At 34.7% G+C, this 144,179-nt stretch overlaps 5 protein-coding genes across 7 annotated transcripts; 3 read left to right on the forward strand and 2 right to left on the reverse strand.

Annotated features, from left to right (window-relative positions):
• Nucleotides 1-15,630: 15,630 nt before the first annotated feature.
• Nucleotides 15,631-30,601, forward strand: LOC136803482 (phenylalanine--tRNA ligase alpha subunit-like). Its single transcript, XM_067060222.1, has 13 exons — nt 15,631-15,817; nt 16,153-16,293; nt 16,504-16,611; nt 18,221-18,333; nt 18,652-18,744; nt 19,578-19,706; nt 20,149-20,264; nt 21,230-21,320; nt 25,488-25,587; nt 26,014-26,182; nt 26,516-26,593; nt 29,745-29,859; nt 30,346-30,601. Exons 1-13 carry the CDS (start codon nt 15,677-15,679, stop codon nt 30,452-30,454), a joined length of 1,503 nt encoding a protein of 500 aa, XP_066916323.1. The 5' UTR covers nt 15,631-15,676; the 3' UTR covers nt 30,455-30,601.
• A 600-nt stretch (nt 30,602-31,201) lies between these two features.
• On the forward strand, nt 31,202-33,611 carry LOC136803533 (uncharacterized). Its single transcript, XM_067060276.1, has 2 exons — nt 31,202-32,417; nt 32,675-33,611. Exons 1-2 carry the CDS (start codon nt 31,423-31,425, stop codon nt 33,609-33,611), a joined length of 1,932 nt encoding a protein of 643 aa, XP_066916377.1. The 5' UTR covers nt 31,202-31,422.
• A 22,845-nt stretch (nt 33,612-56,456) lies between these two features.
• Nucleotides 56,457-69,171, forward strand: LOC136803475 (4-aminobutyrate aminotransferase, mitochondrial-like). The gene is made up of 17 exons (XM_067060215.1): nt 56,457-56,553; nt 56,713-56,813; nt 56,971-57,000; nt 57,273-57,393; nt 57,618-57,667; nt 58,085-58,165; nt 58,516-58,608; nt 59,152-59,214; nt 59,690-59,753; nt 60,320-60,468; nt 61,535-61,616; nt 62,303-62,358; nt 63,563-63,624; nt 64,264-64,369; nt 65,716-65,862; nt 66,284-66,395; nt 68,978-69,171. The coding sequence occupies exons 1-17, from the start codon at nt 56,514-56,516 to the stop codon at nt 69,094-69,096; spliced, it is 1,476 nt and encodes a 491-aa protein (XP_066916316.1). The 5' UTR covers nt 56,457-56,513; the 3' UTR covers nt 69,097-69,171.
• Nucleotides 69,172-71,032: 1,861 nt separating this feature from the next.
• Nucleotides 71,033-80,920, reverse strand: LOC136803476 (integumentary mucin C.1-like). Its single transcript, XM_067060216.1, has 6 exons — nt 80,626-80,920; nt 78,739-78,846; nt 76,587-77,364; nt 75,217-75,360; nt 73,060-73,167; nt 71,033-71,439 (listed from the first exon to the last, which is right to left on the reverse strand). Exons 1-6 carry the CDS (start codon nt 80,842-80,844, stop codon nt 71,222-71,224), a joined length of 1,575 nt encoding a protein of 524 aa, XP_066916317.1. The 5' UTR covers nt 80,845-80,920; the 3' UTR covers nt 71,033-71,221.
• A 3,373-nt stretch (nt 80,921-84,293) lies between these two features.
• On the reverse strand, nt 84,294-106,228 carry LOC136803477 (nuclear factor 1 B-type-like). 3 transcript variants are annotated; one of them, XM_067060218.1, is made up of 13 exons: nt 106,088-106,228; nt 102,618-102,853; nt 100,030-100,152; nt 99,088-99,263; nt 95,362-95,436; nt 88,626-88,832; nt 87,994-88,263; nt 87,320-87,502; nt 86,850-86,986; nt 86,393-86,513; nt 85,963-86,031; nt 85,428-85,619; nt 84,294-84,746 (listed from the first exon to the last, which is right to left on the reverse strand). In XM_067060218.1, exons 1-13 carry the CDS (start codon nt 106,115-106,117, stop codon nt 84,670-84,672), a joined length of 1,896 nt encoding a protein of 631 aa, XP_066916319.1. In that variant the 5' UTR covers nt 106,118-106,228; the 3' UTR covers nt 84,294-84,669. The 3 variants fall into 3 exon arrangements, with proteins under 3 accessions (XP_066916319.1, XP_066916320.1, XP_066916318.1); XM_067060219.1 differs by having other exon boundaries at nt 87,392-87,502; nt 87,994-88,266; XM_067060217.1 differs by having other exon boundaries at nt 87,994-88,266.
• Nucleotides 106,229-144,179: the final 37,951 nt, after the last annotated feature.

A 144,179-nucleotide genomic window follows, 5' to 3' on the forward strand; every position in this document is an offset into this window, starting at 1 on the left:
ATGACAAACGGCAAACAAAATGGTTTGAATCTATTGATGGAAGACATCTTGACGATGCTGACATCTGGAAAGAATTCATCACCTTCCTCGAGAAAGAGTTATCAATTCAACAAATGAAGTTGCTTCACTGCACCAATGATTCTAAACCAGTCCCTCCTCGAAATCCTTCCTCATCACACCACTCTGGTAGACAAGATGATCAAACTCAAAGTCCTGGCAACAACAAAGATGCATGTTTCATTTGTGGTGAAGAAGGACATAACAAGACAAATGGCCCTAAAGGTTCAAAGATCATTCAGTACTACTCATGTCGAGTATTCGTGGAGATGACACCATCACAACGATTTAATGCCCTAAAGAAGAAAGGATATTGCTGGCAATGCTTGTATCCTGGTGCACTTCGATCAAATGAGAAACACAAAGAAGGTCGATGTCAAAATCACTTCATCTGCAAACATCAATCACATGATAATTTCCCTACAAAGAAGCATGTCCTCGTATGTCAAGATCATGCATCCAACAGTCAGAATGAAGATACTCTTCAAACGTACAAGGACAGATACATCAATCGACAATCAAATGTATCACCCTTCTCGAAGGACATAAAGCTGGTCTTCTTCACCACATTCAACTCGCTGAAGAACCTTAATCCTGATCCAGAAGTTGACAACAATGCCATTTACATTTTGCAGACAATTGAAGTTGACGGTCAAAGGTATACAATATTCTTCGATCTAGGATGTAGCGATATGGTCATCACTGAAAAAGCTGTCAAGAAACTGGGCAAACGTGCCTCATTAGAGTTCAATGGCAAAATCCCAATTGGAGGAGTTGGAAAGATTTCAACAATCAGCTCTGGAGGTTACAAAATCCTTCTACCACTCTTCAATGGTCAGGATGCCACCATCAGAGGCCTTTGTCTCAAACAAATAACTTCCAAATTCCCAGTTCACTCACTCAAAGAAGTTAAGCATGACATATCAAAGGCTTACAAGGAAGATGGATTTGACCCAACCAACCTACCATCTTTGCCTGCCTCAATTGGGGGAGAGGTAGACATAATGCTTGGCATCAAATACAAGAGATATCATCCCAAGGAAATCTATCAATTACCATCTGGACTTACAATCTTTGAGTCCTTGTTCAAGAGTGCAGATGGCGGAAGAGGAGTTGTTGGTGGACCACATCGAGCTTTCAACAAGATCAACAACAGTCACATTGCCAATCAAGAGATGACTTCATTCATTGTAGACCGTCATCAGATCCTACGCTCAAACATCAATCCTGACACTGATCTCCTTCATTTGAAAGTTCCCAAAGACCATTATCAAAATCTAATGTTGGACATACCAAACCATTCAAATGCACTTGTTGCACGCAACCAAAAGATCTTTGAGCAAGCAGAGAACGCTGGTAGTGAAATCACCTACCGATGTATCAACTGCCGAGATTGCAAAGACTGCAAAAATAATGCATCAACAGAATCGATCAGCATCAGAGAGGAAATTGAGCAACAAATCATCAACCGATCCGTCACCATTGACATTGCCAACAGAACTTCATATGCTCATCTACCATTGCTCCACAAACCAGAAGTCAAACTTTCAAATAACAAACACAAAGCATTGAAAGTTTATTATCAGCAACTGAAGAAGCTTGACAACAATCCAAGTGACAAGGCTGATGTTCTCTTATCAGAAAAGAAGATGCATACATTGGGTTTCGTAGATTACGTTGAAAATATGACACCCTCCCAACAGAATTTATTGAATGACAGTGAAATTGTGAACTACATCCCATGGCGAGCAGTTTGGAAACCAAATTCTTTATCCACGCCTTGTCGTGTGGTATTTGATGCCTCCCAACCAACCAACAGCGGATACAGCCTTAATGACATCTTAGCAAAGGGTACAAACAATATGAATTCACTCATTGAGTTATTGATCAGATGGACATCACACCAAACTGTATTTCATACTGATGTTCGCAAGATGTACAACTCTGTCAAGTTAGTCGAAAGTCATTGGTGCCTGCAAAGATACATTTGGGAAGAGCAGGGTGGCCACGCATGCTGGAAAAACTGGAAAAACTGGGAAAATGGCCTTTTTCTGAAAGCTAGCTGGAAAAACTGGAAATAGGTACATTTTCCAAACAGGAAAGCTGGAAAAACTGGAAAAACATTTTTGAAATTTTATTTTTAACTTTATGTCAGGAATTGGTTAGAATTATTATGTGATTATACATTATATAAAAGCCATTTTCAGTTTAGTCCATCAGACGTTCTTTTGTCAAAGCATAGATCTCTATGATCTATTTGAAAGAAATGTCTTTTGAAAATCTTCGAAAATCAGTGGATACCCCTTAAAACCTACAAAATTGCACTATGGGCTCTCTTAGCCACTAAACTTAATTTTATATTGTTTAGTTCACTTTTTTACAACCTCTTATAAATGTACTTTCATAAAATACCTAATTTCGAGAATTTCAATTATCGCAAAGTGTTACAAAATTCAAAGTTATCTAAATTTTATCAAGAATCCCTTCAAAAAATCAAGTTTTTCGGACCTAGAAATTACACAATTGAATTTAAGGTCATAAAACCTATACTTTTTGGTACCTATACTTATAGTAGTTATGAAAAAAATAATTTTCTTCTTCATGGTTGGACCCCAAACAAATCTTAAGGCCCTCAAACTTCTAATTTAGGTTAAAAGGTGTATTTTGATTTTAACGTACAGTTTTGTGAATATTTAAGTCCCAATAATCTAATTGCAACATTGATTACTTTGCAGTGAATCAATGCTCAAAATTGGAGACCAAAAGGACTATTTTATAAAAGGTTATTGGGGAAAAACCATTTTGTAGGAACCACAGACAGCGTACTTTCAACACAAAAAGTTTCAACCTAAAATTCCACCTACATTTTCAGATAGAGGGTACCTCTATTTTTTGTAGTTTTTGAGGGGTATTCACTGGTAATAATTTTGCACTCGCTTATAGCTGGAAAAAAGTACAGATTTTTGGGTGAAGGCTGGAAAAAGGTACATTTTCAAGCTGAAAGTACCTGGAAAAAAGAATGTTTTTGACCAAAAAAGCTGGATTTTTCATCTAAAATAAGCGTGGCCACCCTGAAGAGAATTTGGACAGAACAAGAATCCCAAAGGAAAAGATCATCAAAACTCTAATTTATGGAGTCAAATCCTCTGGTAACCAATCAGAACGTGCCCTCAGGGAGACAGCACGTTTATCAAAAGACGAGTATCCTGATGCTTACGAAGTCATAACCAAAGATGTGTATGTTGACGATTGTTTATCAGGTGCTGAATCAATGTCAGCAGCAATCAAATTGGCAGATGGCCTGGAAGTTGTAGTCAATAGAGGTGGTTTTGCATTGAAGGGAGTCACTTTTTCCAAACAAACACCTGACAAGGATCTCTCTGCCGATGGTGAAAGCATCAGTGTGGCTGGTATGAAATGGTTCCCACTACAAGATGAAGTGTCCTTGGATGTCAGTGAACTTAACTTTGCAACAAAAGTTAGGGGGAAGAAACCAATGTCAATCAAGGATATCCCAAAGAACCTAACTAGAAGACAATGTGTATCAAAGGTGGCAGAATTGTATAACATCACAGGAAAGATAACACCCATCACAGCAGGTATGAAACTGGACCTACACAACCTTGTGGATAGAGGTCTTGGATGGGATGACAGAATTCCAGATGATTTCAAACCAATTTGGGAGTCCCATTTCGCTATGATGGAAGAAATTTCAAATGTGAGGTACAGAAGAGCTTGCATTCCAGAAGATGCTGCAAGCCTTGAACTAGATACAATCGACACTGGTGATGCATCCAAGCATATTGCATGTGTTGCAATATATGCACGATTCAAAAGAAAGTCTGGTGGATATTCAAGTCAACTGGTTTTCTCGAGATCAAGGCTCGTACCAGATGGCACCACACAACCTCGAGCTGAACTATATGCTGCAACTCTGAACGCCCATACTGGTGAAGTTGTGAGAAGAGCATTTCAAAGGCATCATCAATCTTCACTAAAGCTGACAGACAGCCAAATTGTGCTTTTCTGGCTTCATAGTGACAAACAATTGAAACCCTATGTCCGCAACCGTGTCAACGAAGTTCATCGCTTCACAAATCCTGATGACTGGAGGTTTGTCAAAAGTCAAGACATGATTGCTAATATCGGGACAAGAAAAGGTGTATCCTTGAATGAAATTTGTCAAGATTCAAAATGGTTCAATGGTTTTCCATGGATGAAAGAATCAGTGGAAACCTTCCCAACCAAGACTGTTAATCAAATCAAGCTCAATCAGGATGAAGTCAAGGATATTGAGAAAGAGCAAATTATATCAACAATCATTCCACAGAGCACGTTGTCAATGTCATACTTGTCAGAAGCTCAAACTTGCCATTTGTCATCATCAGCACAATCAATATCTGATCGATACAGTTTTTCAAAGTACATCATTGATCCTAACAAATATGGTTGGAAGAAAGCCACTTCAACTCTTGCTCTTGTGATCAAATTCCTGAAACTCAAGTCGTGTCTACCACAACCATCTTCAAAGGATAACAACGCGTTGGCACAGGAATATTTCTTTATGAAAGCAACCCATGAAGTGAAGAAATTTACACCATCAAAGAGATTGGCAAACATTTCATCTGAGAAAAATGGAATTCTTTACTACAACGAACGTATCCTTCCAATCGAAAAAATCACATCAACTGGAAAGCTCACCAATGCAATGTTTGACTTGTCCTCGTCAACCTTCATTGTCCCAGTTGTCGACAGATATTCGCCAATCGCTTACAGTATTGTTAACTTCATTCACTGGCACCACCCGGTGGCTAAACACAAAGGAGTGGAAACAGTGTATCGCTACGTTCTACAGATCGCATATATCATCGATGGACGAGATCTAATTCGTACTATCAGAAGGAATTGTCAAAGATGCCGCTACCTGGCCAAGAAAGCAATCAATGTGGAAATGGGTCCAGTATCCCAGCACAGTCTCAATATTGCACCACCATTTTATTCAACTCAAGTGGATCTATGTGGTCCATTCAGTGCATATTCAAGTTTCAATAAGCGAAAGAGTATAAAGATTTGGTTGGTGGTTTTTTGTTGTTGTACAACAACATCAGCAACAAAAATACATGTTATGGATGACTACAGTACACCATCATTCATCCTATCGGTTATCAGATTTTCAAGCAACGTTGGCTATCCCAAGTATTTGTTGCCAGATGAAGGCAGTCAATTAGTCAAAGGATGTGATTCTCTCCGACTCAACTTTAAGGATCTTCAAAACCAACTTCATCGCGACACAATGATCGAATTTGAAGTATGTCCAGTTTCAGGTCATTTCATGCACGGAAAGGTAGAAAGGAAGATTCAAGAAATAAAGAAATCAATCGAGATGAATTTCCACAACCATAAGCTTTCCTTAATGCAATGGGAAACTGTTGCAGCACAAGTTGGAAATACAATCAATGACATGCCACTTGCTCTTGCTGGACAGACTGATTACGAGATATCTGATGTTTTAACACCAAATCGTCTGCTACTGGGCAGAAATAACGAGAGAAGTCCAACCTTTCCTGTTGATGTTAGCACAAAACCTGATAAATTCATCAGGTTGAATCAAGAGATATTTCAAGCGTGGTTCGAAACATGGCTCGTTGTCCATGTGCCACGGCTAATGCATCGACCAAAATGGTTCAAGAACGAATACGACATCAAAACCGGAGACATCGTCCTATTTGCAAAGCGTGAGAATGCACTCTCAAGCACATACCAATATGGAATGGTGAAAAGTGTCGAGAAAAGTACAGATGGAAAGATTCGAAAGGTATTGGTGAAGTATCGAAATCATAGCGAAAATGTTGATCGTGCAACTCGTGGCTTGATCATGATTCACCCGTATGATGAATTGAGTATAAGTGAAGAATTGGCATTTGCTGGTTGTATTAATGAATAAATTTTGCATCGTGTCTTTGGGCAGTGTAATTTGACTGCAAAATTTACCATTATCTCAAGTTTGATCTCATTCTATCTTGAGTCTCTTCCATTTGTTTTTGTGTCTATTCTGGTTTCTTTTAAGTGCATTTTTCAGTATTTTCAGTGAAAACCAGGTTTTCTGCATAATTTATGATAATTTATTTTGTATTTTCTAGTTTATATCAATTTTAGTTTGATAGCCAACTTGGTTCATCATATTTACATTTCCTAGCTATTTTTCATAATTTTAGTATTTATGGCCAACTTGGTTTAGATTTTCTATAAATATGGCAGCTTGTCCACTTTTCTTCAGAGTTCAGTTGACATGTAGCACTCAGAGAGTCAACACCTCAGGACTTAGTCATTTTCTCAACATAAATTTCAAATAAACATAAGTCAATCAATGATATTCTTCAAATCATTTTGACATTTTGGATTCTCCTTCACAGTTCTTTCACTCTGGCAAGCTGGTAAGCATTATTTATTATTTACTATTCAATATATTTCCTCTTGTTTACTTTAATGTATCCTCTCTTGTATGTATGATACCCTAGTCTCATATACTCTAGACTTTGTTTGATATAGACTTAGTCTTAGAATTTATTCATTTTTTTTTTCATATAAACTAATTTTGGATCTTTGTATCTATTTAGTTTGAATCCTTGATTACAAATATACGTCAGTACGAGAATCCTCAGTGGTGAACTCCATGCAACAATAGACTTAAACTCGTATATCAAGATTACGGGATTTTGAGTACACGCCGATTTTACTTTCGTTTTCTGCGGTTTCAATTTTGATTTTAAGCCAACATCTTAGCAACCGGGTGCTTGCCCATAGTTACAGGGAATTGTGCAAAAAAACAAACATAGGAAGTTTTCCAAATCCCCTATTTCAATTAAACCAATAAGAAATGAAACTTTTCCATGGTTCACTTTTAATTGCACCGATTCTTCAAAATGAAAATATTAAAGATTTAGAGTTCTTCTTTTATTCAATGATTTTTTACGGCACTTTGTTTACAATCTAATTCTCGCATCGAATTCCCGCTTTTTTCAGTAAATTGAAGGTGAGAAAAAACCCAAGCCTTAGAATCACAGATTGAAAAAAATATATGAAGGGTGGGATTTTACAGCCGCCCGTTTTGCAAGGCACTGAGAGGCCACGGGTGCCAAAAAGAAGGGCCATTTGAAATGCTACAAGGTGGAAATTTCATAAACAGCCGCGAAGGAGCGCCACGAAGCAATCAGTAGAAGAGACCACTTTCGTTTTTGTTGCAGATATCGATATAAAATTCTCTTAGTCAGGAATTACTTGTCAATTTGTTGTGTCAACTTGTCAGCATTGTATTGTTGTAAAAGGAAAGATAAAAGAGGTAAGGCTAGCTTAGTTTCTAATCCTGATATAGGAGTTTAAGTTTAGACTGACTGAGCTGTGATAGATCATTTCGATGGAAGTTGTTGGAATGTTTACAAGGCTCTTGACAGAATATTGTTTGTTTTATTGTCATAGTGACAGTGCCGTTATAAATTTTGTTAGATCTGACAATTTGATGCTTGTAAGTGCACTTTATAGTTTTGATTCCCATTGAAGAATCATATTCTGGTTTTCATGTTATTAGATGCTGTTTTAGAGCTTTAGAGCTGCACTGTTTGGAAAACTATGCAAACCTTTTCTTCATCGAGATTTGCACCACTGACCAAATTTCTCTGGCGGGTTCCTCGAAAATTAACATCCTTAATAATCTGCTGTTCAGAGCCTAAAATTTTGCGAACATGAGCTAAAGATTTGTTTCTCTTTTTACGGAGAACAGCCCGCTACGGTCCAATTTTCGCGGGAAAAAAGCGTTCGCTTATGCTAGTTATAGCGCATTTGAGTGGTGTTTTGGGCTATAGTTTTGCATTCCGCCAGCCAAACTCAATGAAATTCTGTACACAATCTCATTTGCTTATTATTTACATCTTGGAAGTGGTAAGATGGCACGGATGTCTCTGGTTGGTGAAAAATACAGGTTTTTTGGTATCCTAATTAGGCAACACAAACTCACCACGGAAAATAATGTTGTAAATTATATTGTAGGTTTTTAATAATTATAATGTCCTACATTATAAATGATGTCGCGTTTTGCGACTTCTGCATTAATAACACGCATGCGTATTTTGTCGTTCTTTTAGACCACATGTAGTTAATTCCCGTGATAGTAGTACAATTCAATAGGGCTGGTGGAAAGGCAAAAAGGTCTATAGTGAACATGTTAGAAGAGTCATTTTTTGCATTTTTTTTCACCAGTTTCTATCAGTACCTGGGCCAGGCCCAATTGATTGTTTGGTTTGTGTTCTAGAAGCTTTGAAATATGGGTCGGTCAGTCGGTAGCTAAAATTGGAACCTTTTTTTATTTTTCCCACCAAAAATCTCAATTTTTGAAATCCCCCATTCTTCAAGCAATCGCACAATCCTGGATTCCAACGTTAACCGCAAATGCAAAGAAAAAGCCTGAACCCTGGATCCACAAAGGCACGCGTCACAATCACAAAATCACTCCTACACATCCAGATTGAGGCATTCGTTGCGTGTTCTTATAAGGAATATAGCCGCAACTCTCTGCTTTTAAGAGCTTAATATTAATATAATAATTAAAAACAAATATTTGTTCTTAAGTATAGGTTACACGGGGACATTTTTGCCACTCGCTCATATCAATGGTGTATAGCTGTGCCTGATTTTTTATTTCCTTTCTGTTCTGTTTTTCCAAATCAAATTGAAGCATTTTTACTCAAATATTTAGAGTCAGTCGGAGGACACGAACCATACTCTCAATTGGGCCTGGCCCTGAAATAACGTGAAAACAAAAATATAGGATGATCAGGTTAATTCCTCTACTCTTTTTGTCAGCTCAGCTATCACACCCAGTATCACTGAAAAACTGGAAAAAGTTAGCTTTTCACGGGGCATTGAGCCATTCCAGAACATTTTTGTTACCTCCCGTCAGACGACGTGCATTTAAAAAAATTTTCTAATTAACTAATAATTAATTAAAAAAAATTTTTTCTTCCAGTGGTGGTGAAATTCCGATGAAAATCCATGTACTTTTGCAAAATGCGTCGGAAATTCCACTCTTTTTTGCCTTTTTCAATTCAATTGCAGGGGAAATTCATACATTTTCTTCTCTCGCCTTGGAATTTTTGAATTTTGTTACTGTTTTTTTTCAGGCCAAATTGTCTATTATATTAACCTAACCTGGCCTGTGGGGTGTGGGTGTGCTAGACTCTTCATGCATGTCTTACAAGGCCGAGAAAATAGTGAAAAAAGAAGATAGTCAAAAAACTACCCTCAAACTTTTCCCTTTATCTCCATCAATTTTGGATCAATCAACTTGAAATAAAAAGCAATGTACAGATAAAAGATAACTCTTACCATGACTTTAAATAGAATTTATCGTGAATATTCCAACATTCAACGTAATTTCTTATGAGTGCATAACCGCATAACCTCATTCATGAAAAAATTATGTTTGCGTCTTTTTTGCGTTTTTCTATTTCAACCGCGTACAGGAACTCGCCAAATGTCCATCGGAAAGTCCAATGAGATTACTGCGTATGATGAAGGTGAATGATTGGCCCTTTGGTCTTTTTTTGTAATTTGGCACTTTTGACTTTTTGGTGACTTGATGACGTCATCAGATATAACTTTATTTGTTTCAATTGTTGATTCTAAGGGTTGAATTTTTCTTATCTGTAGTTTTCAAACGAAAGCAGGAATTCAATGAGAGAATTATTTTTTCAAAGAATCCTTTCTCATTGCTATTAGACAAGGTATGTTGGCATTTCACGTTACAGTATCGTATCTGAGACGTGGGAATTAACTCATGCTTATCGCCTTATGCAGGTAAAACTACCACAAAATTTGGTCAAAAGTTTAAAGAACATTTTCAAAAGTCTTGTACCTCAGTATTTTCCGAACATTCAAAAACTTGTAGTGTTGTTGAAGAGAAAACTGATTTCTCGGTTCAATAAATAGGATTTTGATTTTAATTAGAATTTTATGGGTAAGCGTTATTATTATTATAGGAGTATATTTCGCAGGTCTATTGACCTCTATGAAACAATCTAATTCAAATTTACAGTTCATCAATAACGGTCTTTTTACATATTTTCTTAAAAGTAGAGCTTCGGGGGGTTACCTCTCACTTTCCATACACAGCATTCATCCTTCTCATTCTTCGTTTTCTCTTTAGCTTTTTCATGCCATTCTTTAATGGTTTCACTTTCTTTCTTGGAGAAGTCATCTGTTACACTGAAATTATCTTCATTTAGTTTATGGACTGAGGCCATAATTCTTTTCTTGTCTTCTTCATTGGCCAACGTTACTTTCAATGGCCGCCATCTTTTCGTCTTGGACATATCATCCTTTCGAGCACCGATTCGTTCTGCAGTGACAACATTTATCTTTAATCCCATACGATTTCCTACAACTTCCTCCGCGTAATCTTTGTCACCGGCCCGCTGTTCCTCTTTGTTCTCATCTTTATTTTCACCTAAATGATGGACAATGATGTTACATCTAGTTAAGTTCTTCCAGCGATCTTCTTCTCTTTCTTCTTTTTCATTTTTGATAAATTTCTTGATGATAACCTCCTGTTTCTTCACCTCTTCCTTTGTGATATCTGCATATGCTGCCCGTTTTGGTTCTTTAGCGACGTCTTCTTTGTTCATAGCTATAAGTTCCTCCATTTTTGGACATACCCCGGTGGAGGTCCTATAAATTAACCTTTGTCCGTTCGTTCGTTCGTTCGTTCGTTCGTTCGTTTGTTATTAGCTTTCCTCATGATTGGCTCATTAGTTTTTTCTGATTTTTTGCACAAAGATGCATAACTATAAATCCTCGAATGTGACGGAGCCCGATTTTCAAAAAAAAAATTTTTTGGGCAAATTTGGGCCAAAAACAGCTAAAAAACAGGTTTTTTGGACTTTGTGAAAAATTAGGTCGTTAATTTTTTCTGATTTTTTGCATGAAAGTAGGGTACCATCGTAGGTAAAAGATGGCTTAAGCAGATTTTTGCAAAAAAATTTTGTTGGCTCAAAAAACGCATGTTTATCTATAAGAATCACTGTTAATAAGCATACATCAATGTTCTTAGTCAAATTACTCAATTTTTTATGAGATAGATGTTTTTTTTTGCTCAGGAGGGCTTACTTTTAAGAAATATGAAATTTTGGTTGCTTGGCGTGTTTTTATAGGAAAATAGGCCAAATTCGATATTCTTTTATAAGCACATTATCAATTACTTAGGTATTAGCTCTTCTCGAGATTGGCTCTTTCATTCTTTATGATTTTTTGAGCAAAGATGCATAACTATAAACCCTCGAACGTGACGGAGCCTGATTTTCGAAAAAACAAATTTAGGGGTAAATTTCAGCTAAAAAACGGCTAAAAAAAGGGTTTTTTTCATGTGAAATATTGGATCATTGTTTTTTCTGACTTTTTGCATGAAAGTAGGTAAAAGATGGCTCAAGCAGATCTTTGTAAAAAAAGAATTTTTCAGCTCAAAAAACGCATCTTTATCTATAAGAATCACTATTAATAAGCATACATCAATGTTCTTGAAATTACTGAATTTTTTGATGAGATATGTTTTTTTGCTCTCGAAGTCTTGAATATGAAAGAATATTTCAAGAGCATGAAATTTTGGTTTCTAAACGTTTTTTTATAAGAAACAAGAGCCACAAAGATGTGGTTAAATATTTCCTCCAATAGCTCAGAGCATAGATTGTAGTCGCAGTCGAACCCCACAGATTATCCTAAAGCCCCAACTTAGTAACTTAGATTTATTAAAGCCTTTATATTAAGCAATATCCGATGCAAAACAAAATACAACCATATTCCTGCTAAAAATTGTCGTTATTTCATAGACATGTTCACAGATGATATAAGTCTAAAAACTTGTTAAAAAATTGCATGCAAATGATAACCGCATTTTAACACAAAAATAAACGTATTTTATTCAACTAATATTGGCTTTTACCTTCATTAAGGAAATAAAATCTTAGATTTACAAGTTGATATTATTCTAAGACTCATCTGAGTAAGAAAGTGCCAAAATATCTTGAGACTGTCTACTAAGGAACTAATATGGAAATATGGCAATATGAATTCGGGAGATATCGAAATATGTTGTACACATTAGTTTCATATGAAAAAACTTGTGTCATCAATATTTTAAAGCACCATATTATACCATTCACAAATAAAAAGTTACTTAAAAATGGATCTCCTTCTTTACAGATTTAGATTTCCAGTGCACAACATCTGTTACATTAGTATTCATGTGATAATATACCAAATAGTCAACCTTGAAATTGTCACATTTAGTTACAGTATTGCTAAATATTTACAACACTCTCCAGCAAACTTTTTTGTGAAATTTGTGTCTTGATAAACTAAACTCCATGACATTTGTATCATTGATCATTAAATCACATCTTGGAACAATAGAGTTCCTTGGTTCAATTATTGCAAGAATGTTAATCTTCGTTCATATTCTCATTATGTGCAACATCATCATTACATCATTGCCAGCAAGTTACATTGTATTGTCAGCTTTAGAGGTCATCAAACTTTGTTGAATTTGTAATCCTGGCACCTGAATGTGAAAGGAAAGAAAAATTCAAAATTTCATAATGGGAAATAATCTCTTTACAGTAATCAATGCCAAATGTGTGGTCATTCACTGAAATCTCCCAAAAAAAAAGACTTTAACAAAGTGAGACTCTGCTTGATGGTTTGAGCTATGTTTGCCATGCATATATACTGAGCCATTAAAGAAGTTTACGAGAACGTACAAAAAGGACCACAGGGTACGTACAATAAGGTACACTGGTAACATACAATAAGGTTGATGGGAAACATACAATAAGGTTCACGGGGAACATACAATAAGGTTCACAGGGAACGTACAATAAGGTACAAGGGGAACGTACAATAGACCTTTTTTCAAAGAGGCCACCCTGTTGAATAATTATGTAGTCCAGCAGAAAAACAATGATAAAACCATGCATAATTATTACAATATGCATGATATATACAGTAATTATGCATGGCTCTATCATTGTTTTTATGGCTGGAGTACATAATTATTCAACAGGACGTCCTCTTTGAAAAAAGGTCTATAAGGTACAAGCGGAACGTACAATAAGGTACAAGGGGAACATACAATAAGGTACACGAGGAACGTACAATAAGGTATACTGGGAACGTACAAAAAGGACCACTGGGTACGTACAATAAGGTACACTGGGAACGTACAATAAGGTTCATGGGGAACATACAATAAGGTTCACGGGGAACATACAATAAGGTACACTGGGAACATACAATAAGGTACACTGGGAACGTACAATAAGGTACACTGGGAACGTACAATAGACCTTTTTTCAAAGAGGCCACCCTGTTGAATAATTATGTAGTCCAGCAGAAAAACAATGATAAAACCATGCATAATTATTACAATATGCATGATACATTAATGCATGGCTCTATCATTGTTTTTATGGCTGGAGTACATAATTATTCAACGGGACGTCCTCTTTGAAAAAAGGTCTATAAGGTACAAGCGGAACGTACAATAAGGAACAAGGGGAACATACAGTAAGGTACACGAGGAACGTACAATAAGGTACACTGGGAACGTACAATAAGGTTCACGGGGAACATACAATAAGGTTCACGGGGAACATACAATAAGGTACACTGGGAACCTACAATAAGGTACACTGGGAATGTACAATAAGGTACACTGGGAACATACAATAAGGTAGACGGGAACATAAAATAAGGTTCACGGGGAACGTACAATAAGGTACAAGGGGAAAGTACAATAAGGAACACAGGGAACCTACAGGGAACGTACAATAAAAGGTATATACACGGGGAACATACAATAAGGTACTGGGGAACGTACAATAAGGTACATGGGGTACGTACAATAATGTATACGGGGAACTGCACAATAAGATACACTGGAACGTACAATAAGATACACAGGGAGCGTACAAAAAGGTACCCAGGAACACACAAAAAGGACCAACGGAGAGCGTACAAAAGGTACCCTGAAAGCATTCAAAAAGGACCATGGGTAGTGTACAAAAAGGAAAACGTACCAAAGGATCCCAGACTGACTGCCAGAGAGCGCACAAAAGATACAAGGGAGGGGAGCATAGACCTTTTTTCAAAGAGGACGTCCTGTTGAATAATTATGTAGTCCAGCCATAAAAACAATGATAGAGCCATGCATAATTACTGTATCATGCATATTGTAATAATTGTAATAATGCATGGTTTTATCATTGTTTTTCTGCTGGACTACATAATTATTCAACAGGGTGGCCTCTTTGAAAAAAGGCCTATGTATACAAAAAGGTAAACAGGGAGTAAAAGCATCTATTATGATCTAGTTTTCTTTTTAGCATCTGGCATCAAGGCTAAAAATGGGGCACTGAGAAGAGTGCAAGCTTTTCCAAGTTTTGACGATTAATATCTAGACAATATAGGAATATATACATGATGGAAATCAGAAAGAAATTTATGCTCACCTTCTTCTCAAGTCAAGATAGGAATGGATTGGATTTCCATGTGTTTCAGCTTCTTTCTCCACCCTTCTTCTTCTCCTTATGGGAAAAACAACAAATACAGCACACACAAGAGGCAGTCCTCTGAGCTTTACACACAATCATTTGTTTTATGAAAAGCTGGTAAAAACCCCTGCAAATGATACTATTTTTTTCCCCGCTAAATCTTCGCGACGATTTTTAGTCACGTGACTGAAGAGCCTAGTCATAATGTGCAGCATGAATAAAGAAAACATTAACATCGAAAATGGACGAAGAAGAAGAAACGGAAAAAGGCCGTTTTAATAAATATTCCCCTATAGTAGGGAAATATTTAACAAATGACTAATTTTAATAGATCGTCACTATTTGTGTTCTGAATGATTGTTTCATGGTCACGCTTATGTAGATATCAATTATATATGTGTTAAATGCATAACCAGGTAGGTCCATAAAAGTATCACTTGTCTTCTCTAGATTATGCAATCTAGTGTTGAAAACAGATTCAAATATTTGCTGACCTCCATCTTGACATTCTGCTTCCGTTATTGTTTGCGTTATTTGGTTACTTCTGACTCTTTGCTTACTTGTTTTGATTTTTTCCAAAAGTATTGGCGTGACTGTAACACATTTTTTACATTCGAAGCGTCGGCTTTTGTATTGCAGACAAAGCTGAATTTGTTATGCGGGAAGCTCCGAACAAGCATAATGAACGAATCTCTGGTATTTCCTACATTGTAACATGTCATTATGCTTTATTATTTCATTCGTGAAGCATTTATTGGCGGTACATGATCTATATTTTTCAGCATTTTCAGTGGATTTTTCATCGATTGTCATTCGCAAACAAGCATATATACTTCATTACACAAACATCAGTCAAGTTTATTAAAAAAGCATCTTAAACGAACAAAACCTTTGGTTTTTTTAAGGAAACCATAGCTGGTTGTAATAAATACAGAAACTTTTAAGGTTCCTCATACATTTTTTTCAAGAGAGGTTATAAGGTACTTATAGTATATCTTTCCCTATCAGAAGATAAATCAACAAACATGTCAAAAGATCTAGATTTGGTTATTCTGAAGAAAGTTGACACTGATGGTTGTATTGATACTTATAAATTATCCAAAGAACTTGAACAGGACCATCAGCTCTTTGTAGGTGCAGTAAAAAGACTTCAATCATTGGGAGAGGTAATTTTTTTCACTTTGTTAATTAGAATTTATTTTTTTCCGTTTAAGCAGCTCTGCTTTTTAGCAAAAAACCAAGACAATCATATACAGTGGTTTACTTGTTTTTAAAACAGTCTTGCACTCAATAACAAACTTTTCTATGATTTATGAAAGTTATCCTTTTTCAAAATCAAAAATCAAAATAAATCCAAATCAGCTTATTTTGCAGAAGAATTGCTATGTTATCATGAAATTACTTTAAGACTTGGTTAAATTTTTCAGTCGTTGCATCCAATCATATTGTCAAAGAATTAGCAAACTTACATGAATGCGTTTTAATATTCTTATTATCTTAGATCATAAGTGCTAATCTTGAACAAAGCGAACGATGGATATTGACAAAAGAAGGATTGCTTATGGCTGAGAATGGAAGTCACGAAGCCAATCTGTTCAATTCTATTCCCCCTGAAACTGGTCTTTTACAAAGTGAAATGCAGGTTAATTTTGATAACTCTTTTTTTACATTTGTTCCTACGTCATTTAAGTCCGAAAAATTAAAAAAGCGCTGTAACTCTTTATTTTTTTAAATACAGTTTTTTCTTTTTAGATTGTACAAAGTATTTTTTCGGGCACCTTTGAGTTTAAAGGTGACTTTTTTAGGTGAAACAGCCAGTGAGGCAATAATTCTTTGAATACATTTTTTTCAGAATTTGCCACTGGGAAAGAATGCCAAGATTGGTTTCAGCAAAGCCATGACAGAAGGTTGGGTACGCATTGACAAAACTGCTGAAGGTGGTCCAAGGATATTCAGAAAGGTAAAAATTATTAAAAAGAAAATTAAAGAGGCTACCAGGTTTAATTTTTCTCTTTCTCTTTTAAGCGTGTTCACCCTTTGAATAACATGATAAGAGATAATCATCATTTTCTTACGTGTACAGTGAACTTTTGAAAGCGATTGAAAAGTAACCTGAGGAAAACAGTGAATTTTTTCGAATATAGCAACCTGTTCCAACACAATGACACTACTTTGTTTTTTTGTTGTTTGCATGGTCCTTACAAAATAATAGCTTATTCGTCAGATGGTTGATCCCTTTATAGAGCTTTTAAGCTTAAGTACAATGACAATCTGCTTTCAGGTTACCTTAAGGGAAGAAATTTTAGCAGAATTTAATTTCGCGGTTGAGAGGAATTTTGGTTTAAAATATAGCTTATTTTCAAAAACACCAATTCTATAGGTGATTTTTTAAATCATGAGAATATTCTTGTTTCCTGGAATTTAATTTTGTGGATTTGTCAAAAAATTTTCTTCCCTTAAATAAGATATATTTTAATAACTGTGAACTCTCCTACGTTTAAAATGTCACAAATGCAAACTTTTTTGGAATATTTAACCTCTTAAGGTATGTGTTCACCTTTCTTGACACATTCTCTTTAATTGATCATATCTTTAGAACAACAAATGTTTATATATCAAAAGTATATATTTTCTGAAAGCCAATAATATTCTCTTTCTAATGGTAAAAGTTTCAGCTGAACTTAAAAAACTGGGCAGGATATAATTAAAATCTTAAGAATTTTAACCTTACCTACTTCAAAGAAGTTAAAGTCACCCATAGCTTTTGAATTTTGAAAAAATAATTTCGATACTATGTTCCCAATAGATTGAACTAAAAAAGTGTCTTGGGATTTTTTTTGGGATTGACTTTAACTCTTTAAATCCTAAATTCTGTAAAAATATCGATAAAAAAGTAAATTTAAATGTGATTTTTTCAGTTATCTGTAAATTGAGGAAAAACAACTCGGTTAGAAATAAGATCCTAAGACACTTTTTAAGTTTGATCTTTTGGGAATCTCATAAAAAAAGAATGAAGTCGATATCTAAATGCTATAGGTGACTTTAACTTCGCTAAAAGTAGTATGGTGTGGTAAAGTTCTTTTCTACATCAATTTGAAATTTTTAACGAGATGATTGCTGTTTATTTGAGTAATCAGTGAAATGTGTGAAAAAATATTACTATTCAATAGAGGTGAGAATAAACATCAGCTGAATTTTATCTTTGTTGTTTCCGAAAGAGACAATTATTTGAGTAAATAATCCATCATAAGACGAACTTTGTTTTGAAATTTAAATGGTTATAACTCTGGATCAAAAAAAGATTTTAAGATCGCGATTTTACCAAAATGAAATCCAGTAACTTTTCTTCCACTTTGACTGAAAAAATTTTTTTTGACAAAAAATAGGAAAAACGGTGTACACATACCTTAAGTAGATTGTCATAAAATCAAAAATTGTTTAGATATATTTTTTCAAATTGTCTCCTTTAAAAATGCTAGAAGAATCATACCACATATATCTCCAGCCCTCCAGTTTTCATCTAGATTCGTGCCCTATTATATTTTTTATTTTTTTCACTTCAACCTCAGGTAGAATCAATTTCTGACCATGTTAATGAGAATTTAGTTGCAATACAAAATGGACAGAAAGTAGAAGATGGGAAAATAAACGACCTCAAGAAACGAAAATTGATCACGAAAGAGTAAGTCAAACCCAAAAAAGTTGAAACCCCGATACCCAGACTCCAACAAAATCCAACTGTCTGACAAATTCTTCTGATGATTAAGGGAACAACCATCTAAACTGGTGTGTTGTAAGAGTATTTTATAATGAAAAACGAGCCTGTATGAACAACAAGTTAACAACTAAATTTCAAAATTTGCTGAGACAGCCAAAATAAGAAGGCTTTTTCTTAATACACTTTATTGGAAAAAAAAGCGCGATCACAAGTGAGGGATGCAAGCTCTATAGAACACAAATGAATTTGCTTCACTTAGTTTTCTAACATTATCATTTACAGAATTATCAAGAGTTATTCTGTGAAGAAAGGACCAGCGTTCACTTTAACCATCGAAAAACCAGAAGCCGATTTAACCACGGATTTGCTGATGAGGTATGGATAAGTCGTTTGTGTCCAATTACAAATAATGTATAATTTTGATGTCTCTTTTCTTCGATTTCCTGATTCTTATTGAAACATTTAATAGTTACGATGATTTAAATTCTCACATTTTTTGGACCCCTAATTTCTGTTCTGAAATTGAAAAGTGTCGTCATTACTGAAATGACAATGAATTCATTCTTCAGAAATCTAGAAAAACGTATACAGTGTTACACCTAAGTTAAGACTAAAAGTGATAAGATCGAGTCTTATTTCAAAACAAACCAACGAATTAAATGGTTAAACTCTTCCTCAGGGCTGGTTGTCCCTTTCATGCAATATGAAATTAAGTCACAACCACAGATATATTCCTTTAAATATTAGATAGACTTACAGATTTCCCGTTAATTGTTTCAAAATTTAGATTCGAGTGTTCTTCTGTTTCACGTCAGATTTTCGAATGTTTCAATAGCGCTCCGCAACGCATACGTCATAATTATTACTTTTCACTTTTTTGACATTTGTACGAGTTGCAATACCACAATTCAACGCGGCTCAATTAAAGATACGTGCAAGTTGTAATATATCTTTTGTCAAATGATGCAATTAACGTGCAAAGAGATAAACGCAAAGGTTGATGGGATTGGAACTCGTACAAACACATCGAAAGTAATGATTATGTCAAAAATAAAATCTATTTTTAGATTCAGCGCGGTGTGCTATTACAAAACGTTCGATTCCCGTTGTTGACAACCAAAATTAAAAACAGCATGACGGACTAGTCAGCACTAAATAATGACACACATCCTATAAATGTGGACAACATAATTCTTCTTTTCTTTTAGTGGGTCATGGAAAACAAAAACATTCAAGGATTATAATTTCGATGCGTTGGGCATCCCTCCAACATGCGGCCATCTACATCCCTTGCTCAAAGTGAGGACACAGTACAGACAAATCTTCTTAGAAATGGGGTAAGCAAAGTTCTCAACTTCAGTTGAGCTAGAATCTGAGAATGTCGTCAGAACGTGTTTTTTTTTCTTTTTTCCAAAATCTTCACTTAAAGGGCGTGATCACAAGGTTAAGCCCGAAAAAAAGGCCAAAACTTTTCTTTTCTTTTTTTTTATTTTCATTTTCACTTTTACAATTGGGCGTACGAGTAATTTAAGAGATACTGAAGTTAAGCCAGTGCGATTAGCACGTTCGACAGTCTATATAGTATCTCCGAAATATTGGGAATCTTAACTTTTTCATCGTGAGTTTATGTATATATTCTTTTGAGGACGACGGAGTGACTGAAACAAATTTTCTTGAAAAGAAACAGTTTTTGAATTTTCTCATCCGCTAAGGTTTCTTTCTGCTAAAGTTTCTTCCCTTACCTTAGAAGACAACTAGTTTTACTTTATTCTGTTTCAGTTTCACTGAGATGCCTACGAATAATTTCGTTGAGAGTTCTTTCTGGAATTTCGACGCCCTCTTCCAACCTCAACAGCATCCTGCACGTGACGCCCACGACACATTCTTCCTCTCAGGTACAGGATATAATTTCTTAGGTGAAGGGACACTGAGATTCCACTGTATAATAGCAAACTGAGTAAAACTGAATCATTTAAATGAAGGAAAATATAATTTGAAAAAAAAAATCAAATAAAAATTATTAAGCACTGATACCTTAAATATAACACTAGACAGAGCTTCTGCGTCCCTGTCTGAAGCAAAAATATGCGTCATCTTAAAAAAGGCGCATCATTATGCATCAAATGATGCTAAATGATGTGGCTCGAGACAGACAGAATAGCTCTAGCTACTTTTAAAAGCAGAAGCATTCGCGAGGTTGCAAAATCACGAAATTTTGCGAATTTAACTTTCGCGAATTTTACTTTTGGAATGAATTCAGCGGACATGAATTTCGCGAATTTTAGAATGTTGTTTCATTTTGCTGGCAAAAAAGCCATAAAAATACACCAAAACTGAAAACTTAGCAAAAAAAGTGTACTTTTCGCGGAAAAAAGTTACTTGGTAAAAGGGCAAAGATCTCGAAAGTTTCTGCCCTTAAAGTAGTGTTTAATATAAGCTATCTTTACTTTTGTGCAATGGCTGATAGGTGTGTATTATACAGTTACTTAAAGGGATAATCAGATGGTTTGAGATATTTTGCCTATAGATAGCTTCTAGGATTTTAGGAAAAATTTCTAAATTTTTCGGTATACTTATTTTCCTAACTAAAGTTATACCACTTTGAAATTTTGAACTTTTGCTTGAAAACAATAGAAAAAAGTGTGAAAAGTCCCTGAAAAGTCCCATTTTTCGAGATTTCAAATTGGCATAACTTGAGTTAAGAAAATAAATACACCGAAAAATTTAGAGGTCTTTCCTAAAATCCTAGAAGCTTTCTGCAGGCAAAATATCTCAGACAATCTGATTATCCCTTTAAGTGAAGTTTTGATTACAAACAACTTTTAATATCCTCTTTAACAATGTTTTTGTTCTTCCATAGCACCAAAAGAAGCGAAATTACAAGAAATGCCAGAAGAATACATCGAAAAAGTAAAAACGATTCATTCATCTGGTGGTCATGGCTCACAAGGGTATGTTTCATTCATGTTTTTATGTGCGTTATTTTTCTGTTACTTATTATTGAAGACCTTCTACGACCCTTTGATGGTGGTTGTATTCAGACCATGTTCACACGTTACTGTTCCGTTTCGCTCCGGTATGATTTTCGTTACGGACCGAGTCTGTTCATATTGGTTTCGGAGCAAGAAAACGAAGCAGTTCCGTTCCGATGAAAAAGTGAAGCGAAGCCGTTTCGATCTGTTTTACCTTGTAGCGTCTTGTTTTTTGAAGTTTCGAATTTTGACGTTGACACTTGTTTAGGAACCGTTTCGTTTCGTTTCGTTTCGTTTCGTTTCGGAACGGAACGGAACCTTAACGTCTGAACATAGTCTCAGATAAATGCAGAAGGGTTTATAAGGCATTGTTACTTGAAGGGACTGTTAAATTTTCCGAGTTAAGAATACATTGGATATAAAGGTTCGAGTTAGGGAGATTAAACTGTATTCATAAATACTGTGCGTTCAGTTTATCGGCAATTAATTTTTCCCAGTCAACTTGAGCGGGCGTTGACAATTTCTAAATTTCCTGTCTAGTTATGTATTAACGAGGCCAAGAACTTTCTAACATGGCCAAACAAATTTAGTTTGGAAGTAACTTTTCAACGCCAGGATTTGAAGCTTTATGAAAAATTGATGATATTTTCAAAAAACGGTACATATTTCAAGGTTAAAGAATATAAACTATAAAGATTCATTCATTTGAATTCATTCATTCATTCACCCCCACACAATACTTTGTTTATCCGCTCAATCACCATATCAATAAATATTGGACAGTTCAAATCTTTATACCACACCACCATATCATTATCATGAAAACTCAACGCTCTCTCCTTTACACCTGAAATGATATTCACTTTCAGGAAATCTGTTTTCGGTATGGAAGTATAGTTCGAGAAGTACCTAACCATAATCGATTCACTTTCAATGAAAATGACTTTTCCGCCTTTCACTCTAGCAAGTATTTCATAACGTTTAAGGTATCTTTCAATGATCTGACCGTGATCTTGAAGGTCTCGAATGTTAAAGATTTTTACAAAATCTGTTTTTTCAAGAACGTAATGCTCCTTCTCTTCAATACCGTAGAAAATTGCATGGTCAGCAAATTTTGCCATTATAGCGTCTTTAAGATAGTTGTTCTGTATTTTATACCCATATTCATGGTACCAGAAATAAAATATCGGCCGACTTTTATTTGACGGGCCAAAGCATTTTTCGTCCAAGTCTTTAATGTCGTTGTATCTATCGTATGTCGGGTTTTTGATGACGTCTAAATATACCTTTAAAAGGTTTGGGTCAGGTTCTTCAGAATGCTCAACGATATAGCGTTGCCGGAGTAACCATTGCTTACACATGTGACACAGATGTGAGTTGATGTGACATGCAAATATGATTTTGTATGACTTTGTATCCTGCATGCTCTTTAAAAGTATTGAAATTTCTTTTTGGTGCAGATAAGTATCCTCCTTTTTCTGTTTTTCTTTCGTTCGGTCCGTATACAGAAGTATGTTTTCCGTATTTCGGATATGGCTCAGGTTGCTGTTTTCCTTGTTCAAAAACTGATTCCGATACGGGGTTCTAGTCTCCCCTACTTTTGGTCTATTGTTTTTCGTATATTCTTCATCATTGTTTCTGAACTTTATACTTCGTTGAATCAAATTACTTTCTGTCTTCGTCAAGCTTTTTGTTTTCGTTTCCTGGTCGTGACTTTTGACTGTATTACGTTCTGTATTCGTAGCAGTAGACTTGGACGTCATGCTGAATTTCGTATGCGGATCGGCGTCTCGGAGGAGGTCGGATAAAACGTTCATCACTTCTTCGTTAGTCATATCTATGTCGCTCGTTAACGGTATTTCATTTTCCAGAAAATTTCTATATCCATTCTCATGCATGCGCACAAAACATTTACGCATGGTCGAATAAAACCATACATTAGTACAAGACTCCATCAAGAGGGATTTAACTAAGAAATTATTTCGGTGTGCGAAGTAACTCTTTAAGTTCGGTGCACGATTGACGTTCCATTCGCGCGTTAGAATGAATACGTTTTTCGTTTTGATACAGTAACGGCTCTTTTGATCATCTTTGGTCCTTCTTCGTGCATCAGAAGTTTGCACGCCAATCATACACAATACCATGAAGAAAACCCAAAATTTAGATGTAGAGCTTTTCGTGTTTTTATATTTTGGTCTGAGTCTAGAAGAGCCTTTTCTTTTGGCTCTAGGATATACGAAACCACATGTCATCTTATTAATCACGATGATCTTGGTCAGAGTTACTTCGCCAATCTCTTTCTATCACATTCTAATTTTAAAGTATGCTCAACAGCAATATCATATTTTTCTATAATGTAGCATTATGGCTCGCCTTATGTCACTAAATTTATGATTTATTGAACTATAACTATGACCACTAATTGCTACGGAATATAGAAGTTTTAATATGATTGATTATGGGTCATTAATGCTTTAAGTTTCAGGGAAGAAACATATGTAATTACTGTTGAACAAGAAGATGATAATACTGTGACGAGGGGACCTCTAAGATCGCTTAACCTTTTCCTTCGATTAGGATATCCCTTTATAGAGATAAGTCTAGTAATGGCACACTAATACATTTCGATCAACATCAATAGACGATATCGGCTTAACGTGAAAACTCAGATTTGATCCCTGAATATTGCCCACAATGCTTTGTGCTGAAAAAAATTTCACCGTGAACTTTTCTCCGCGCAAAGCATTGTGGGCAATATTCAGGGATCAAATCTGAGTTTTCACGTTAAGCCGATATCGTCTATTCTGTTTTTCCAATTAAGTAATAACTATCAAATAAGTGTGACATAATTAACATCAAATGAATTAAAGTTCAATTAACGATGGCCTCTTTTCTAAGCTCTCTTTTCCAAGCATCGATTTCTTTTCTTTCCTCGACCTATTCAGGGGTTTGGGTTCGAGGGTCTGAGCCCCACTCTATTGATTTCTATTCATCTTTCATTTCATTAATAGCGAGTTTGTGTATTTGCGCTTTTGAGGACGGTAAAGTGACTGAAGCGATTTGGAATAACCCGCAATCCTGCCCCGCAAAATTGAGGACGGTAAAAGTGCTGATTTACCGTCGTCCTCAGCTGGTCAGGATCTACTCAAATTAGAACATTACCGTATCCGTCGCTGAAAAACACACATACATAAACTCGGTAACATAGTGTTGGCTCAGTCCCAGTCATTATTCATCATTGATTACTATTTATCATCATCAACCTCACAATACCATTGCCGATAAACTCACATACTTTGGCTAGAGTCTACTTTTGACCTTTCTTCCTCGCAATTTCTAATACCGCAAAATTTAACAAAATAGTCAGATGCTAGTTCCAACAGTTTAAAGATATTTGACAACAGTTTACATCTGAAAAGGAATACAGTTGACGATCTCTACTGACTGCGAATTTCAATGCGAATTGGGTTTTCCTCGTATAACATATCGAATAGCTATGGGTTGTACTTGAGAATTGCTTGTTGAACTTTCTATATTACCGAGTTTATGTATGTGTTTTTCTTTGACGGAGACGGTAAAGTTCTAATTTGACCAGATCATGACCAGCTGAGGACGACGGTAAATCAGCACTTTTACCGTCCTCGATTTTGCAGGTCAGAACTGCGGGTTTTTCCAAATCGCATTAGTCATTCTACCAAGTTCAAAAGTGCAAAAATACATAAACTCGCTATTATCGAATTAGAGAGCGTCGACTGTACTTTAAAACACCTTTTTCCGTTTCCAAGAATTCATTTTATTTTGGCTTGACCGTTTCTCGTTTCTTTGACATAAACAATTGTTCTCTACATACAGTTTGTAATGAGTTATAACTAATATTAGTGCTTTTTTCAAAGAAAGTCGTTAATTTTTTCTTTCCAACTGTCACGGCTATGATAACCTATTAGATTCGGTCTTATGAAAGCATTTTGACAAAAAGTCGTGGAATAAAGCGGGACAGACAGTAATAGACACTTACTTAACTCAAAGTTAATCAAGCAATTAAACCACAAAAATTGAATACATTTTAAGGGATTGTTCTTTATTGATTGAAATTCTAATCAACTTTTTCCCCGGACACACTTTTCATTGGTTTTCTTTTATCCACAGTTATCAATATGATTGGACGATCGATGAAGCTAAGAAGAATTTACTGCGGACCCACACCACCGCTGTCAGTACTCGGATGCTTTATAAACTCGCCAAAAGGGTATGTATCGAAACTATTCATTGTCATTTTCATGCCACGTGTTTATTTTTTGAGCTGCTCGGTTGTTTGTCGGGTTGTCAATATTTTTTTCATGATTCTCAGGATTTGATGTTCTTATATTCAGCATTGTCGGTTAGAAAAACGACTGATGCACTTTCCAGTACATCAGCCCTTGCGCCCTTAAAATTAGGCTCATTGGTCATTCAAAGGTCGGATTGGGTATTTGACTTATTCTACAACAGCCTATACGACTAGTTTTAAGACTTGACTTTTTACAGGCTCAATTGCATTATCAGGCGTGATCGGGCGTTATCAGGGATTTTGGAAAGTAATCCGTGTGGTTTTTCCTTTATCCTTAATCCCAAACACATCTTTTAGTATTGCTTATTAGAGAACGTAACAACACGTTTGTATTATCCGTTTCAGGAGCGTTTCACGCCGGCCAAATATTTCTCCATCGATCGTGTGTTCCGTAACGAATCGCTAGATGCCACCCATTTGGCGGAATTCCATCAAATCGAGGGCGTGGTGGCGGATCGGGATTTGAGCTTAGGACACTTGATTGGTATCTTGCATGAATTCTTCAGGAAACTAGGTAAGAAAGGTTTTTGCAGAATAGTAGGAAATCTCCCTTAATCCGACAAACAAGAGGGAAAATATCGAATGTTAGAGCTTTTGAAGACAAAAGCGCTGAAAGTCTTTTGGAAAGAAATCTTTGATATTTTACTCTTAAGAATTCAAACTTCGAATTTCTTTTCTGATCGAAAAATTCAAAATATTGAGGTTCACACAAAACATTGAGGTTTTTATCCCATTAATTGCAACTGTCATCATATGAGATCATTCAATCTTAGTAATTTGCACATTTTAAATCTCAAACATCTTTCCTTTGCGATACAATGCATTGTTTTGCTTTTTTTATCGACAGGGATTGAGAAATTGCGCTTCAAACCAGCATTCAATCCTTACACTGAACCGAGCATGGAAATCTTCAGCTATCATGAAGGTATAGTTTTGTTTCTAACCTGGGGGTAATAGGTTTGCGAGGTGACGAGTATATGCGAGCCAAAAATAAAAAAATAAAAAATCGACCCTTTGAAAGAAAAAATCTTGACATTGTTTGATACCTTTTCGAGAGTTTTTTGTCAAAATTTGGTCGATTTTTCCAAAAATTTGAGAGGGGAATTTTTTATTTTAGTAATTTTGGGATCCTTTGAGAGACCAACCTATGAATCTGTACCCATTTTAGGGACTTTTGAGGTGTGAAAAAGGATACCCTTATGGATCGCACATGCCGGCATCTGTTTTGCCCTAAGTACCACCCTCGGGTTTCTAACTCCAGGAAGACTGAGACAAACTCCGTTTGTTCTTACAGGGGCAGAGTTTGTTTGATCTCAGGTACTTGTACTTGTACGTACCCATGCTGGAATTTTAGATCTCAAATACATAAGTGCTTCCGTGCATCTTATAAGAACACAAGGTTTCGATTACCTAAGAACAAGCTATGAACATTTTAAGGCTTTGCAGACTCTAAAATACCCATTTTCTTAGGAAATGGCACAACAATTCTCACAACAAAAATGAAAATAAGAAAATTTTTAGGCTTGAAATTCACAAAAGTTAAGAACATTTGAAGGCTTCAATAATTTTAGACGTTCTTTTAAAAAGAAACGTGTAACTCAATAAACTCATCTGCTGCCAAAACTATTCTACTATATTTTCTGCAAAACTCGTTAGAAGGGCTTCAAAAAAATTTATCACCGTGAAAGCCTTTTCCACTCCTCGTCTTTGGAATGTACGTGAAGTACATCAACGCAAAGAAGAGGAGAAATGAATCATAATGTAAGAGGCTTTCTTGGTTTATTTGAAAGCCAGACTATCTACCATTATAGCACTAATTGTGACTGCAAGGCTGCTTGACGATAATCCAGACTCTCCAAAACCAGGGCCGTCCTCTTAAATGTGTTTGTTGTCCAGTTGTTGTTTGGATTTGCTGTGATGTTTGTTTTTGGTCGGGTCGCGGCCACTTTAGGCACCTCCCGCGTCGTTAACACGACTCAGGAGGACCAGACAAAGTGACCTGGGCCTGTGTTATTTGATTACTTCATCGAATCTGAGAAACATGTCGAAGTAAGCATTAAATGACAATCAAATCGAAAACCATGAGTTTCGTGCACACACACGTCTCAAGGTACTCGCTGTTTTGATGTGATCTCTTATGCCTCACATCCCTCTTTTTATAGCGTTTTTGCAAACAAAATTTTCCTGTTTCAAAAATTCTCTGCGATTGAGCTTTTACTATATCAAAATAAGGAAAGATATATAAATGTGGTACACTCCCACGCAGAAGAACATTCTTATTTCACCATTTTTACTCCTTCGGCAAGAGGCTTTACGCTGGAGTGCCATCATTTCTGTATACGAAAAGAGTTATTAATAATTTTGCACTCCCACGCAGACAATTTCTTTATTGCACCACCATGATATCAATTTGCACTTGAATTATTATTATTATTGTAAATCACATGAATTTTTTATGTTGCTTTATCGCCATGGAAACATGATAATCTCACAGCGAGTCTATTACATGTTGTGGTGCAACATTAAGTTTTATTTTAAAACATTTTTCTTGTAAGAGACATTCCTCATAAGGGTCGAGTTAGATTACACTTTTTTTATAAGAGCATCTAAAATGTTCTTGACTTTTTTGAGTTTTAAAGCCTGAAAATGTTCTTAACATGTTCTTATTTTCACCTTTTTTCAGAATTTTTGTCCATTTTCGTAAGAAATCGGGTGTTTTAGAATCCCCAAACCCATAAAATGTTCTTAATATTTTGACAACCGAAGCCTTGTGCTCTTATATAGTTTGTTCTTATTAAAAACGTGTATCGTACAGTGCCTTATTTAAGATAAGCACTTAACAGTTAACTTTTTTATAAGAACTAGAAAACTTTGACCGAGACTCACCTTTTCTTGTTCTTTTCAGACCTTTAAATACAATTTGTTTCCATACTAAAAAGATAATCTCTGTCAGAAACTTTTAGATGTGAGACTCAGATCGCTCCTAAATTGTTCTTTGGTTTTGGCCTCGATTCATGTTCTTATGACATTTATTCTCTTATTAAAAAAGCCTTGTACTTAAAACTGACAACTGCCCCTATCACAATTTCTTTGCTACCTATTATAAAAGCATTTTACGTTCTCACGAAAGAATAACAACATCTGAGTCCTCCATGACATAAATTAGTCTTTTAAACAAAACAGCATTCCAATAATCTGGTTGGCTACCCCCAACTTTTTGTAAAACAAAAAATGTTTATTCCAATCGGCCTTCGACCAATAAAGTAGGCTATACCTTAGACGATCCTATCGTCTACACAAGATCATTAAAAAAGGGAATTAGGAGAGGCGTGATAAATTCGGCTGGAGTAAGCAGTGGCGGAAATGCTTACAGTGATTTTTACCTTGAGTTGCGCCAAATTAGTATCGTCCGTTTTGTTCCAAAACTCTACCCCCACTTTTTTCCCGTAAACCGCCCTGACACCCTAACTCTTTCCCGCGTTTACTGACTTTTAAACGGACGATAACATCGTCTAGCTATATCTATATTCATGATATGCACCCTTGCAATGTCTTCTGACATCACATCATAGACCCGATAGCTGATTGGTTGTAAGTGACGTAAAATCAATCCATACGTCATTTTCAGCCAATCCGCAGCTGTTGGGGATGTGGAAGACATTGTAATGTTGCATATCATGATTACTAGTCATCACATCTTTTTCCTACGCATTAAACGTCTATCGCATCATGTGACTTTTTCGAATTTTTGGAGCCCAGGTTTTCGTGCTCCAAACAATCGATTTTAAACTTTCAAACGTCTTGCAGTAGCGAAAGTATCGAATTTGCGTCGACTTTTACTAAAAATCGTCAAAATGTAACTCTAAGCAAGCGTACAAAGAACCAGCTGTTTTCGGTGGAGTATCAGGGAGTACTTGTGAAAATCGAAAGTATAAACCTATAAAGCGAAGTTATTTTGTTACGTGTAAATTTTTGAGTTTGGCGAAATTTAGTTTTTTTAAAGATAACCAAACAGGACATTGTTTGCACACCTCTCTCATTTAAAAAATTCTTCCAATTTCTTTCTATTTCTTCAGGTTTAAAGAAATGGGTTGAGATTGGCAACTCTGGAATCTTCAGACCAGAGATGTTGCTACCGATGGGTTTCCCAAAGAACGTATCCGTTATTGCATGGGGTCTATCGTTGGAAAGGTAAGAATGTGTTTTTATTGATGCTACTACTTTTTTTAAATCAATTCCTTAAAAAAAAGTTGTTGATTTTGGCCCAAACAACATCAGTCACAATAGGAGGTTTTAAAAATATTTCAACCCAACTGGGAAATTGACCCTTGATTTTATCTTCGTATGGAAATTTGATGGAAAAAATTGCACTCCAAAATCTTTCACAACCTCAACTGGTGATTTTTAACTGAAAGCGATAGATTTTCCTTAAGCTGGGAGCAAACCATCAAACATTGTTCTTCAAACATCGTAACGTTTCATGTTTGAAATTGATGTTTGACGGTTTGCGGAGTCAAAAATCGTATCTTTTCAACAAAAAGATCAAAAAATATGTTTGAAACAATGTTTGAACAAGTTCATAATTGGGAATAAGTTCCACTGAGGCACGGGCACTGAGACAGGGATGTAAAGACTTGTTATATCTTCTCTTACTTTTACTTCCTCTTTCTTTTACAGGCCTACCATGATCAAATATGGCATCTCGAATATTCGCGATTTGATTGGTCACAAGATTGATCTCGAAATGGTTCAGAAGAACCCAATATGCAGGCTTGATGAAAGTTAATTTCACACACATACTAGCTTTTAGTACGTTCGGTCGAATGTTTTTTCACCATATTTTTTTATATTATTTTAGATATAAAATCAATTTTTAATTATTTTTTTCTCCTGTCTGATCGGTCATGAAAAAATGAAATTTATTTATACGAAACAGACTCCTTTACTTTTCTTCAATTTTTACGCTAAGACGATATCATCGTCCGTTACAGGGATACATAGTGAAGGCGAAAAATATGGCAGTATACGGAAAAAATCGACCGGAGAGTTTCGAAGAAACAACTTGCAAAGTCTACCGACTGTAAACTCTTTTCGGCAAAAAAATTAGTTTGAAAATGTTCTTCGATTTTGGGCTTGTTTCTTAGATACCTTATTGTAGTTAATTTCTGGTCTGTTCCTGTATTTAAGGAACTCGCAAGGAACCTTTATCTGAAGAACTCTTTGATCCCTAAGGATCTCTTTGTTCTGTGTTGTTTTTCATAAAGGAATAAACTGTTCAATAAGGAATGGTTTAGACTCCAATCTCAAAATTGTGTTTCAATTGTTCCTTTGTTCCTTTATAGGATGAATTATTTGTTCTTTTCGTGTTAACAGATAATTTGTTCTCTTAGAAAAGAATAAGATGTATACTTTCGCTAAGGAGCAAATTTGTTCTTTCTTCAATTTTATAACAAGGAACAATTTGTACACAAATGTATTTTTAATAATAGAATATTGAGTTCCTTATTAACTTACTATTGCGGGAATGAAATAATGACTAATGTCAAGTTTTTATATTCCCTTGACGTTTGATTTTCCTCTCCCTATTGGAGAACAAGTTTGCTAACGGTGGGAATATATTGGTCGTTTAGCTTACGGGGGTCAATTGAACGATTCTATTCTTTAACTCGAACAAATAAAAAGTAAAATGAAACCCCCTGTAAAGATTTGACAAGAAAAAACATAAAAGGCTCTTCTCAAATCAGGTCATTCATAATGCGTCGCCCAAGGCGACTCCAGGTCAACTGGAAGAGCTTAGTGGGAGCTGCACATGGTAAAAGAACGCTAAAACTCCGACCAAACCAGCAGGACCTTTACACGTGTCCTATAAAGCTATGTTTACATGGTGACTTCAAAAGTTGCAGAGGGTTGAGAAAGCATATCAACACTAAACATCCTTGGTACTATTACTTTGACGAGCAGCCTGAAGTTAAACGTGAGGACATGACTGACTTTCCTGTTGCACCAAAGAGAGCATCTACTGCCGGTAAGCCGTCTTTTTCATTGGATGAAGGAATTGGAAGAGACTTTTTAACTTGGCTTGGAACATCTTGTGGAGGTGGAAAAAACAATAAGGAGGCTAGACAGATTGGCAAACGAGCTATGAAATATTTTATGCATGCCATGGGTAACAATGAAAATGACATTGACCTAACTAACGAATTTGTTGACTGTTGTTTGTCATCTGCTTCAATTTTCATATCGTTTCTAAAAGTGATAGAAGAAGAATGGAAAGTTGGTCCCTCCGGTGCTGTAAACTACGTAAAGTGTATTACAGATTTCATTGATTTTCGAAAAGCAAATGGAGTTTCTGACAATACTCTTCGTTGCTTCACAGTTGTGGAAGTTTATCTCAGGCGAGCAAATGAAAACCTTCGAAAGAAAAAGAACTTAGACTGTAATCGAAACCTCGACTTGGAAACCCTTATCGCCAGAAACAGCTGGGCAACGTTGGAGGAAATGGAAGTGGTCATACCTTTCCACATGAAACAGTTCAAAAAGATAATTGAGAAGTGTTCTGAAAGCCACGAAGCAAGATTTCTAACGAAAGGTGAATTGGTCTTCTGTATTCGATTCATCACAGCTTTGCTTTTCCTCCGAGTTAAATGCTCAAGACCTATGACGTACCAGTTTCTCACGGTTGAAATGGTTAACAAAGCAAGAAATAATGGTGGATTTGTCGATCAAAGAGAGTTCAAAACAGCATCAAGGTATGATTATGGTTCTAAAGAATTTGTATTAGATTAAGACAAAGTCTACTTTTTCTGCTTGATATCCTAATTTTAAGAAACGATGATTTTTGATCTAATAAATGATACCATACATTTTATATCACTTACTGTATCTTTAAATCAAAGTTTAATTCTCATTTAGATATATCTATCATATGATAATTATTATTTTGTTATGATATTTAAACTGTTTTATTAATAGTATAATAATAACAATGCATGTTTATTGTTTTAAGGTATATCTTCGACACTTTGATATTATCAGACGATACGATAGAGATTATTGATTTGTACTTAGAGTACATCCGACCTCGTCTCAATCCACAATGCGACTTCCTTCTACTCTCAACAAATGGAACTCAATTTCAATCCTTGACTTCAGCTATGACGATCCTCGTTCATGAAGCCATTGGCAAGCACATCAACCCAACTCGTTATAGGCAAATAGTCGAAACGGAAAGCAGCGAAAGGCTTAACTTGGAAGAGCAACATTACATCACCGAAGATCAAAAGCACAGCTCTACTGTAGCTAAAATACACTACAAGAAGACTCAATCGAGGATCGTTGCAGTAGAGGGACGTAAATGTATGGAAAAGATGACAAAGGACGCAAGGTCTGACGGCAACAAAAACCTTGTTGAAATGTTTAATAATATATCTTGTTCTTTCGATAACGACGTATTGAGTCATAGTCGACGCATAATAGAAGGTATGAAACCTAACGCTCAAAATTCGATTTCGAGTGCTTCTTGCTCATCAAGCCATATGGAAGTTGATACCGATCCATACCAACCAGTGAGTGAATCACTAAACGAATCGACAGATATGGTCATCACAGAAACTTTTCCTACTAATAACACTCCAGCCGTGGCTGATGTACAGGAAGTCGGCATCTTAAATATACCAAATGACAATATTGTTATCAAAAAGGAGGCTGCTCGACAACAAACCAACAGAAAACAACATAAGAATGTGAAATTCACTAGTGCAGAAGATCATTGCTTAAAGCAGGGCATCGAAAAATACGGTCGTAAATCATGGGCTATAATTTTGAAAGACCCTAACTTAAAGTTTCATGAAACTAGAACTAGAGATTCTTTGAGGGTTAGAGCTGACAGTGCTTGCTTTAGAAAGCTTTTTAATGATAATAAACAAGCAGCCTGTCGGCATTAAGGCCCAGCTCTCTTTCAGTATCGTCGGGCATCTCGCATCTCTCCATCATTCCTGCAGATATCAATCAGTACTTTTTTTTATTTTCAGACCCTACAGAACTGATGTTCCCGTGTTTCCACCATACATGCCCGACTCATTTCGACTGTGCGAGTCAAACAGATAATAAGAATTTCCATGAAACATAAAAGCTGTTCCACTAGACCCACCTAAAAATATTCCACTATTATAACCGGCAGGTATTTCAATAAAGTTACGACTTTCTTGTGTCAAGGCTGAAACAGTTGGTGTAGTGCGCTCAAAATCGACCTTATTATTAACAATTTCAATATGTAGGGGTAACTCGTCAAAACTGATCAGTATATCCTAAACTCCCATAAAGGTCGTTACCGATTTTCAAAACTGTATCCAGATCGTTTGTATCCCAGTAGCGGGGTGCCCTTGCATTAGAATACACTATTGCCGATAATGACATAAACATACACTGGGAGCCCGCTGTTCGGCCATACACCGCCCCATTGCCTTGATGAGTTGTTGCTTTAACTATTTTGTAAATGGTAACAGGGCCTGGATTCGTTTCTACATCACCCGCCTGAATTAGAATAATACATGTCAGTAACACCAAAGCAAGAATAGACGGAGAGCGGGGACGCCCATTCCTGGTCACCCTACTGGTACTGCCAAATTTTGAGGTGCTATATAAGGAACGGAGGTCATATTGCCTAGCCCTATCAAAGTTCCCAATGGATATGCGATAAGCGTCTAAAGATATCATGTTGTCAGGATAAGGGAAAAGACAATAATTGGAACAATTTTTGATTATATTGAGTTCTCTATATTTACAATAAGTTGGGTAGTCCTCTCAACTCTCAACTAAAAAGTGAATAATTAAATATGTTAAGGCTTTGGCTTTGGCTGTGGCTGTGGCTTTGGATATTATATATAATGCGTTCTTTACTATATATAAAGAGAGTTCCATCCAAACTCGATTGATTATCACCGGACTTCACTGTATGAACCACACTGATCTCCTATAAAAAGAAAAAAGAAAAGAAAATGTTTAAAATTTATAGAAGCATGTGAAAAGCCTTATAAAATTGTTAAGTACTCTCACCTTTTGGGCGGGGTTTGAAATTGGTAGGAGGGTGTTTTAAATTTTTGATTCTAACATCCCCCCTAAAAATGGGAGGGTAAAATATCAGGATTAGATAAAATAAATTTGCAATTTTAGATAAAATATAGATTACCTCAAAATTGGATGGTCACTTTCTATTGCAGATCTCTCTTCAATTATGTTCATAAGCACAGCCGTCTAAAAGGAAATGAAATTCTTGTTAAAGATCAACAATTATAAAAATTTACCATTACTTTTGCAGTCTTCCCATAAGTATTGTCAATTGAAAATTCCCCTAAGGGTTTTTACAAAATCCAAAACCCCCTAAATATAGAAGAGGTAGAAACCATGTGACGACCCCCATCGAGCATTGACCGGGAACAAGTTAACATTTTAAATATTAGGAAGATAAATTTATCAAATTTAACAATCTAATCGAATTTTTCAAGGTTATTTTGAATCTCAATTTTACTTTAGTTTGAATCCAGTATGGATTCCATGAAATTTTGCGCCGAAGATAATTTTCGAAAGAGTAAGCCTTGCGCCAAGCGTAATTCAGGGCTGTACCAATATTGAGTTTTTCGGTAAGGGTTTAAGGAGAGGGAGGCACGCATGCGCGCAAAAATGTTTGGAAAAAGTGGCAGGAGCGAGCGGAAGCGGACATGGAAGGGGAACAAAAGTCAAAACGCGATAGATTATGAGGTAATTGACGCTGACATGAATAATTTCTTTTACGCCGACTGAAACTTTATCAATCTTTGTAAGCAGCATGTGCGCCACTGCGCCGCCCAGTTGCCAGTGCACTGGTGTGTTTTGAATTGCGTTTGATTAATTAAATTCAAATCGCTCAATTAGGTTGGTTTAATTTGATAATCAAATTGTTTGACTAATTACCTCTAGCATTTGTGGACCAAATCTAAAATGGCCCAATTGTTGTTTACAAAAATCCACAGAACAAAAAATTGGGCAATATCAGGACTCTGTGGTTAGCTTTATCGGATTATAGTACGAAAACAGGAAATTTACATCGCTCGCAGTATATAAACAGAGTGAAAATTCACTTTTCATACAATTGCTGAGGTTCTGGTTGGTGTAAGGTTTTAATAAATAAAGTAACTCTATGACAAAGCCTATGTTTTCAGACCTTATTTTTCCGACGATTTTAGTGCCGACCAACCGATAACTCACTTTTTAGGGCTGGAAATGACGTGAACACAAGTTATTTGTGACTGCGGTAATGATGAATTTTTTTGAAATAATGAAATTTTCAGGCGGTTGCTTTTTTGACATACGGGCGGCCGACGCTGAACTCTCATATTCAAATTCCCTCGGCCTTAAGAAATTTCGAACAGTCGAAGGAGCGCAGAGAAGATTGGTCTAGCTCTTTGTTGCTACAGCATTTATAATCTAAGGGAAACTTTTTAAAAGACCGGCTTCAACAATCTTGAAAGTAACTGTCTCCAGGGTTTATAGCTCAGTGGTTGAACCCCACTGTTTAATCAAAATATCAACAAGGGGATGGTAATTGATTGATTCAGTGGCACCTGGAAATTTTAATTATATAAAGCAACGCCTTGCTTACCTTTGACTCTCAGGTAACTTTAAGGATTGATGATATTATACAGCATCCATGTAAACACTGAAACTGCAAAACACTGAAGACAGAGACAACTTCTTGTACTTCTTGATTTTTTCACGTTCATCGTTTCATCACCACACACGAGATTTAGCGTTGGCTAAACTATATAGTCTCCAGCAGATAGCACTAAGGAGATTATATTTCCTTACAGCCTCATAAATTTGAGGTTTTAATTTAGACTCTGTTGATGAAAAACTAATTTCTCTCAACTGACGGACTTCGTACCCTCGTAGCACTACTCAATGTGGGTACAGTGAAATCGCGAACTAGCCTTTGATCGGGATAATGTATTTATTTTGATCCGATATTGCAGGCTACTACTTGGTTCCGCACTAACATTGCCGTGCTCTTAAAAGGTCCATTCGCTAACCGCGCTGGACCAATAATTGTAAATATTATATCAAATGTGATAAAATGTATTATGATATTTCATTCATTTCTATTCAATTTTACTTTTATCTTGAGCAGCTTTCTAAATAATCTTGTTTCAATTTTTAAGATAACTGAAAAATGTCAAAAAATAAAATCAACAATTACACGGGACCTAAAAGACTTTCTTACGAATTCAAATTGATGTCATCTTCTGATGAGTCTGAGGAGTTTGATTTTGAGGCTTTCAATTCTGGTCAACCTCCAAAGAGAACAAAGAAACAAACTAAACCAACTTTGAAGCGCTCCAAGAGAGAAGGCATGTGCATGCTATCTGGAGATGAGAGCAAATCTGAATCTTCCCAAACAGAACAATTTCAAGAAAAACTGAGAGTTGAAAGTCCTAAAAAAAGCAATATTAAAAAGAAAGAGGAAAGCAAAAACTTGATCATTATCAAAGATGATAAAATAATAGACACATTTATCAAAAATTTCAAGGCATGATATGATGGGATTTCTTTGTCGAGTTTATCTATATGCCTTTGCATTTTGGAAATTTGGGTTTGTATTGTATTGATACCTAACAACTAAATATTTATATTCAAATATAGATTTGTTTGTGATTGATGCTGCAGAGTGCTCAATGAAATCAGAGCCAATTTAAATTTTAAAAGTTATCTTTCATCACAAAATAAAAAAGTACACTACTCCGAGTTTCATGCTTACTGCACTTGTCAAATGTACAAATAAAATGAATCTGTTTTGAAATTCTCATTTAAAAAGCTAAAAAATGTTAAAAAGTTGAAATAATTGGTGCGATAAAAAATTGATGTGCGTATAAAAGGGTAATAAAAGGTAGATAAAAGGAATGCATAAAAATTCTATCGTTAGTCCGGTGGGACTGCTTTGAAGTTTTTCAGTAGAAATTTATTTAAATGACGGCATTTTGATACTATATTCAAATATATGTTGTAGAGAATATTTACTTTTATTACAATTCAGGCAATTCTTAATACAGCTTTGTACCCCTTTTTCATTCTTCTACACCTTATTACACATCTGAGATAAGATGACCATTTTTGATGACTCAGCAAAAATTTCTTATTACAAATCAGGCGCTTCTTATTACAGCTTTGTACCCCTTCTTCATTCTTCTTCACCTTATTACAGATCTGAGATAAGATGATGATGTTTGATGACTCAGCAAAAATTTCTTATTACAAATCAGGCGATTCTTATTACAGCTTTGTACCCCTTTTTCATTCTTCTACACCTTATTACAGATCGAAGATAAGATGATGATTTTTAATGACTCAGCAAAATTTCTTATTACAATTCAGGCAATTCTTATTACAGCTTTGTACCCCTTTTTCATTCTTCTACACCTTATTACAGATCGAAGATAAGATGACGATTTTTGATGACTCAGCAAAATTTCTTATTACAAATCCGGCAATTCTTATTACAGCTTTGTACCCCTTTTTCATTCTTCTACACCTTATTACAGATCGAAGATAAGATGATGATTTCTATGACTCAGCAAAAATTTCTTATTACAAATCCGGCAATTCTTATTACAGCTTTGTACCCCTTTTTCATTCTTCTACACCTTATTACAGATCGAAGATAAGATGATGATTTTTGATGACTCAGCAAAATTTCTTATTTCAATTCAGGCAATTCTTATTACAGCTTAGTACCCCTTTTTCATTCTTCTACACCTTATTACAGATCGGAGATAAAATGACGATTTTTGATGACTCAGCAAAAATTTGTTATTACAAATCAGGCAATTCTTATTACAGCTTTGTACCCCTTCTTCATTCTTCTACACCTTATTACAGATCTGAGATAAGATGACCATTTTTGATGACTCAGTAAAAATTTCTTATTACAAATCAGGCGATTCTTATTACAGCTTTGTACCCCTTTTTCATTCTTCTACACCTTATTACACATCTGAGATAAGATGACGATTTTTGATGACTCAGCAAAAATTTGTTATTACAAATCAGGCAATTCTTATTACAGCTTTGTACCCCTTTTTCATTCTTCTACACCTTATTACACATCTGAGATAAGATGACCATTTTTGATGACTCAGCAAAAATTTCTTATTACAAATCAGGCAATTCTTATTACAGCTTTGTACCCCTTTTTCATTCTTCTACACCTTATTACACATCTGAGATAAGATGACCATTTTTGATGACTCAGCAAAAATTTCTTATTACAAATCAGGCGCTTCTTATTACAGCTTTGTACCCCTTCTTCATTCTTCTTCACCTTATTACAGATCTGAGATAAGATGATGATGTTTGATGACTCAGCAAAAATTTCTTATTACAAATCAGGCGCTTCTTATTACAGCTTTGTACCCCTTTATCATTCTTCTACACCTTATTACAGATCGAAGATAAGATGACGATTTTTGATGACTCAACAAAAATTTCTTATTACAAATCAGGCAATTCTTATTACAGCTTTGTACCCCTTTTTCATTCTTCTACACCTTATTACAGATCGAAGATAAGATGACGATTTTTGATGACTCAGCAAAATTTTCTTATTACAAATCAGGCAATGTTTATTACAGCTTAGTACCCCTTTTTCATTCTTCTACACCTTATTACACATCTGAGATAAGATGACGATTTTTGATGACTCAGCAAAAAATTCTTATTACAAATCAGGCGATTCTTATTACAGCTTTGTACCCCTTTTTCATTCTTCTACACCTTATTACAGATCGAAGATAAGATGACGATTTTTGATGACTCAGCAAAAATTTCTTATTACAAATCAGGCAATTCTTATTACAGCTTTGTACCCCTTCTTCATTCTTCTACACCTTATTACAGATCTGAGATAAGATGACGATTTTTGATGACTCAGCAAAAATTTCTTATTACAAATCAGGCAATTCTTATTACAGCTTTGTACCCCTTTTTCATTCTTCTACACCTTATTACACATCTGAGATAAGATGACCATTTTTGATGACTCAGCAAAAATTTCTTATTACAAATCAGGCGCTTCTTATTACAGCTTTGTACCCCTTCTTCATTCTTCTTCACCTTATTACAGATCTGAGATAAGATGATGATGTTTGATGACTCAGCAAAAATTTCTTATTACAAATCAGGCGATTCTTATTACAGCTTTGTACCCCTTTTTCATTCTTCTACACCTTATTACAGATCGAAGATAAGATGATGATTTTTAATGACTCAGCAAAATTTCTTATTACAATTCAGGCAATTCTTATTACAGCTTTGTACCCCTTTTTCATTCTTCTACACCTTATTACAGATCGAAGATAAGATGACGATTTTTGATGACTCAGCAAAATTTCTTATTACAAATCCGGCAATTCTTATTACAGCTTTGTACCCCTTTTTCATTCTTCTACACCTTATTACAGATCGAAGATAAGATGATGATTTCTATGACTCAGCAAAAATTTCTTATTACAAATCCGGCAATTCTTATTACAGCTTTGTACCCCTTTTTCATTCTTCTACACCTTATTACAGATCGAAGATAAGATGATGATTTTTGATGACTCAGCAAAATTTCTTATTTCAATTCAGGCAATTCTTATTACAGCTTAGTACCCCTTTTTCATTCTTCTACACCTTATTACAGATCGGAGATAAAATGACGATTTTTGATGACTCAGCAAAAATTTGTTATTACAAATCAGGCAATTCTTATTACAGCTTTGTACCCCTTCTTCATTCTTCTACACCTTATTACAGATCTGAGATAAGATGATGAATTTTGATGATTCAGCAAAAATTTCTTATTACAAATCAGGCAATTCTTATTACAGCTTTGTACCCCTTTTTCATTCTTCTACACCTTATTACACATCTGAGATAAGATGACCATTTTTGATGACTCAGCAAAAATTTCTTATTACAAATCAGGCGCTTCTTATTACAGCTTTGTACCCCTTCTTCATTCTTCTTCACCTTATTACAGATCTGAGATAAGATGATGATGTTTGATGACTCAGCAAAAATTTCTTATTACAAATCAGGCGCTTCTTATTACAGCTTTGTACCCCTTTATCATTCTTCTACACCTTATTACAGATCGAAGATAAGATGACGATTTTTGATGACTCAACAAAAATTTCTTATTACAAATCAGGCAATTCTTATTACAGCTTTGTACCCCTTTTTCATTCTTCTACACCTTATTACAGATCGAAGATAAGATGACGATTTTTGATGACTCAGCAAAATTTTCTTATTACAAATCAGGCAATGTTTATTACAGCTTAGTACCCCTTTTTCATTCTTCTACACCTTATTACACATCTGAGATAAGATGATGATTTTTGATGACTCAGCAAAAAATTCTTATTACAAATCAGGCGATTCTTATTACAGCTTTGTACCCCTTTTTCATTCTTCTACACCTTATTACAGATCGAAGATAAGATGATGATTTTTAATGACTCAGCAAAATTTCTTATTACAATTCAGGCAATTCTTATTACAGCTTTGTACCCCTTTTTCATTCTTCTACACCTTATTACAGATCGAAGATAAGATGATGATTTTTGATGATTCAGCATTCGAAAGAATTCAAGAATAGTTGTAATAAGCCGTAAAAGTTTAAATAAAATGTCAAAACTTGTAATAAAAGTGCCTCCACATGTAATAAGAAATTATGCTCATTCAGCATTCGAAAGATTTCAAAGATATTTGTAAAAATGAAGTCTTTTTAACGTCCATCTAACGTCCATAACATTAATGCAACATTAGACTTGTAATAAGCCGTAGAAGGGTGATTAAAATGTCAAAACTTGTAATAAAATTGCCTCCACATGTAATAAGAAATTATGCTGACTCGGCATTCGAAAAATATCGAATGTCCATAACATCAATGCCACATTAGACTTGTAATAAGCCGTAGAAGGCTGATTAAAATGTCAAAACTTGTAATAAAATTGCCTCCACATGTAATAAGAAATTTTGCTGATTCAGCATTCGAAATATTTCAAAAATAGTTGTAATAAGCTGTAGAAAGGTAATTAAAATGTCAAAACTTGTAGTAAAAATGCCTCCACATGTAATAAGAAATTATGCTGACACGGCATTCGAAAGATATCTAATGTCCATAACATTAATGCAACGTAATAAGCCGTAGAAGGCTGATTAAAATGTCAAAACTTGTAATAAAATTGCCTCCACATGTAATAAGAAATTTTGCTGACTCAACATTTGAAAGATATCGAATGTCCATAACATTAATGCAACATTAGACTTGTAATAAGCCGTAGAAGGCTGATTAAAATGTAAAAACTTGTAATAAAATTGCCTCCACATGTAATAAGAAATTTTGCTGATTCAGCATTCGAAAGATTTCAAAGATAGTTGTAATAAGCTGTAGAAGGTTGATTAAAATGTCAAAACTTGTAGTAAAAATGCCTCCACATGTAATAAGAAATTATGCTGACTCGGCATTGGAAAAATATCGAATGTCCATAACATCAATGCCGCATTAGACTTGTAATAAGCCGTAGAAGGCTGATTAAAATGTCAAAACTTGTAATAAAATTGCCTCCACATGTAATAAGAAATTTTGCTGATTCAGCATTCGAAAGATTTCAAAAATAGTTGTAATAAGCTCTAGAAAGGTAATTAAAATGTCAAAACTTGTAGTAAAAATGCCTCCACATGTAATAAGAAATTATGCTGACATGGCATTCGAAAGATATCTAATGTCCATAACATTAATGCAACATTAGACTTGTAATAAGCCGTAGAAGGCTGATTAAAATGTCAAAACTTGTAATAAAATTGCCTCCACATGTAATAAGAAATTTTGCTGACTCAACATTTGAAAGATATCGAATGTCCATAACATTAATGCAACATTAGACTTGTAATAAGCCGTAGATGGCTGATTAAAATGTAAAAACTTGTAATAAAATTGCCTCCACATGTAATAAGAAATTTTGCTGATTCAGCATTCGAAAGATTTCAAAAATAGTTGTAATAAGCTGTAGAAGGGTGATTAAAATGTCAAAACTTGTAGTAAAAATGCCTCCACATGTAATAAGAAATTTTGCTGATTCAGCATTCGAAAGATTTCAAAGATAGTTGTAATAAACTGTAGAAGGTTGATTAAAATGTCAAAACTTGTAGCAAAAATGCCTCCACATGTAATAAGAAATTTTGCTGATTCAGCATTCGAAAGATTTCAAAGATAGTTGTAATAAGCTGTAGAAGGTTGATTAAAATGTCAAAACTTGTAGTAAAAATGCCTCCACATGTAATAAGAAATTATGCTGACTCGGCATTCGAAAGATATCGAATGTCCATAACATCAATGCCACATTAGACTTGTAATAAGCCGTAGAAGGCTGATTAAAATGTCAAAACTTGTAATAAAATTGCCTCCACATGTAATAAGAAATTTTGCTGATTCAGCATTCGAAAGATTTCAAAAATAGTTGTAATAAGCTGTAGAAGGGTGATTAAAATGTCAAAACTTGTAGTAAAAATGCCTCCACATGTAATAAGAAATTTTACTGATTCAGCATTTGAAAGATATCGAATGTCCATAACATTAATGCAACATTAGACTTGTAATAAGCTATAGAAGGGTGATTAAAATGTCAAAACTTGTAGTAAAAATGCCTCCACATGTAATAAGAAATTTTGCTGATTCAGCATTCGAAAGATTTCAAAGATAGTTGTAATAAGCTGTAGAAGGGTGATTAAAATGTCAAAACTTGTAGTAAAAATGCCTCCACGTGTAATAAGAAATTTTGCTGATTCAGCATTTGAAAGATATCGAATGTCCATAACATTAATGCAACATTAGACTTGTAATAAGCTGTAGAAGGCTGATTAAAATGTCAAAACTTGTAATAAAATTGCCTCCACATGTAATAAGAAATTTTGCTGACTCAACATTTGAAAGATATCGAATGTCCATAACATTAATGCAACATTAGACTTGTAATAAGTCGTAGAAGGGTGATCAAAATGTAAAAACTTGTAATAAAATTGCCTCCACATGTAATAAGAAATTTTGCTGATTCAGCATTCGAAAGATTTCAAAAATAGTTGTAATAAGCTGTAGAAGGGTGATTAAAATGTCAAAACTTGTAGTAAAAATGCCTCCACATGTAATAAGAAATTTTGCTGATTCAGCATTCGAAAGATTTCAAAGATAGTTGTAATAAGCTGTAGAAGGTTGATTAAAATATCAAAACTTGTAGTAAAAATGCCTCCACATGTAATAAGAACATATGCTGACTCGGCATTCGAAAGATATTGAATGTCCATAACATTAATGCAACATTAGACTTGTAATAAGCCGTAGAAGGGTGATTAAAATGTCAAAAATTGTTATAAAATTGCCTCCACATGTAATAAGAAATTTTCCTGATTCAGCATTCGAAAGATTTGAAAGAAAGTTAAAATTTGTAACAAATATAGATACCTCTTCCTTTAAATCGATTTGCGTGCTAATCGCGCAGGGAATAGAAAACAATCAAATGGCTTAAGGGAAGAAATTTTCGCGAGAGGAAATTTTCGCGGAAGAAATTTTCGCGAAATTTAATTTCGCGAATTTGGGTGTAATTCGCGAAATTAAATTCCGCGAAACACACCAAAATTGTTAAATCGCGAAATTAAATTCCGCGAAATTCGATTTTTTTTCTTCTTCTTTTATTTTGTTGTTTTTGACCAGGTATTACCAAAGAATATGGACACCAATTGATTTTTAAGCATTATAACGTGTATTTCTTATCAAATATAAACAAATATAAATAACTCCGTGGTGGTTAAAAGTTAATTTAAGTTGATAACTTCTTCTTAATCGCGAAATTAAATTCCGTGAAACTTTTGAAATCGGCTCATTCGCGAAATCAAATTCCGCGAAATTTGCCATTTTGAAACTCTGATTCGCGAAATTAAATTCCGCGAAAATTTCTTCTCGCGAAAATTTCTTCCCTTAAGGTAGTGATTTGTCTTAGACTATAGCATAGTCTACGCTAGATACTGCTTGCTTGCATAAAATAAAGATTTACAACATTATATTTTCAGGCAAACTCGAACCCAGTCCCTAAGTTTTTTATGATTCAGCGCTCACGAAAGATTTTATCACTTCTATTAAAGTCTTTGTTTCTATCAATAAAATAACAAAGTGGTGCTGCTCTGGGTACGATATCGGTGTTTTATCCATTATAAGTTTAAAGCGTTTAAAGATTTTATACACAGCTTTGAAATAACGAGGTAAGCGCGTTGCTCTCGTGACGTAATTTATGAAAAGGTTTATCTAGAGCTTTATCTTTGATTTCACGAAGCATATTTTTTTCAAAATCTGCCCACCCATGGATTTCATTTTTCAATCTGAGAATTAAGTGACTTCCCAAGTTCCTATCCAAGAGTTTCAACTATAGCTTTAGCCATGGAGGTAAAAGAAACAGGAGATGTATACTATTGTAACCAAGCTCGCCCTACGATTAAAAAAGTTACGTATGTAGTATGCATGCTCCTTCTCATACATCGTGCATTTTTAATTACCGACAGATTCAACTCCTGTTTATCTTTATACCTCCATGCTTTAGCCCCTTCTTCGGGACTTTTAACTCAGGCTTCAAAAGGGAGGTTGATCATATTTCAAGCTCTACGAGCAACAATCTGTCTAACTCCGATAAACGTCAACATTCTAATCGAACTTACAAAGCCGGCAGAGAGAGGGGGCCAGCCAAAGGGCGATTGTGCGACAAAACGGGGCCGGTTCACACAGGATTTCCCGCGCATTACCCACAATGCACTATCTTGTTATGATTCGTAAGAATTTTTATCCACTTTCGTTTTGTGTCAAAAAGCACAAGAGAGCACCAGAGAGCAGCATCAACACAAGAATAGTAGAATGGACAGGTTTGATTATGAATTGAAATTTAGTACTCCTCAAATCTTAAAAAGCATCAGTGGTATTGCATTCATAGCTGGTTAAATTTTTAGTTTTTTCTTACACGTTTGATTTGTCCTTTTTTCAGGAGAAGTAGCTATAAAAAAGTAAGGCATGTGTGTTTTGCTACCGTGAGTGAGGTCGGGTTACTTGCATCAGTGTAGGCAAACATGCATAGCCCTCAAATGAATAACGTGTCTGGTCATCAAAATACAAAAAAGTACAATCAAAACAAAAATGGTAAAGTAGAGCTGCAGTCAGAGCTGCGTAGTTCATCATTTGTTTGAAATTTTGCTGCTTTGATTGGTCAGTCATTTGATGGCTATGCAAGTTTCCCTCCACTGATGCAAGTTACCCCCTCTTCACAGTATGTTGTTTATGATCGTCTTGTACCGTCGTTTTGCATAAGATTCTCTTTCAGTCCCGTTTAACTGTAGCATACCGTCCAGAGTTAGTCACACTAGGAAATTAAGCTTTCAGGAAAAACAACATCAGTCATCTACAGGATGTATTTCAACAACAAGGATGAGAGTTACCTGAATCAAATTCAAGATCCCAAGACAATCAATTAAAACTTGAAAACAATGAGACAAAATGACCGATTGCGAAACGTGCGCAGCAGCCAAATATCAAGGCGAATCTTTAAAAATTGTTTGGTTCCCGTCATTTCGACTTTACAAAGTGGGTCGGTCGGTCGGTCGAAAATATTTTTTTGTGCATACATACCATCTTTGTTCATTGTAGGTACCTGCATTGTGAGCCCCATAATCATCATGCAACATCTTGTTTTTTAGAAAGTGATGCTTCGCGAGCGTGGTCTGCTCGAAGGTCCGAATTATGAAATCAGATTAAAAAATCGGGAAATCATGGATAAACTGGTTTTTGGTTCACTTTCAGCTGGCGCGCCGCGCTCGCTATTTCGATTTGAAAACTTGTACACACCGAGTGCGCAGAGGCTGACAATTAGGAATCCAGAAGTGGCAAAAGGGGTCTCCGACTCTCCGACTCTCCGACTCTAACTTCAGAGTAAAAATCAGGGTTGGTCTGATGATGGGAACCCAACAATTTTTAGAGATCCGCCCAACCAACCAAATTTTGTCATTCAATTCCGGAGACAGCGCTTCGATTTTTAAGGCCTTGTTTATACGATAAAGTAAAAATAATTCCGCACAATGTAAATGGGTCATTGTTTGAGGTCCGGCAAAATTTCCGGGAGATAGCCTATCCGGCGGTGCGCGGATCTAGGTGGGTTCCGCCTCCCCCGTAGATCTTTTTCTTGGGAAGTTGATCTTCAAATTAGTTTCCAAGGTTGGCTTGGCTCAAATTTTTTCATCTATGGCTCAAATTTTAGGCAATTTCTCAAAGTTTTTGAAAATGTTAATTTCATTAAAAAGCGCCGGGTTATTTTTTCATGAATCCCTTTAGAAGTTTTGCGGCGCATTTTGTTGCTTTAGAGTCAAGTAAACAATATAGCGCTTTCGCAGCATTAATCTTTGATATGCATTTTGGCGGGACTCTAGTGTGACTAACTGCCGTCAACTGCTCTAACTTGCACTTGGGACGATTGGTTAAAACATGTGACTGTTGACAATCTGGCCTGTATTTTCACTTACTATACTGTTAAATCTCTTTGGCAACAAATTTGTTTTGATAACTCCACCAAGTTTATCAATCATACTTTCTGTCATAACATGTCACAATAACTTATACTGATAGCGCGCCATTTTTAACTTTTTTGTTTTCATTCAAAATGACTGGACGCCGATTGGAGAATTAGAAAACGCCTGTCGTCTGACCGCCTATCGCCCAACAAGATTAACAAATAACGAGTGTGTCACTTGCAGCGCAAGTGACGTCAAACGCTCCATCGTTTTGCCACTAATTTGTTCTTCTTCTTTCCAGACATGACTTTCTTTTTATTACTGAAACCAAACGAGTGAGAGCAAGACATTAAAACAGCGCTCCGTGGTTGTGACGTAGGTAATTACAGTAATTTTCACAGTTTCTTGTTTCTAGTTCTACGTCATTTTTTAAACCTCTTTAGTAGGAGAACTTGTCATTCTATAAGGAATTATTAGCACTTCATGGCAGATTAAAAAGACAATTAGAAAACAAAAGTTTCTTTGTTTTTCATTTTCACATTTACGGGGAACAATGAAATTTTCAGAAGATGCTTTATATTCAATATGAGGATTCCCATTTCCGTAAAATTGCAATTCCCCATGGTTGCAAAATGGTAGTTATTGGTAATTCCTATTTTTTTCTTTCTTTTGTTCTTTGTGACGTAAAGACGCTTCAAAAATCAAAGTACTTCCACTAACTGTAATGGAAAATGGTCCTTCTCAACAAATTCTTTTAAGGGTTAAAAAAGCTAAAAATTTACCGTCTCCTTAGGCTATGGGATCACAAATAACTTGTGTTCGCGTTGTCCAACTGACTTATAATTGGTCAGCCTAAGCTGAGCATTCAAATAAGTAAAATTCGGTTCCATAAGACGACAAAAAATAAATCCGATTTCCCGATCTCACTTTGATTTCTAAACTTTCTTCCGATCGGGTAAACTTTTTGGGTACTTTTAGCGTGCGTTGTTTTTATAATGTGGTGTTTCAAGATGGCGGCTCAAGCGATAAGTCAGATATGTGATAAGTCAGATGTGATAAGTCAGTGTTGTACCAAAGTATTTCCAGTGTAAATCTGTTGCAAGCTTCAATTGCTGTCATTTAGCATTTACTTTTTTAACTCGGCAAATCAAACACATGATTTTCATCAAGGGGTTTCTTTTTCTACATCTTTTGAAGGTTTTTTAAAAGCCGTTTGCTCAAGTTTTTGTTTATGTTGAATTTTCTGATACTTTTTATTGCTGCTTTTTATTAGTTTTTGTAATAAAAACATATTTTTCTTGTTTGCCTCTAGGTGGGATTGATGGTGTTATAATGTTATTGGAATTTGATAAAGTTTACTAAAGTACAGCTACTGTCTAAATTTGATAAAGACTGGATGCAATCGTGCTTTTTTGGACTTGTTGGACGTGTTTGATAAGGCGAATCGCAAAAAATTGTTTGGTTCCCGTCATTTTTACTTTAATGTGGGGGTCATTCGGTCGGTCTGTCGAAAATATTTTTCTTTTAAGAAGCAGCTACATCTTGTTGAAAGGGAATCCGTGTGGACTGATCCGAATTAAGAAATTGAGAAACCGTGGATAAACTGGTTTTCGGTTTACTCTCCATTAGCATGCGGCTCGCTACTTCAATTTGAAAACTTGTAAACACAGAGCGTGCAGAGGTCGATAGTGGAAATCCAGCAAAGCAGCGGAAAAGCTTTCCGACTCCAACTCTACCTGCTGACCGTAAAATCAGGGTTGGTCAGATGACGGGAACCAAATGATGACATCACATCTCCTATTATTGGACTTGCAAAATTATGACAAATGGTCTGTGGAATTTGATCAATTATATTAATATTAATACATACAGTTCTTGTTGAAATTGATCAAACTATTTTTCACGCAGTTCCGGACAGATTGTGTTTTTCTAACCTTGGCGCACGTTTGAATGAATTATGGAATGGAATGAATGGTGATAACAGTTTTTACATTTCTCTTATCAGACTTGCAGAAAGCGGACTGCAGAAAGTTATGAGAAATGGTTTCTAGAATTTAATGAATTATACTGTCAAGTTACACAACATGCACACTCTCGTCACAACTTGCACAGCCATAACAAACAGATCCATCTGGTCTTCATTTAACATTGTTTTAAAGTTTAAAAAAGACTGCCAGTGCTTGGCACAGAAGAGAGGACTCTCAGTTGAAATTAATTGCTACTCCGCTGCCCTGTTGAATTTATTTATTATGGTTGTGTGTTTATTTCCGCCAAGACGGTAAAGCGATCGCCCAAATTCATAGACCAATCAAAAGCGAGTTTAAAGCAAAATGGGGGGAAATGAGCTTCCCCGCATAGTTATGAATTTTAAGTTTTGCTTTCGATTATCATTTGCCGTCTTCAAGACGGTTGTGTGCATGTTGTGTAACTTGCCGGTACTAAACTACAAAATTTATTTACGCAGACTGGATGCAAATTGTGTTTTTCAAGATTTTGTGATTTTGCTTCAAGTGCAAAGTAGGACAATGATCAGTCACATTTTTGGACTTACCTGGAGGTCCTATAAATTAACCTGTGTTCGTTCGTCAGTCCGTCCGTCTGTTACCAACTTTTCTCGGGATTGAATCATAGGAATTTTTCGATTTTTGGTACAAAGGTGCAAAATGGTGGTGGCCAAAATGTGACAGAGCCCAATTTTCGAAAAAATAAATTTTAGGGCCAATTTGGGCCCAAAAATGCCCAAAAAAAGGGTTTTTTGGACTTTGTGAAAAGTCCATTCAGAGATGTAGAATAACATGGTAAATATCCTGACGAATGCTCAGTATGTAATGAGACATACTGCTTCAAAATCGAAGACACATTGTTAGCATCTGTCTTTTGTGGCCAAGAAGTCCATCGTAAATGCTACCTTCAACTCCTTGGTGCAACAACAATGGAATTTGACACTGCTTCCTTCAAAAAGACTTTCAACCCTTTCAATCTCCCTGGACTTTACTACGTCTGTCAACCCTGTGAACTAACCAAAACCCCACAAGATGATTGTGGAAAAAAGAAAAGGTTCATAAAGAATAAAGATTCTACACCACCTACCCAGCCAGAATTAAGCAGCCCTCCAGAAACCCAAAGACAAAACCAATTCACCAACTTACCCTACCAACCTATACCAGATCTTCCCAATCGACAAATAGAAAGAATCTATCCAGATCTTGAGAATATTGAACAAATCAATCTCCTTGATGAGGACTTAACAGAAATACCTGCACCAGACTTTCCCAAAGAAACCCGCAAAAAGACATCTGCACCAGACCATCCCAAGGACGATCAAATTGAACAAACTGCACCAAATTCACCCAAAGGCAATGACAACCAAACATTGCTTCAAAAGGAGATGACCTGTCGTTTCTACGTTAAAGGGAATTGCAAGCATGGCTTGAGAGGGAAAAACTGTTCCTTTAACCACCCAAGGATGTGCAAGAAGCTAGTTTCACATGGAACTCGAGCCCCCAGAGGATGCAATAAAGGAAAACAATGTCAAGACTTCTTAAAATGTGCACAACTTCAATTACCAAAGGCTGCTGTTACCAAGAAGACTGTAATCTCAGGCATGTAAGAGGGACAAAAAAGAGAAGCCCAAACCTGAGGTGACCAACAAGGAACCAACTTTTTTAGAATCAGTCCACCTTCTGAAAGAAGAGATAATGAAGGTAATGGACACAAAGTTCTCTTACATAATGAGCCAGATATCAACAAATCAACAATCACCTGTGACAAGGTACCAACCTATGGCTCCACAGCAACAACAACCAACACCAATTCTACCAGGATTTTTACCGGCCCAACCCCCCATCAACGAAACAAATGGAAATTCCACCCCTCATGCAAATGTACATACCACCTCCAAAGAATCTTCAACAACAACCCCGCTTCCATCCATTGAAGAATCTCCAAGACTTCTCAATGACTCAAATGCAACAATGAATTACTTCTCCTTCCTCAACATACAAGGTCTCTCCCCAAAAACAGTGGAATCTAAAACACCATATTTGAAGGATATTCTGACACCTTCCAATCAAATCTTCATTGGCCTATCAGAAACCTGGCTGAAAGATCAACTTGATGCAGAACTAGCCATTGATGGGTATACAATTTTCAGGGCAGACAGAAAAAGACAGAAAAAATCCAAAAGAGGACGTGACAGTGGAGGCACTGCTTTCTATGTGAGAGACGATATAGCTAATACTTTTGAAAAAGTTGTGGAATTCTCCAACGGAGTTGTTGAAATCCTTGCTCTGCATTCGAAATCTGAAAATCTTGTCATCGCAACTGTTTACCGCCAACCAGATAATTCAGCGAATGGATACCCTTCAAGACTGAATGAATTTCAAGACGGGATATCTAAGTTGAAATCAAAGATTCTGGACATTGGCAGTCCCACACCAGATGTAATTATTGGTGGAGATTTCAATTTACCCCACATAGCATGGCCCTTGTGTATCCCAAAACAAGCATCGAATCCTGAAGAACCTAAAATGATAGAGTTTCTGGATCAATTCCTTCAAGATCTACATATGAACCAATACATTACCAAACCAACCCATAAGGATGGGAACACCTTGGATCTTGTACTTACCAATAATGACAGTTTGATTCTCTCCCACAATATTCTTACGACTCTAAATAGCATTTCTCATCACTCGTTAATTGAAATGGCTACCTTATATCAACCAAATGCTACTACCAAGCCATCCCACAGTCAACCTAAGCTTTCACTCTTCGACTCTTTGAACTTCTTTAGTGACGCTGTTCGCTGGTCAGATCTCGATGCCAGTTTAGAAAATTATGACTGGGATATGGAGTTCAGAAAGAAAACTCCAAATGACATGTTAGAAAGCTTCTACAAAATCACCTATCAAATTGCACAAAATCATGTTCCACCAAGAAGAGTAAAGCAAAAAAGATATGACCCTTCTCAAAGACTTAGAACTAACTTGACGCGAAGAAGACGCAGGATAAACAAGCTCTTAATTCATACCACTTCCCCTTCAAGGCGTAATAAACTCACAAAAGAGCTAATTTCAATTGAAGTAAGACTTCAAAAAGCTTATAAACATTCATCTCAATTTGAGGAAGATAGAGCAATAAAAGCAATCAAGAAAAACCCAAAATACTTCTACTCATATGCAAAACAATTTGCAAAAGTCAAAAACAAAATTGGACCGCTAATTGATGGAGAAAACCTTATCAGTGATCCAAAAAAGATGGCAGATATTCTCTCCAAACAATACAGCTCAGTCTTCAGTACACCCAAACATCCTCCCCCTTTAACAACTGACCAACCAGTGCAGATGGGAGATATCCCACTAACAAGAAAGGACTTTGAAGATATGATAGATGAACTTGATAATACTTCTGCTGCTGGACCAGATGGCTTCCCTGCAATTTTTCTAAAACACTGCAAAAAATCACTATCAAGACCTCTTCTCATCCTTTGGAGAAAATGCCTCGATACTGGAAAGACCCCTGAAACTCTAAAGAAATCTCTCATTGTACCTATCCACAAAGGAGGAAATCGAACTCAACCCGAAAGATATCGCCCAGTCGCTCTCACCTCACACCTAATAAAGATTTTCGAAAAGATTCTTCGAAAGCATATGACACACTTTATTGAAGAGAACGATTTATTCAATGCAAATCAACATGGATTTCGCTCTGGCAGATCATGCCTCAGTCAACTTTTGTCACACTACGATGAGATTCTATCTCTACTCGAGCAAGGCAAGAATGCAGATGTTGTCTACCTTGATTTCTCCAAAGCATTTGACAAAGTGGACTTAAACCTCGCTCTTACCAAAGTTCAAAATCTTGGTATTGGTGGAAAAATCTTGAAATGGTTACAATCGTTTTTAACCAATCGCTATCAAACCGTACTAGTGGATGGGACTCCATCTAACCCAACACCTGTCATATCAGGCGTCCCACAAGGGAGTGTTTTGGGACCATTGATTTTCCTCATCTTAATGGGGGACATTGATGAAAAAGTCCAACACTCTTCGACAAGAAGCTTTGCAGATGACACAAGACTCATCAAAGGCATAGAAATCGTAGAGGATACACAAAAACTTCAAGGAGACCTAAATTCAGTCTATGTATGGTCAGATGATAATAACATGGAGTTTAATGCTGTCAAGTTTGAGCTGCTGAGATATGGCCCAAACACTGAAGTTAAAGCTGAAACACACTACACAAGCAGTAGCAACATTGAAATCAAAGAATATGAATATGTCAAAGACCTTGGAGTACTGATGTCCAATGATTGTAAATTCAAACACCACATCAACAATGTTGTTATCAATGCTCGTAAAACCTCATCCTGGATCCTGAGAACTTTCAGAACAAGAGCAGCTACACCAATGCTCACTCTCTGGAAATCTCTTGTTCTTCCAAAACTCGAATATTGTTCTCAACTCTGGAACCCATGGCTAAAATGTGATATACAAAGTCTTGAAATGGTCCAGTGGAGCTTCATTCGAAAAATCATTCACCCTGAAAAATCATACTGGTCAAGATTGAAGGCATTCAAGCTTTATTCGCTAGAAAGAAGACGTGAAAGATACATGATCATCTACACGTGGAAGATCCTTGAAAACCTTGTGCCTAATATCAACCAGTCAGACGGGTTACGACCTGTTTTCCAACCCAGACTTGGAAGATTGTGCTTTGTGAAAGCCCGAATCACAGGAACATCAGTTGCCCTACAGTCAATCCGACATAATTTCTTATCAACCCGTGGGCCAATCTTGTTCAACTCCCTCCCTAAAGAATTGAGGAATTTAAGTGGATGCCCTGTGCTAGAATTCAAAAAGAAGCTCGACAAGTTCCTTGTTTCTGTTCCGGATGAACCTTCTGTTCTAGGTGCAAACAACAAATGCTGCATCCAACTCAATCAAACATCAAATCAATAATCGGCAGGCGGACATTGGATTGTTCACCTAGATGGAAGACCATCGAAAGCACTTCCAAGTATTCCAAGTAAGTATATGAATTAGTTCATTTTTCGAAAATTTTTTTTGGGGTTTTCGGACTTTGTTATAGGGTTTTTGTAAAAAATCTGTTCATATAATATAATGCATATCCACTCCACGTTTTTTTATATGGTTCGTTGCGGACTGTTTTGTTTTGTTCAGATCATGTGAACTGCTGGATTGTTCACGTGTTCATTTTTCATTCTGGTAGGTCCATAAATGTATCACTTGTTTTTAATGGAATTGCAGAAAGTTACGACAAATGGCTTTTTGACTTTGAATAATTAAAAAACTAAACAATTTGTTCAACGCAAATTATGTTTTTCTGACCTTGCCAAATTTTGGCTTTGACTGAATAGCAGTCAGTTTTTACGTACCTCATTGGCCTTGCAGACAACTGACAAATGGTTTCTGTAATTTGACCACGTCTACCAAAATACAGTTCCTGTTGAAATGTTATAAGTATAAACTACGTTTTGCAAAGTTTTTGATGTAAATTGTGTTTTTTTGGAGTTTGCGCTTTGTGACTTAAAGTTTGTAGCTTGTTAGTTTAAAGTGTTATTGGAGTTTTATCAAGTAAAACAAAAAGTACAGTTTCTATGTATATTTGATGGATATCTTGATTTTGGTTCTGACATTTTGGCAATTTTCTTATTTATTTCTATCTAGTGTAACACTTTGGTCAGATATGGATATTGTCTACATCCAACAGAAAAAATGTATCATAACTGACTGGAATGAAATTAACAAAAAGTTTAATTACACTATGTTTCTCTTTTATTTTATAGTAATGAACTATAGCTTAATTGTTTGATGTCATAGAAACAGTGCTACAATGCTAAAGAGAAGTATACTTTGAGCTTCTCGTGGGGGGTGGGGGGGCTGGATGAGCTCTCAGGCTTGTTTTAAATAATTTTGAATCAAGTTATCAAATGTTTCACATTTTGTACATTATTCAACATTTTTAGTCTACTCTGTTTCAGTACATCTCTTACATCTGTTAACCCACTTATTAAAGCTATCTAGCTAAGCTCTATTGGCTGACCTTCCAGCCTCGGCTGGTTTATTTATCTTATATTTCCAAATCTTTTGAGTAAGAAAGTCACAAAATTGTTGCATTTTTATCCAATACACCTTTCCTGTAATTCAAACTTCTCAGAAATGACCCGGGAAAATATGCGCTCCACCATTGTGTATAAAATTGTTTGGGAGGTAAACGAATGCATTTTTGCCTGCGAGGCAGGGGTTAGGGAAAGTGGGTTTTCAGCTCCGAACATCTGATAGGTAATAGCGATCTTTTTTTGGCAAAAAATATTCTGGATGGTATAATCTCATGAATAGCTTGGGGATTCTTGGAGCTGCGATATTTGAGGATTACGATTTTACCAGCTTTTTAGCGATTTTTGCCTCGCTAACCCAAATCCTGCAACTTCTTTAGCTTAAGAAGGAAGATCGAAATTAAGAGTTTTTCAGGGTTCTGAAAAAAACGCATTGCCAAAACGTTTTTCATCTTCATAAGATCGATTTTCAATTACAAAATACATGTTTTGGTCAATGGGTTTTTTTCTGACGTTCTTCCTTCAGAGAATATCGTTCACTTTTGTTTTCCCCTTTAGTGCGTGAGAAAAAAATAATTAGCTCGCATTCTTATCAGGGGGATCCGGGTCAGAATTCGGCGGAAATAGCGGAATAGTCGTCCGGCCGGCGGAAATGTTATCCAGCCGGCAATAAATTGGCTGTCAGAACAGTTATCCGGCCGCCGAAAAAGTCATCCGGCCCGTGGAAAATTGGCCGTTGGAAGAGTTATTCAGTCCGCGGAAATTGAGGTTGAGTTATTCTTTTCCAGTTATCTTCCAGTTATTTTGCGTTCACGATAGAATGATCCAAATACGGGGGTGTTACAACGATAAACTATCTCAATTTGTAAGTGTTTATTATTCTGGTGACTAAATAACATAGAATCAGTAATAATCACTCAAATTTTCATTTTAACAATAGACGATATCGGATTTAGATAAATGCAATGCATTCTGGTTTCTAGGGACTCTCAAAGGAATTATAATAGATCAATTATAATAGATTATAATATAATTCCTTTGAGAGTCCCTAGAAACCAGAATGCATTGCATTTATCTAAATCCGATATTGTCTATTGTTGCAAATAGATATTAAGAAAATAGATGAGAATTGGTTGGTTTGGATTTATTGAAAGCCATGCTGAATATCTGTATTGCAAAGCAACACTGGCATAGAGGTAGATTTTTCATTCAAAATAGACCTCTTGTAAGAAGCAACATCATGTTGGATATAATTAAAAACTACACTGACTCCACCATCTATGTCTGTGGATAGAACACTCAAAGATTAATTTCCTTCCCTTGTTTTAAATCGATCACATTTTAATTTTTTTCAGTTTTGCCATCAATTGCAAGATTGTCCACATCAAAGGCAATTGAAGATGGTCCTTACTCTGGCCCTGAAATCAAGACAGCCATACCAGGTCCTATTTCCTTGGTAAGACTAGAAATGCACTTCAAACTTTCAAAAAAAAGACAAGCTTGATATTTTGTTCCAGTTCAACTTAATTATACCTTTTTAAGTCATTTGCAGTTTGATTTTTCGTCCAAACATTGTATCTTTTCTGACATGCAATATTCTATTCTTCATTCAGGAAAAAAAGAGTGAAATGATTGGTTTGAATGTAAGTTTAGAATGAGAATGTAAATTATTTTCAACCCCTCTCAATTTTATCAAGAATAGAGAATTTCTAAGTCAATAATCTGTTCCAAAATAATAAAATGCAAACATTATTTTTAACAAACCGCTCTCTAGCACAAATCTGATAGAATATTCAGAGACATGATGATTGGTGTCTATACAGATGAAATGAATGAAGTTTCAAAAAGTCTAACTCTTAATAACGTATTCAGATACATATCATCATTTCAAATTTAATCAAATTCCTCATCCTAGGCAAGTGCTGATGCCATCTTCTTCTTTGTTGATTATGCCAAATCCAAAGGAAACTATATGGTTGATGTTGATGAGAATGTAATTTTAGATGCTCATGGACAAATCTCTTCATTGCCTTTAGGTAAGACGTTTTAGTTTTTCTATTTGTTTCAATAAAGTTGGTAAAGCAGAATATAGCCAAAAATAAGTAAACAGGTTTGGTGATACATTGAGAATTTATAATGCTTGGTTCCTCTTTTGAGAAAATCCACTTCAAATTTCAGGTTAGGCAGGATCTTGTTGAATAAATTTTGTTTGAATTGCATTTTACAATGTACTTTGAATAGCTTCTTCTTTGTTTCTAAGGTTACAACCATCCCGCTCTTCGAAAAGCAGTTGAATCAGATGATGTCAAGGTAAACACCACCAATCTCTAACTCTGAAATCCCCAAGTTAATAGGGGTGTGGTTCGACTCACTGAGATTTTTGCTTCCTACAATAACGGAGCTGTGTCACTGGCTGGTCCACCATTTCGTAATCTATTCCGCTTGACGACCTATGAGATTTGAATGTTTTGTAATTCGAAAAAAATGGAAAATGGAAAACAACATGGCCGGCTAGTAGACTTTGAAACTGGACACATTTCCGTAGCAAATCTATGACCAATTAGCCTATTTGTTGTGTAGTACTTGTAGTGGTCTAATGTTGTCAAGTCATTACATATTACCTATAATCAACATTATTGAACCCTGGTAAATTCAATATCCTGTACTGATAAATGATGATAATTGGTAATACCATGTTGAATTCTATAACTTTCCATAAACTCTTAGAATTATCTGATCAATCGACCTGTACTTGGCATACTTCCACCATCAGATACCAAAGACCTTCTCGAAAAAACATTACTAAAGGTATCTTTAATAAACTTAGCTAACAGGAAACGTTTTTTCAACGTTCATCTAACGTTATATGGACGTTGTTAGCATTAGATAAACAGCTGATACTATCTAAAGTAGCTTCTAGAGTAATTCTTTGATATAGTATTATCCAAGTCTTGCCTCCTTGTTTCCAATGAAACTTATGCTAATCAATATGTTCCCTTTTTTATTTTAAACTATGTTTGCTGCAATTCTCATTAAAGCAAATGTTCTTTGTTTGAAATGCCTTGTAAAAGGTAATTGGTAATTTGAATCCTTTTCTCTTTTCCTTGAATAACCATTCGAGGATGGTCAACTTTGAATTTTACAATACATTTCTGTAGGTCAAACCAAAAGGCATGGATTATGTTCAAACAATGATGTGTGGTTCCTGCAGTAATGAAAATGCCTTCAAGAGTGCCTTCATCAAATATATGGTAACCAAATAACAGATGATCCTGGATGATCACTATTTTCTTACGTTCATCACAGAAATTAAAAATTAACTTTCTAAGATAAATAATCAATTCTATAACAAGAATCTTGTTACGTGCCGTGATGTCAAAAATTGTATTTATTTTTGATACAGCGGTCTTTTAACACAACCACGCAACTTTTTTGTCATTCCCAGTCTTCTGAAGCGATGCTCGGTCCTTACAAATTCGAGATAGCATAATCGTCAGATCGTCTGCTTTTACCCATTTCTTTAGAACTTCAGCGTAGTGAAAACAATGACGTTCTGATTTCTCATTTCTCAAAATAAACTTGCTGATTTTATAACGAAGACTTTTGAGACTTTACTGTTTCTAAGCTAAGAGACCTGTCAGATGAATATTTGCTTTGTTGATATACCTGCTGTATCTATTTTTAATTGGTGGAAAGATTGTGACAATCATAAAAGATTCTTTTAATGATTGTTTTCAAAAACCTCATTAAATAGTATTGTAAATTGGAAAATTCTTGTTTTTCATATTTTTTAGAACGATGAAAGAGGGTACGAGATGCCTTCTGAAGAAGATTTACTCTCGTGCATGTCTGCACAGGTTTGTATGTACAAGTTTCAACCTTTTATTGAAATCTAAGCTTGAGACCATGTTCAGACGTTACGGTTTCGTATCGTTCCGATATGGTTACCGTTACGGATCGAGAGTGTTCATATCGGTTTTGGAATGTTTCGGAGCAAGAAAACGGAACAGTTCCATCCGATAAAATAGTGGAGCGAAACTGTTTCCATCTGCTTTGCTTTGTAACGTCTTCTTTTTTTGACAGTCTGGAAACCTCAGGAGTTTCACACCAGTGCTTTAATTGGGCCTCCGAATAGTTAGAAAAATACTAAAGTTGAGCCCTGTGCAGTGTGTACGTTCAACTTTTTGCTATCAAGTGGAAATCTTTTCCCTCAAGGAAATTTCTCTAATTGCTGACATGGTTTCCACACGATAAAGAAAGCGTGCACGGATAGAAGCGAATGGACAAATTAGTAATAAGTCTTTATCAACATTATGAATTATTTTCTTACAGGCACCAGGAACTCCTGACTTGGTTATTCTTTCGTTCACTACAGGATTCCATGGACGAACCATAGGTAATTCCACATGAAAAAAAATTAAAATCCCAGGTCTGGGAGATGGCCATTTCCCAGGACTGCACTGGGTTTTCCAAATTTCAGGGTGTAAAATGACGATTTCTCAGGCATGGGTTTTCCAAATTTTCCAGGCCTGGGAATCTGAATTACCCAACTTTGAATTACGTTTAATAAATTCTAAATGTATTTCATCATTTTTAATTAAAATGCCTAGGCTAAAATTTTTCCATATTTCTTTCTGGAAAAGCCCAATAAAATTGTCATAAACCAAGGACAACTTAATGTAAGTTTCGGTTGATCTTTACTGTTTTGAAGCCAACTAAGGTATTTTTATAGGTTTGACGCTACTTACTTACTACCCTCATTTAGGTAAGCAAAATTCGGCAGTAGGGGTTTAAGGACCAGAATAAAAGGGATCGGCGTTAGCTTAAGGTGGACGCAGAATAGGCTGATCAAGATAGCAATATTCGTTGAAAACATGAAAGTTTGAATAAATAAAATACCAATAAAACAGCTTCTGTCCTTTCTTTTTGTAGATTTTTCGAGTCGATTCATCGTTCTTTTAGGTTGTTTAGCAGCTTCGAAAACGAAACCAATGTACAGAGTTGATATTCCGATTCATGACTGGCCAACTGCTGACTTTCCTCATCTGAAATACCCACTGGATGCGCATGAGAAAGAAAACAGAGAAATTGAGGATAGAGCGCTTGAAACGGTATGTCAATTAAACATGAAGTTAGCAAGAGAAAACTTTTTAACGGAGGTCCAACCTTTTTGCTACGTACCAACTAAAATACTACTATATCCCCTAAAATTTCTCTTGCATTTCAAATTTACATTAACACCTTGGAATTGGATGTTACCTTATTGGTATATATTTTCGCGAATCGCGAAATTTTTTATAAAAAACGTGTTTCGCGTGTATTAAATTTCGCGATTGCCGACTTCTGGAAAATTTTCACGTGTATTAAATTTCGCGATTCACTAAACTAGGTATTTTCAGAAAGTGGTAATATAAAGCAAGAAAAAAACTGATTTTTCTTGAAACACAACGTTTTTGATGTTGTGATAAAAATACTAACAAAATACTAAGAAAAATTTTTTCGCGTGTATTTAATTTCGCGATTTCGTAATTCTGAAAAATTTAAACAGTATTAAATTTCGCGAAAATTGACAAAAAAACTCGTGAAATTAAGTACCCGCGAAAATTTGTAACACGCGAAAATATATACCAATAAGGTACTATATGCTTTTGACTGATTTTGAAAAATAGTCCAATGGATTTCCATCTTATTCCACCGTTCCACTTTCGCTTGAAACAAAAAAGTTTCCATCTTATTCCACCGTTCCACTTTCGCTTGAAAGAAAAAAGTGGCATTTTTTACTCTTTACAATGTTGTTTAATTTTCAAGACTAATATACAATAATGAGTTTTTGTAGAACCTCGAATGAAATACATGGTTTTATCAGTTTTAAATTTGATAATTTGTTTTTATCGGTAATTTTGCTCAGTCATTTGCAAAAACACTCATTTTTAGCCTGAAAACTGTGTTAACATATCTTAACATTAATAATAAATAACATAATTATATAGAGGCTTTTTCACCTTAGTGTTCTGTATGATTTACCAAAGTTTCAAGCTCTTTTCAAGAATACGTGCTAATTTGTTTGTAAAAATAGATTGAGAAAAAATCAATATGTTGTTGCTTTCATTTATCTTTATATAAAAATCATTTTACGTCTCAAAACAAAATAAAACTTGCTTTGGCTACTGTTTTTAGGTCCGTAAAACAATAACGGAATCCAATGCTTGTGGTCGAAAAGTTGCAGCAGCTATCATCGAACCCATACAAGGAGACGGAGGTTCGAAGATATTATGCTTTCTGTTTTTATGACTCTTTTAATTGTTTGGGAGTTGTGCTTTACATTAATTCCGCAAAATTTATAATCCAGTCTCTTTAAATGTGTACTCACTTTTACTATAATGTGGAAACCATGTTAACGAAATTAGAGTGGTTTCCACACAGAAGCAAAGAAGAGTGCACACTTAAAACGAATGAACTTTAGTAAGGAAAAATCTTCAACCAAAACTCGTCTCTTCTTAACTGACATAAGTTTTACCCACAAAGATATTTGCAGGTACAAACAGGAAATATTTACAACATGATTTCATGCGCTATATGAAAAGAATTGAATTAAACCTTGGTTATGGGTTAACTGCTAGTTATACTTTTTATTTAGTTAGCTACCAGGCTACAATCCACCAACAAATATCTTGAGACAAAAGGATTCTAGAAATTTTTGCAAGATAAAAATCCGTCCCCGGACTATCAGTGTTGAGTCAGGAAATGGCCGAGAACTCAACGCTGATAGTGGGCGAAAGTGGGACCATGTGAAGTGTCTTAGATATTGGGGAATCGTAGGTTCCAAGTGTGTTGATAAGAATAAAAAACAAACACATGTGCGTCAAAGCTCGTGAGTAAATTGACGTCTGTTTTTGATCGTGTTTTTAAATTCCTGGCCGTCTTTTTTATTTTTACCTCTTTCAGGTGATAACCATGCGACACCCTATTTCTTCAAAGAATTGCAAAAGATTTTGAAAGAGGTATAAACAGAAAGGTTAAAAGAGACCTTCGCGAAAAATCTCTTTGTGTGATGTATACTTTCTCAATCTAACTAACTATTTTAGTGTGGTCGTGTTACAAAAATACAGGCTGTTTGTAGGAAAAAAATAAGATCTAGCTGAAACTTTCTCCAGACCCTCTCTATAGGATGCTTATATCTCAGGAAAAATTCCCCTAAAATCCCACTGGTGGAACATCCCTTTTTTGGGACATTTCTATTTTCCCCAGGCAAAATCCTAAGGGAGAATTTTTTTGAAAATTTCAAACTTATTTCAAGACAATATCATGTATACCATTCGAAAGCTCTCGAAAAACTATATAGAAGACTTTTAAACGGTTATCGCTGATTTCCTTACCTAACTCGAGATATTTCATGCGCAAGTTCCACTTTTCGCCACATTTTGGTCTAAATTGACCATAAATAGCATCTTCTGCGTGAATTATCTCGAGTTAGGTAATGAAATCGGCTATACCCGTCTAAAAGTCTTCTGTATAGTTTTTCGAGAGCTTTCGAATGGTATACTTGATAATGTCTGAAAATGAGTTTGAAATTTTCAAAAAATTTCGCCCTTAGGGTTTTGCCTGGGGAAAAAAGAAATGTCCCAAAAAAGGGATGTTCCACTAGTGGGATTTTAGGGGAATTTTTTCTGAGGCATAACCATCCTATAGAGAAGGTCTGGAGAAAGTTTCAGCTAGATCATATTGTTTTCCCGTAAATTATGCTAAACGACCTCACTATTTGTGCAAATTTTGCAACTCTCTTGAAAGTATGCAAGTGAATCAGCCTTAATAACCCGTCTCCCCGGTCTCCCAGTCTCGATAGAACTTTTTTTACAGTGAAAAATTTCTATCGAAATCCTAACGAGGATAAGAATTCTATTGTATTCAGCTTAAAAAAAAGATCTTCTAGGAATGGTTTTGGAGTGCGATTTTCCCAGTGTGAACTTCAAATCAAAGTGACGGGGGTCCCACCGGTTCCGTATGAATCTAAGTATAATAGCTTGATAAGAGGATTTAAAACATTAATTTCAAATATGCGTTACTGGAGAAAGATGACCGGGGAAATTATAATCTTTCTTTTGTTTAAAAATGAGATGCGAGCAGACGACAAAAGCTATGTTAACATTATGGCCTTTGAGTTTCTCCCTATCATTTTCACATGATTTTCGTACATCTTTCTCACAGTTCAATGCAGCTTTCATTGTTGATGAAGTCCAAAGCGGTGGAGGTGGCAGTGGAAAAATATGGTAAATTTTTACATTTCTTCATTTTCAGTATAACAGCTTTATTTGTTGTTGTTTTTTTTTGAAATTTTCCTAGACTTTAGCCAAATAGCCAAATAAAAATGAAAATTAAGAACATCGTAAGAAAATGTAATTTACTTATGTAATTTGATTTATCTGAATTCATAAGAAACTTATGTAATTGCATTAATCCGTATACCGTTCGACTTGAGGACCAATTTTATAACCCAAAGGAATTCTTAATATTTGAGATTTGGATTAATTTCAAGAACGCCAATAAGATTAAGGGTTAGATCTACAAAAATATATGGCATTCCAAGTATGGCCTTCCATACTTTACATCAAAGAAGTAAAATCGTTTATGATCTTCATAAATGATTCTTATAATTTTTCGAAACTTAAGAGCAAATCAAGAACCATCCCGAGCCTTAGATTTCAAAAATTGCTAAAAAAATACTGATTTTAACAGATTTTAAACTCATTCTAAGTTTTTAAGTAAAGAAACTAAACGTATTAAGAACATTGTAAGAACAATTAAGCCTTAAAATTTCAAAAAATTAAGAATAGCTCAGCCTGGGCCAAAATTTACTGGTTCTTGTAAAAAAAGCGTGTATATAACTTTGATTTTGTAACATAACACAGGGCACATGAACATTGGGGGTTAGAGGAACCACCAGACATGGTAACGTTTGCCAAGAAAATGCAAGTTGGTGGTTTTTATTACAAGAAGGATTACCTTGTCAAGCAGGTTTGTCAATTTTGTAATTTGAACTTGGAATTTTACAAGGTTCTGCCGATTGAAGTCTTTCCACCAGGTTTTTTGAAGGGTTTTCTATGTTTTTAGATTGGTCAATTTTTAAGGTTTACCCTACTTTCCTTTGTATTGCATGTCTTGATAGTTCACTAATTCAGGTAGTGATGTAACGCAGGTTTTGTCTCAAGACCAATTAACGCTTCCCTATCGTTATTGCGCCAAAATCGTACCAAATCTTTAAAAACCTAAATAATATCCTCGCAAAAGGCCTAAATATGAGACCTCATATCACTAAATACAACTTCTTCCTTCTTCCAAACCAACGAACCCCAAGATAAATTTAATCTATAATTCTAATATTGTTCGGTCAACCAACCCTAACCCCCCCCCCGACACATCCCTTTAATATGACAACAAACAGAAAATATTCAATCCTCAAACTGAGATTTAAAGGAGAATACCTCAATGTCCAGTTCTAGGTATATTTTAAAACAATGACAAATATCCCAAACCCGACAAATTCCAAGCTGAATTTAATTTTATTCTAAAATTTTTTCAGTCAACCTTCGAACTAATTAATCCATAAGCAAAAACTGGAACGAAAGATGTCCACTCTAATTAGGAATATAACTAACAATGCTAAAACTCGTAAACACGATGCGATTACAAAATCATGCAGAAGTCACTGTTCAGCTCTAGGTATATTCTAAAACAAATACGAAAATGTTAAGCAAATAATTTTGATGATTGTAATGATCTTAACTTGATCATTGCAAAGATCTACCTGGTCCATTCTGGAAATAAGATAAAAAGTAACATTATATATAATTTTCTTAAAATTCTAAATAATAAATTTTATTAAAATGCTGAGGAAATTAATTTAAAGTATTAAACTCTAAACAAAAAACTTTTAAATTGACGATGTACAGCTGAAGACGAACTTGAATGATTGTAGCTAGCAAGGAAAGAAGGTAGAATAGAAATGCGCAGCAATAGTTTGTCAACGAAAACGTAACGATCAAGTAACGTTATATGGACGTTGTAAATGTCACATGGACGTTGTTTTAACGTTGTGTGCCGTCTGGGTATAAGAAAAGAGTTATAATACAGCACAAGTTTATAAACGATGGCATCGCAAACTCACGCAAGAAGAAGCTTAAAAGGAACGCACGATTCACTCTGCACATAGCGAGAAAATAATTTAAAGAAGAAAGAATAATATAGCACAAGTTAATCAAAGAAGCAATAAGTGAAATCAGTACGTACCAAGAATGTCTTAAAGACAACGAAACTAACCTTAGAAATGATGATGTATTGAACATGATTCACTTTGTACATAGCCATATCGTATTTTCAACACGTTCATGGGTGATCCTGCACGTAACGCAATGTTAAAAGCCATCATAGAGACAATCGAAGAGGAGAACTTAATGCAAAAAGTGACGAACACTGGAAAATATTTCCTGGAACAACTGAAAGGGCTTCAGGTATGCTATTGATTGGATATTGTTTTTGAAGTTACTTTGATAATGATCTTATAAGCCGGCTCAGCAGTAGCGTGGTGGCAGGGGGCAAGGGCCCCTCTCCAGCGGCCGATTCTCTTGGGGGGGGGCGCTGAAATAAAAAGGGCGCAAAAAGACGCCTCTGTTTTCTAATTTTAGCGCCCCTTTACTCTTTTACACCTTAGATATCGCATTTTTTTGGCCAAAAAGAGAATACCCCAAAACATTCCCCATCTTGCGCGAATTTTAGTCGACCCACCACGCTACTGCGGATCTATTCGATTCTTCGATTAAGATCGTCTGGAACATTACTATTTTTTACATACACATTCAAAATATACTTCAGAAATTACACACTTTTTAACAATTTTCAAATAATCCACAATCATATTACTATTTTAATTAGGAGAGCAAACCTGACCATTTTATGGATGCTAGAGGTGTCGGTTTCCAAGTTGGTATCTCATGCAAAACACCAGAAATCAGTTCAAAGATTTATTATGAAATTCGACAAATGGGTAAGTTATTTGAAAAATTCCAGATTTTAAGTTTTGCTTTTCAAATGTTTCTTCAGGGGTTGTCCACATAGTACGTACGCACTAAGGGAAGAGGGGGTCTTATCAAAAGCGTATACTTGCGTACAGGGGGGAGGGAGGGGTGAAAGGAAAATGTATGTACGCAGAGAAAATATTTTCATAGCCCTTTTTTGCTTGTTTTTTTGTCGACTTTTACGCTTCTTATACGCATCAAGGAGAAAAAACGTTTCTTAACAAACATTTTCATGAGTTTCATGTATGAAATAAAGGTCCGAACCAAACGATTTTAATTCAAAATTTTCTTCAACCGAGGGGGGGGGAGTAAATGAAAAAGTACGTACTTACGAGGGAGGGTATAGCCATTTGCGTACAGGGGGGAGGGTGTACTCGATTTTCGACATTTTAATGTGTGCGACTATGTGGACGGCCCCATGATGAAATACTTTTGTTTATCTATATACCCTGGGGGGGGGGGTGGCACTCGATTCAAAAAACGACCGTAGGTGCGGCCCGAAATAAGGCCTTTGAAATCTGACCCCTACAGTGCAGACAGGGTAAATTTAGCCAATTTCGAGCAAATTTGGGCGAAAAATTGACCTTACAGTGTATTTTTTTAAATATTATTAGCCATTTTAAGGGAAAATATATTCAGGTTTTCCAAATTTTATACCCTTAGAGTGTACTTTTACTCATCTTTTCTCATTTCGACCCTTACAGTGCACTTTAGGAAGCTTGGAAAAAGGTCCCTTAAGGGCCGCACGTACGGTAGGCCGTTTACCTTGAGTGCCTCCCCCCCCATTGCGGGTATATACATCGATTTGATATTTATTCGATTGGGATCAAAAGATCTTTTTCCGTGATCCATCGCTCGCTTGACTATCGACTAAAAGTTGGGTCTTCTCAGGTCTTCTAGCATAATTTGAAGAGGCAACTAAAATGATATAGAGTTGAAAGTTTTCTCTACATCCATGCTTCAGGAAGAAAATCACTAAAAATGAGGTTAAGTGAAATAAAATACTTCTTACACCTGACCCCGAGAATGTAGTAAACCCCGAGAATGTAGGTTTCTCATTTTTAAGCATTGTAGCCTTAACAATAGTTCAACTTCATGAAAAGTTGTTTCAGGGCATACTGTTACACATTACTTATTATTTCTAGACATGAAATTTTAACTTGAATTAATTTTTTCTAACGAAAATCTGAATCGGATTTGATTGGATACTACCCGAATTGAGACATTTTTTAAATAAATCCTCTCTAAATCGAAATCTATTGGAATTAAGTTATGATGATAGGGTATTTTCTTATTCCTAATGAACTAAGGAAATGGGGAAAATAGTCCATTTCAATATTTATTGTTCTAAGTTAGATATTTTGACGAAAATGTTTGACCTACCTTTTGGGGTTAGTTGACCTACAATTTGGGGGCCTTCATAACCCGACATGAAAAGTCTGTCAAATTATACAAAACTTATTTCTTGTACTTTCATTACATGAAAGTACTACCTGAGAGATGATTAATGTTGACATTTTGAGCTTTTACGACGTGTCCCAGACCCGCTGGGACCCAAGCCCAATCAGAAGATTTGCCCAGTTGGGACTTCAGTAGAAATTTTTTTCCCCGTTGTTGAAAAAAGTTCCACTGGGGCTGTGAGGCAGGGGTGTTGTTACATTATTTACATATTTTAACACAAAATTTTTCACCTACAAAATAAAAACAATTTTCATGTCTCTTCTTTTCGTCCTTTCTTTTACTTTTCCTCATTTGTAGCACGATAAAATTAATATCTTTGTTAAACTTTTGTCAGGGTATATTTATAATTCATAAATTTCACGTAGAGAACAGTAATTTCCGACGAATACTAAAATTCCTCTCTCAACAACCAAATCTTTTCACCTACATTCTGGGGGTTAAAAAGCGAAAAAATTCAATTTTCAGAATAACAAAGTGCTCTTTAGAATATTGTTTTGGCACAAAATATTTCTAAAATTTGCTGTTATAATTAATCCAATTGAAAAAATATCAACATTTTACTATTACTACATTTAAAGCCATAAAACCAAACCTACATTCTGGGGGCTATAACGAAAATGGGAGTCAACTTCAAGGACCAAAACAATTAGCCTATCTATCAAAAGTAATGAAACCAACCCCTGGGAAAGGATTTTGGGAGTTCAAAATTTCGTTGAAAACATTCAATGTTTTCTAAAATGCAAATCTACATCTTTCAGGTCTGATTCAAAATTCACCTACATTCTCGGGGTCAGGTGCTGTAGTCTTCATTTTTGCGTCCACTGATTCTTTATAAGACTTTACTTTAAAAAACTTTAAGTTTGCCGTCAGCCGATCGACTCTTCTTTAAACTTGCCGACCTGAAAACTTTGATTGCTATTTCGACGAAGAGATTTTTTTTTTCAAAAATTACAAAATGTAGACAAAAAATTCCATGAATGACCAAAATAAGAAAGATTTCCGATCGACCGACCCACTTCCAAAATCTACGGTTGGGTGACGGCAAACCAAGAATTTTTTAAGTCCAGCCTAATGATGTTTCATCTTTTAGGTTTGAACACTGGTGTTAGTGGTACCCAGACCATACGATTTCGGCCATCACTGATCTTCAACAATTCACACGCTGACCTTACTATTGACATATTGGACGCTGCTGCTAAAAGGATCTAGATAGTAAGATCTAACTACTTGACTGGATCGGGTTTTCAATAATAACGGAACTACTTTAATCGGATTAAATTTTGCGAGCGAAACAAATCACGAGCGAAAAAAAACCTCGAAATTTTCTGGATTTAATTTCGTGAGTCAGAGTTTTGAAAAATTTCGCGTGGACTTAATTTTGTGAATAAGCCTGAAAAACAGCTGAAAAATACTGTAGCCATTTTTTGCCACAAATGGAGACTTTTGATTGGTTTCTCCCCCAAAAATATGATTTTAAAAATTTTGTGGTGTATTTAATTTTGTGAATCAGAAATCTCACGCGTTTTCGCGAAATTTAGTCTCTCGAAAGTTAATCCGATTAAAGTATGTCCAGAGCTTCAGAGCCAACTAGTCCACCGTCTTAAATTTTTGATTTAAGACAAAGGGATTCGAATGTTTTAAAGTTAAAACTTTCGACGTAAGACAGAGACAACATGACAGACGAGTCAACTCTAAATCCAGACACGTTTTCAAATGGTCGTGGCTTGTTCACAATTACGAAAGACACATCTGGACTTATTTCGTACTTTTCAGTCTCTAGTTCGTAGTTTTTCTGACTTTTGGGACTTTTTGGTCAAATGAAATCTGTGGGCAGATGACTTATCAAATTAGCAAAGGAATATGATGGAATAAGACATTCCTTCAAAAAATATAGTTGGAAGTTATGTTGGAAGTTTGAGTTCAGTTTTATTGAATATTTTTGAAATAATTTTAACATAATACTTTGTAAATAGATTTATGAATTTGGATTGGCAAGCTAGGGGGGCAAAAATCCCTGTAAGACACTGTGCAAAGATCATAGTTTAAGCCTTATTTGGGTCGTTTTAGGGTATTGCAACACGCATTTATCGAACTTTTCCCGTATACAGGGTGTCCCTAATTAAAGTATCGAGTTTGAACATGCGATTGAGTAGAAAAGTTTGTGTGTGTTATAGCTAAAATATAAGAGCGTTCTCCATCACACAGGCTTATTACAAAAGGTAGTTACAACGTATAAATTAATCGTAATGACAAAGAAAAAAGAGGGAGAGCTTAAAATACAATTTTGTGAACACGCACATAAAACTTTCTACTCATAGTTGTGTTTCGACTCGATACTTTAATTAGGGACACCCTGTATAACAACAAGTTATAGTAGTTGCTATTGTTGCTAGGGGCTGAGTTAGAGGTTTGCTGTACTCCCAAGAGACTTTGGTCAAAAAGGTTCAGTTGCATAGGTATTTTTATAATTAATTTTTACAATTGTTTTGTAAGTAAGATATATTTTAATTATTCAATCATTATTATTCAATTATTATACAACTTTTTTATCAATCTCAATACCCAAATACACACACACATTTGTTACGATATACTTGGTATAATCTAAAATTGTAAATAGCGCATCCTGATTATTTTGTCACCGATAAATCCTTCAAGAGAGATACTTGAAGTACAGAAAATTTTCTTAAAAATAACATTTTGATCGATGGTACATTAAAAAAAAATGAGTTTCACTTTTTAAAGAGCGCTGCTAAATTTTATAGAGCGATTTTAATTCATAGAAGATTGTTTGTCCATTATTTGTTAACGCTGAATGGAATTCTACATTCTCCAACTTATACTCGAACTAGAACTACAGCTTTTTAAAAATAGATATATTAAATGATAAATAATTTTGAAAAATTTTAAAACCGTTGATTTGCTTGTCCATTTTTTAATTGCAAACATTTCTTTAAGCAGTTGAAGTTGATACCAAAATACTTGTTGATGTCGTGGTACCTGAACTTTAATTATAACTAAAAACCGACGGGTAAACCACTCAAAAACTATCGTACACCTCTACAAAAAGTCAAAGAAAAACTCAAAAAGTCAAAGAAAAAGTGAAAAATTCTTAGAAAAAAGTCAAAAAGTCAAATAAAAGTTAAAAAAAAGTCTTGAAAATATCTAAAAGTTTCTTGAATGGGAGGATGGGTGGAGCAAAATTTATTGTCGGTTGGCGTTTTTGGACAAAAAGTCAAAAAAAAGTCAAAAAGTCAAATGAAAATTCAAAAAGTCAAAAAGTATCGTACACCTTTTTTCAAGTAATTTACCCCTCGTTAAAAACCACATTCGTTTATGTAACCAAATTTGTAACCAAATTTGTAACCACATTTGTACCCGTCATCGTATCACGTTTATATGCGACATGAACATAAACACAATGCTCTCCACTGTTATCATCTTCCAAATGATTTTCTCGATCTTCATAAAACCAGATTCGTAATTCATCACCTTCTGTGACTTCATAACCCAATTCGTTTTTGAATGCAAATATTTCTGGATTTATATCGCCTAAAATATCAAGTTTGCAAGTGTTTGAAATAGTGCTTCAACTGTAACGAGCTTTTACAAAATCATTAAGAAAAAAACAACTAGAGTTGACTTTCTCTCTCTAATTCGATCTTCAAGGGACCAGGGATTTTTTTCGAATTACAGAGACAATTTTATACTACTTTGAAGTTGAGACTAAAATTTTAGTTCGAATTATAGAAAGATTTGAATAATAGAGGTTCGAATTAGAGAGAGTTTACTGTATTTCATTTTGATAAAAGCTATTCAGTAGCTGATCATTATCTAAAGACATGAACTTAGAGTTGTACAAAAATGAAAGATTGTTGTTTCTTTCTTTCTTGATAGTTATGTCATCTAAAAACTGAAAACAATAATGTGTGATAACTATGAAATCATTTTGCACGGGAGAATTCATCAAAACCCTCACAAGCCTCACAAAGGGGGTGCAAAATCTATAAAAAAGCAAATCAGTCTCTATTACAGGCTCCAAAATTGCGAAGATCTGAAATGTCTCCCTCAAAATATCAGGAGGAAAGCTCCTAAAATTTCAAAAGAAAATTGTTAATTTTAGATGATCTTATAGCTAAAAGTCTCGCTTGAAAATAAAAAAAACAGAACATAATTTTCAACTGAGTTCAAAAAAGTCCAATATCCCCCCCCCCCCCGTTTGATAAGTTTTCGATTTTTTCAACCCCGGACCTTATTAGGACCATAGACTTATAAAGCCCGAAGGGCTAGATGTTGTGCTTTAAGCTCTTCCAAGCAAAAAAAAGTAAATATCTCAAAAAAGATTGCTGCTATTGCTTTCGAAAACCCGCGAAGCTTCTTATTGGTCAAGCGCTGAAAGTCTATTGTAATGTCACGTGACCTAGGTAGGATTTTCTACTTAACCTTGGCACACTTTTAAGCGAAAGCACGACATCTAGCCCTTCGGGGCTTTATAAATCTATGATTAGGACCCCCGGCAATTAATGTTTGAAAATATTTTCAGCTGTCTTCTTTTGCGCTAAATAGCCAAGTTTTAGTCTATAATTACCTTATTTTGGAGGTATTTAGAGGAACAATTAGGACCCACAATTTATTAAAATTTGAAGATTTTCCCAACCCACCATCCTCCCTTTGTTCTGCCTTAGACGGGCCTAAGTAGGGTATGCTGCGAAAACTAAAAACCATACAATCATGGACAAAACATTTGAGACAAAGGAGATTTCCCGGCGAAATTTCAAATAACACCACAAAAGATTTTTAAGCGGGTTAAACTACAGTTGGAAAGTAGAGTTTTAACTCTAAGTTTTAAGACTTAAGACCTTAGGATCTCAGGATTTAAAAGCTCAAATTAGCTCCAATAAGGCTTGGAATATATAGCCTAGAAGCCACCGAACCCCTCCAAAATCGGAATATTCGATGAAAGAAAGTGGAAGTGCTAAAACAACAATTGTCGCCCGAACTTTAAATTCTGAAAAACACTAAATTCTGAAATTGTTTCGACCATGATTGTAGTTCAACACAAACTCTCATATTATTTTAAAGCGCCTATATTACTGCCTGCGAAGTATAGACGAATTTAATCTAATGACCCAGGGATTATAATCAGTAAGAAAATAATTTGCTAAAACTTACGAATAAACACGGAGTCGAAATCGAGTTTCTGATCTGCTTTATTAGTTAGCAAAAGGCTCATGTGTGCTCCCGTACCAAGTTTCTTGCAAAACCAATAACTTTTATAACCTAGAAATGGTAGAAAAAGGTTGCAATCTTTCTGTAATTTGAACTAAAATATTGGTTCCCTCAGGTGGAAAGTGGTTAAATTTACTCTCTGTAATTTGAATTTTTCTCTAATTCGAAGGAAAGTTTTTGGCCCCATGAAGATCGAATTAGATAGAGTCAACTATATTAGTTTAGGCGTATATATTTTATGTCGTTCGAAAAACTTGCTAAATTGAAGACATTTACTCTCACGAGCATAAACTGTCGGGATTTTTAGATTTCGAAAAATAGAATTTTAAACAAATATTGGCCTAAAAAGGACAAATTTACCTTAAATCTGATCTTAATATTTGATATCCATCCCCATTAAGTATTTAATATTAATTTGATATAATTCTTCTGTTTCGCGAATCAGAATTTTTCAGATTTATAGAAAAAGGTTTTCGCTAATTTTTTTTCTCGCCCGCGGGGGCGGGCTACTTAGACAACTTAGACAAATGGAGGGTACGGTATGTGCCGCCCTTAAGGGTACCTTTTTTGGATTTCCAAAGTCCCGCTAAGGGTCGGAAAAATCAGAAAATCAAATTTCAGTCCCACTAAGGGTAGGAGAAATAGGAGAATTTCAACTTTTTACCCCCTGAAAGATCGAAATTTGGTCAAAATTCGTCAAATTTGTCCCGGTAAGGGTCGTAAAATTCACAAAACTTTCCTTTGTTTTCTCCTCTCGGTAAGGGTCCGAGGGTCGAAAGATGGGCGGCACCCCTCGTCAGCTTGCAACCATAGTACCCCCCCCCCCCCGCCCCCGGGACTGAATTGAATCCCCACTAGACTTTATTAAATTACTTGAATACATGTATAGATTTGTGTTAATTCAGACCTAAACAGATTTTTTGCTCATTTGATGGCCGTTAAAACTATTTCATTTAAATTTAGATTCATAGTTCATTCGCCTCAAATGTGTACTAATCTTTCACTGGTTGAAATAAGAGATTTCCAATCCTGGAAATATCTTGGAAAGCTGTGGAAATATCATATTTCATGATGTTCCCAATTCTGAAATTCATTGAAATATCATATTTTCAAAATATTTCCAACTTTGGAAATATAGAAAAGTCATATTTCCATATTTACAAAAGTGAATGGAAATATCATATTTTCAAGATATTTCCAGGATTGGAAATCTCTTATTTCGCCCAGTGTTTGTTTTGCTTTTTATTTTCCGATTAATCCTCCAAATCTAGCAAATCATATGACGTTTAAAAGATAATTCAGAGTACTTTAAGCTTTGGGAAAAATAACTCAAAGAATTTTTAGAAATTGAAGATAAATAGTGGTCGAAAAACTCCATTTTTTGCTGTTTTTTTTACTCCTACGGACAACCTTATTTATGTGATTTTTAAATGAGAGAAATAATTTTACTTTAACCCTATTCATACTAGGCTTTTAGGGGTGGTTCAAAACTAAAAAACTTTTCCTGTACCACCCCTTAACTTTTGATCTAGTGGGTCGTTTTGGATGAAATTTGACACACAAGATTCTTGTCACATAAGGTAACTTTTGACAAACATTTTTTTGATGGCGTCACTCATCATGCCCAAAGTGAGCAAAATCCGAAAATTTCCTTTGTTCACAAAAATAGCTTTTGTATTCTAACAAAGGTTTAAAATGCTTATTTTATTTTTAAAAAAATGCTTATTTTATCCTAAATATTTAATAAATTACGGTTTGAACGATGAATTTGACATAGAAAATAAATTTGTATTGGAAAAGTGTCAATTTTTGTGACACCTTACTATCAGAAATGTCATCATGTTCAAGGTGTGAAAATTTTTAGGTGTCAATTTTTTATTTATTTTGAAGCTAAATAAAAGTTAGGAATTTACAGAAAATTTCATGACAAAAGCTCTATTATTTCAGGAGCTATTACCAATTATTTGACCTCCGAACAGAAACAGCCCCCCTAGGCCGAATAGGGTTAATTGTATAAGTTATAGGGGCCATAGCAAACGAGGCAGTAGGAAATGAGCAACCTAGTCTTTGGTGGTCCCTAAGTAATGAAATAATTTGTACCAGGGTAACATGAAATGGATCCAGAAAAATGTTTGAGGATCACCATAACGATCTCTCCACTGTAAGTTGCTTCAAATTTACCAGGTTTGTCATCCTTCGCTTGGTAACAAACAGGATCCTTTGATATTAACCTGACACAATACCCTAGAAGAATAAATGAGCACATCGAGTTAAAACACATAACTTTAATAAAGGTTTTTTTTACATAATTATTTCCGTTTCATATCAGACACATATTTCATATCAGGACAGTGTCTTGCTATTGTTATATTATGCTGATATAAGCAAAAAATGTTTTTCTTTTCTTCTTTCTGACCAATCTTGCTTCACATATCCGTGTCAATTTTGTATTTCGTTAGCTTCTTTTGTTAGACTTAAATTGAAAGTTCGAGGCAGAAATATGATTTTAATGTGTACTCAAAAAAAGTCTCAAATTGATCATTTCTCATATTTGTATAAAAGTCAAGTCTAAAAAAGTAAGAATACGTGAAGAATATTTCACCCTCAATTTTGGCAATTTCTTAATAATATAATTTGATCCTCATCCAAAGTACACTATTCTTAAAAAAGCGTGTGTATCACGAAAGAGAAAATCTATGTCCTCAAAGGATCATTATTTTAAAGAACTTAAAACAAGCAAAGTTGCGAGAATAATTTGAGGAGAAAACTACTCTAAGGTTTAAAGGCTTTACTCTTAGGTGCCAAATAAACGGGCCCCCTCGCTTGTTAATTTTTCGATTTTTTTCCAACCCCCCCGGACCTTATTAGGACACCCCCGTTTATTAATTTTTGAAAAAATTCCCAGCTCCAAAAAGGAAAATTCCTTGTTTTACTCTATAAAGCCTAAATTTTGTCTATTTTGACCCTTTTTAGGGTTTTTAAAGGTCCATTTTCCAACCCCCCCCCCCCGGTAATTAGGTCCCCGCCGTTTATTTAACTTGAAAAAATTTTGCAACCCCCCCCCCATTTATTCGAACTCCCCCGTTTATTTGACACCTAAGAGTAACCTCAGAAACCTAGTACTCTTGTGCTTAATTGATAGGGGAGGGTTCACTCACCCTCACCCAATACCATTTTATGAAATTTTCCTGAAAAAGTGCCAAAAAGTGCCAAAACCTTTTTTGGGTTTTTGGGAAAATCACCCCAGAATCACTTTACATTGACCCCCCCCCACCCAAAATTAAAATGTTCTTTTATTTGTGCCAATTTTTGAGTATTTTTGTCCAGTTTTTAAGAAATCGGGTGTTTTAGAGTCCGCGAAGCCTTCAAATGTTCTTAACAGGTTTTTAAGATTTTGGCCATCGAAGCCTTATGTTCTTATATAGTTTGCTCTTATAAAAGAAAACGTGTACCCAAAAAGTTAAACCCACCTGCGTCACAAAAAAGATCATCATTTATTGGATCAAAGGAATAGATTGACATCAATCTCGTTAAAAGGTTGACCAGTTCTGATGGCGGAGGTATTGTCGAAGGATGTTGGGTTGTCGAAGGTTTTGACGTTGATGTCGTTGTCGGTGATGATGTCGTTGTCGGTGATGATGTCGATGTCGGTGATGATGTCGTTGTCGGTGATGATGTCGTTGTTGGTGATGATGTCGTTGTCGGTGATGATGTCGTTGTCGGTGATGATGTCGTTGTCGGTGGTGATGTCGTTGTCGGTAATGATTTCGTTGTCGGTGATGACGTAGTTGTCAGAGATGTTGTCTTTGGTTGTTTGATGGTTGTCGAAGATGCTGTTGTTGACTGTGGGATTGTTGTCCGAGATGTTGTCGTTTGCTGTTGGATAGTTTTCGCTTTTGTTGTTGCTTCTGCAGTTGGTATTGCTTTCGTAGTATCGGGAACAGTTGTTGTAATTTGCGAGCTTGTCGAAGTCGTTTGAGTGGTAGTTGTTGTAAACGTTGTGGGTGGATTCGAAGACGTTTGGGGCGGTGTATGGGTTGTTGTTGTGGACGTCGTGGTCGATTTTGCTGTTGTAGCTTGTTCTGAAATCTTGTTAGGTGTTGCTGAAGACGTTTTTGGTGTTGTTGAAGACGTTTTGGGTGTCGTTGATGTTGTAGCTGGTGAAGTTGTTTCTGCGACTTTCGTGGTAGGTGTAGTATTAACAGTCGTTGATTGGGTTGTCGCTGTGTCTCTGTTTCTACCTGTGTTCTGTAAATGTTAAAAAAAAAGAGAATATTCAAAGCTTCCAAATAGCCCGGAGGCTTTGTCACGTTTTTTTTCTGCGAGAGCAGGTGGGAGGGGGGTGGCAAGCAAAATAAAGGTGCCTACCTATGGGGCCACATTCTACGTGCCCCTCTGTTAAACGGCCTGGCTTAGGCCCTCTCTGGCCACCACGACATTTCTTGCGAAGTAATTTTAAGAAAATGGAAATTTTTTTAGAGAATTACCCACTTGGTTAATTTTCTGTACATCATTCGAATTTCTCAGACATTCTGGCTGGGTTTCCCTAGAGAACTCAGAACATAATCTCTTACCATCTCGGATAAAGTTAGAACAGTGAAAACAATATTTTATCCTTTTCTAAAACTTGAAATTTATAATTATACTTCAATAAAAATATAGCCAAATGCGGGCTACAGTCGAATCTCCGATGTAGGATTCGAAGCCGCTTTTTTCCTACATTATTCTACAATATTTATGCCCGCCTAGTTTTCATTTAGACCCTGGATTGGAAGTGGTGCCTTAGTATTGAAAAAGTTTAAAAAGCAAAAACAAAGAAGGGGGCGTACGGGGGTCGCAGACACCGAAATACCGACGCGTATTTCTTGGATTACCGTCAACACCGACAGCAAAATTTGGTAAAATCCTTATTTTTGTCACCGCATGGCATGTTTAACATCGAAATACCGTCACTTTTTTCTTCAAACACCGAAACACCGACAGAAAAAAGGGTTAATACCGTCACACCGTCAAACCCGTACGCCCCCCCAAAGAAGATACAAGATTCGTTCCGTCATACGAAATCCGCTCAAATTTTAAGGCGTCACTTTTTTTCGCCTGAGAATGGTTGAAGATTTGCCTATTTCGTACCCAGATTCACTTTCACCAGTTCCTGATTTTAGTGATGGACGCGATACGCTTTCGCGAGCTTTATAAGAATGATAGAATGAACTATAAGGGACTGGGTTCGAGATTGAAGATTCGCCGCCAGCTCTATTACATTGCTTAAAGGGACATAAAAGTACTGACGAAATTTGTAAACAATCCGTATGCAGCCGGGATACAAAATCAAAACAAACGTCACATGTCAAAATAATAATAAAAAACAAATTTGGCTGATTTTGATTATTTCAATTGTTTTACAAGTTTGTTTTAGACACGTGATTTTAATTGTTCTCTTTAATGACACGTGTGGTTCTTGCCTGTACCAGACGACCACGGCTTTTTCCTCGACACCGTTCTGTCCGTGGTGACAAGTGATAGACCAACAGAGTGATAAAAAATTCGCGTGTTGGGATAGAGATAGGCTAGTGTGGCTCGCACAATGTTTACATTTTACTACTTTTATGTCCCTTTAACTACCTTTCTATTTGATATACCATAGAAAGCCCATTTTTCTTTACAAACAAGTCTTTGACGGATTTCTTGTCGCGTTTCTTCTTCGAAATCCAGAAGCTCGCAAATCCCTCTCTACAATGTAAAAAGGGAAAAATTACACGTTTTTTTATAAGAACAAACTATATAAGAACATAAGGCTTCGTTGGCCAAAATATTAAGAACAGGTTAAGAACATTTTAAGGCTTTGTGGACTCAAAAACGCCCTTTTTCTTATGAAAATGGTCAAAAATTCTTACAAAATGGTCGAAATAAGAACATGTTAAGAACATCCAAAGGCTTCAAAAAATTTTGATGTTCTTGTTTAAAAAAACAACGTGTATATCTGTACCAAGGGGTAAAACACTCGGGAAAATCACTTACACTTTTTTTTCAAAATCAGTAAAAATCAAGGTCGAAATCAATAAAATTAAAGAAATCAAAGTGAAAATCAAAAAATATCAATTAAATAAAAGAAGCAATAGCAAAATCAGTAAAATCAAAAAAATCACGGACGTTTTTTTTCGGAGTGTTTTACCCCTCAATCTGTACACTGCCCTCGTTATCCTCATACCCACTAAGACTGTACTTGAGAAATACCTTGAAATTTCATCTATATAAAAAAATCTATAATCTATACAGTAAAACAAAAAAAAATCTTAATCCCGGCTGTATTTTTGAGCTTTAAACAGAAAATATTGAAATCCTAAAACATTGAGAGGGGGGGCTAGGGTTGGAGAATGGGGATCGGACCCTTAGAGAGACTAAATTTTTGCAAAAAAGTGACCCTTAGAGAGCCAAAATTTGTGAAAAATTAACCGTTAGGAACCCGGGAAACCGGCGACAAAATCCCGTTTGCTGAATTCCATCTTTTCAATTTGTATGATGGTGATGGGTAATTGTGTAACTTCATAACGTTATGTTGTTTGTACACAGACCCGATATCTACGGCTAATTTCAAAATTTATTGCCGTAGAGGGTCTGTTGTCATTGTCCTTTCTCATTTGAGATTTCTCAAATCCACCGCTGCGATAGGGTGTTGGTGAGAGAGGGGAGACAATGAGAGAAGTCTTGCTATTTATAAATCATACTTCTTTGCAGAGGTCTCCGTATGGGAAATTTTTTATTAAACAGACATTGCGCACAGAGTGTACTAAGTACGAAGCGATAAACGTGTGGTACACTCTGATACAGATGTAAACGTTATGAGAAGGGCTGTGTTATCTGGCCCCCTCACCATCAGTTTAACAGAGTCGCAGAGCCAGATTGTTTAGTTACCATAAGTTGGTCTAATGCTGAATAATGAAAGGTCGGAATCGCTGATCGCTACTAAAGGGTCAGAATGGAAAACATCTTCTTTTTCAATCAGTGATTCCGACCTTCCTTTTAATCTTATCTCTAAGAAGGGCGTCGGAATAACATGTCATGTCAACATTAGACCAACTTACGGTACTCTTTAGAGACAATGTCCGAAAAATATTTTTTTCAAAATATAAAAAACGCCCTGGGGGGGGGTGGTACAGGTTAACAAGAAGATTACCTTAAGAGCTGGTCATAATTTTATTACGTGCACGGTAAACCTCTAAAGACACTTGAAAATTAACCATCTCCTGAGGAAAATAGTACTCGCGTGGAAAATTCTACAACAAGAATCTTGTGGGCCGGAAAGTCAAAAACTAAATTTTCCTCATATGGCGCCCTATTTTCAAACACAATCACGCAACTTTGTTGTCATTCCCAGTCCTTTTAGACGAGCGCGGTCTTTACGGTTTTTAAGGTTTTGAGCATATTCTTCAGATTGTTATGTTTTCACCCATCCTTTTAGAGCTTCAGCGTGGTGGGTAGAAAACAATCACAATCTAATCCCAGGTTTACCTTAAGATGAATGTTGAATCCAGCACAAGATTGATCCATACAACACAATGTTAAACATTTCGTCACTTGAAACATATTTTCTTTTACGAGAATCGGTCGCGTTAAAAATTTACTTTCATCAAAAACATAATTAAATTCGATTTCATCATTAAATGTGAGGCCATTGTGAATTATAATTATCAGTGAATATAATATATTCAAATGATTTACGTTGACCATTTCTTGGATCGTTTTAATCTGGCCGAAAGGATGAAAAAATATCCGTAGACAAAAAAAATCAGCCAATCTCAATCAATTCAAAATAGGCAGTTTCAGATACTGAATAACTTAAATTATCTGCATATTAACTAATTTTGGACATGAGAAATATTACATTATTGATTGATATTGATTAGCATTATCTAAAAGACAATTTTAGAAGGGAATTTTTCATTTCAGGCCATTTTTCTTTCTCTTATAGCTTGATATTGAGAATAATGGTCTTGTTTTAGATGAAATAAACTTTTAAAGTCCAATACACGTTTTTTTATGAGAAAATCCAAGCCTTCGGATGTTCTTAGTTATTAGAGTTTTAAGCCTAAAAATGTTCTTGAAATGTTCTTAATTTCACTATTTTGTCTTCGTACCATTTCTTAAGAAATTGGGTGGAGTCCATAAAGCTTTGAAATATTCTCAACTTGTTCTTGATATTTTGGCCATCGAAGACTTTTGTTCTTATATAGTTTGTTTAATCCATTCTTTCTAAAATAGAGTATGACCTAGCTTTCGTTGTTTAAAAATATTGCATCTTAAGAGCGTTTTAAAATTTTGTTTGTTTCTTCTTTGAGGATATGTTGCAAATTTGGAGAGAAAAAAAATTACCCCCCCCCCTCTCAATAGGGTGCGAAAAAAGGAAAAAAAAAACTTAATTTAATTTAAATATGAAGAAATTGATGTTTCCATTTAATATAAAGAAACCTTTTTTTTACTAATAAATGCAAATAAAATAAATTGCCTTTTTTGCTATATACACTTTTTCTTTTAATCTACGGTATTCATAACGCCATCTTTTCATACCAAAAACCAACCTGACCCAGCTGGCAACCAACGTTTATCTAATGTTCACAACGTCCATATAACGTTAGATGAACGTCGAAACAACGTTGTGTGCCTACTGGGAAAATTCATTGTTTATATCATTTTTCCAAGCTCGCGACAAGTTTATTTCGACAAAACCTTGCAAAAGAATTGCGTAAAAAAGGACTGGAAGCTAGTATAAAAGGGATCAAACATCCGGTTCAAACTTTTAAAACGTTTCACGCCTTGAAATATTGAGAATGTTTTTCTGTTGAAAGATGACGTCATGAATATCATGAAATATAATAATGACAAATTCATAATAGTAATAAGTAATAATGAAAACAAAGGAATACAAAAGTTTTAAAACTAATTACGTTATAAATTTGTAAAGAATTGGTAATATTTTGTAATTAATGTGTATAGTGTTCTTTTTTCGAATGTTTATATGCTTTTTCTCACGTTATTGAAATCTGATTGGTTCATTATCTTAAAGACTGTGTTCTGATTGGAAGAGAGACAACAATAAAAACATTCGAATTACAAATACTGTTCTTTTTTCGAATGTTTTTATGCTTTTTCTCACTTTACTGAAATCTGATTGGTTCATTATTTTAAAGACTGTGTTAAGTTCTGATTGGTAGAGAGATAACAATAAAAACATTCGAATTACAAATCGAACAATTATAAATGATTGTTACTAATTTATAAACTTAAGAAACAAGTTTTCAATTTGAAAAATCAAATTATAGTAATTTTAAAATCAACTGTTTTTTTCCTAAACTAAACTAAAACCTATGTATAATTTTCTTATAACATAATATAACAATAGAATAGATTGAAGAAAATATATTCTTTCGTGTACAATAGTACTGAATGAAAATCAGAATTAAAAGCTCTTGATTGAATACACCAAAACCCTGTTTTTGCATCATAAAGAATAATTAAGTGTAAAAAAAAAAACAATAAAAAAACAAATGACAATAGCAATAACAATAATATAGGATAAGATATCTACAACTAATTAATACAAAGTGTTATTATAGTACATTATTAGGAGAAACAAATAACAACATCTGAAACCAACAAAATAAACTTTTTAAACTTTTAATTTGACCTAAAACTTTTTACCTAAGAATTTTAAAAAATGTAAACAATTTTATAGGGCGTGATTTATGTGATTGTTGTACTTCTGATTTAGTACAGACAAATTTAGGGAATTTTGAAAATTTTGAGAATTTAGGGAATTTTCAAAAAGGTATGTCCTCGTATTTTGAGGTTTTCAAACGTACGTGTTTTATGATTTTGAAATATTGCAGATTGCCACTTAAGATACATTCACGTCATTGCGTTAAAAAGAAGTGTTTTGGCATTGATTCCATGTAATTTTGATTAACTTCACATTAAAAACAATATGCTTACGTCTTTTCATGAAGTGGAACCTCTCAAAATAAATATTTTGAAAAGATTGTTTATCTTGGCTTGTTCCCTTTGACAATGAAGTCTCTCTTGTTATTCATGCCAAAGAAAAATAACACAGATTTGGCAAGTTGGATTCATGTAGTAACGAAAGAGAAACCTCAAATTTGTTCAAGGTTTTAGGGTTTCAGTTGATTGCACGTTTTCTGGACTACAAGAACATAAGACTTCAATGACAAAATATTTTAAGGCTTCGCTGACTCGAAAACACAAGAGTTCTTGGGAAGATGGACAAAAAAGTCACAAAATAGTGAAAATAAGAAAATGTTAAGAACATTTTAAGGCTTAAAACCCAACAAGTTAAGAACATCCGAAGGTTTAAAATCTTTTAGATGTTCTTATAAAAAAAGGTGTAATAAGGAAAATACTGTAAAAAAGATATATGTAATAAAATGTACAGAGAAATTAATATACTTTAATAACGATAGCAAAAAATAATAATTAAGGTATTAAATAAAACATAATTAAACAACAGAACCAAAACATAAAATTTTTAGATTAACATAAAAATTTAAAATTCTAGGATAAAAAACATATTTCTTGAATTTTTAATATTTACATGACTTAACAAAAATAATATATAACTGCAATAACAAAAACTTTTTATTTTAAACTATATAAAGAAAAGGATTTAAAAATCTATGTATCTATGTTACAGACTCGATGCCTAATGCTCGACATACTGCTCGAATTATAATCATTCAATTTCCTATCTACTTTAATTCATTAGATAGAAAACATTGCCAATCAGGGGGGGGGCACGCAGTTACTACAAGACATGATGTGTAGTAAGTGCTTTTTCAACACTTTTTTTCAGGACCACCACCCTTTGCAGTTACTACACCTTGGTAGTAACTGTTTTCAGAAAAGATTTCCAGGTACCACCCCTGTTTTTGAGTGATATCATCAAAAACATGCTCGAAATTACCCTAAATTGCGATTATTTTTCAACCTAAAGCCATTTTTGTGCTAGATTTTCTTTTAATTTACTTGGTTAACAGCTGTTGAGAACATTTTAATGATAATTAGGGAAAGCATAATTTCAAAGTTGGGTCTGAGAAAAATTTCAAATTTTTTTTGTCCATTTATAACAAAAATATTTTTTTTAACAAATAATTTTTTCACAAAAAAAAATCATTTTTTGTGAAAAATTTTGAAAGTTCTTTAAAAAGAATTAAAATATAAGCACTTACTACACCAAAAGTGCTAGTTTTAGTGTTTGGTACCACCCCCAAACAGCAGTTACTACACTGTGTAGTAACTGTTTTCATAACTTCTGAATACAGTACCACCACGGTAGTAAGTGTCATACTGTCTTGTAGTAACTGCGTGCCCCCCCCCCCCTGTGCCAATCAAAATCAACCGTATATTGCAATCACCCAATTTTTCGTTTTTCAGCATCACACATCGCATGGTTAAGTTGCGTGTTCTATTAGTAGAGTTGTAGTACTTTTTGCCCGCATGTTACTAACGATTCACGCACAATGCCCACATTTGATGTACATCGGATTATTGTATTTGAATTGATGATGTGTTTTGGGTAGCTTGTGAGTTAGGTGTCATTGCAGTCATCGAATACCTATTTTCTAAAAGAAAGCAATGAAAAATTGCAAAAAAAGAATGAAAAATTGCAATCATAAAGAAATCTAATATATCCTTGACCCTTTTTTTTCAAGGCATAAATAGTGGTGAAACAAATTCAAAACTTATCCGAATTCTAATTCAAAGACTAACAGTTCAAAAATGTATCACATATAAATAAAACAATTCAATAATTTTGATTAATAGGTTTAGGACAAGACTTTCAAGATTAGAGTTTTCAAGGAACTCCGCAAACTTCCAGAGTATCATATTTTCCTATCTCAAAGACTTGATAGGATCCTTGAAAAGCGAAATCAATTTTATTAATGAAAACCTGAACACAATCACCCGCGGGGGGGGGGTACTACCCTTGTCGACTGACGGGGGTGCTCCGCTGAGGTTCGAAAAATGGACCCTACGTGGGACTCGAAATTTGCGAAAAAAGTGACCCTGAATGGGACTGAAATTCCAAAATTTTCTTAAATTTTCTACTTTTTCCCCAAATTTTCCAAAAATAGGCACCCTACGAGGGACTGATTTTTCTATCTTGGTGTTTTAGTGACCCTACCTGGGACTCGTGGATGTTAAAAAAGGTACCCTGACCAGCGGAGCATCCCCGTAACCCAGCTTGCCCTAGTACCCCCCCGGGCACACTCAGCTAAGAAACCAAAATTTTCAAATCATACCTTCCAGTGTATTATTATTGTTATTCTGTTGTGCAACTGCGAATAAATTACTGATTGATGGATAACCATTATTCTCAACATAATTTTGTTGTTGTTGGTGTTGTTGTTGGACGTTATTTTGTTGAACATTTTGTTGTTGGTTTTGTTCTTCATCGGATATTGTTGAAGACATGTTTGACATGTCAATTGAACCTTTTGAAAAAGAAAGAAAGATGTTATAATTTGTAGCCATTTGAAGAAAAAAGAAAGAGATTGTCCACATACCTTGTTTATTAAGCATGACACTTTATAACAATGATTCTATTGTTTAAGAACAATATAATTTTATATTGCACTTGTTTTAGGAAAAAAGAGATAGTTTCTTATTGTAAGGACTTAATTATTATCCAATAACAATAAAGATTTTGTCCCTAAGGCATTAAACTGTTTAAGACAAAGCACAGTTTAGTTTTTGAAAAAAGGTCATTTCTACAATTACAACATTAGTAGGTTTTGAGCTAACTGGCATTTTTTTTCAAATATTCTTGATTCATACCTTGAGTACTGATGACTGATTGTTGTTGTTGAATAGTTGGAGGTCCGTTACTTGGCGTTGTTGCAGTGTCTAAATAATCAAGATAGTAAATGATTTGTCAAAATACTTGGTAGATATTGATTAAAATTGCAGAAGCTGTCTCGTTCTAATATGATCTTCAAGGGTCAAAGAGCTTTCTTTGAATCAGAGAAAAATCCTAATTACAGAGAGTATCGTTTTACAGCTACCCAGCTAAGTGGAACAATGTGTTAGTTTGGAATTAGAGGATGGTTTGAATTAAAGAGTACTGGCTGTATCCAAGCTCGTTCACTACGTATTATCAGCTTTTTGATGTTTACTGATAGCGCTAGATGATTCTCTTGCGTCAATCAGTAAGCCTGGGATACACGGGGACGAAGTTGGGCTTTATCTACATTCTACATTCTCTTACCTTCTGACATCTGTGGTGTGTATTGGCATGACATAGATGCTGTGGATATTTGTGAGCCACAAGAACTGTTGAAATCCATCACTCGTGTATCTGATCCATAATTATTATACATGCTCTGCCTCTGTAAAAATAAGTAGAATAAAATTAGGTAACCTTTTTTTAAGGCAATACACTAACAACCTTTGGCGGCGCGGTCCGCTTTTCAGGGGTTTGTATCTTTAAAAATAACAATGCAACGACTTCAAGCATTTTGACGTCATTCTCACCTGATAAACTCAAGCTCAGTCTCCTAACGCCTTAAAGTTTGATAGTTGTATTGGATAGTAATAGTCAATACGTGGTGAATTTAAATTTATCAGCCTATTGTGAAATGATATGGTTTAATGTCTTAAACTGTTGGTCTTTTCCTCAGCATATGCTTTTGAGCAACGCATAAGTCTTGGAAGATATTATTTACCTGGTATGAAGCGTACGAGGGAATAGATGCTTCATTCTTGATTAGAGAAGAACTCCTTAAAGTACCATCTGGTGATCCCATTTGACCATAACTTGAAGCACCATAAGAGGTCGTTGATGGAACTCCATTTTCCATACCTTTTGAAAGAATAAAGGGATGTTAAAGCAACGAGAATATGGAATACTGCACAAGTGTGCCTGAGTGTTGAATATAAATGAAAGAAGGTTTAGGCAGACCCTCAGATGAGTTCATCTATATTTAAACCAAGTACATTAATTTTCACCATTACATATTCAGCTCGCTTTTATTTAACCCACACGCTGTCGTTTTATCAACTATTTCACAGTGAAAAGAATTATCTTGATTATTGCTTTTAGGATTTTAAATTTTGACCTCCTACTCGCTCTCATTTAATTTATACCATGTTTTTGTAATACCCCTTTGGAAAATTTCACGGTGAAAGAAATTACCTTGATTATTGCTTCCATATAGGTTCATTTGTTCCATTTTTTCGAAGGGTAATGTATTGGCACGTTGCTTACTTGGTATAATGGAAGGTCCGTAGTTGACTACTGATTGACTTCGTGTGAAAGGTTGAGTGTATGAGCTGCTTTGGTATTGGTAGATTTCATCATTGGTGTATTGTAGGCGTCCTATATGTGATAACAGGTTATTTAAATGTAAATTTCGAACGGAGGATCGAGACAAAAATACCATTAGATGCTAGAAATCTCCATCAGGTTATTTAAATGGATAGTGTTGAGATATTTTACGAGGATAGTCCAGTTACTGGCACACAACGTTGTTTTAACGATCAAGTAACGTTATTTCGACGTTATGAATGTCACATGGACGTTGTTTTGACGTTGTGTGCCGTCTGGGACAGCCCAGTTACTGGCAGTCATTGCAAATGTGATCACGTTGTGGCCCACGCCCACTCAGCTTTGCTATATAAATTGAGAAAACAAAATGGCAAGGAGCGGGGATTCAAACCGGTTTTCCATGCTTTCTGATAATAGCACCTTGGACCACTCGATCACTGCTCCTTGATGAGCACTTCGACTCTAATGTTTTGAATATTATTCAATGTATTGCACGATGTTAGTTTATTCTTACAGTATAGTAAATTAAAAAGCTTTCGTACCGTAGCTTGACCTGTAGGGTACCGACGAGGACGAATTAACTGCCGTAAATGAGGATTGCATATCCGAAACTGCACCATAACTCTGTGAAAACTGCGTCGAAGTTGATGGCGGTAGATTTGATGACGAGCTAGTGTTATTGATACCATTTGACGGTGGATAGTTTGGGTGTAGTGCTGCTGAAAGCTGGGTACTGTTACAACTGCTGTTTAGGAGAGATGACGTTGTCGGCGAGTTCGGGTAGCATGCCCTCAGCTTAGTCGGTGTACCCACTCCTTAAGTAAAAATATTTCTTGATATCATAATTTGAACTTGACTGGAGAATTCAAAGAGTGTTCGTGAAGTCTTATATAAAGCTGTCAAATCAGAATTTCAGTATTGTATTAGGTTCTTGTTAAAAGAGGCTATTCCAGAAAACAATTGCACCCCTTATCATTTTTTGGACTACTCTAGATTTTCAACCTCATTTTACCACCCTAGATTTTCAACCACATTTTACTGACCACCCTAGATTTTTACACTCGAAAAACCAAACCCCTTTATTTTTTTTATTTTCCATACCACAGTAGCCCAATAGAACCACATGTTTCTTATAAAGTTTAGTCTTATAATAAATCTCTGAATAGATATTCACCTGAGTCATTATCGCTGTGCCATGTCGATTCATCGATTGATTCATCTTTAGCTGTCCGGTAATAAGACGGAAAATACGGATGTGTCCGGGCTTTAATAGGTACCGGACGACTTGCCAAGGCTACTTGGACATCACTGTATGAACCATAAGGTGAATTGGATTGTGGACTTTCAAGTTGCTTGGATATTTGACGGTATAATATGGATTCTGAAAAATGATGGATAAAAAAATTGTTGTTTATTGTCTCCCTGGGGGTTCCTTCTTTTTTGTTGTAAAGTATTTTTTGGAGAAAACTATCTTAAGTAGGCAAGGGTGAAAAATAAACGAATTTTTGTATCAGATTTGTCTTGATATCTGGAAAGTAATTAATTTAGTCATATGTTAGGATCAACCTCATCATATTTCTAAGTACGTTATTATTAATCAAAGGCGTCATAACATGGAAAGTTTCTCTTCCGTTTTCCATTTTTTCAGATTCACAATGAAAAAAATTTCCAGTCAAATGAGTTCGTCACGAAATGACAATTGAATTGAGTGGATTTTCAAAATGATATTTTCCGCTAATCCTCTCAAAAGCCACACATTTTGTGGGTGTGTGTGTATGTGATGGCTTTATTCCGCTTGCAATTAACGAGTAGGATTTAAGTTTCCGGACAGGAAACATGATACAACAATTAACATCAATAAACAACAATGTTTCTTTCCAACAAGGGAAAATATGTTGATTTATTTATCCTGTGAGCAAGGTTTTTCAGAATAATGGAAGATGCCTACGAACTAATATCTGAATATTCCAAATACCGCCTTTCTAGATTAGTTATACCTTTCCTTTCAAGGTTTCCAACCTTTATCGCGTAATTTTGAACTACAGTTGCCTCTCTCTAATTCGATCAACAAGACTAAAGATTCGAATTCGAATTATAGAGAGAAATACTTATTTTTGAACGTTCGTATAACGTTTTAGGAACGTTTTTTTCACATTTCTTATGACATTTTGGTTGCAGCTTGAGTCTGTTCTTCCTCTCATCCGTGAATTTGCATCGGTCTTCTTAATTGCGATATTACGCAACGTAACAAACACGAGGTCGCTTAAGTATCCTTTATGATTGACCAATAAAATCGATTTGAGGTTTAGAAATAGTTAGAAAACAGGGAAAAAACGTGTTTAAAAATACCTTACATACCTAATATTTGTAATTTGAAAATGTTAAGTAGTCAGGCGCTTCCCTTTGATTTGTGGTGATTTTTTTTCAGTTTATTTTTAGCAATTCCTTTAAATTTTAATTTCATTGCAATTAAGAGAAACTCTGATGTTGCGCTATTAAGTTTTGTATGTTAAAATCGGTAGCACGCTTAATCAAAACAGTCAAGCCTTTTCGACTGTCTTTTGTCCGAAATTCTCGATCTGTTATCCTCATCGACGATTGCTGACAAAAGTATTTGTAGACCAGTAAAACTTTCATTACAATTTCATTTCGATGTACATTTTATTAAATCTTCACTTTAATTGGAGTAGGTTGTATTAAGCAAATTGATTTCCCAATTAATTCCTTATCAAATATAAACAATTAAAAGTGTACGTGCCTCCTCGTTTTTTTTTGGATGATTAAGAAAAAAATGAAATTGATCACGATTTGTTTGCAGATCCTTAAACAAACATTTTTGTGTACAAATATAGATTTTCTTTCTTACTTTCAGGTCATAAAGTTCCGCCGTCATAGTTTGGGTAAAGGTATTTTGAAGGCGTTTTACTTTTTCATTTCGGTATAGAATATTATTATGCATTTATAGCGTTGAGGACAAAAATCGTCGCACATGCTGGGTTCTGGAATTTAGTAATGTAATTAATCTGAATATAAGTTCTGAATATAGAACATGGGTTAGGATTAGTTCCATTAAAGCCGGTCATTTTGTTAAAGGCTAAAGCTAAAGGGAAAAATTCCCTGTCTTGCGATTGACGTCAATGCTAAGCTTTGTGCTAAGTGATACCTTAACTACAACGCGATTACCACAATCGGAAAACTAGATTCCATTAAAATAATAAAACAAACAAAAATCTAAGACTCCTTAATTCTTAAGAAAGCACATAGATTATTAAACTGAAAATTACACATTTTGCTTTTCTTTCTCTACTGCTGCAAAATAAGGCATTCCATCGGAGATTAATATATGTATTAATAACCCGTGCTAGTGGGTTAGAGCTCTTTAGCATTGCATATTCCATTTATCTTAAAAGTTAATCGAATATGAAAATAAAACGGGATGTCTTATAGCTGTGAGATTAATCCGTTGAAAGTCGGAATCAAATTATTAATATTTTTTACATTGATAAATAGAAAAATAGATTTCTGGATCCTTTTTTCCGTGCCTAGGTTATTTGAAGTTAGAGTCTAAATGACATGAAAAAAACTGTCTTAAATCTTTAAATTGTCTAATCTAGGTTTTCCTAGACAGTGACAAAATTGCTATTACATACCCGTTCTATTTCATTCATTCTACTCAACCCTGCTGTGAGAATAGATCCTATTTTGGTTTTTTGTGTTTCTTATTTTGATATTTATTACTGTTTTTTTCTTTCAAATTATTGCTTTTCTTGGAGCGAATGAATGAAAGACTAAATCATTCATTTAGCAAGTAAAAATCTTCAATGATAAATAGCAATAAATCTATATATTGAAATGTAATTGATCATTGTAAACAATTTCAACTAAAAATCAATGGGAATTGTTATTTTCACACAATTAAACTTTAATATAAAGAAATGTTAAAAGTTATCATGAAAGCTTAAACTTTTAAATCAAAATTAAAGATTCTTTTTTTTTTAATTATCAATTTTTAATTGAATGGACTCATTATCTAGCCTAATTATTGACGCGTAACATACCAACAAAACCTATTAGTATTTATCTTTAGCATCTTTCTTGTGACCGTTTAAAAAGTTAATAAACATCCCACTCACGAAATATGTTTTCAAATCTTAAAATAGAACCTTTGTTTTGATTTGCAGAATTGGAAGAAAATATGACGTGAAATGTGAATTTTTTGGAATTTTTAAAATGTCAAGATTCTAATACAATAGGTTAAAATTATCTATGCTTTTAACTTTGTTTTGATTATCCCCGCCTTACTGTTGCCTCGTGATTTTTAGACAGGTTAGCTTTTTTGGAGAGTCCGCTTTTTGGTTAGTGTCCGTTAATTGACAACGATGATGCAGATGAAGTCCTTCATAACAACATACTAAACCACTCAGAAACCGAAAACCCCCGCATATAATGTGGAAACTACAATTTAATTATAATTCTATCAACGAAACTTTCAGCATTTCCACAAACTTAAAGATGATTGATAATAACTTTCGGTATTCCCCTTTAATTGAAATGAATAAAGTATTTGGAGAAAATTTAATGACTTTTTGACGTCAGAACGAAACCAAGGACGTAACATGTAAGTACCTACCGCCTGACAGCCCCTCTTAAAGAGAATTACACTTTCCCCTGTCAACTGAATACTAAGAATTGATGCAATTTTCCACACTTGAACTAACTTTTCGATGGGTGAATCAAAGGTATTTGAAGGTTGAATTAAAGTACGAAAACGATAAGTAAATCAGTCAGTTTTTAAGTCTTGCTACTTCTTCACTATCTTCTTGTTTAAAGGTAGCGATATGGAACATTTAAACGCACACAAGAAGTCTAAAGGCTTTTAATTATCTGATCTAGTTTTGTTCTTATAACAACCTTAACTAATTAATGTACCCCGCATTCACGTGTGTTAAGCATTATTCATTTCCGATACAAATTAGTAGGATCAGTAGTCGTTAAGACCGTTCGATCTTGTTTTAATGATTAATTAACTATCTTTATATGAAACATTGACGGCATTTTAGTTGAAGGAGGGTGGTATATTTTAGGGGTACCATGGGTAATCAGAACTTCATAAATATAAATCTTCTCAATCTTCCATGAAAAATTGACGGCATTTTAGTTGAAGGAGGGTGGTATATTTTAGGGGTACCATGGGTAATCAGAACTTCATAAATATAAATCTTCTCAATCTTCCATGAAAAATTGACGGCATTTTAGTTGAAGTAGGGTGGCATATTTTAGGGGTACCATGGGTAATCAGAACTTCATAAATATAAATCTTGTCAATCTCGTCCTAATGGCTTTAATCAAAGTGGTCCGTGTTAAAAATTGACGCATCAATTACAATAGGTAGAGGTGCCCTTACTTAGCCACGGGAATTATATCTTACCTTCTCTAGTAGCTACCAAGTAAAAATTGGTGAAATATTTTGAATATTATAGGTACTGTTATACTTTTATTAGGTTGCCTTATCTTGTCAACCCAGCTCGTGCACAACGTTGTTTCAACGTTCATCCGACCTTGACGTTGTGAACATTAGATAAACGTTAAACCAACGTTGCGTGTCTATATACTTTAAGGAGGAATGACTATATAAAAAGTTTCTAATTTTAGAAAAACTAAAGGGTCTTTTTCTGTCATTTTTTGGGTTTATTTGTTATTGTTTACGTGTATTTGGGTCGCCATATTTTCCTTTCTAAATGTTAGTTTCACTTGATGATAACACAACCACAAAGTCGTAATGACTCATCATGATACTTAGAAAACATGACCTCTCTTTCCGGTTACTTCAGGAGAAGAAAGAACAATTTCAACTTTTGTAGTGAGTAACTTACAAAAACCGAGATTTTTTCGCCCCGTTTCTTATAGATGTTACTGCGTAGAGAAAAGACTTTCAAAAAGAAACTTAAACCTTTGTAGAGAGTCGCTCACCAAAACTGGAATTTTTTGTCCCTTCTCGATAAGTGGTTACTGCGTAGAAAAAGCCGTTGCATTTAGTATAGGCTACATTTTTTGTCACTAAGTTAAGCACGAAACACACAAGGGTCTATCCCCTCCGAATAAAGGAATGTACTATTACGATACAAAAATCACAGAGACCAAAGACCTGTTTCAAGTTGTTTTTCTAATATTGACCAATTTAAATTCATTGACTTCCTTTCTGATAATACTTTAATTAATACCCAATATATCAAAGTCAATCCAACACTATCGCATTTACTTTCTTAATCACATTCTAAAAGATTAATTTTCAAGAAAAAGATCCCCCGTTGTTACCCTTGGAATTAATTTTTTTTAGTGTACAAACATCTATTTGCCACTCCCAAAGCAGAGCTGATCTGATTGGTTATAATGTTAGACTACTTACTCTATCTAACCGTCGATTCTCTCTCTAACCCTATTGTCTAGAAACGGCAGCTCCTAAATTAAAGGTTATTAATTTGATGAAACTTATAAATCAAGGCGTGACGTATCACTTGACCCATTCCCCTTTCAAATTAACATAAACAAGCTGAAATCTCACGCTGCGTTAGGGATAATCTATATGTTTTCCTTCATTTTTAAAGAATTCCCTCGACGGATTGCCTGATGGTGTGATGCGGGTTTTGTATGGTTTCCGTTCTTGCGTGATACACGCTTTTTTTTTTATAAGAATGGTGTATTTTCATTCCATCATGGATATTCTTAACTTTTTGGCGAAAATCATCCAAAAATATTCTTACGGTATTCTTAGGTTAAGATCGAAATTGGCAATCTACAGGTTAAAATGCTTTAAAAATGGCATTTTTAGGTTCAGTTGCTAAATTCCATGATGGTGATATTCTTACAATATTCTTAATTTTTTGGCCATTTTCATCATGGACATTCTTATAAAGTGTATTCTTATATAAAAAAAAGCGTGTAACGTGATGGTGTGACTTCGAAAAAACATTAGGGTGTCGTGGTGGGATTTTGATGTGACTATATCTAAGGTGATTTTAGCGATTTTTATTGGTTGTGAGATGAACTGATTGTCGGCAATTTAAGCAATAGTTATAAAAACATGAATCATTTTAAAACCGATTGACTTTCAATCTGTTCTTATTTCAAATTGTTACGAGAAAAAAAAACATTAGTTTTTATCAAAATTAGGTCATCACTTGTCAAAAAGGAGACTTAAATGGATTAAAATCAGTTGAAAAGGAAGAAGTTATTTGATATTTCCTTTTACTTTTTTTCACCATATAATTTACTGGTTTATATTGAATTTCAAAGGAAAATTTTAAATCAAATGTATCAGTGAAAGTAGAAATAAATTAACAAGTGCTTTTTTCCTTTATTTATCAGCAAAAAAATCTTTGAGATTCTAAAGATCCCAGTATACATGCAAGGTAAAATCTCCGAGACAGATCTAGTCCTCAAAAGTTATTTATAGCTTGCAATTGAGTATATTACTATAGTTTGTCTTTTTGTAAAAAAATGTGTGTTTAGGCGATTAAAAATTGGCATGGTTGTATTGACGTCAATCACAAACTACTGGTCAATAGGAATCCTTTTTGTAAAAAAAGCGCCTTCTAATCATGAAACTGAAAGTGGAATCATGTGCTCGTTACTATAGTAATAAAACAAATCCAGCTCAATCCAATATGACTTAGCAGGTTTATAATGCTGCTAAGATTTCAGCTATTGATTTGAGTATTTAGATATTTTGAATCTCGGCTAGGTTTGAATGTAGCTGGTAGTTAAAAAATGATTTTTAAGACCTCCCCACTATATGTAAAAAGACATTGACCTTACAGTAGCAAAGAGAATGACACCAAATTAGAGGCATGGGCATATGGAAAAATCCTATTATGGCGTAGTTATACTGGCAAAGGAACAAGAATTCATACCTCTGGAATATCTTTCTAGTTCTTTACGCTCAAACACGCCAGTTGTTAATATATTGGGTTGTTCTCCAACGACTTCTATAAGAAAAATAAAAAGAAAAATGTTGAAAAAGTGGTCAGAAAGAAGCAAAACTTTCTTTGTTCCACAAAGCCTTTAAGTAACAAAAACCCTAGAGATGAGATATGGCATGGGTAAAACAAACTTTTACAAACTCGCACAGCACAATAAACATAACAGGTGTTTGAAGGCTGAGCGGATGATAAGTAATTGATAAGCACGTGAATTCCAGTGCGATTAAGGGTTCATTAAGGAAATCCTTTTTTACCCTTCAAATCTTACTCAAGATGAACATCATTTAAAAGTTAAGGAATTGAGCTCAAAAGGAGGGTAGGCATTTCGGAAACTCGATTATTGCACTACTCATTTTTGTGCAACCTGCACAGCGAGATGCAAGATGGCTAAAGTAACGCAACCTTGGTAACTAAAATCTTGTATTTAGAGCCTTAATCAAGTCTTTCTAGACTTTATATTTCCTTTGCAGGTTAGTTATATGGTCAATTCCTTAAGAAGAACACTCATCCAAAAGCAATTAAATCAGCTTCTTTGGCCGGCAAAAGTAGTTTTATAGTCAATGGCAAAGACATGGCAAATTTAATTGAAATGTTACATTAAATTGACTGGTTTGACCTTTGGGAATTAACTATTGGAACACGTTCGGTGCTTGGAAAAAGCCTGTATTCCATTTTGTTCTTATATAAAAATAACACCGATTTAAAGGAGAATTAATATTATAAAAATGGGTGAATAGCCTTAATGACCCTATGACGTCAATGGATTAGGTATGGCATGTCAATAATTTCAATCACTTGCCTCTGCTTAATTAATGTTCTCTTTTTTAATTGATGCAGAATCCTAATTATAATGAGCCGTAATTGATTTTCGACCTCAAACATTGCAATTTCGAACATGTTTTACTGTAAATATCGATGAAAGACCTTGTATGATTCAGGATTTTTTCCTATACCAATTTGCCTTGAACTTAAGAAATTTTATCAACTTCATAATCTTCTGTACATTTTTATCATAGCTTAAGTTTATCTCATAGGACGGTTATCTTACTGGACATCGTATTAAGTACCCAGACTCTTTCTATAATTACACAAGTTTGTACCTATGCTAAAAGTTGCCAACAAATTCTTTGAAAATAACATGAAAAATTGGCACAAAATTCATATACAAACAATTAAATGAAATGAAAGTTATTTTATACATTTTACATTATTTCAACATATCATTGTTGACAATAGAGGATTATCTATAAGTTCACTGTCGCCTTTTTTGAGGGGGTCGCAGAGGCTCAAAAATTTTAGGGAAAATATCAAAAACTTTCAATTGTTAAGTGACTTCTTGCTTTGTAAAAGTAAGAGCATGGAGTTGATTTTGTTTGTCTTTTGACCTTAAAGTAAATAGTACTGTTGAGGGTCCGAGAGGGACGTGTTCTCTTTTGAGTCTCCAAGACAGTGCTACCATTTTGTTTATGTTAGGTCTAAAAAAGGGTCCCTAATGTTTACATTTAATGGGCTAATTTACGCAATAACCATTGTTTAAAAATGTTTAAGTTCTAACGAGAGGTTCTATTTTTATTGACTTCAAATTTGCAAGTGTAGAATTGTTTACATTAGGAGAGAGCTAGAGAGAGCAACTTTATATTGTTTATCAAGAGATTCTGAGAGAGTCAGCACTTATGTTTACACTTGAGAGTACTGGATGTTCTAAAATCAACAATATGGTATTTGATTCGGAACTTCACATTGAAAGATTTTTTGATATCATTTTTACTCTATAAGAACATGGATTCGATGTCCAAAATATTAAAAACAAGTTAAGAGTATCATTGTAAGGGTTTAAAAAACTTAATTTCTTAGCAGATTGCAAAAAATACTTATACAATACTTATATGGTGAAAGTAAGAACATTTTAATGCTGAAATTTCAAAAGGTTAAGAACATCCGAAGGCTTAAAAACTTTGGATTTTCTTAGGTGATTTTTGAGGAGTTAGTGCAAACATGCATTTTGTCAACTATTGTACAAATAAGCAACAAACAATTTTTGGTTCAAATTTCACAACAGAAAGTACTGAATCGAAAAAAGGATTCTCTTTGTTTTTGTTTTGGTTAAAATTGGTGTGTGAATCTCATTTTGTTTGTTATTTTTTTGAGTCTGTTATTGACGGAAAGTCCAAAAAAACAAGTCAACAAATTTTAAGCAAAAAAACAAAAACAACTCATTGTTTTCACAACGATTCCTATACATGTAACAAACTTTTAGCTTAATTAGTCAATTAGTCAAGCAACCTTTCAATTTTTTTTCTTGTTAAAAAATTTAAGCCCGAATTTTGCCTTCGAAAATTCCTATATCTTATACGTAAAAATTAGATTTTAGAAAAGAAATCTTCTCTGACAGAAATTTAAAAATTTGGTGAACACATCATTTTCCATTTAAAGGACTTGACTTTTCACACAAAAATAGCAACAATTCTTTTTACCAAATGCTCGAATATGAATGATGACGTCATATCATCACGTACCACAAGAAAGTTCTGACGGAGACATTGAAGAGGATGTTATTTTTACGGACTTGCTAAAAACAATAAGACGAGACACTTAATGTTTTTGTGCAAGTTTATTTTGTGAGATGTAGAAAAAAATGACAAGTGCCCCACCTTATTTTTGTGGCTTCATAGTTTATTTGATGCCATTGATTTTGATTTAAATTTACCTAAACTCGTCTTTACCCATAAGAATTATTCTTAATCATAAAGAGATATAGTGTCATATCTTGCGCTTTCGCCTTTAAATGGAGATTCTTGCTCTGCATAATGAGATTTTGAATTAAAAGGGAGTATATAATCTTGGTAACCTATTGGTAACTCTAGCCATTAGAATAATTGACATGTCCTGGGTATTCGAGTTAAATTCAAGAGTTTAAGACAATTACACTTATTAAGACAAATCAAAACTTTTTTTACGCAGTAATTGGTAGTTTTTAGGTAAGCAAATTATAAGTCTACTCCCATTTCTTGATAAAAATAACTCATTAAATTGAGTTCATTAGAATACATCAATTCCAAATGCGTTGTTTTCTTTCCCTGTACATGTTTTTTTAATAGGAATATCAAAACGTTTTTATAAGCCTTTGGATGGTCCTAACTTTCTGAATCTTAAGCCTGAAAATTTTCTTGACGCCTTTTTATTTTTAACATATTTTGTGAATATTTTTGTCGAATTTTCATAGGAAATTGGGTCTTCCAGATATTTTGGCTATCAAAGCCTTACGTTCTTATATAGTTTGCTCTTATAAAGAATAGTGCAGATGTTAAGAAATCGGCAATCGCGATAAATCAAATGTTTTGTCCCGGAAAAGATTTAATGGTGATTGCGTCATTAGGTACTCGACGGAATTTGTCATAAACTTTCTCTGTGAGTGTGACAAATATTCAGTATACTTTGCTGTTCTTTATATACACAGAAAATTTGTTACCGAATGTGAAAGCCATTTTTAACCAACGTCTTGCAATGTCTTGCAAAATCGAAAGGGCCGCCAAAATTCCAATTTCCTCATTATTAATCTTGATCTTCGATGCTACAAATAAAACCCTTTTTAATGCTGACACATGCAATTATCACCAGTTGCAGAAACGTAAACCAAGAAAATAAAATAGCACTTACCTCTTTGAGGTAAATAGTTTGATAAAAACAGGTCCAATTCTTTAGCGACTATACATATATGAGCTGGATTAACACATAATATTTTATGTTTACATCTTGGTATTTTTCCCAGTCTTTCTCCATCCGTGCTTTCTAATGGTGTAGCGTGGAATAAAATCATCATAACCAGATCCAGTCTAGAGGAGAGAGAAAATTAAGATGATAAGGAGCTAGTCTTTTTTATTTTAAGAAAAAGAGTTTTAAGATTGTTAGGGCGATTTTTGAGATATTCTTTCATCTGATTTCTGATTTATGTAAAAATCTAAATGCCATTGAGATGAATAAGCATTAGTTTTACCCCTTTGGTAATTCGTTTGCGTTGGATTCGATTGTTAAAGATGAAGGTAATAAACTGGTAAAAAATTAAATTAGCAACCAAATCTAACGGTAAAATCAAATGGAAAAATGAAAGTTTCGATAATTTTTTTTGGTTATAAATAAAATCAATTTCCGTAATCAATTACATAAAATTAATGAATATTGCTCAAAACTCGCTTCGAATCAATCAATCAAGCAGCAATGATCTATATTTATCTACCCCCTACTTAAAACATCTAAATTTTTAATCGATCGGGTGATATAATCTTTTGGCCCACGTGGAGCTTTTAAAAATTCCCGATAAATCTAAATTTGACATTCAAAAGCTATTCTACTTTCGTTGCAATGGTTCAGGTTATGTATTTAAGTGTCAATCCATTTTACTAAATGACCAAACGAAAGTGCAAAATGTCCTCTGTTATGTACTCCGTTTCTTGAAAACGAGGTAAACAATTGTTTCGTTTATATCGAGAAGCAAGTTTACGAGATATTACTCCAAAATCATTCTATCGAAATATGTATAGACTATTTTAGTGCAACCACAATTAACACACAATGATAATCAGCAAATGAGCAGTGTCTTACCTCCATACTTTATCAGCTTGTCTTAAACAATCAATCCTTCTCATTTTGCCTTTTTGATCTGCATTTGATATGACACATTCTGTATTGCTTGATTTCCCAGTGACTGCATTGATAAATTCCTCCCTAAAAGAATAGAAAATTAATGAAGTTTAATAATGCACCTTAAAAGCCTTTAAGAACGCTTTAACCTAAAAATTAATCTTTCTTTTACCAGAAATAAGACTTTGAAGAGTAAACAATTCAGAAGAACATTTTTATGTAATATATTTTCAATTGATTTTGTTATTTCCTTTGTGTTCTCTTTTTATGTAATTTAACTTAATAGAGACCATGACAGATTAGAATACAAAATTGAAATTCGATATACTTTTTGGAATAATTCTTCGGTCGTGTTAAAAGGTTAAAGATCATAAAATATATTAGAGATTGTGTAAAATAATGTGTCGAAATACAGTTTCGTCGTAGTTTCTTGTTGGTTCTGAAATTGTTTGCAAGAGTCAGGAGGTTGTAAAACGTAATTCTAAACACGAAAACATATCCTGACGAGTAGGAGTCTTTCATTTAAGTCCGGAAAACAAAGTTCAGGAATCCAAGAAAACTGTAATTACCTGGATAATGTCAAAACATGCTAATTCAGCAAATATTTAGTTCGGAAATCATGAAAATGCTAGAGCGAAGTCTATGCAAGGGATATTTTTTTTATAAATGATATTGATGCAACGGATGTCTTAGCTTGTCAATTTTTTAATGCTTGTTTAATGGAGTTGTTAGATCCGGCAATCATTGAAACCAAACGGAATTAATACCATGTTTTTGACAGGATAGATGATATGAATTAATGATAATATTCTCTGCATATTCAACTTACATTTTGCTTTTTGCAAACCTTGGACGAGTATTCGAAATACTTACAAGCCTCATTCGTCATTCTTGGAATTAATGATTCGACTTCGAAAATCTATTTTATGCCCCAGAAATGAGCAGAATATACTTTAATGGGATAAATTTCCACGGGAATTTAATTTCGCCGATGACCTCAAAATCCGCAAAATCGGCGAAATTCAATCCCCGTGAAAATTTACCTCATAAAGTATCGTTTTAAATTTCAAGGCTAAAACCATTGAAATCAATAAGATAGAGAAAGTCTCAGTCAGCATAAAACTCCATTTTCCACGAAGATCATTCTTCCATTGTGTTGGTTGTTAATCTACTTAATTGTTTCTCATTTTAAAATGATGTCAATCACTGATAATCACTCAATTTCCTCGTTCCACAGCAGTGTTTGTTACGTGACCTAAAATCTCAAATTTATTTAGACTTCATGCGGGAACCAAAATGTTCTTAACATGTTCTTATTTTCCCCACTTTTTATGTATTTTTGTCCATTTTCCTAAGAAATTACCTGTTTTCGAGTCCGCGAAGTCTTAAAATGTTTTTAACTTGTTCTTAACATTTTGGTCATCGAAGCCTTATGTTCTTATATAGTTTGTTCTTATTAAAAAAAATGTGTATCGCCTGTTTTCTATAGAAAACCTTTCAATATTTTTGAGGGTATTGTCTTGCTTTTAGGTCATTTGCTAATTATTTTCTTGGTTGATTTTGAAAGTTCGATGATGACTTCTGAAACCGTTCTCGGATGAAATACTCTTTATTGATATGGTCACGTTTTTATTGGAATCGATTTCGTTATTGACATTATTGATTCAATTGTCGTTGAAAGTTTTTCAGGAGGAAATCATGCAGACTTTTGGAAATTGAAAACAGTCCCATAATGCCATTTTGTTAGTTCTTCAGAACTCGACAAAAACTGCAATGTATTTAAAGTAAACACAGATTATGTTTTTGATATGTTTACATTTTTTTTGATATGAATATTTGTACTGTGTGTGGAAAATGTTGTTTTTATTTTGATTTGTTTTGATATTTGTGTGTTTTGTATCAATTACATACACAAATCGATGTATTGTACATGTCTGTGATTAAACAACATATATTATGTAGACTGAAGTAAAACTAGTGCTAGAATTGCTTATGAGTGGACTTTTCACTGAGACAATTTTACAACTAATGTAGTTTGCAATATCATGTATTTTCGCAAAAATTCTATATGGGGATGATCGATTCTGGAATAGATTTAAAACATGAAATCTGGATCAATCAAATTAAGTAATATTCTAAACATGTCCTATCGGAGTAAAAAACATCATAACAATGTATTAATTTAGAACTAAGGTCAATTGATGTTACATGCAATAATATTGATATGGTTAACAATGGATCCCTTTTGATGAATTAACTCAATCTTAATCCTAACTTGTTCTGGATTTGAAGCCAAAACAAAGCTTAAACTTTGAACGACTTAAGGACAATCGGATCTCGATTGTCTCGATGCCGTTTATTTTAACCTCAATAACTACACCGTTTAGAATTTTGTATTCCATTGGCTTGATATTTTTCAAAACTCGCACATGATTCCTTAAAAGCGAAATTTCGTAGATCTTTCAAGGGAAAATGGCCAACAGAATCGGGAAATTACCGGTAGAACTGAAAAAATTACCGGCAGAATCGTGAAAATCAGAGTAAATTACCTGCATTCTGGTTTGATATCTTTCCGTAATTTAGCTAATAGCCTTGAAGCCCATTTCTGTTTTTCTTCGTACGGTTGATTCTCTAATTCTTCTTTTGTTTGGCGTAAAAGTTCTGTGCTCATCCTGAATTCATGTTTCTTGTAAAATTTACGTTTCTTTGCTTGAAGGTTGAACCATGCGTATCCAAAGCTTTTCACATGTGGTAAGCATTGTTCAATGAAGGGATGAAAATCTTCCTGTAAATTAAAGAGAAGAATGGAATGTAAGTGAAACAATTGTTTTGTCTCATTCTTGAAATTTCAATTTCAAGATCGAAAAATATCAAGTAAAAATTGTTCGTAAATTACCAATTACCCCTCCCCACCGATACCCAATTAATACAGTTGTGGCATTTGATCAAGCCTTCCGAGTTTGAATATTCAATTTCAAAGGTCTTCAATTTGAATTTTATAAAAGAAAGTATGCGACCAAAGCTTAAGACCAAGGTTCCTAAGGATAATGGTATCTATGTGGAATTTCTGAAAAATTCAATATGTTCTCACAAGAATTCACACCGAAACAGATTTGTGGTTTTTCCGCTAATTTACAAAATAAAATCAACGTTCTCATCAAATTAAATGGAACTGACAATTTTTTTTTTGGTATTGTGTCATTATTGTGTTTTGCTAATTGATTGAAAACTCAGTAACTGCTTCTCTTAAACTGTTTTTAAACAGCGTATAATTGTTACCAGTAGTGGTATGTATGTTAACAATGATTTTTTTGTTGAGCTTAAAAAAAAATTTCGATTGGATCTAAATTTCATAGCTTTCATAACATTGCAATTGCAGAATTGTCGTAGTACACTTGGATATAATTTTCACAGCTTTCTAACATTACAATTGCAGAATTGTCGTAGTACACTTGGATATAATTTTCATAGCTTTCTAACATTACAATTGCAGAATTGTCGTAGTACACTTGGATCTAAATTTCATAGCTTTCTAACATTGCAATTGCAGAATTCTCGTAGTAAACTTGGATCTAATTTTCACAGCTTTCTAACATTGCAATTGCAGAATTGTCGTACTACACTTGGATATAATTTTCATAGCTTTCTAACATTACAATTGCAGAATTGTCGTAGTACACTTGGATCTAAATTTCATAGCTTTCTAACATTGCAATTACAGAATTGTCGTAGTACACTTGGATCTAATTTTCACAGCTTTCTAACATTGCAATTGCAGAATTGTCGTACTACACTTGGATATAATTTTCACAGCTTTCTAACATTGCAATTACAGAATTGTCGTAGTACACTTGGATATAATTTTTACAGCTTTCTAACATTGGAATTACAGAATTGTCGTAGTACACTTGGATATAATTTTCACAGCTTTCTAACATTGCAATTACAGAATTGTCGTAGTACACTTGGATCTAATTTTCATAGCTTTCTAACATTACAATTGCAGAATTGTCGTAGTACACTTGGATATAATTTTCATAGCTTTCTAACATTACAATTGCAGAATTGTCGTAGTACACTTGGATATAAATTTCATAGCTTTCTAACATTGCAATTACAGAATTGTCGTAGTACACTTGGATCTAATTTTCATAGCTTTCTAACATTGCAATTACAGAATTGTCGTAGTACACTTGGATATAATTTTCACAGCTTTCTAACATTGCAATTACAGAATTGTCGTAGTACACTTGGATCTAATTTTCATAGCTTTCTAACATTACAATTGCAGAATTGTCGTAGTACACTTGGATCTAAATTTCATAGCTTTCTAACATTACAATTGCAGAATTGTCGTAGTACACTTGGATATAAATTTCATAGCTTTCTAACATTGCAATTACAGAATTGTCGTAGTACACTTGGATCTAATTTTCATAGCTTTCTAACATTACAATTGCAGAATTGTCGTACTACACTTGGATATAATTTTCACAGCTTTCTAACATTGCAATTGCAGAATTGTCGTACTACACTTGGATATAATTTTCACAGCTTTCTAACATTGCAATTACAGAATTGTCGTAGTACACTTGGATATAATTTTCACAGCTTTCTAACATTGCAATTACAGAATTGTCGTAGTACACTTGGATATAATTTTCACAGCTTTCTAACATTGGAATTACAGAATTGTCGTAGTACACTTGGATATAATTTTCACAGCTTTCTAACATTGCAATTACAGAATTGTCGTAGTACACTTGGATCTAATTTTCATAGCTTTCTAACATTACAATTGCAGAATTGTCGTAGTACACTTGGATATAATTTTCACAGCTTTCTAACATTGCAATTACAGAATTGTCGTAGTACACTTGGATATAATTTTCACAGCTTTCTAACATTACAATTGCAGAATTCTCGTAGTAAACTTGGATATAATTTTTACAGCTTTCTAACATTGCAATTGCAGAATTGTCGTAGTAAACTATTGTAATTCATTAGCATTTTAAATCACCTTAAACTGAAGCCTAACCTGGCCCAACATTAATAAAATATCTCCTTAGCTAAGGCAACTATCAAAATAATAAAAAAACAGGAGGACTTCAGAGAAATAAGTATGTCTTTAGAAATAATTCAAAACACAATGCATCAAATTGTCCAATTTCCTGAGAAATCTCAGATATTCGTAAATTTATTTCATGTGATACCGAAATCGCATCTAGTCGTATTAACAAACCATAATTGAGGAAATCGTGGCCTAAATTAGAGGGAAAATTAGATCACTTTTATCTTCCTTGTATTAAAATTACTAAAGAAAAACAAAAACATTTCCATTTCTCATCTAATTCGTAAATCACATCTAAGCTCTTGCAATATCAAAAGAACTGCCCTTCATAATTTTGGAATTATAATCCTGGAAAAGCTTTCAGATTCACACTAATATTGACTCAATGACGATTAGATGTTTATTAGTTTGAAAAGAGAATGAAGTTTTGGAACTGAAACTTTCTTGGGCTGAAGACCCATCCAAGTAAGTGTTTTTTTCCTCTTACAATCTGATAGTCATACAACTGGAGGCTGTAGGAAAGGGTTTGTAGATGCCAATCGCAAATTTTGAGCTCGATTTTCCTTAAAATTCGATTCCAACAGCTACAATATTTGATGACTGATATGCTAGTCTCTACTTCGCTGCAAATAAAAAACAAACAACAAAATTTTTAATTCCAATTGCAATTGCCAAACAAAGTTATCAGTGCAAGTAACACATCCCAAATTGGTTATGTCTTTAAATGGTCCGAAAAGCTAAGTATATACTCTTATCCTTATGATTTTTTAGAGAATACCTAAGAAAACGTAATCATGCCATGATATATCACCAATCGCAGTTGCAAGTTTGCGATTGTTACCCAAAAAAGTTCCAATCGGACCAACAGAAATAAAGTTTCAATAAAATTACTCATCCTAAGAAACTCCAAAAAAGTAATATCAATTTGGCAAAAATAATGGTGCCTACCTCTCCCATAACTTGGCCTTGAAGTAACATCCTGTATGTTTCTGATATAATATAATGGACACAAACAAAAATAAATAATCTCTTTTAATGACAATCTCGTGCACGTTTGTCCAACACTAAAAAGTTAATGTTGTTTTTATTGCTTCGTATTTGCAAGCAATTTGTTTTTATATGAGAGTTAGATTCTAAACAAAACAATTTTAAGAGATTAATAATGGATTTATTGAATACCGTTTTATTGTTTTGTATTGTTTAGCTGAATGCACCAATCAGAGATGGTCATTTATTTTAAATCGTTTCTATTTAATGACTGACGTGCATTTCTTGAAGTCCTCTCTCTATCGAGTTGCCTCTATTCTCCCATCATAATTTATGCATTTTATATCTACTTGCATTTTAATGTATGCGCTTTTAAATGTTGGCGCCTAAATTGTTTGGCACTTCTCCTGGCACTGCTATACAATGTCAAACTTATCTTGCGTAGTATATGTAATTAAACGAACAAAATTCGCGTATGTAATTTTTGACATTTACACTGCTAGCGTAGGCATGATGCAAACTTGGGAGAAAGACACGTTTAACTACATAACATCCCTGTCTCACAGCCCCGGTGGAACCTTTTTTCTCACTGGGGATAAAAGTTCCTATTGAAATCCCAATGGAGATAGAAATTTCTTTGTTCCAAGATGAAAAAATTCAGTGGCAGGCTCTATTGAGTAAAGGCTCTCACAAAACTCAAATACTTCGACACTGACAATGACAAAAAAGATGTCAACTTATGGGCAAAATAATGGTACAAACTTGGGTATCTCGGTCTACAAAATGCACATGTTATTTTGGATACTATCAAATGAAAGTCATTTTTTCTCTCAAATAGGAAGTAAATGAAAACAGAGAATTTTTCAAATTCCAAAAATTCCTTTTCAAATTTAACGGCAGTAACTATTGATATAATTTGTATGCCAAAAATAAAGCCCTTGTGCACGTCATAGCAATAAAAGCTGAATTTGCTTCAAGTGAAATAATTAAGGCTTAAAGATGAATACTTTCAATGAACAATTTTATGCACCATGAGCATTTCTCGGTGCAGTTTCTTAGAAATTATGTTGCAAAATCAATTAAATGTTTTGCTTTATTGAAACACAGAATACAGTGCACAACAAACAATTAATATGAGCAAATTAAAGGAAATTATAAGTATCACTAAATATCCTTTGTTTTTTCGTGACATTTTGAACTTTAAGCTCCAACTACACCAATGATGATGTCCCTCACCTAGACAGGAGACTTTTAAAGAAAGTTTTGATCAGTGAAAGAATAACATGCTATTCATTTCGCTGTCAATATCAAAACGAAGAAATCATAGCATGGATCTTCAGGCTGACCCTAACCCCCGGGGATGGGTACTAGGGTTGGCGGATGAGGGGTATGTGTGGACGGGACCTCCGAAAACTGACCCTTAGAGAGACTGAGTTTTGCTGAAAAGGTGACCCTTAGAGAGACTTTTTTGAAAAATTGTCTTCGTTTTTTTGAAAAAAGGGGTACCCTTAGAGAGACTTTATTTACAATTTTTTCACTTGAAATAAAAAAAATTTCCTAAAATCCTGAATTTTCTGACCCTTGAAGAGACTTTGAAGGGTGAAAACCCGACCCCTACCGTCCGCACTTACCTAGCACCTATTTTTACCTAAGTATCCCTCCCTGTCCTAACCTGGATAGGGTCGAAGTATCACTTTCATTTTAATTGTAAAGAACGACCATAAAATACATAAATTTTGAATTCAACTACTAAACTGCTCGAACTGCTTGGGGATATAGCACAATAGAACCTTCAAAGGCTCATTGTTGTCATTAAGAATCAGGTTATATAGACGTTTTATAGACATTGGATTGAGATTTTTTTCTAGAAGATTGTTTGGTAATTTTCTTATGTATCAAAGTGCTATGGTAGTCAGTTTTTGGAATTGCAAATCCCTATGGATATTCACTAAAAACAGATTCCCTGGACATAACATTTTACTAGTCATGACCCTCTGGATTTTAGCTCCACAATCACAAAAACTCCTTTTCGAATAAAATATCCCGACTATTTCCCGACTATTTCCCGATTTCATTATATTGGATCTCGACCTTCCTTGATATTTGAAAATGTAGACTCCCTTGTCCTTTAATATCACACCTCATCAACATAAACCATATAGATGTTTCTCGAAAATCCCTTACTTTTTTTCAATTTCTATGTTGCATTGGGTGTTCCGTAGTAACGTTCTAATTGAGATATAGTCAAACAGCTTTTATTATCCAAAACAAAATGTTGCCAAAACGTCTACTGATGACATTCAAAAATGTAATTCAAACTTACTTTTTTTACGACAAACAACTTATATACTATCAAGCCAAGTCAATGTCTCTAATCTTTTTCAAATAATCTGGCATTATGTTTAATTCCTGTTTATATTGCCAAGAAAGTATCTTCTTAGTTTATTTGATCATTTTAAAACTTTTCGATTCCAGAATTCAATAATCGATTAAATAATCAATATTGATTGATCGGCAATAAATGGATGGCTAATAGATAATTGGCATACATGAAACGGTGTAAAATTCGATTCCCATTAAATTATCTAAGTTAATCAATTGATTATTAATTTCTTATGGATACAGTATTTTTTCGGAAATAGTTATCGATAAATTCGATTATCGATTAAATAATCAATATGGATTGATCGATAATAGGTCGTTAATAGATAATTGAAATATTATAAGATATAAAATTGATGATATGAAACAATGTAAACATCGATTCCCAATCAATCATCAAAGGTGGCAATCGATAATCAACAATATGAATCGATGTTTAAACAACGGAGACCGAAGGTTACCGATTACAATCGAAGGTCGAATTTATCGATTGTTATGATCTGGACTAATTATATCTCCCTAACATTTCTTTAGTGAAATTGCTGAGACATGCAGAAAGCTTTTCGAGGTTCTGTTTCATGAGAAGTACTTAGTCAATGAAGGTTTACATTTACAAGTTCTTTAAGGATGCAGTCAGACGATAAATATAGCTCAAATATCCAGGTACCTCTTAAAAGAGTAATAGTGTCAGGACATACGTCATTTTTTAATAAGAACTCGCTGTTAAACTAAGTTGAAATTCCGTGTACATGTTATTCTTGTAATGATTTGTTTGTGATTGATGCTGCAGAGTGCTCATTGAAATCAGAGCCAATTTAAAATTTAAATTTTAAAAGTTATCTTTCATCATAAACAAAGTAAATAGTACACATTTACTTTGTTTATGATGAAAGATAACTTTTAAAATTTAAAATTTAAAATTTTATTCTTGTAATGAGTATTTCAGGCCAACTTTAAACCCTTATCAGAGCACATCTTGTTCTCATATAGAAGTTTAAGAACTAATATTGATTGTGAATGGATTTTAGAAATCTGTAATTCAAAATCTTTTGTATTGCTAACATTTAGCAAAGTTTCATTTCAAAATTTGGTGACCAGCAATTCACAGCTGATAGAAAATTTGGTAAAGAATATTTGAAAAACAACATGATTGGAAATTTGAAAAAAATTCCGGAATATCTCTTCACAATATAATCATTGAGATTTAGCACTGCATTGGAAAACTCTTTGTAAACAATAATTATCAGAAATTACGTCCTTAGAAATACCTTGTAATTAAAGGACGTCGATAAAAATTAGCTTTAGTAGTGTCACAAACTTTCGAAAATTTCAGACAGACAGACAGTCAGACAGATACTTGCTTATACTAGCGGAATCTCCTATATATATAACATTGTAAAGTGTCGTTTAGAAAAAGTGCTTTTATGAAAAGTGTTTTCTTTTTTGTATGTTAAAGGCATTTTGGGCCTAGAATTTTTCTTATCTTGTTCCTTTTTTTAACGAAAAACATTTTAAGGCTTTATTCCCTATTTCTATTACTCTGACAATTGTTCCCTCATACTCAGCTATTCCACGTTCAGAATTGTTCTTAAGATGTTCTTACTTTTTGAAAATTTATTATTCTTAAAAATTTTTGAAATTGAAATAATTTACATGAATAACTTTAGGATTTACTAGAGTGATGGACAATGATGGTACGCAACGTCGTTTCAACGTTTATCTAATGTTCACAACGTATATATAACGTTAGATGAACGTTGAAACAACATTGTGTGTCAGCTGGGATGATGGTACTGATTATTAATTAAACCCTACATTATTCAAACCCATATTTTTAAAGAAGAAATTTTGACTTATTTGTGAGAACACGCGAATCACCCTGTTTCTCACGATTTTGAAAACGTCATACAAATTACGTAGTGTGTTATGTAAAATTATGTAAATCGTGAGAAAAGAGGTGCTGCACGTGTTCTCAATTTGAAGTAACTGTGACTTTTCAAACGTCATTTCTACTTTTACTTAAGGTATGAGGGAAAAGTTAAATCAAATATTGAATCTCATCTTTCGTGTTCTGTTTATAGTTTACTGATACTGAACGTGCCTTATGGAGGTCCATACTTCTAAATGGTGGACTGTGACTATTTAAAGATCGGTGACGTACTGATAGCTAAGTTTCGATAATACTATATCTAGGTATTTTTCTTGAGAATAAATCCATTAGAACACTCTTACATCAGAAAACTTTTCAAAAGACTAACGAGGCTCGAGAATAAATAGAGCCTACAAAAGCTGACCTAAAATGATTTATGATCGAATATTTATATTCAAATTAACGAACGCATCAGACCATTGTTTATTAAATCAAATCTTACGAAAAAAAATTGAAACAACCAAAAAAGCTAGAGTGGAGTTTATCTCTAGCCTCTATAAACCAAATGTCTCCTTAACTCGTACAAGTTTTCTGGTCTCTTCAGTCAACAATACCTTATAAACTTTTCTCCATATAGACCGAAATCCATTATTCGTACAAATTTGTGTTCTGAGTGCGTGTTCGAGTTGTAAAGACTCAACTATGCCACCAAGTTCTATCAAAGGTACTGTCGTGCGGGGTAGATTGATCGGTCCTCTCCTGGCACGTCAAGCGAATATTTATTTTTATACCCCAGGCGTTTAAGATCTGACCCGCCGCTAAAAGACGGGGAGGACTTACAGTGGAATTCAGAGTGACAGTAGAACGAAGTAGACTAGACTTTTTCGGCTCGTGCATATTTATTTCAATCCATCCAAATGATAAAGTAAAGTTACACACAATAAACAAACAAATTTAAATGTCAATATTTCACCTGCGTCCAGGCGTCGCCGCTCACTGCAGTTTATTGCGACTTGGGTTTTATTATTATCTCTGAGCAAGAACCCCATAACTTCGCAGTTCTCCCCGTTTGATTTACCACCTGCCTCATCCAGGTACTTCCCTTCACCAACCTTACGGTCCAGTCTCTAAACGACTCTGCTTTAACATTCTTTGTGGATGCGCATGGCAGTCAGACCGGGGTCAACGGGGTCCACTCGTGGAACCAGGCTAACCTAGGTCTGATGGCCACGCAATCCATGATTCCTCTATAAGTCTTGTCCGGACGAACGCTCGCTGAAGAATATCTGAATTTCTATATCTGGTTGAGATATTTTTGTCTCATGCATAATGTATATTTACAAACATTCAAACATACAAAATTCTATTTGTAAATCCATCATGACAGTACCATCAAATTTAACTACAGTTTATCAACACCACTCTCTTAGAATCTTTCCGCTAACTAAGTTCCTATTGAATCAAAACTTTGATCTTTTATCTCGTTCCATAAATCAAGCCAAGCGTGTATTCAGACAAAGGAAATGCAAAAAGGTCAGCCAGAGATTAAAATCTCCTCAAATCTAATCTTTGCCAAACTTTTTCAATATCCCACTCGTAGAATGCCTGAAATATATTGGCAGATGATAGGCTTGATACCTTCTCTATTATAGAATTTGAGGTTGAAGTAAAGTCGGTGTACTTTGCTTGACCTTACATCCCTTGATTTAAGTTAATTAAAAACTTAATTAAGCTAATTGGTAAGGAGCGACCAAAATACTAAGGAGTATTTAAAAGTTCATGAAATTGTTAGAATCATACTTCAGAGTTTTATAACCAAATAATTAAAAACTCTCAGTCCTTGATTTAGAATATATTAAAATTTGTAATGTTTTCATAATTGCTATTACTTGTAAAAACCTCCAATAAGAAAAAGCCGACAAATAAAATTTCCCGACATTGACGTTTGTTGTTGATGTCTTGTTTATTAATTGCCATGGTGATGACGATACCATTTTGGCAGAAGACCATGAAATGTTCCCACAATTCTCTCTTTTATCTATAGACCGGAGAAATTTTTTTTGAAAGGGACGTAATGAAGAATAAGTTCGTAGGAAGATCAAGGAAAAGGAAGATGATTGAGGATAGATTTTTATCAAAGATTTCTTTTGCTTTCTTACTTTTTTTTAAATTCATGACGTAATGTTTTCTACAGAAAGACCCTGCTTTTTGCCAGTAGTGGCAAATTTTATACAAGTTTTGACTAGTTTAAATTTGCCACTACTGGCTAAAACTGGGGTATTTCCGTTGGAAATATTACGTCATGAAATTCATGAATTTATTAGCTTAGGGCGGCCCTTCTCAGTTTAACGCTGGATTCGTTTCTCATTTGAAATGGACCATCACCAATTGGCAGCGCGAGAGGTGACCTCGCTACGTTGGTCGATTTGCGTTGGGCCTTAACCCACAATTTCCGACTAGGAGTCTTACATTCCAACCATTAGACCACATTTGATTGCTTCTGCATCTTTTTTTTAGTGTTTATATTTTGCATTACCTATCACTGCGAAATTCTATCAGACAAGTCAGACACATCTATTTACAGACTTTTTATCATCATTTTGTCTCTTCAGAATGACTAATTCTCGTGTAACATATAAATCCTGCAAAAGCTCTGGAAGTGTTAATCCATAATCTCTGGAGAAGGGAAAAATAAATTGACGATGGTCTGTCCTTCATTTTGACAATGTAAACAGAAAAGCTATATATTGAACACGTTCGTTTTCATACTTACGTATTAAGAATTTCAACAGTATTCCAACCCAAAGGTTCTAAAGAAGGGGAAGTGGGTCTGGTGCAAAATCTTAATAAAATATTAAATTAAAACGTTACAGTATTTAAATTGCTTAAAATAAGTAGAGCTAGGAAGTAGAATTCAGAATTCAAAAAAAAATTAAAGTCTATTCACGATAAGTGTGCACTCTTTTTTCTTTTACCTATAACTTTTGAAGGAATTCTTCAATCTTTATAAATTTGGTATCATTGGAAAGATATTAGTGAGTGGAACAATTTGAAATAAAAATAACTTTAAAAAAATTATAATAATGAAGATGAAAATGAAGAAGAAAAAAATGAAGATCTTGTAGAGAAGTGCTATAACTATCATTTTCACTGAAGTGAATTCTTAATCATCGAACGTCATCACTGTGAAAAAAATTCTTAAAAATAATCATTCAATCAAAAGATATCAAACAAAGTTATAAGCTGATTGACGTCTAAAAACGCTGTTTTCTGCAGTTTTTTGCTGTTTTTTGGGGTCAATCACTTATTAACTTTGTATCATAACTTTATATTGAATAAATATTTTAATGAAATTTTTTCACAGTGATGATCTCCTAAGATCAAAGAATCTCTCCAGTGAAAATGAAAGTTATAGCACTTTTCTACAAGATCTTCATTTTTTTCTTCTTCATTTTCATCTTCATTTTTAGAATTCTTTTAAAGATTTTTTTATTTCAAATTGTTCCACTCACTAATATCTTTCCAACGATACCAAATTTATAAAGATTGAAGAATTCCTTCAAAAGTTATTGGTAAAAGAAAAAAGAGTGCACACTTATCGTGAATAGACTTTAAATCACGACACAAATATAGTGTAAAAAAATTGAATCGCAATCCTGCCGAAATAGCATAATCTAGCGGGTCATGCCAGCCCCAAAAGCATAAGCAAAAGCAATGTAAAATTGCTTGGGTTCGGAAGTCGTACTAGATAAAGGTAGAAATCAAGCTGTTTGGAACAAAGCAAGGTACGTTTTTTCCACAGCTAGAAATATTTTCAAAATATGATAACCTGAAATCCTAAACAGGTAAAGGGTTTGGAGAAATATTAAAAAGCAAGAATGGTATTTGCTCCTGAGAATGGGTGGGAGTTGCCGATAATTTACATTTGTTTTCTGACGTAGGAGTGTTACTCTAATGTGAAGGTTGTGGATCATTGACTGACCTAACACGAACTATTCAAAACAATAGAACTCGGATAAATTAGATAAACTAGATAAAGAAAACTACAACAGCCTTTGGTTTTCGTGCTTGCTAACAAAATAGTCGGGCGGAAATTCGGGATTGACGAGAATAGTCGTTTTCTGACGAGCATTGTCGGTAAATGACGTCAATCACGCGAGATTTCTCATGACTCGATAGGCGAAAGGAAAAGGAAGGTTGGACACGTTTTCTTATCATACTCTTAATCATAAGGTAAATAACCTCTTGGTGGACAGTCTGTTAAAAAATCACGTGATTTTTTTGAGAGAAAAGTTTATTCTGAGAAAATCAGTATTTCGGATTTGAATTACGTAATGATTACCTATTCATGATATTAACTTCATCAAACTTATGGAAATGTCCTGGTAGCGGACCTTTAAAAGACCATTGCAGGGGTATATATCTTGAATTAACAAACTGATGTTAAGATAAGTTTGTTAAAATTCTACCTCCATTTAAAAAAGTTCGTCAGAGCGGGATATATAAGGCCTTATGCACAAAATGCGGGTTACGCCTCTCTTCGCCACCGCGCTGCCTCTATTTTCAGTTTCAACAATTTTTTTCGTGTTTCCCACGCCTTATTGTAAAGAGATAAACAGCAAATGAAATTAAATGCATTTTTTTGCTTACTCTTTGCTTTAAGTCACATATTTTTTTGCATGTTTATCAGAGACTTAATAAGCGCTTGTATTAATTTAATTAAAGCAATTCCGTAAGAAACAACAAGCTTTTAATAATAACCCTCTAATCTGATTGATGTCATTTCACTTGAAAATTAAATATCTATTGTTCAATGGTTTTTATATAAGCACATAATGAATAATGGTGATTTCAACTAGTTGTAATGCAAATTAGACTGGTCGAAATTGGTAATTGCTTGAACGCTACTTTCAGATACCTACTCTCAGGGAGGGGGGCGCTAATTGATTTTTTGAAAATTTTCCACCCAGGACATTATTATTCCAGCCCCCTGCTTATTGATTTTAAGGAACAATTTTTTTAAAAGTTCTTTCTTTTGCCCTAATTCTGCTGTATTAGCTCCTTTTCGAAAATTTTCCACCCATGATATTTTTTTCTACCCCCCCCCACTTATTAGGTACCCGAGAGTAATAAACGGGGTGGGCTAGGAAACAAGGGAAAGAAGAATCCTAAATAGGTAAATATGCAGACTAAGACCAGTGAAATTAGTCAGCGAAAATATTTTTCAAACGTTTATAAACGAGAATATTCAAAGGCCGGGAATGATATTGAAAAATTCAAAAAATTATCAGATGTGGGGTTGATGAATGCGTCTTTTTTAGGACATACTGATTTAAGCTAGCGAACATTGAAAATTACCCACGCGGCGTCACCAGAGGTGTTATCAGAAATGACTCTTATTTATTTCAGAAAAATTCGTTTTCTAATGTTTTTCTAATTTCGCGGACGTGGTAAAAAAAATAAGTATCTCCATTTTTCTGGCAGCGTTTCCGCTATTTTGTTTTCAAATGTGCGTACAAACCCCAGCTAAAAAAACAAAAACTACCAATCTCGACTAGTTTCTTATTTGGGTGGCAGGCGTTGCCGCCCCAAAGTAGCTTTTAAGAACGTCTTCTTATATTTCGTTCATTTCTTTTAAACCACGTGTCAAATAAAGTATTTTAGTTTCTGTTCTAATTAAAGATCATCTTTTCAATCAAAGTAAAGCGTTCAAAGAAATATTTCTAGATTCTGCATTTAGAAAGTCCAATTTGGCATCACGTACTAGTAAACAGTTACGTATGCATAAGAAAATAAAATGATTGCTGACATTAATCAAATATTCTTTGTAAGAAAAAGTTCATTGACAACACCACAGCTCCCCTTTTTATATTAACATTTAATTCTCCCTAAATAGAATCACACCCTATCACACCCCTGCCTCAGTGAGGCGCTGTACTTTGTGGAAATCAACCCAAGTGACTATGAGAAAATAAAATTTTACTTGGTTTGAACTTGAGATCTCAAAAACTCACTGGGTTGAAAAATTTCAACTCGATTTTTGACAGGGTTAGAAGAAAAATTCGTTTTTCAAGCGGTTTGTTCGAGGTAGAGAATTTCAATCAATTTTTACCGGGTTCACCGTATGTCTAATCAGGCTTAAAATTAAGCCATATTTGGCAATTTTTCTTTCACCGGGTTATCCAGTGGGGTAGATCTGACCAGATCACTGATACAAGGGTGTTCTTTCACGACCGAACACCCCTACCTCAATAAGAGTAATTCGTCTCAATAATCACAAAAGACATATTCGTCGCTGACATTCTTTAAAGATCACTTTTAAAAATCAAGGATTTTAAATTTGTTCAGTTTCAATATTCAGGAATTTGCTTCACTTTCGATCCGTCAAAAAGCTGTAATTAAAGTTTTTCAATTGAATTCCATGGGCACCTATTCCACATAGCTGTCTATTCCGATAAAGGGGGACGCTACTCCTTTCCCTCAGATTCTACTAAAGAAAAATGAGGTAGTTACATTAAAGAAATTTACCGAGATTATTAAAAGAATCGCGAAATTGGCGGATCGAGTCACGCGAATCATTCTTTTTAGAAGAAATTTCACTGATAATAATTCTGCCAAGTCTCATTGATAATTAGAAAAGACGTCTCGTGATATTTTTTCTTTATTTGTATTCGGCTTAATGATCACTTTCCATATAGGATTAAAGCTCGCTAAAATCCATTCATTTAGTTTTTTAAGAACAATTTGATAAGAACACGAGATTTCAATTTTACCTAAAGAACACCCTGAAACCATGAGAATCAAGTTCGGCCAACACCTCAAAAAAACAATACAATTCTCCAAATTTAGAAAGGACTAAAGAATAAGATGATTTAGGTTTTTAAATTAATGAAACAAGCTAGGGTAATCAGCTTAAGAACAATTTTTCAGTTTGAATTTTCAGCTAAACCACGGCCACATGTAATGGATCTTACAGAAAATGGAAAGTAAAAGTATCGAAACAGGAAAAATTTTACGGTGAAAAACCAGAAAAAATTTGAGTAGTAGGAGATACGACTTGTTTATATTAGGATTTAAAGAAATATCAAAAAACAAACGCAGAAAATCTTCCATCTCACGGTAAAATGCTCTCTGTGGAATTAAAATGCCGCATTCACGATTTTAAGTCGAGATTATTTTTAGCTAGCTTAAGCTAAAAACGAAAGTGAAGTATAACAAGAAAGTCTAAGCGGCGTAAACGCCCAGCAGTGTTTGCACTGTCAGCATATTTTTCCGCTGCAGAATCGCCATACAACAGGAGCGGTTTTTTTAATGTATAGACTCGAGTTGGGCGAGCAATAAAGATTTCATTACTTTAAACTTTTTTCTACTAATTAAGAAAGAAAGATTTGACCATATAAGTTGGAGGTATTAATTATATGTGTTTTCTTCTTACGCATGCGCACAATAGAAAGTCGGGTAGTTCGATTTTAGCCTGTAATCGTCGATTGATAATTGCGCACGTAGGCCACGACAAAGTCAAATCTTTTCGACCAGTTGTGTTTTTAAAGGCCCATTGCTCTGCGCGCTGGGCCAACTAACTAAGATAGGTGTAGGGTCATAATTTCTACCTAACTTAGTAACAACGATTTGAGAGAAAAATTCGTTAATTAATACTCATTGTGGAAAATTGCGCTTATAAAGGAATGGTATAGTGTATACTTTAACGGGTTTCAGGACCTAAGATAGACACCATATATTCAGCGTTGTAAAGTTTCCTCGAACAAAGTTTATTTTGAGCGAGGTCCATAATTACTACCTAACTTAGTAACGATTTAAGAGGAAAATTCCTTAAATAATATTCATCATGGAAAATGTGCTTTTCAAGAAATAGTATAGTAGTAACGGGTTTTTTTATTCCTTGTGACGCAAAAGCGAGATAAAACTTTGACGTCAAACGTTGTGTCGGTAGCTTTTGTAGCGGGTTTACTGTATCAGTGGTGTTAAGCATAAAAAGAAACATGTTTCAAGCTTGTATTGTTAGACTTTTTCGAGTGTGCCAAAAACTAGTTGAAATCTAATTTCCTGAAAATTTCTTTACTATATTTCAATTTTAGAAGTGAAATTTTGACGTCTCACTACTATTCCCAAACTATCCGGTTTTTTTGTTCCTTCAGTGGGGTGGGGTAGGTACCTAAAATGTATTCGAATTAAAATATCCAGTGGGAATGGTTCTGGAGCGCAATTTTTAAACATTGAATTTCGAGTGAGGATGAAAATCAAAGTCAATTTCCCAGTGGGGCTTAAATTCTAAGGTATTTTCCCACCGGGGATGATTTTTTTTGCCGAATTTTCCAGTGGGGCTGGGTTCCCAGTGGGTCTGTGAATCAGGGGTGTTGCAAAACATATGAAAAATTTGAGATAATTTATTGTATTAACGTTACATTTACAGAATATACATAAACCGTTGAGAGACGGGTACTTTGCTCCAATACAACTTTTCGACCGTAGCCGCCAATTGCTTCGCGGGCATTTTTTTGTCCGTTTTTCCACCCTAAAACTTTTCCAGTCTTTTTTTCGCGCCTAAAGACAATAGGAAAAATTGTAAAAAAAAGGATTGGATCGAGTTTAGGATGGTAAATTAAATTATAAAGTGGCACGTGCCTGACCGCGCAACTACGTTTGAAAAGGTGACCGGTAATCGGAACAACTGGCTAGTTTTAAGCCATATGAAACACGGGTTTACAGAAAACTAGCTTCTAGGGAAATGTAAATTCGGATTCTTTAAAAACACACAACGCGAAACTAATTAATATGATGACATCATAGAGTTTGGAATTTCCTTCCATTGAATACCTATCGTTAATGAGTATACTAATTATCTGGTCATCAACTCCAAAGCCTTGTAATTGATATAGGATGTTTCACTCAGGCTTCAGGAAGTATCAATGGATTAACAATGTTGCAATGTCTTCGAGTTTTCTTTATACGAAGCTCCTTTTTACCTGAATAAATTTACCTTATTGAAAAACTCAACAATGTTCCCAGTAAATAATACTACAATGAGTCCCCTTAGCTCGAACCTATCATGAACTTGAACCTATATAACTCGAATGTGTCTCTTTATCTCGGACAAGTTTTATGGTCTTTTCAGTTGACACATAACTCGAATTTTGCTTAACTAGAACAAATTTGTGTATCCTGTGCGTGTTCGAGTTTTAGAGACTTCGCTGTATCAGGGAAAATATTCCTCCGCGTCTTTGCGGCTCTTGCTTTTTCTAGATAATTCACACACTGAAAGATTGTCAAGCTTTCTCAAAATATGATACCATGTTTGTATCTCAATTTCATAGAATCAGACTCTAATCACCGATGTTAGTGGTCCGACACTCTGGTTCCGTACGATTTATTAAAATTTTGATTTTATGAAAAGCAAACAGGCATTTTGTTTCGAGAAAACAATAGAAATCCATTGCGATGATTTGAGGTATCGTAAAACCCCATATTTAATTAAGTGCCCACTATAGACGATAATTTCCTATACTCAATCATTTTATTTTTAGTCACGTTCCATGTGGTATATCGCAATTTCCTGGAAAATCTTATGAAAAATGAGGAAATTTTGGAGATATCGATTACGTCATTCAATACCACTAATAAATACACCGATTTAATGGATAATCAATAAGCTAATACATCTGTAAGTGGTTTTAATCAGTGAAAATTTATGTAAAATATGAATCTTTTGGCCAACAGAAATATAGGGATAATTAGTTGATTAAATACCATAGTTTCTCAAGGGGCCATGCTCGGCATAGCTCAAATAAGCTATTTGAAAAGGTCTTGAAAAGGACAAAGTTAGCGAAAATAAGCTCACAAAAAGTGCAGAAAGCACAAAATTTCATGCCACAGAATGTTTTTCAAGTCAAAGCCTCTTAAGCACTTTTTTTAGGACCTTTTAGAACAATTAATGTTTAGAAGAACTTTGGGATAGTCTTTCTATTGTTTTCATTAACTAAGCTTTCAATGGACTGAAAGAAACTTTGAAGGAACAAAGAGTTATGTCATTCGGATAGAGGAGGGTCCTAAAGGGAACTCATAAAATTTATGACGGAGAGTATTTCTTTAAGCCTTACTCCTTACAAGGAAAGTAACAGTCTCTGTCATATATTTTGAACCCTCTTCCAGATCCGCTACTGATTTCAATTCTAATTAGCTTTTTAATGGTTTTTGTATCCCTTTGAGAGACTTTCGGGGTGTGAAAAAGAGACCCTTATGGCATGTTGATATCCGGCACCCATTTTGCCCTAGTATCCCCCCGGGTCGAAAACCTGGCCTTCAAACATTCGAAAAAGTCGCAAAGTGGAATAGACGTTACTGCGTAACCACCGTGACGCATATTGTAGGCTTCTATCTTATACAATCATGGACTTTAATGTTTGAGAAAAACACTGGAAAATGCTCTGGCCATGGAATGGTCCCCCCTCCCCCCAGTGGCAATGTTTAGTGCGAACGACCTTCCCACAGACTTTTCCAATGCCCTTCAACATTGCCACTGGGGGGGAGGGGGGAAGGAGGGTTGTCTCACAATTTTCGTCCATGATTGTAGCCATTGTTGTAGAGTTTGCCATCAACCTCATTTCATTCTACTTGAAATTAGTATTATCTCAATATATAAATAGCCAATGCGGTTGACCAAAATTTACATTGACCTCATTTAGTAAGGTCTCTCCCTTCTATTTGTTTTGTTTGCAATCTCGAGTTTAAGGTGTTTTAGATTTTCAAGATTGTAAGAGGGCCTTTTTTTACCTTGACTGGTGGGATTCATTATACGCCCATTTTCGTAATTGTGGTCGCCATGAGATGATGAGGTATGAGAAACAAGAGCCGCAAAGACGTAAACAAATATTTTCCTAAAATAGTTGACGCTCTCTAATTCGACGTTCTACTTTTTCGATACGTTCCATCATTCGATACTATTGAAAGTCACTGTCAGCAGGAAACTCTCATAAACGACGCTCTACTATTCGATGAAAATCCTACTCGGGTAAGTTATGGCATGTCTTAAAATTAGCATAATTTTTAGATCGCATTAGCCGACAGAGAACCACCAAACAAATGACTGAACATGAAGGGTACTATGATGTAGTTTCTAACCTGATGTGTAACCTAATTGTTTTTTCGCTGATTTTCGCGAAAAACTGAAAAAATTGATTATGACGTCATAATCTATGACGTCATAAAAGCTAAAAATTGAATTTCTCAAGAATGGTTTATCCAATTGTCTTCAAACTTTCACCAAAGATGTATCTTACTAAAGTTGATCATTTTAAAGAATTTATTTTTCGAAGTTCTGATTACATCAGCAAAAAATAGGATTTTTTCTTTTTTACTAATTCCTGCTTGCGTCATCAAAATTTCGAAAGATTTTTTATTTCAAATGATCGACTTTAGTAAGATACATGTTTGGTGAAAGTTTGAAGACAATTGGATAAACCATTCTTGAGAAATTCAATTTTTAGTTTTGATGACGTCGTCGATTATTACGTAATAATCAGTTTTTGCGGTTTTTCGCGAAAATCAGCGAAAAAACAATTAGGTTACACATCAGGTTAGAAACTACATCATAGTACCCTTCATTTTCAGTCATTTGTTTGGTCATTTTCTGTCGACTAACGCGATCTAAAAATTATGGTAATTTTCAGTTTTTGAGACATGCCATAACTTACCCGAGTACCCCCTTGAAATTCAAATTTGAGAGTTTCAACTGCAGTTACTTTTGGATTTCAATACCCTAAAGTTTATTTCAAAATGTCATCACGCCCGTTCAAAATCAACTATATTTTTCATATATTTTGGCAAGATTTTCATATTATTTTTGGCAACGAATTCGTACAAACGGGAATTAAGCCCTTGATTGTCTTCAAGAGAAACAAAGAGGACACAGGAAAGAGAACCACAAACCTGAAAATTCACGTCTTTTTAAAAGCGCTAAATATAAAGCTTATGGAAATCTTTTAGGTTAGAAGGGAAAAATTGAAGAAGCACACTTTCTTAAGTGCCCATCCGGCTCTCGACGTCGTATCAACGACCATTTGACATTCATAACGTCCAAATAACGTTATTTGAACGTTAAAACAACGTTGTGTGCCAGCTGGGTGGGTACATCCGAACGAAAGTCAATATAAGAGATTCAGTCTTAAACGACTGAACTTTGCCTATTCCCAGATTTATTTATCAAGGGCTAAAGTGTTGGAAATCTACTGTCAAGATTTCAAATTTTTGGTGATCGGGTTAGATAGCCGATACTGAGTTAGATACCATGCAGGGGTCTTAATAAAATGTCAAATGATTGTAATTAAACCTCTCTCCAGAATTGAGTTAAGTCCAACGCTATTATAAGGACTGGCTTCTCTTTTATAGAGGATTGCTGGTTTTTATATTGAGTGGTCTCTATAGAACTATCTTCGCTGCCAGCTTGTAATACTAACACACAGTTTTTGGATCAAGTGTGTTAATCCGGCGTGAACCATTTGGGAACAAGACCAGTGCATCTTTACCTTCGCGCGTCCTATTGTAGAATCGATACTTAGCACAGTCACCTAGTTTCTGTGTACCCATTCGTATTACAAGACACGGGTTAGCCTGGGCAAGAGACAATTCGCCAGGTGGGAATCGAACCCCTGAACTCCTGTACTAAAGTCAAGATTGATAACTTACATTAATAGAAATTTACTTTCTAACAGAAAAAAAGAATCATGTATCTGGATTAAGTGTTTCCATAAAAAGATTCATGAAATGTCCAAAATTAAACGAAAATTGTTTATTTCGGAAAGACCATTAAAGCATGTTACATCAACATATTGTGTTTTTGCGATTTATTTTTGATTGATTTTGTGATCTCAAAATAACTTTTAAAATGCTGCAATATGCAAGAAAATTCATGACAAAAATGAGGGTTGCTTGTTTTGAAATTAGATTACATAATAAACAGTCAGGAGTAATACCTTAAACAAGGTGTATACCTTGTTTAGGATGTACCTTAAACAAGGTACATGTATATACCTTGTTTAAGGTAGGGGTACCTTGTTCAAGGTATTTTTTAAGATTTCCTCAAAAAACATCGATTTTAAATGTGTTAAGGAAAAAGGGCATGTTGAATTTTAGCACAAAGGAAAGAGGAGTCCTTGATTGACCAAGTAGTGAAATAATTATCAAAATCTACAGACGGAATCTTTTTTCATCTTTGTTTTATCTTTGGAACTAGGTCAGTAGGTTTGGAACCATAAATTCAGGGGAAGAAGACAGGAAGCAAAGAAGAATAGTTAATGATACCTTAAACAAGGTGTATACCTTGTTTAGGATGTACCTTAAACAAGGTACATGTTTATACCTTGTTTAAGGTAGGGGTACCTTGTTCAAGGTATTTTTTAAGATTTCTTGAAAAAACGTCGGGTACCATTTTAAATTGTTTTGTATTTTTTGTGTAAAGCTCTTTCTACACCCTTTAAAAAAGCCGATTTCGTTTCATGTAGACTAGACTTTAAGGTTGTTTTAAAATTGAAGACTGTGATCAATTCCGGCTGTGGAATTTTCTAAAAATCACCATGGGAATTCAGTTTCTCGTGCTCTTTCCAATGGTATAGACGAGAGAGTGCCCTTTTTCCTAGTTTGGAAAATATTCCAACTACTTCCTAAATAGGAAGTATCAAACAATAGAAATTTGGAATTCTAACTTGAACAAGGTATACGCCTTGTTTAAGGTATTACTCCTGACTGATAAAGTTGATCGGGCTTGCCGGCTTAACTCCTTCCTTGCCTCAAAAATCTCCTACACGTTACAAAGATCAATGTGCTAACTGCGAAAAGTCCAAAAAATGATCGAATTTTGTCTCAAACATACCTCAAACTCGTAAGCCTAGTATCCTTAGATGTACATATTTGAATTTTTCATTTTGTTTCCATTTTTTGGAAGACTCTGAACCTTCTTTGAACTGAAACCTTTTTTAGGCCCTTATAGGCTTTGTAGAAACTTTTCATTGGCGGATTTAAGACAATAGAGCAACTACGTCGGAAACATGCAAAGGAGTAGATGGCTCGTTAAAAGACAATAAAATTACAATCACAGATCTCTTCTTCTGATAAGTTTCTATGCATTTACACCAAAAAGGTCAAACATTATTTACCGACTGACTCAATCTTTTGAGAAGATTGTCCTGAAAACAACAAATCGATTTTGAATCGTCATATGCGAGAAAAGTATGTTGAAACTAGTCTGTAGTGTGTCTTTATTTTGCAAGACTTGCCCCTCCTTTGAAAACCTTTTTCGAGGTTTGTGTAGAAAGATTTTTGCCTCTAAAAATATGTTTTGCTGACCGACTCAAAGTTGATATTATGCTCACCACTATATGGAAAAGTTTGACGGTATCGAGAGAATACACGTTTTTTTATAAGAACAACTAATACCTTTGAAACCTATGGGCGTTCTTAATATTTTTGAGTTTTAAGCCTAAAAATGTTCTTAGAATTTTCTTATTTCTAAAGAATTTGATTGTTCTAGAGTCTGTTGATCCTTAAAATGTTCTTAACTTGTTCTTAATATTTTGGCCATCGAAGCCTTAGGTTCTTATATAGTTTGTTCGTTAAAAAAAAAAAAAAAAAAAAGGTCACGTTTCGCTCTGCTAAGATGGCGTTGGTGTGGACGATTTGTAATTGTAATGACTTCTGTCAACCGCATTTTCCAGTTACAGCGCCATCGAATAAGGGCGCAAAATATGCGAAGGAGGGAAATTTTTGTGGTAAAATAATTACTGTAGAATATCTCTCTAATTCGATCTTCAAGAGACCGAGAGATCTTCGAATTAGAGAAAACTATGGATGGGGAGTATTTATTATAACATGAAGGGACAAATAATTTTTTTCGAATTACAGAAAGGTATGAACTTACGGTAAAGATTTAGGCAAAAATGGGTGTTGGATATGTGCGGACGGTAAGGGTCGGTTTTTTCACCTTTCAAAGTCTCTCTAAGGGTCGGAAAAATCAGAAAGTTTTAAATTAGTCTCTCTAAGTGTCACCTCAGTCTCTCTAAGGTTCGGTTTTTGGAGGTCCCGTCTAAACATACCCCTAATCCGCCAATCCTAGTACCCCCCCCCGGGTGTATACTTTTCTAAATTGGAAATCTTGAAATAAAGGTTTTCTACCCTCCCACACAGATTAGGTACCCGACTTCTTGGCTTTACAACTACTATTTAACTTATTTTGTGGTTTTGTTTCAGTTGACCTTTAGGTTTTCCGGAGCTCGTGGGATGTGTGATAGCTTCAAACTCTTTCTCTTTCTGTGGTGATAGAAACATATTGCTACATTACATTGCCTTTACAGCCTTCAACAGAAGATTTTTTCAGAATGTTTTTTGTGTTGTTAGGCTGTTGTTAGGGAATATCTTTAAGGTTGGGTACTTTTTGCACAACACGTTTTGTAACGAGAACATCAAAAATTTCGGAAACCTTCGCCTAAAGTAATCTCAAGATGTTCTTAATTGTGAGTATTATTAAGTAATTTGGTGCCATTTCCTAAAATATTGCATTTTTTAGAGTTTGCAAAGCCTAAAAATGTTCATTACATGCTCCTAAACTTTTTGGTCCTAGAAGCGTAATGTTCCTATATGGTGTGTTCTAGTCAACAAAAAACAACGTGTAGAGCTGAACTCCGTAACTGGCAAAGTTTTATTTGTATTCTCGTATCTCCAAACCTGGAACCCCTTCCCCTGTTATTTAACCCTACCCTGCTTATTGTCCGTTGGTAAAAAAGCTGACCATGATAAGTGCTACCAATCAGAAAACATATTTCAAAATATTCCCCACATATTTTGTCCCCACACAAATGTAAGCGTGAAACATTTCCAAATAACAGGCGTCATAACTGTATTTTGAAATATTCCTTCAAAATATTATCCCACGCAGATAAGCGTAAAACATTTCCAAATAACAGGCGAGACTTTTAAATAACAGACAGATTAAAAAACAGTAAAGACCTCATCAGTGTTTCCTGTATTACTCCATCCCACTAACATTTCTTCAGGGGAAAATTTTGTACTGTCGATTTATTGAAGATATCATTAGACTGGAGATTATAATGCGTAGTAGTATAGGCATTATATGATAAAACGATTATTGCTACGGGATTTAGTTTGTATAAACTAGAATTTGTTCCCTCCATTACTTTTTGCCTTATTTCTACTATGTCTGAATTAGTCTAACCTAATCCAACCTTCGAATTCCGGCTAATGCTCTGCGGAAATACATGATTCCTTATTTTATGAAAATATGGTGTACTTCCATTATTGAAATTCTTAATAAAACTAAGAATATCAGATAGCTTTATAAGAACGGAAGAATTCCGTCTTATGTCCGCCTGTTATTATTTCTTCGCGATTTTCAGCTTCAAACGTTCCTTTTAAAATGTTCTCAGTATTCACTCTTTTTTTTTATGAGAACAATTTCATGAGAACAATGAGGCTCAAAATAGCCAAAAAAAATAAGAACAATTTAAGAACAATGCTGAGCCTGTAAGTAAGTCTTCGACTGCAGTCAGAGGTGAGCCGAGGGTTTCCCGTTTTGATAGCTATCTACCCGAAGGTAGGGGAGGGCGCCATCTCTCTGGATTACTCCACTTAGCCTTGATCCTTCTCTTAATTGCTGAACATCAAGCAGAGAGTACCATTTTGGGAATCTTTGGTATGACCCTGCTAGGGATTGAACCCTCAACCTTGCGCACCGTAGCCGGATGCTCTACCACTGCACTATATGGACGCTGAGCATGAAATTACTCGATTTCAAGCAATTTAGGGGTTCAAGTAGTAAAAATCGGGGTATAACTCCTTAAATACCTCAATTTTACCCTATAAATAAGAACATCATGAGAACAATTTGAGGCTCAAAGTGCCAAAAAATAAGAACATCCGACTCAAAATTCAAAACTTAGAATTTAGAAAGTGAAATACCATAAGATTAGAGTTTACAGGAATTTCTTTTTGTAACAAAATGAACTGACCGGTTAAAATTTACAAATGTTAATATTCGATTTGGTTTCAGGAAGGTCTATTCCGCTTGTCTTGGACGGGTTAAATTACAGAAATGTTAGTTTTGTTGTGCTAGGTAGGATTTAGCGCCTTCAAATCCGGGTCTTCGGGCTTCTATTTCATTATGATAGTTATCTCTAGTAGCGTTAGTGTGCGTTCAACAATACTTAACCAGTGTTTGCAGCGATGGGAACCGTCTAGTATATTTTGTATAAATTACTTGTCGCCTCCGCACAGTAGATTAAGCTAAGTGTTCAGGTATTAGGGTGAAAACCCTAACCCCTTTTAAAAACGCATTTTTTGGAAAGGGGTGTAATGATTACTTTTGGTTACACTAACTTCACTTAAAGTAGTGGGTTTTGTTTAATGGTATTCTTTAAAACAACCGCAAACTGTTTGTTTTTTAACTTCCTATTAAATATGGTGAGTGAGGAGAATAAATCACAGCAGGCATAGACAGCTTGTAAAAAATTCGTTTTTGAGCACCACCATCAACCCCTTCCTCCCCCACCCCAGCGAAGCTTTTTCAAGGGGGCGCCAAAAGGGAAAATCGTAATAATTTTGTTTAGGCAGTGTTCATTGAAACGTGAAAAGGAGGTCATTTATTACGAAAATGGCGCTTTCTTGCCTGTCATGGCACATGTGTTGATAGGTGGATAACAACACTGGTGAAACAATTTGAAACTTGCTTGGGTTTTCAAACCAGTTATAATTTCAGTTATTTTTTACTTTTCTTAAACGGTTGAACATAAAAGGGACAATCGGATCTTTGCATCCTCACTTCAGTTCACGGTTAAAACTGCGGGTTATCCCAAATCGCTTTAGTTGCTCCACTGTCCTCAAAAGTACAAATACTCATTATTACTTGGAAAGGGGTGGAATGACTTTATTGGTCACTATACACTTGTAAGTGCTGCCAACGCAGTGGGTTTTGACTTATAATGCTTCATTATTGGAACGAAAAGTTTTTTAGCTTCCTATTTTGGAACAAAGAGGAAAATGGGATTTTCGAGAAAAAACCGTAACTTATTGGGGATGACCGTTTCCGTTCCAAGGAGTAAGGTTTGAAATTTGTTGGAATTCCACAGTGGTGTACAATCATCCAGCGAAGAAACTTAATTCCACGGAGGGAAATGTTTTAAATCCTGTAAAAATTGATTCCGGTAAAGTTAGAAGATGGACTAGATTTTGAATTGCCGAGTCAGAGGGTTAAAGATTTTTCAGTCACGAAAAACTGGACCTAGAAAGTATATCGTTTTTCTGCAAAGTTCAAAATTAAAATAATTTTTCCTCTAAGTTAATAAGGTCTTCAGTCTAATTTTCATCTTGCAGTAACCCTCCGCCCACCTGTGAATAAAAACGCACATAGAAATCAAGGAGTGAGCGAAAAATTAGCTTAGCTTATTACCTAACCCATTATAAGATATCTTATCGGATGCATATCTGGAGAATAATCTTCCTCTTGTAATATTGCCTTTACAATGAAACCATTATATGCCATATAATTTAAAACAAAACAGTTTAGGAACTCCAAAACAACAGGAATATGTGTAGGTTGTATTTTTTCTCTTTGAAAAATTCATAATATTTAATAGTGTAATCTTCAAGATGAAAACAATCCAGTCCAGACCTTGAAAGATTTTGATTTGTTTTGAGCCTCGTGAACAACTTTAGGTATGATACTACTTGAAGGTCTTAAATAATTTGTCTTTAATAATAGCTTGATGTTTCTTTCTTAGTTTGAAGGATTCGGTGTTTACTAGTGTAGCTAATGAAAGCTTTTTTCAAACAGGCTTGGGTAGTGGGGTGGGGGACGAGGACTCTGATAGGATTCCGAAATACTGAAAATTGTATGATAACCGAAACGATCTGTTTCCGAGACCTCCATGTAGTAAATTAAATTTTAACGTTACAGTTACATCTATTTTCTATCGATAAGATGGATTAAAATTTCAATTTCTAAACAAAAATTTGTGTCATTTTCGAGAAAAAAAATTTGATAACTGGAAACGTCAAAAATTACTGTAATCCAAACAATAATGGCGCTATTGACGAATCGATCATTGGTTCGTGCGACCACATTTCACAAACACCGGAAACACTAAAACCATCCGGTTTATTGGATAATAAATAATATCCGGACTTGATGATGATGAATGTCGTAGTTCATAATTCGTGAAAACAAAAATCATTTCTATAGTTAAGTCTCCATAACTCGAACCACGCACGGGGAACACAAGTTTGTTCGAGTTATGGAGTAAGGTTTATAAGGCATTGTTAACTGAAAGAAAACAGTAAAGACTTGTTCGAGTTAAGGAGACATTCGAGTTATAGATGTTCGAGTTAAGGAGACACTTTAGAGGAGAGGAGAGGTTCGAGTTAAAGAGACTCGACTGTAGTTGAAATGTTTCAAAAATTCGATTGCAAAAACTTCTCTTAAAAGATGACTTTTGAAAATGTGACTAATCTAGGGATTTTGACTTACCTATACGATCACAAGTATATTTGAAAATAAACCCTTCCATTTTACGAAAATACAGATGTATACCAAATTCATCGTTCTACTACGTCTGCCATTGTAAGCTTTGCAAAGCTTATTTGACGTCAATCGATACCTCAATCATCTCGGTGTATCTAAGGGCTGATTCTTTGATTTTTCTCTCTTTCTGGCTAAAATTTCGATTCGGGTGTATCTATGACAACGAGAACCAAATCAATGGGTCTTGGCTTTTTCGTATAGGTTTTCGAAATAAAGAGGTTATTATACAATATAAATCAATAAGACATAAATAAGAGTTTTCATTTATGAACAGTTTTGGGCGCACTTTAATCTTGAACACCCCTTGAACAATACTGTTTTTAAAAGCCATTTATCAAAGGAAGTTTATTATCTATCTACTAAAGGTTCATTATATCTATTGAACATTTGCTACTCTTTTAATTTAATTAAATAGGTCTTTTATATCCTGTAGGTTCCATTTAACTCTATGACCTCTATAGTTCTATTATCTATTGAAAACATTGTTTGCTCGTTACGTCAAAAAGAGATCTGGAAAAATGGTCTGTAAAATCTTATCAGCAACGAAATGCTACCAAATTACCTTTAAATCGTTATTGCATGGATAATATCAAAGTCTCTCGGAAAATTTCGCTTTCAACAAAAAGTAGTGTATAGTATAATAAGAATTTTAACAATTCGCAAAGGTTTTATCGGCTCCAAACAATGGAATTGTTATCATATAAAGGCTTACGTCAGTAGAAAAATAGAATTTTAGTCCGATTTAGTGAACTTTGAGCGCCAAAACTTCTCATCTATTAAGACTTTTCTATGCGAATCATTGAAAACACATTACAAAACATGGGTTTAAGATAATGTCAAATTTTCAATGCCCAATTAGAAAAATTACTCATGCAATTCAAGAATTCACTTAAAAATTGGAGAATTCTTGCATTTTTCCACAAATTAGTAATTATGTTTTAATAATTACCTTGATCATATATACATCAAAAAACGCGAAATTTAATGGAGACTTCAAATATGTACTTTGTTTTGCCAAGATCGAATATTAGAATAATTTTATTTACGATTTAAAAATCTATATAAAAAGTATTTTTCAAACATGTGTGTTCGCCCTTAAATACACCGAGATCAATCGGTTTGAGAAAGATTGAAAGAAAAGAGAGGAAAAGATATAGATGTTTGAGACTCGCTCTGAAAATTTTCTTATTGGTTGATACAGTTAACTACCGCTAAATCAAACTTCTCTTATTCAAATCTTTCTATAATTCGAGTTTCCCTGTAATTCGAACAAATTAGATTTCTCGTTTGAGTTCGAATTAGCGAGAGTTGCTTGTACTTGCATTTTATACAAACCAATTAACACGTTTCATATTTCGTGATGAAGATTAATTCTCGTCCGGATATTTTTCCAATAAAAACCGGTAATCACTCCGGTACCGCCCACTCATTTCCGTTAGTTTAAGTATCCGGTATTGAGCACACAATGACACCTGTTTAAAATTTTTGTTGTCATTCTGTGTAATGTTTATGTAATTTCGATCTTGTTATTACGTCATGATTAAGTAAGTTACCACCTTGGTCAAGGGCGACCTGAATGGCCCCTTTTCATTAGCAGTCGTCCCATAGGTAAAGAAAGGCTGCAAGTCCTTTACTAGGATTTCCTGACTTACCCTCCTTGATCCGTCTCTTTTTAGTTGCTGAGCATCAAGCAGAGAGGCATCAAGTACCATTTTGGAGTCTATGATCCGATCTGGGGCTGAACATGCCACGTTGAGCATCGAAGCCATTGCTCTACCTTCCCGCTACGGCTGCTACATTATTGTTGAGTAGTGTGTGGTTTACTTCCTCACACAGTAAGTTTTTTTGTCTTTAATGTTTCTAAGACAAAAAATCGTAAGATTACGCATGGCACAACGGTATTTTTATTTTGGATCATGCATTCCGCACTTTTTTGAAAATTTTTGTAACCGTTTTTCGTAAACTCGACCCATCCTGCGAAGATTCTAACCAACCAAAACCAATACTGCGTCGTTTTGAAAATCCAAGGAAAATCGGGAAATCTTTTATTTTCGATAATAATACTATAACAGGAAAATTTTCGCCATTTTCGGGTGCTTTTTGTGCTTATAAACCCGGACCATCGATAAGATATTCTGCGAAAAAGGTTCTAATATAGGATGACTTTTATTTGCAATTTTCCGACAATTGATTTCATCATTCACTTTTTGGAAAAAATGAACTTTGACCTCAATGGTTAATTAAAATTGATTAAACGAAATTAGCGTTATGTTTAAGTTTGAAGGGTCATATATCCTGTATCTTGCATCCTGTTTCGATTAGAAACTGTACCTGGAATTTTAATGTTCTATCCGCATGCAGTTGACGCTTCTTGTCTGATCCGATGTTCCCTATAAATTGAATTTAGCATCGAAGTAAAGCGAAAAAACTTCAAGGGATTTTTTCTTTTTACCACAGGGAATGCAACAAAGAGAAAAATTGACATTCGTTGATACTTAATTTGCAGTGCGTACCGTACAGTTATAATGAAATCTGACCAAAAAATGCAAAAAGAACTGAAAAACCGCAAAAAACGTCATCACCATTAGTAGAATTAATAAATGTTTGGAACCTGAATCCCACTAATTTCACGTCCCACGTATACTAATTACAGTTAGAAAGAAGGAGAATTTCTTTCTTGACGAATACTAAAAGCGCCCAAATAATACATGTCGTAGCAGGTGTCGATAAACATTTTTACAAAGATAACGAAGTTTTCTCCGTTGAAAATTCTGCTTGACTAAGTATTCCTTTTTAAGTTATGATAAATGCGCAAGAAGGTTTGCGGATGTTCTTATGGAAAACCGTATCGTAGTCTTTTTCCGAGTCCAAAATTATTTGATTTCCGATACCGACTACAATTATCGTTTTCTATTGTTTATTGTCGACATGAATTTGCGTTAATTTACACGTACGTAAATCGTTTATCGGTTTGTGGTTTGTACGCACGCGCGCTTTTTAACACGATCCAATTGATCTAACGGAGAAAAAAAATAACTTTATAATCAAAGTCATTAGTATGTAGTAAGTCCCTTTTTACCGAGTTAAGGGTAGACCTAGACTTTCATTTTTCATTTAGATACTCAAAAACAACACCCCTAAAAGACTAGAAAATGCTTAGTATGGATGATCTATGAATTATCAGCTAAGTGATATTAAAAGCGTCGGTATTTTTAGACAGGTGACGGATTCAATGTCGCGACTAAGAAAATAAGAAAATAAGGGCCACACTCTTGTATTTTTTAATTTAAAAACGGCGTAAAGCTCACGTCCACCAGTGGTATGTATTTAAGGCCGGAATTAAAGGGTGATAAGCTAATAGAAAATTGAAAGAAAAAAAATTTATACAGTTAGGCTTTCCACAATTACAAAGTAACGCAATGCATCCACAACCTTTTGTTGGGTGTTTCTCTGAGACAGGGGTGTTGGCCAGGGTGTTGGGCGTTTCTCTAGTTTCTATGAGATGAAGGTGTTTCTCTGAGACAGGTTGCTGCTCTGAGACGAAAGTGTTTCCCTGAGACAGGGATGTTGGTCTAATACGGGGTGTGGCTCGCATAATCAGACTTGAACCTGAACTTCTGTTAAATTGTTAAAAAATATTTAGTACCTGATAATGTGATACAGCCGCCATCATGTAGACCAAAAGTTTTGACAAAGCAACTAAATTTTCTTTTTAATAAATAAACAAGAAAGCCAATCACAATTTATACCACCATACCCACTATCGAAATCCAATCTGAAATTATATTATGACCTCATTTTCAAATGTATCTTAATAGTCCAATTTTTTGATTTTTTTGAATTTTGAAGTTTTGAAGTTTTGAAGTTTTTTTTTAAATTTGATAAAAAAAAGAATCTTTTGTTCTGGCAGTCTCAATTATAAGTAAAAATTTCATTTAACCCTCAAGAGCATTTTGACACCCATGCGACCCCTAACAGTTGGCCAATTTTTCTTCTAATTTCACAGATACCCCTGTAGAAAGTTTATGGTCATAAATTACACGAAAAATGCTCGAAATAGGGGTATCTCACTGAGTTTTTCTTCTCCTTGACGTGATTACTCAATTCTTGCTATTGAATGAATGAACAAAATCAATCAATGAATTTTTGATACTAAAATCTTGAAAGTTTATTTTTGTTGATGCGTCTGTTAGATACAGTTAACCCTGAACATCAACTTACTTCCTGAAAGTATCAAATTCTTAAAACACCCAAGATGGAGCACCCCAAGCTCTATTCGGTGACTGATAAAGTCTAAAATAACACTCCCCCACAGGGGTCTTCAGTGATATATTTTCACCATCAAGCTTTGGAGGTCACACTCATGTTTTGATTTTTGTCAGGTATGTCGCTGTGAACATAAATCTTCTGTCTGGTACAGAGAGAGGCATACGATGTTTTATCATGAAAAATCTTAAAGGAAGGTAGAGTGTTTATTCCCATGTTGCCCTAACACCCTGTCTAGAACACCCTGTGTCATAGACCCACTGGAAAATTTGGCAAAAATTTCGTCCCCGGTGGGAAAATAACCTAGAATTTCAGCCCCACTGGGAAAATGACTTTTATTTTATCCCAACTCGAAATTCAATGTTTAAAAATTGCACTCCAAAAACATCCCAGCGGATTTTTTCACCTTGGAACAATAGAATTAATAATACAACCAATCAATGTAGTATACGATAAATTCGGTGCACATGGACAATTTTTCCAAAATCGAGGAATCGCGGTATTTTATTATTTTTCAATAATACCGTATTTTCTTACATAACTGCGTTTAATCCTAACAGAGTAGAAGCAAGAAAAAATCTGTAACGTTTGACTGATGAATGAGTGTGGCTCTCGTGACGTCATTGAACAGGAACAGAGTTACAGCTCGCTCACCATTTTAAGAGCCCCCTGTGATTTTCGTGATTGGCGTTTTTTCAAGTTTGTGATTTCGTGATTTGAGATTTTAAAGTGCTTGATTGCGTGATCGGATGAACCAACGTGATCAACGTGGTCGTGATAGAAAGGAAATTTAACTCATGATAACGTGATCTGGAATTCTTTTTGCGTTATTGCGTGATTGGAAAGGTGACTGGGGGGGGGGGCTCTTTTAAATAAGCGACTGTAAAGATTACAATGAAAATATCGGGCTGATAAGGCTGTCGTACAACTATCACTATCAGAATTTCATTTGTTAGTCAAAAATGGAAGAAAGACCCAACTATCTAATTCGATAACTGAAATGGTTATCACGTCATAAATTGTCCTAGATTCTATTCGGCAAAATGGGTTCAAATTCCCCAATTTCTCTACAATGCCGTGTACTGCCAGTCTTATTGTTCTTTAACCCGTTCAAGTTCATCAGTCCGTAAGTTTAAATTTTCAGATAACTTTTTATTTTGATAAACCCCATTCTCGACGGTATGGATCGCGGCGCTCCTAGGTCCAGACCTAACGGTATAGGACCGATTAAATCGAAAGATCTCGAATGATACAGGAAGCACTTGATGGGCTCTAAAAAAACACTTTACCGCACAAATTAAATCTATTGCAAAATTTATAGTTGTACTCTTAGATATGTGCCAATTAAAATGAAAATCAAAAGAAAGCGCTCGTGATTTAAAATCACTTATACCTTGAAATTGTATTGATGTAATCTTTTTTTAAATAATGGTCCATTACGTCAACATTTCAAGCAATAAGGTCATCTTGTGGTCTTTTTTTAAAGCGTTCTTTTTTTCTTGGCAAATTATATCAAAGATAATACCACTTTGATTAATAAGTTAAAACAAGCTTCGCTAATTGCACAATACGGCTGCACGTTTTTTTTTCAGGCATTTTAGATATTTTAAAGGGCATTATTTAGCGTATCTCCTACCTTTTGCTTATACACCATTTTTAAACCAAAGAAAAAATAACTAAAACCAATCCCTTTGTCCCTCTTGCCTTGTGAAACACAACTTCCGTGCACAAATTATATTTGGTTTCAATATATTCTGTTTTGTCAGTATATAGGTACGCTTCTTTTCTATACCATGAAAAATATCCTTAATATATGATGTTTAGCAAGACTCTGACAAAGTTAAAGGCTGCCCTGATGATATCAACTACACAACATAAAAACACCATCTAAATATCATCCACACAACGTAAAAACACCATCTAAATATCATCCACACAACATAAAAACACCATCTAAACATCCACACACAGAAAAAAAACAAGCAAATAGCACCACACATAAAACACACAAAACCAGCCACACAAAATAAACACCATCTAAATATCATCCACACAACATAAAAACACCATCTAAATACCATCCACACAACATAAAAACACCATCTAAATACCATCCACACAACATAAAAACACCATCTAAATACCATCCCCACAACATAAAAACACCATCCCCACAACATAAAAACACCATCTAAATACCATCCCCACAACATAAAAACACCATCTAAATATCATCCACACAACATAAAAACATCTAAAAACACCATAAAAACGAAAACCATACACAACCACACAACAGAGAAAAACACCAGCGAAAATACCAGAAACACACAAACATAAAAACAACATCACAATACCATAAATACCATCCACACAACATAAAAACACCATCGAAAGTACCAGCACACAACAGAAAAACACCAGCTAAATACCATCCACACAAACAGAAAAACACCCATCTAAAGACCCAGCACCAACAGAAAAACACCAGCTAAAGACATCCACACACAGAAAAACACCATCTAAATACCATCCACACAACATAAAAACACCATCGAAAATACACCCCACAAACATAAAAACACCATCTAAAGACCAGCCACACACAACATAAAAACACCATCGAAAGACCATCCACACAACAGAAAACACAGCTAAAGACCATCCACACAACCGTAAAAACACCAGCCCACACCACATAAAAACACCATCTAAATACCCAGCCACACAACAGAAAAACACCATCTAAATACCATAAAACAGCCACACAACATAAAAACACCATCAAAGACCATCCACACAACAGAAAAAACACCAGATAAAACCATCCACACACATAAAACACCATCTAAATACCATCCACACAACGTAAAAACACCATCTAAATACCATCCACACAACATAAAAAACACCCATCTAAAATACCATCCACACACACAACTTAAAAACACCATCTAAATACCATCCACACAACATAAAAACACCATCTAAATACCATCCACACAACATAAAAACACCATCTAAATATCATCCACACAACATAAAAACACCGTCTAAATACCATCCCCACAACATAAAAACACCATCTAAATATCATCCACACAACGTAAAAACACCATCTAAATACCATCCACACAACATAAAAACACCATCTAAATACCATCCACACAACATACTTGGGGGGCAAACGTGTATTCGGGTCGTGGCTATAGATGGGGTAATTTGTCGTGTTTTTTTTTTTAATTTATCGTTCTTTTTATCTAATTTTAGCAAATGTAGGAGTTTTTAAGTATAAATTCCTCTATGCATGACATAGACTAGAGTCCACGTCTGGATGAACTTATTTCTTTGATACTTTTCGATGACACCGAGTCCAGTGAAGTAGACAAGGAGCGATTGGCGAGGTGTCGCCCTTTGAACGAAAAACACAAAGAAAAAAACACTTCAAAGAGTCTTCATGAAAAACATAAGACAACATGTTTAAACAGATTTGCGATCCCTTATTGGGCTTTTCCAGAAAAAAAACGTATACCCCCTGTTGAGCGGATCCATCTCCATACCAAAGGGGCAAGGTTTGATATGTGGCGGAATCGTTACATAGGGAGATACAACAATCAGTCAGAAATAACTGAAATTCTATGGGGGTAGCTAAATTAATGTGTTTTCTAGTTGACCACAGTTACACTTTTCTGCTAAGATAATTTTTACTGCGAAAATCATTGCCTAAATATTCACTGAACATGATTCCACCTGAGGCTTAAAATTGATCAAAATTGAAATTTGATAACCAGCTGAATAATTTCAGAGTAATTTTGGTCACTGGGTCACTCTCCTATGTTTAAAAGGCCATTTCCGTAGATAACGTGTCTGTTTACAGACAACCCATCGGTGAAGCTTTACACTCACCTTGAAAAAGATTCCATAATGTTCGTAAGGAAGATTGATTGTCGAAGGCTGCATCATATTTACTTCGTTTCAAGGTACTTCTTTGTGACCTAAATATACAATAAAAGATACAGTAGATTCTCTCTAATTTGATTTTCAAGGGACCAAAAATTTTCTTCGAATTAGACGGACAGAGATTCGAATTACAGAGAGTAATTTAAACCACTTTCCAGGCTGAGGGGACTGATATCTTAGTTCGAATTACAGAAAGATTCGAATAATAGAGATTCGAATTAAAATGAGTATTTCACGTGGATTTTCATTAGGGGGGGGGGGCTGATAATTAGTTCAAATTATAAGAAGTTCGCATTGGCCAGAGTCCTCTGTGTATTAAAAAGTACATAAATTGACTTTCTTTAATTCGATATTCAAGGGACCAATAACTTTATTCGAGTTAGAGAAAGATCCGAATGAGAGAGAGTAGTTTTTTTCCAACTAAAGGGCTCTGACCATCGTGAATTTTTTATATTTGCCATGTATAAAATATAGTTTTCTGCCTGATGTAACCAACAAAACTATGACATGTTATACATTTTCTGTTAGGCAACTATTCCTGAATCTGAAAATTCAATCTAAAAAGAGATTTTCGGAAAATTTGAAATGCAAAAAGGTCTTTGTGTCGAAATTTTTGACAAATTTTTCGTCCCAATTTTTCGTAGATAAACAGTGATAATTTTTGATACATTAAGTAAGAAAATCTTTCCGAAAAATTTCAAATAGTTCAATTCTGAAACAAAAAGGTTAATTACTCATAAAACTTAGCACTTTTTACTGCAGAAGGTAATATAACATTTTATTAACGTCTTTTTAAAGTTCATAACGTCATTTTTGTAACTAAATCCTTAGTTACTCTTGACAAGATAAATTACCAAACAACTTGTAAAGGCAGTTTTTTGTTGATATCAAGGAACCCAAAACAAAAGTTTTATCTTCAAATTCCTTAACAGATTTTCTGACTATGGTCAAGAGCCCTTTTGGTAGGATGCCCGTCGAAGGATACACGTTCATATAAAAGTGCCCAACTGTTATAGAACTATTTTACTAAACATTTTAAAAATTCACTTGAAGAAATACGAAAAGGTCACCTCAAATTTATATCAAAAATTGAAATCCCTTTTAACTTACCTTAATCTCTCTCATTTACCAAACATAAATTCTTCTATGGAAATTACAGGATTTTATTCAAGAATAAAATTTTCACAATTTTGCGATTCGGCCCTTCGTTTTCCTTATTAAAAGAATTACAACATCAATATTCTCTCATGTACTCGATATTTTTAAATTTTGATAACGACGATCTTTGGGTGTACCGAAAAATATTCCAATAAATTCTAATAAAATTTAGAAACAGCCAACTTTAATCAGTGTGCTGAAATTATCGAAGAACAAACACCCATTAATTTCGTAATGACTTGTTTTTCACGCAAATCAAAATTCTCCGCTTAATAATTATTGATCCCACAAAGTACTTCTAAAAGAAATTCCTTAATAAATTAGAACCAATCATTTTGAAGACCTAAAATGAATTTTGTGGTCGAAAAATCATACTGACCAATCACACAACTCCAATCAATCTGAAGAACCAATCAGAATGCGAGTTCAAAATTGAATTAACCAATCATGTTACATTGTTCTGTTATTGTAACCAATGAGGAGGCGTTCTTCGTTCTATTTTTGATGTTAAGAACCAATCAGGAGGGATGATTCAACTTCCGTTGTGGCGGCTACCCGTATCCCGTTGCCAAGAAAAATAGAAAAAAATAACAACAAAATACTGTATTTAAAGAAGGAAAATATTTTAAATAGATTACACTGATGATACCATGCGTCTAAATATTCCTACCCAGCTGGCACACAACGTTGTTTCAACGTTCATCTAACGTTATATGGACGTTGTGAACGTTAAATAAACGTTGAAACAACGTTGTGTACCAGCTGGGATAATGCTATTTTTATAAGAACACAAGCTTCACCAAAACTTAAGCATAATTTTACAAAATTTCTATGGACATGCTACGTCATAACTCGCTTTGTTTCGAGCATAAACTTCCTTCTCAAGAGTAAGGCCTAAAAGCTTGGAGCTGTCTATTGTGTAGACTATCTATGGACAGGCTTATGTTTCATCTTTTAAATGAATGAACAATAATCGCGAATAAGACACCCCTGTCTCAGTACCCCGGCTGAACGTTTTACATGGCGATAAAAACTTCTCCAGCTCAAAGACGCAAGAGGGATGGTTTTGGAGTGCAGTTTTCCACTCAACAATGGGGATGAAATTATGGGGTACTTTCCCGGTGAGGTTAATTTTGAGGACGATGTTTTTGGCTAATTTACAAGTGGGGTGGAGTCCATCGGATCTGTGACACAGGGGTGTCTCAAAGGAGAACCAGCCTTAGAAAATCACATAATTTAAGAATGGTCCGAATTTATTATTTTCATGTTTTTGTAGAGCTTAAGTCCATATTTTATGAATAATTAAAAAAATTTGTTTCGAATTTTTTGTTCGAATAATAGAGAGATTCGAATTATAGAGAGTATTTTGAGAGAGTTTCCCCTTGACGGGAACTGACAATAAGTTCGAATTATAGAAATATTCGAATAATAGAAGTTCGAATAAGCGAGATTCAATTTGAATTTACAGTGTTATTGCACCACAAGTATTTCTATTGCAAAAAGTCCATTTTATTCCTGTTTCCCATTACAAGTTTTTTTATAGAAACAAACTATATAAGAACATAAGACTTCGATTGCCAAAATGCTAAGAACATGTTAAGAACATTATAAGGCTTTGCGGACTTTAGAACATCGAATTTCACAGGAAAATGGACAAAAATACTAAAAAAAGGCGAAAATAAGAACATGTTAAGAACATTTTTAAGGCTTAAAACTCAATAAGTAAAGAACATCCACAGGCTTTTAAAAATTTTGATGTTCTTACAAAAAAACGTGTATATTGATAGTTATGGTCATCATTCAAAAAGAATCGTAACATTTTGACAAGTGGCGGATATGCTTTCTTGTTTTCGGAAATGTTGTGGGTAGCCATTAGCAAATTAACATGTTATATGTCGACACATTATAATTCATGAGTAAGATGTCGTGAATTTTTTCAGCTCCGGTTAGCTGTTAAAGGTAAAGGGTACTGCGACCACGGGCGACCGTAGTGCAGTGGTAGAGCATCCGGCTATGGTTCGCAAGGTTGTGGGTTCAATCCCCAGCCGGGTTATACCAAAGTTTCTCAAAATGGTACTTGATGCCTCTCTGCTTGATCTTCATTCAGCAATTAAGAGAAGAATCAAGGGTAAGTGGAGAAATCCAGGGAGAAAGAGTGGCGTTAAGTCTTTCAAGCAAGCAATTCTCCGATTTCTCAGACCCATTGCTAACTCAATTTTCAGAGCTAGTGACAACGATGGTGTTGTTCTCCTTAACCGATTAAGGGTTGGTTTCAGTCATCTTCGTGAGCATAAGTTCAGGCATAATTTTGCAGACACAGTTGACCCCTTCTGCAACTGTCGACAAAATTCAGTAGAAACAACACAGCATTTTTTGATGCATTGCTCTGATTACTCTAATGACAGACTTGTGATGTTTGACAGCCTTCTTCAACTTGACATAACCTTGTTTCCATTAAATCCCAAAACATTGTGTAGAATACTTCTTTATGGCGACCCCGATTTTAGCATTGTCCAAAATCACGATATATTGAGTATAACAATACAATTTATCCGTGACACAAGCCGTTTTGGGGGACCGTTATTTTAGTCTTTTACTCTAACTGCTCTCCAAGCTCTTTTTGTTTTTGTTTTTTATTTTTTGTTAGTATTTATCCTCTGTAGTAAGTTTTTTTTTTTCCATGCATTTATCAATTGATTTATTAATTTATTGTTAGCTTAGTCTGGGTTCCTTCCTCCTGGCGGTATGATCTGGTGGTCCTTTTGCGGGAGGTTAGGAACCCTTAGTTTTGTACTATTTGTTCGTGTTTCATATACTATAGATAAAAAAAAAAAAAAAAAAAAAAAGAGTGGCGCCCTCCCCTATCTTCGGGTAGATAGCTATCGAAAGAGGAACCTTCGGGTCGCCTCCGACTGCGGTCGAAGACTTACTTACTTAAAGGGTACTGCTCATTGAATTTAAAACTCCAAGGGCTAGAGTGAAATTTTCCCCTTTCCCAAGCAACAAAAAGTGGGGCCTAAAGATTTGCGCCGCATTTAGAATTTTTGATTATTTCACTTAGCACAGTTTGGAAATTTTTTTTTTTTTTTTTTTTTTCTCCAAGCCACTAAATCATGATTCAAAATAAATAAACAACACAAAAATTTGATTTTATTCAAACAAAGCTTAACTGCTCATCATCAGGTTAAAAATGACATTTCTAGGTTGAAAAATGTATCTACATATCATACAAAAAATTGATTCTAGGATAAAAGGCTAATTAAAAGGGTCTATTAAAACAATATAAAAACAATAAAAGAATTTTCAAAGGAGGCAATAAATCGTAAATTAATGGTTAAAACACATTGGGGAATTGATGACGTGAAGAGACGCAATGGGAAATTATTCTCTAGGTAATACCATTTCTAAATAATTGTAATTTTTTAATGTCTTTTTGATCATTAATTGATGGCTTTAAAGTCATTATAAAATATGCTTCCAGGATCTTCCTTTTTCTTGCAAATGACGGGGCTTTGCTAATGACTTTCCAAGTAAATGAATGATCTGGATTTTCGATGAGATGTTTTGAAGGTTCTGATCTTCCTGAATTGCCATTGTGTTCCTTCCATCTTGTTTTCGGCATTTCGGGTAGTTTCCCCAATGTATACTGCTTTGCAAGAACATTCTCCTTTGTAAATAACATTACTTGGATGACGAACTTTATCTTTCACGCGAAATAGACTTCTCAATTTCGTGGTTTTCCAAGTATAAATTATTTCAACTTTTTCGTTAGTGAACTTTCGTAAATTTGCAATGACAGTTTTCATCATTGATTCATTTTTAGGGCAGTAAGGAATTTTAAAGAAAACTTTACTTTTCTTTTCCGTTACAATTTCTTCTTTGAATAACCACGTTGGAATAATGTTTTCCGTTTCTTCCTTTGAATTACGGAATGATCTGATTTGAGATTCGACGAACTTTTCAGGATAACCGGCATTTGAATATTTAGATCTGATTCTAACTAGCTCATCCTTGAATGACGTTGCGATACGATATGCTCTACTAAGTTCCCCTTTGATGACACTTCGTTTGTATTGTAACGGTACTTTGGATGACCAGTGAAAAGGTAATTTCGTTTCTTTGTTTACGACTTTAAATTTTGCGGTTCCATTTGGTAATCTGCTAATTGAAGTATCTAAGAATGTTTTTGGATTTTCTTCGATTGTGAATTTTATGTTTTTGTGGTGGTTGTTAAGGGAGTCGTAAAGTGTGTCGATTTGACCTTTCTTTCGTCTGACATAGGTGTCGTCAACGTATCTCCGGTAAAATAGTGGTTTTGAAGGTTTAACGATTAATTGTTCCATTTGATTCATGAAACAGCCAGTAAATACTACCGATAGCGGTCCACCCATTGAAACACCATCGGTCTGTTTGTAAAGTTTTTCATTTGCTGTGAAAATACATTCGGTTGTCAATTTCAATAGTAATTTTCTAAAAATGCTTTCTTTGCAAATGGGTTTTAGTTTATTTTCAGTGTAAATTTCAGTGCAAATAAAATCAATAGTGTCTTTTATCGGGACACTTGTAAAGAGTGATTCTACATCATAACTAACTTCTTCTTCATCATGTTTTAACGCGGGAAGTTCTTTCAGTAAGTGTGGGAAAGTTTGTGTGTCTTTAATTACGAATTCATTGTCTGCTATTGGTTTTAAGTATTCTCCAATGATTTTTCCTGCTTGGTAATAACAGGTTCCGGTTTGGTCGATGATAGGTCTAAGTTTCAAATCTACGAGGTTAACGTCATTGATATCTTTGAACTTGTGGGTTTTTGCACTTGCGAA

The sequence above is a fragment of the Clytia hemisphaerica genome, unplaced genomic scaffold (genome assembly GCF_902728285.1).
Source record: "Clytia hemisphaerica strain Z4C2 unplaced genomic scaffold, Clytia hemisphaerica genome assembly, whole genome shotgun sequence".
Classification (NCBI taxonomy): domain Eukaryota; kingdom Metazoa; phylum Cnidaria; class Hydrozoa; order Leptothecata; family Clytiidae; genus Clytia; species Clytia hemisphaerica.

What these genes read in the sequence shown, in the direction of transcription:
- LOC136803482 (XM_067060222.1), top strand. Translation starts at nt 15,677, where the DNA reads ATGTCAAAAGATCTAGATTTGGTTATTCTGAAGAAAGTTGACACTGAT. An exon ending in ACCACGGATTTGCTGATGAG is followed by an intron (nt 18,745 to 19,577) that starts GTATGGATAAGT and finishes CTTTTCTTTTAG; the next exon opens with TGGGTCATGGAAAACAAAAA. An exon ending in GGTGGTCATGGCTCACAAGG is followed by an intron (nt 21,321 to 25,487) that starts GTATGTTTCATT and finishes TTTTATCCACAG; the next exon opens with TTATCAATATGATTGGACGA.
- LOC136803533 (XM_067060276.1), top strand. Translation starts at nt 31,423, where the DNA reads ATGCGTCGCCCAAGGCGACTCCAGGTCAACTGGAAGAGCTTAGTGGGA. An exon ending in GAGTTCAAAACAGCATCAAG is followed by an intron (nt 32,418 to 32,674) that starts GTATGATTATGG and finishes TATTGTTTTAAG; the next exon opens with GTATATCTTCGACACTTTGA.
- LOC136803475 (XM_067060215.1), top strand. Translation starts at nt 56,514, where the DNA reads ATGCTGAATATCTGTATTGCAAAGCAACACTGGCATAGAG. An exon ending in TCTCGTGCATGTCTGCACAG is followed by an intron (nt 59,215 to 59,689) that starts GTTTGTATGTAC and finishes ATTTTCTTACAG; the next exon opens with GCACCAGGAACTCCTGACTT. An exon ending in AACAACTGAAAGGGCTTCAG is followed by an intron (nt 65,863 to 66,283) that starts GTATGCTATTGA and finishes TATTTTAATTAG; the next exon opens with GAGAGCAAACCTGACCATTT.
- LOC136803476 (XM_067060216.1), bottom strand. Translation starts at nt 80,844, where the DNA reads ATGGTCAACGTAAATCATTTGAATATATTATATTCACTGATAATTATA. An exon ending in GATTCAACATTCATCTTAAG is followed by an intron (nt 78,847 to 80,625) that starts GTAAACCTGGGA and finishes TTTACATTGTAG; the next exon opens with AGAGGGATTTGCGAGCTTCT. An exon ending in ATCCATTTCATGTTACCCTG is followed by an intron (nt 73,168 to 75,216) that starts GTACAAATTATT and finishes TACCATTTCTAG; the next exon opens with GTTATAAAAGTTATTGGTTT.
- LOC136803477 (XM_067060217.1), bottom strand. Translation starts at nt 106,117, where the DNA reads ATGTTACTTCAAGGCCAAGTTATGGGAGAG. An exon ending in GATATCAAACCAGAATGCAG is followed by an intron (nt 100,153 to 102,617) that starts GTAATTTACTCT and finishes CTATTCTTTTAG; the next exon opens with GGAGGAATTTATCAATGCAG. An exon ending in ACCCTACAGGTCAAGCTACG is followed by an intron (nt 87,503 to 87,993) that starts GTACGAAAGCTT and finishes TATCACATATAG; the next exon opens with GACGCCTACAATACACCAAT.